This window comes from Oncorhynchus tshawytscha, linkage group LG01 (assembly GCF_018296145.1).
Source record: "Oncorhynchus tshawytscha isolate Ot180627B linkage group LG01, Otsh_v2.0, whole genome shotgun sequence".
In the NCBI taxonomy this organism is placed as follows: Eukaryota; Metazoa; Chordata; class Actinopteri; order Salmoniformes; family Salmonidae; genus Oncorhynchus; species Oncorhynchus tshawytscha.
In genome coordinates, this window is record NC_056429.1 from 50,431,703 (window position 1) to 50,575,881 (window position 144,179).

The following is a 144,179-nucleotide window of genomic DNA, read 5'->3' on the forward strand; positions in this document are numbered from 1 at the left end:
ATAGAAAACTCACCAGTCACTTCAACACAAGTGCGGAGAAACACCAGAAACGACCCAGTGTTATGTGAAGTGATGGACATCATCATCAAAGGTAGAGCAGAGCCGCATGGGATGCTCTGGAACTGAAACCTTACCTTTCAAGTATAACTGAGCTGTCAGTACAGTCCAGTTGTCTGCTGTGGGGGAGGAGAGTAATCATTCCGCCTGTTCCTCGTGTCAGAAGATTCGCAACGTACCTCAACATCCCTTTATCTGTGAGATTGGCCGGAGGAGGCATGGTAACTCATACACGTCAACTTTGCAGGTCCATTTGAAGAAAGAATATTTCTCGTGGTCATGGATGCTCATAACCAGTGGCCTGAGGTTGCCAAGCTTGGGGAAGTGTTTAGTCGATTCGGATCGCCACTTCACCTTGTTAGTGACATCGGACCGCAGCTAGTGTCCCAAGAAATGCACACATTCCTACAGGTGAATGGTGTACAGCACATCAGGTCTGCCCTGTACCGACAGAATCAACCGTGAGTGGTCCAGAACTGTTGATGGGTGACACCCTGACCCAGCAGTCATCACCTAGGGGCTCACAGTCCCCTTCTCAGGTCTGTTGTTCATAACGGGGGCAATTTAAAGGACCCCCCCGAAGAAGTTGCCGCCACTATTTCTACATAATTTCCTGTCCTAGAGATGAAATGCACGTTTAGGTTCCACCTCAGAAAAATGATGAAGGCTACATATACATATTCACAAATTGGGTGTGGGAATTTCCACGACAAGTTGATAAACATAAACAAATAGGGCACTGACAGCTGTCAGTGTAGCTAGCTAGCTAACATGCTAACCTTATCTAACTAGCTATTTTGCTAACCTTATCTAGCTAGCTAATGTTATCTGTTGTTGCCAGGTTTTTTAATTTTTTAACTACACCGTATTCAAAAGATTGGCCAGCTGGCTCTATGGCTGGTTCTGGAGATACATAGAGGACTCATCTTTGTATCTGTACCATGGGCAGCGCCATTAAGGCTATCTCCATTTTAAAGTAGGACATTTTCTTTTTCTTTTTTGGCTGATTGCTCCCAACTCATAGGAATCCCCACCCAGTTGGCTACTTTAAAATGGTGGAAGCCCTCAATGGCAACTTCCATGCTAAAACGGGTTATATCCAAATCAAATCAAATCAAATGTATTTATATAGCCCTTCGTACATCAGCTGATATCTCAAAGTGCTGTACAGAAACCCAGCCTAAAACCCCAAACAGCAAGCAATGCAGGTGTAGAAGCACGGTGGCTAGGAAAAACTCCCTAGAAAGGCCAAAACCTAGGAAGAAACCTAGAGAGGAACCAGGCTATGTGGGGTGGCCAGTCCTCTTCTGGCTGTGCCGGGTGGAGATTATAACAGAACATGGCCAAGATGTTCAAATGTTCATAAGTGACCAGCATGGTCGTATAATAATAAGGCAGAACAGTTGAAACTGGAGCAGCAGCACGGTCAGATAGACTGGGGACAGCAAGGAGTCATCATGTCAGGTAGTCTTGGGGCATGGTCCTAGGGCTCAGGTCAGTTGAAACTGGAGCAGCAGCACGGCCAGGTGGACTGGGGACAGCAAGGAGTCATCATGTCAGGTAGTCCTGGGGCATGGTCCTAGGGCTCAGGTCCTCCGAGAGAGAGAAAGAAAGAGAGAAGGAGAGAATTAGAGAACGCACACTTAGATTCACACAGGACACCGAATAGGACAGGAGAAGTACTCCAGATATAACAAACTGACCCCAGCCCCCCGACACATAAACTACTGCAGCATAAATACTGGAGGCTGAGACAGGAGGGGTCAGGAGACACTGTGGCCCCATCCGAGGACACCCCCGGACAGGGCCAAACAGGAAGGATATAACCCCACCCACTTTGCCAAAGCACAGCCCCCACACCACTAGAGGGATAGCTTCAACCACCAACTTACCATTCTGAGACAAGGCTGAGTATAGCCCACAAAGATCTCCGCCATGGCACAACCCAAGGGGGGGCGCCAACCCAGACAGGATGACCACATCAGTGAATCAACCCACTCAGGTGACGCACCCCTTCCAGGGACGGCATGAGAGAGCCCCAGTAAGCCAGTGACTCAGCCCCTGTAATAGGGTTAGAGGCAGAGAATCCCAGTGGAAAGAGGGGAACCGGCCAGGCAGAGACAGCAAGGGCGGTTCGTTGCTCCAGAGCCTTTCCGTTCACCTTCCCACTCCTGGGCCAGACTACACTCAATCATATGACCCACTGAAGAGATGAGTCTTCAGTAAAGACTTAAAGGTTGAGACCGACTTTGCGTCTCTGACATGGGTAGGCAGACCGTTCCATAAAAATGGAGCTCTATAGGAGAAAGCCCTGCCTCCAGCTGTTTGCTTAGAAATTCTAGGGACAATTAGGAGGCCTGCGTCTTGTGACCATAGCGTACGTGTAGGTATGTACGGCAGGACCAAATCAGAGAGATAGGTAGGAGCAAGCCCATGTAATGCTTTGTAGGTTAGCAGTAAAACCTTGAAATCAGCTCTTGCTTTGACAGGAAGCCAGTGTAGAGAGGCTAGCACTGGAGTAATATGATCAAATTTTTTGGTTCTAGTCAGGATTCTAGCAGCCGTATTTAGCACCAACTGAAGTTTATTTAGTGCTTTATCCGGGTAGCCGGAAAGTAGAGCATTGCAGTAGTCTAACCTAGAAGTGACAAAAGCATGGATTAATTTTTCTGCATAATTTTTAGACAGAAAGTCTCTGATTTTTGCAATGTTACGTAGATGGAAAAAAGCTGTCCTTGAAATGGTCTTGATATGTTCTTCAAAAGAGAGATCAGGGTCCAGAGTAACGCCAAGGTCATTCACAGTTTTATTTGAGACGACTGTACAACCATTAAGATTAATTGTCAGATTCAACAGAAGATCTCTTTTTTTCTGGGGACCTAGAACAAGCATCTCTGTTTTGTCCGAGTTTAAAAGTAGAACGTTTGCAGCCATCCACTTCCTTATGTCTGAAACACATGCTTCTAGCAAGGGCAATTTTGGGGCTTCACCATGTTTCATTGAAATGTACAGCTGTGTGTCATCCGCATAGCAGTGAAAGTTAACATGTTTTCGAGTAACATCCCCAGGTAAAATATATAGTGAAAACAATAGTGGTCCTAAAACAGAACCTTGAGGAACACCGAAATTTACAGTTGATTTGTCAGAGGACAAACCATTCACAGAGACAAACTGATATCTTTCCGACAGATAAGATCTAAACCAGGCCAGAACTTGTCCATGTAGACCAATTTGGGTTTCCAATCTCTCCAAAAGAATGTGGTGATGGTATCAAAAGCAGCACTAACGTCTAGGAGCACGAGGACAGATGCAGAGCCTCGGTCCGATGCCATTAAAATGTAATTTACCACCTTCACAAGTGCCGTCTCAGTGCTATGATGGGGTCTAAAACCAGACTGAAGCATTTCGTATACATTGTTTGTCTTCAGGAAGGCAGTAAGTTGCTGCGCAACAGCCTTTTCTAAAATTTTTGAGAGGAATGGAAGATTTGATATAGGCCGATAGTTTTTTATATTTTCTGGGTTTGGCTTTTTCAAGAGAGGCTTTATTACTGCCATTTTTAGTGAGTTTGGTACACATCCGGTGGATAGAGAGCTGTTTATTATGTTCAACATAGGAGGGCCAAGCACAGGAAGCAGCTCTTTCAGTAGTTTAGTTGGAATAGGGTCCAGTATGCAGCTTGAAGATTTAGAGGCCATGATTATTTTCATCATTGTGTCAAGAGATATAGTACTAAAACACTTGAGCGTCTCTCTTGATCCTAGGTCCTGGGAGAGTTGTGCAGACTCAGGACAACTGAGCTTTGAAGGAATACGCCGATTTAAAGAGGAGTCCGTAATTTGCTTTCTAATAATCATAATCTTTTCCTCAAAGAAGTTCATGAATTTATCACTGCTAAAGTGATAGTCATCCTCTCTTGGGGAATGCTGCTTTTTAGTTAGCTTTGCGACAGTATCAAAAAGGAATTTTGGATCGTTCTTATTTTCCTCAATTAAGTTAGAAAAATAGGATGATCGAGCAGCAGTAAGGGCTCTTCGGTACTGCACGGTACTGTCTTTCCAAGCTAGTCGGAAGACTTCCAGTTTGGTGTGGCGCCATTTCCGTTCCAATTTTCTGGAAGCTTCCTTCAGAGCTCGGGTATTTTCTGTGTACCAGGGAGCTAGTTTCTTATGAGAAATGTTTTTAGTTTTTAGGGGTGCAACTGCATCTAGGGTATTATGCAAGGTTAAATTGAGTTCCTCAGTTAGGTGGTTAACTGATTTTTGTCCTCTGACATCCTTGGGTAGACAGAGGGAGTCTGGAAGGACATCAAGGAATCTTTGTGTTTGTGAATTTATAGCATGACTTTTGATGTTCCTTGGTTGGGGTCTGAGCAGATTATTTGTTGCAATTGCAAATTGTAATTGTAATAAAATGGTGGTCCGATAGTCCAGGATTATGAGGAAAAACATTAAGATCCACAACATTTATTCCATGGGACAAAACTAGGTCCAGCGTATGACTGTGACAGTGAGTGGGTCCAGAGACATGTTGGACAAAACCCACTGAGTCGATGATGGCTCCGAAAGCCTTTTGGAGTGGGTCTGTGGACTTTTCCATGTGAATATTAAAGTCACCAAAGATTAGAATATTATTTGCTATGGCTACAAGGTCCGATAGGAATTCAGGGAACTCAGTGAGGAACGCTGTATATGGCCCAGGAGGCCTGTAAACAGTAGCTATAAAAAGTGATAGAGGACTCATCATGGATATAAAGTACTCAATCTATCTCTATGACAACAGGCACAACTCCTATATAAAGTTGCTTTTTTAAAGTTTCCGAAACACCACGTGAGATCACTTACAGTGAGCTCCAAAAGTATTGGGACAATTACATTTTTTGTTGTTGTTTTGGCTTTGTACTCCAGCACTTTGGATTTTAAATTATACAATGACTATGAGATTAAAGTTCAGATGGTCAGCTTTCATTTGAGGGTGTTTTCCATCCATTTCAGGTGAACTATCGGGTAAACCGTTTAGAAATTATAGAACCTTTTGTACATAGATCCATCTCCCCCATTTTATTGGACCAAATTTGCTTATGTAGGAAAAAGTTAAGTATTTGGTCCCATATTCATAGCACACAATGACTATATCAAGCTCTTGACATTACAAATTTGTTGGTTGCATTTGCTGTTTGTTTTGGTTGTGTTTCAGATTATTTTGTGCCCAAAGAAATGAATGGTAAATAATGTATTGTGTCATTCTGGAGTCACTTTTATTGTAAATAAGAATAAAATGTTTCTAAACACTTCTATATTAATGTGGATACCTCCATGATTACAGATAATCCTGAATGAATCGTGAATAATGAGTGAGAAAGTTAGAAAAATCACACACCCCAAACAATGCTAACCTCTACTGTTATTGTAGTGATGAGAGATTAGCATGTCTTGGGGGTATGATATTTGTGCATTAATTAATAAACAATACCATGCTGAGGGGTGATAACATTCAAATAAATTCCAGCCCTGAAATGAAATCAGGGTTGAAAATGTATACATTCTTTAAAAAAAGTATATGTCATATCATAGGAAAAGACACCACATTCACACGGATTTGCATGAAGTGGGCAGTTCAGATGTCACTTCAAGTCCAAATATATCATACTTTGACTAAAACAATGACTTGACTTAAAATCGTTGTGCAACATCATGGGTAAGCTCTGGCCATCGTCTTTCAGCTCTAAAAAGTGGAGATCTACTGGTGTGGGTGTTGAAGTAGGATGGGATATGTGGTGTATCGAGGTTATGCCACAGAGCATCATGGGGGTTGTAGGTGTTGAGATGAGCTCGTTCAGATAAATTGTTGAACTAATTCCTGTATCCCATCCATCATTATTGTTTGTTATAAAACCCACGAGACAAATGCACAAACCTGTTGTGACTATCACCATGCTTACATGATAGAATGAATGTCCTGTAACCTGATGTTATAAGTGAATTAACCAAGTGGCCAATCTGTTACCGTTATCAATGCAATGTGTGTTTTCATAAAAGTCATCAAGTTTTAGGAAATGTAATAAAAACAAGTAGTTCTAAATGTAGCTTTTTTTTTTGGCTTTATAAATAAATTGTCCCCAAAATATTGTTATTAAGATGAGCAGTGTACATATCAAATAAGCTAATATTTGACCAATAATGAAAAGTCAGCTCTAAAAACCCAACGTTTACGCACACTTGATGAACTAACTAAACAAATGGTCATGTATTGAGAAAAAATATTTATTCAGTCATAATAATTACATTGATAGGTGCAAAGTAATTTGGAAGACCAATGCAGCATTGTCACTATGAAAAGATGGCGCTCAGCAAAACATTAAGAGTTTTGTTCATGATTCAGAAAATCCACCCAGAAGCACAGCTACCAGAAGCCTGGATCAAACCACTATGAATGAGTCAAATCCAAGTACAGTCAGTAGCTATTGTATGTTCCTTGAAATATCCTTGGTCACAGCCTGTTTGAGAAAACAAATCCAAAACATTTATTAACCTACTGATTAAAATGCAAATGTTTTGGATTCATACTAAACAATGTATGCCACACCAATTCATATTTTTGGTTCCTAAATGTATAACATGTGCAAATTATTATTTGACGAATAGCAAACCTTGTTAACATTGCATGCCTGGAAGTAACAGTGTCCAGGCATAATAAAAAATAGCATTTTACAATCTAGGTGGATTGAGCCATGAATGCTGATTGGCTGACAGCCGTGGTATATCAGACCGTATACCACGGATATGACAAAATATTTATTTTTACTGCTCTAATTATATTGGTAACCAGTTTATAATAGCAATAAGGCACGAGGGTATGTGGTATATGTCCAATATGGCCGCGTTGCGTCGTGCCCAAGAACAGCTCTTAGCCATGGTATATTGGCCATATACCACACCCCCTCGTGCCTTAATGCTTAAATGCGCCATCTTTAAATGCTGGAATGTCTTGGGATGGTTTTCATGGCATCTTGGAGACACTAATAGGTCATGTGCAGTTTGAGGCAGTGTTCAATGAGCAGCTCTACTTGGGAAAGACAGTGACCACATCATAGCCTTCGGGTGGAGTCACTCGCTCACGTGCGTGTTTCTCACAGTAGATCTGGTCCTCCACGAAAAAATGTCCCTTCTGTTTCAGGTTGAGGTCGCAATCTGAGCAGGTGTAGCACTCGGGGTGACGGAACTTGTCCCGTAACTTGACTACCATCCCCCTGTGTATGGGAAAGAAGAGATCACATACTAAATGGTTAGGTTAAAAAAAAAAAAAAATCCTGAAAACGTATGAAAATCCTCTTCATAATGCATTATTTACGCAGTTATAATGCTTCATGAGCATGCACTATAAAAGTATGACGTAGACGCGCCTAAATATCCAACTTTCATAAAGCATGTAACAAAGTCTTATAATTAAGCAATAAGGCACAAGAGGGTGTGGTGTGGTATGGCCAATATACCACAGCTAAGGACAGTTCTTAGGCAAGACGCAACGCGGAGTGCCTGGATACAGCCCTTAGTTGTGGTATATTGGCCATATAGCACAAACCCCTGAGGTGCCTTATTGCTATTATAAACTGGTTACCAAGGTAATTAGAGCAGTAAAAAGCAATGTCATACCCGTGGTATACGGTCTGATATACCACGGCTGTCAGCCAATCAGCATTCAGGGCTCGAACCACCTAGTTTTAATGCAGTTAATGCCCATGCAAGTCATTAGCATAGCTAATAAGGAGGTATACATTCTGAAGAGGGTATGAAGTGTTACAAGCTGACTACACCACTCGCGTGCGTGAGCGTTGCAAAATAAATTTAGAAATCTATATTCAATTATTGCACCCACACTGCTAGTGCGCGCCAACAATCGTCTGCGTTGTCAAGGGCTAAAATAGAAGTCAGTTCTGTTCATGACGCAGAACACGCTGCAAGTCCTGCCTCTCCAATCTCCTCATTGGTTTATAGAAGCAGGTGCTCACGTGCCATCTCATCAACTCGCCCAACATGACTACACGTTGTCTAATAAATTATCTGTAATCTTGATCCAAACAACTTTCCTAATACAAATGTAGTTATTTTAAAATGTAAATAATAAATCAAATTTAAGATGGAATAAACCGTGTTCAATAGCGGATAAAGTAATTGGTTCAGAGTTGGTTTTGATATGTTAACCTGCATGTCGTGATCGCTTTTGGTGTGGGAGGACAAAATAAATGTATGCACAACACGCACAGCCGGTTTGGGTTCGGTGTTATATCGAAATGTAAGACACAAATGGTCTAAAAGACATTAACATGTTCATAGAAGCATGTCCTTTTTTTTACCTCAAAATAGTAAGGCAAATTGAAACAGAGATGCACTTTTTCCCTACCACAGTGACTAACACCATTCCACCTTCTTGGATCATGATGGACAAAACACCTAATCTTGTCACCCAATCCACCTTGAAGGTCACACAGAAGGCATGTCCTAGCACCATTTAAGCGTCTCTTAAATTAACACTTCATAACCAAGAGTTAACAACCCCTCAAGTACACAGCTGTTGGCAGCATGCTCACAGCATGGCTCTATATCAGCCAATTGAATTGACATATGACAAAACACTTCGGAAGGGACATTCTAGAAGAAACCATGAGGAGACAATTACCAGTAGGGAAAAAGTAAAATGATAAGACTAAGATATTTCATTTTAGGGGCCTGTCATATGTTTCAACCAGTCAAATCACGTTCATATGTATTCCTCAGAGATCCTAGAACGTAACCAGACTTCACTATATCATTATGGGTGTAGTATATCCTATAGGACACCAAATTTGGTCAGAGAGCATAGCCTTCATGGCACGCCGATGACGCGAGCGGTCTTCACTTGATTGACTAACTTTGTCAAATAAGCACCAATGGGGTCAAACAAAGCTAGCTAGTTAGTCAATGAGAAGGGCTTTATGGGAGTAAACCCTGTACCTGTTGCAAAATGTAGCTGCTAACCTTGTGCAACAGCAAGCCTTTTCCTTTTAGACAAAAAATAGTTATGAAAACTGGTTGTGTTGCAAATGTTGAACTTATAATATGGTTACTAATACCAAAAAGTCCAAGTATACAGATTTGACGATATTCTTGCAGAAAAACGTAATATGGATGCAAATGTCTCCTTCCTTCATGAAATGTCTCCAAATATTCCTGGGTGACTTCACACTAAATGTCAGTTCGCTCATACTTCAAGTTATCCGTCTGAAACTTTGCACATATACTGCAAAGTGGGACAGTTCTGTTGCATTTCAAAGATGGTGGTATTGTATTTTCTTCTGTGTTATATTATCCTACATTCTGCTTCTGGCGCCGACAGAGATGTCCTCCTCGCTTCGCGTTCCTAGGAAACTATGCAGTATTGTCTTTTTACATGTTATTTCTTACATTGGTACCCCGGGTAATCTTAGGTTTCATTATACATACAGTCGGGAAGAACTACTTGAATATAAGAATGTCAACTCACCATCAGTACAACCAGGAATATGACTTTCGCAAAGCGGATCCTGTGTTCTGCCTTCCACCCAGGACAAAGGAAAGGATCCCAGCCTGCGACCCAAAACAACAACGTCGTAAAAGAGGCAAACGAAGCGGTCTTCTGGTCAGGCTCCGGAGACAGGCACATCGTGCACCACTCCCTAGCATACTACTCGCCAGTGTCCAGTCTCTTGACAACAAGGTTGATGAAATCCGAGCAAAGGTATCATTTCAGAGAGACATCAGAGACTAACATTCTTTGCTTCACGGAAACATGGCTCACTCAAGAGACGCTAACGGAATCGGTGCAGCCAGCTGGTCTCTTCACGCATCGCGCAGACAGAAACAAACATCTTTCTGGTAAGAAGAGGGGCGGGGGCGTATGCCTTATGATTAACGAGACGTGGTGTGATCACAACAACATACAGGAACTCAAGTCCTTCTGTTCACCTAACTTAGAATTCCTCACAATCTACCAAGGGAATTCTCTTCGATTATAATCACAGCCATATATATTCCCCCCCAAGCAGATACGTCGATGGCCCTGAACAAACTTTATTTGACTCTTTGCAAACTGGAAACCACATATCCTGAGGCTGCATTTATTGTAGCTGGGGATTTTAACAAGGCTAATCTGAAAACAAGACTGCCTAAATTGTATCAGCATATCGATTGCGCAACCCCGGGCTGGTAAAACCTTGGATCATTGCCATTCTAACTTTCGCGACGCATATAAGGACCTCTCCCGCCCTCCATTTTGTTGCTCCCTGCCTACAGACAGAAACTAAAACAAGAAGCTCCCACGCTCAGTTATGTTCAACGCTGGTCCGACCAATCTGATTCCACACTTCAAGACTGCTTCGATCACGTGGACTGGGATATGTTCCAAATTGCTTCCAACAACAACATTGACGAATACGCTGAGTCGGTGAGCGAGTTCTTTAGAAAGTGCATTGACAATGTTGTTCCCATATCAACGATTAAAACATTCCCAAACCAGAAACCGTGGATTGATGGCAGCATTCGCGTGAAACTGAAAGTGCAAACCACTGCTTTTAACCAGGGCAAGGTGACCGCAAACATGACCGAATACAAACAGTGTAGCTATTCCCTCCGCAAGGCAATCAAACAAGCTAAGCGTCAGTATAGAGACAAAGCAGTCACAATTCAACGGCTCAGACACAAGATGTACGTGGCAGGGTCTCCAATCAATCACGGATTACAAAAAGAAAACCAGCCCCGTCACGGACCAGGATGTCTTGCTCCAAGACCGACTAAATAAGTTTTTTGCCCGCTTTGAGGACAATACAGTGCCACTGACACGGCCCGCAACCAAAACCTGCAGACTCTCCTTCACTGCAGCCGTCGTGAGTAAAACTTTTAAACGTGTAAACCCTCGCAAGGCTGCAGGCCCAGAAGGCATCCCCAGCCGCGTCCTCAGAGCATGCGCAGACCAGCTGGCTGGTGTGTATACGGACATATTCAATCAATCCTTATCCCAGTCTGCTGTTCCCACATGCTTCAAGAGGGCCACGATTGTCCCTGTTCCCAAGAAAGCTAAGGTAACTGAGCTAAACAACTACCGCCCCGTAGCATTCACTTCCGTCATCATGAAGTGCTTTGAGAGACTAGTCAAGGACCATATCACCTACTGCCCAAATAGGTCCACAGACGACGCAATCTCAACCACACTGCCCTAACCCATCTGGACAAGAGGAATACCCATGTGAGAATGCTGTTCATCGACTACAGCTCAGTATTTAACACCATAGTACCCTCCAAACTCATCATCAAGCTCGAGACCCTGGGTCTCGACCCCGCCCTGTACTGGGTACTGGACTTCGTGACGGGCCGCCCCCAGGTGGTGAGGGTAGGTAACAACATCTCCACCCCGCTGATCCTCAACACTGGGGCCCCACAAGGGTGCGTTCTGAGCCCTCTCCTGTACTCCCTGTTCACCCACGACTGTGTGGCCATGCACGCCTCCAACTCAATCATCAAGTTTGCGGACGACACTATATTGGTAGGCTTGATTACCAACAACGATGAGACGGCCTATAGGGAGGGGGTGAGGGCACTCGGAGTGTGGTGTCAGGAAAATAACCTCACACTCAACGTCAACAAAACAAAGGAGATGATTGTGGACTTCAGGAAACAGCAGAGGGAGCACCCCCCTATCCACATCGATGGGACAGTGGTGGAGAGGGTAGTAAGTTTTAAGTTCTTCTGCATACACATCACGGACAAACTGAATTGCTCCACCCACACAGACAGCGTCGTGAAGAAGGCGCAGCAGCGCCTCTTCAACCTCAGGAGGCTGAAGAAATTTGGCTTGTCACCAAAAGCACACAAACTTCTACAGATGCACAATCGAGAGCATCCTGTCGGGCTGTATCACCGCCTGGTACGGAAACTGCTCCGCCCACAACCGTGAGGCTCTCCAGAGGGTGGTACGGTCTGGCCAACGCATTACCGGGGGAAAACTACCCGCCCTCCAGGACACCTACAGCTCCCAATGTCACAGGATGGCCAAAAAGATTATCAAGGACATCAACCACCCGAGCCACTGCCTGTTCACCCCGCTATCATCCAAAAGGCGAGGTCAGTGCAGGTGCCACTTCAGAGCAACAACAAAAAAATCCGATCTGAGCATTCAGATTGAGGTCGCATATGAAACGTTGGAATTGCATCAGGTTTGAGAACCACATATGAATGTGGAATAAATCCCAACGCAAAAGATCAGATTCCATGTGGTTTTTGCTGTTTACACGTTTGGGGAAAAAAAAAAAATCAAATATGCCAATAAATCATAATTGGCTGCCTGTGTAAATGCAGCCTATGCGACAGGGAGCTCTATTTTAACAGACCTAACACAATGGTAAATCTAATCACATTGATATAGGTTTGGGGGTGTGTCAGAAATATTTGAGCTATTTTCACAGCCGGTATTGAAGCGCAATAGCTGGCGCTAGAGTAAAAGTGCTGGGTTTTGATGAATAAACAAGTTATAGGTGTGACAAGGCCTTGGCCACTCACTGGCCTATCAAGGCACTCCATGGCTTAATACTGCATGTGTTCATCAAATCAAATCAAATCAAATCAATTCATCTCAAGTTCGGTAGGTTATTGACAGTCTTTGCACGGTCATCAACTCCAATTCTGCTGGGGGCATGGAATAGTCTTGTCCTAGTCCACTGTGGATGATACTACAGTTTAATAAATAGCATAGGCTACATTAACGAGTGATCACAACAGTAATAAAACAATTTTAAAAATCATCCAGTGTTTGCTTGGTGTTGACAGTCAACATTGAAATTGGCTTGAACTAGCTTGAACTTCATTAAAGTAGGGTAAGTGTAGCCTACCACCCTTACCTACAGGAAAATAACAAATGTATCTAAATTCGAGAGTCACCGAAAATGTCCACTCACTTTTGTTGCTGCCAAACTTGAGCTTTTAATAAAGCTTTGATGATTAAGATTTATTTCAAAGGGTCTCACAAGCCAAACCCATTATCAACAGTCTTGGCGAATGCATTGGGCAACAGCCCTTCTTGAGAAGAGAGGAGGCTTTGCTTGTTTTTTAATCCAATGAAATGGGGACTAAACAAGTCATGTTTCTAAATACGAGGTTTACGGGCACTAAATCTCTCGTTCCATGTGCATTATGCATCACTGCTGGATAGGCCGTGCTTCCGCTGTCAACATCCATGCAATAACTAATTGCGTTACCGCTAAGATCAGCTTTCAGTTGGTCTGAAATATCCCACCAGTGCATACTGAAATTGGCACTTTGGCGCACGTTTTTAAGGACATACCTCAGATATGCCCACCACAGCGCGAGCAAGTATGTAACACAGGTAAATTACCAATCCTAGCGCTAGCGTTTGAAACTAGAAGAGCGCCGGCTTTAACAGGACGAAATTGCAAAGGAGCCTGTGTTTGACAATTGTGCGGGCTTCACGCCAGCCGAAAGTAGAGCCCAGGGCCTGTGTTCAGAAAGCATCTTAGAGTAGGAGTACTGATCTTTGATCTCCTCGTCAAATCATTGTGAGCAAAATGAAAAGTTTACAACATTATCATGAGATCACGATTGTTTGACTAATCATAAGTTATACTTACACAATCCCTGATCCACATTTGTCACAGATTGGTAACTTGTCTGCATGTCTCACTGTTGAACCAATTTTTGTGGCAGGCGCTTTCACACTCTTAAAACCAGAGGTGTTATCAGGATCTGCAATCAAGAGGAGACACACGTTATCATGTTTTGTTAAGCCACAACACTGCCATTAAATATTTGGAAAACCCTGTAAAATATGACAAAGGCTCTTTTAAGAAAGAAGATTCTCTGGTCTGATGAAACCAAGATTGAACTCTTTGGCCTGAATACCAAGCGTCACATCTGGAGGAAACCAGGCACTGGTCATCACCTGGCCAATACTATGCCTACGGTGCAGCATGGTGGTGGCAGCATCATGCTATGGGGATGAACTGAGCAAAATAATAACAGATCCTTGAAAACCTGCTCCAAAGTGCTCAGGACCTCAGATTGGGGCAAGGTTCACATTCCAACACAACAACAACAATAATAAGGCTGTAACGTAACCAAATGTGGAAAAAGTCAAGGAGTCTGAATACTTTCCAAATGCACTGTATACACTGAGTGTATAAAACATTAAGGACACCTTAGTATTCAGTTGCACCTCCCCCTTTTCCCTCAGAACAGCCTCAATTTGTTTGGGCATGGACTCAAGCAAGGCATCGAAAGCATTACACTGGGATGCTGGACCATGTTGACTCCAATGCATCCCACAGTTGTGTCAAGTTGGCTAGATGTCCTGTGGGTGGTGGACCATGCTTGATACACACCGGAAACGGTGTGAAAAATCCACCAGCGTTGCAATTCTTGGCGCAAACCGGTGCGCGTGGCACTTACTACCATACCTTGTTTAAAAGGCACTTAAATATTTTGTTTTGCCCCTTCACCCTCTCTGAATGGCACAAACTATCCAGTGTTTCAAGGCTTAAAAATCATTATTTAACCTGTCTTCTCCCCTTAATCTACACTGATTGGTGGATATAAGTGACATCAATAAGGGATCATAGCTTACAACTGCATTCACCTGGTCAGTCTGTCATGGAAAGAGCAGGTGTCCTTAATGTTTTGGACACTCAGTGTAAAATATCAGCTGCATGTGTGTGTGAATAAGTACCTGACTCCAGAATATCCTGCAGCACTTTGAATGAAGCTGACTGTCGAGGAGGCTCATCAGCCTCTTGGTTTTCCTGCAGCATTTTGTAGACCTCAGAGTCTGCCACTATTGGTGGCAGAATACCGGACGGATCTGAGCTGAAAAACAAATGACCACAATCAATACAATGAGTCCAATAGTACACAAGCATAGTCAAATCAAGGACAAACAAATGATGATGATGGCGATGGGGCCTCACACATCGCTATGTTTCCTTGAGCAACAGCTGAAGTTCAGTTTGACTTACTGTAACACATACCGTAAGCATTTAACACGTGAAAATGCAGTACATTCTGCGACAGTAAGACACGTGTCACTTGAAAAACAATACCCAGCGGGTAAAACCAATAGCTCCCTGAAATATCAGCATTGACCCTTTTCGCACTAATCTCTTTTGACTCATCACATATGTTGCCGTTACGGTTTATTATCCATCCAGTTGCCTAGTCACTTTATCCCTACCTACATATCTGTCTTGTATCCCTGCACATTGACTCTGTACTGGTACCCTGTGTATATAGCCAAGTTATCTTTACTCATTGTGTATTTATTGCTGGTGTTCTTTTTTTTTCTCTCTGCATTGTTGGAAAGAGCCCATACGTAATTTCACTGATGGTCTACACCAATTGTTTACGAAGCATGCGACAAATACAAAAGACGTTATCATATCCAGCTGGGATAGATCCTTACACGGTGCTGGGCTCATTAGCAGCAGTGCCGATGGTTCTCACGCCATCCACAGTCGCGTTGAAGTCCTTGATATTCTCTGAGGAGTACAGACCGGCAGGGTTGTTGTACTGATTGGTTACCACCTTGGGGCCGAACCCAGCGAATGGCAGGGCGCTCCTGTTGTGGGCGGAACCTATGCGTTTCACCTCCTGCAAGTTGTAGGCAGGGATACAGAAAGTAACGCGTACTGGGAAAAAAATAGTATATTCTAAATATAACTCAACTTTCAATGCCATCGCTCACACACATGCCTTGATAAAAATAGTATGACAGTTACTTGACTAATTTGTGGATATTAGAGGTAAAGAATAGCATTGTCAAAAGGTTATTTTGGGTAACCCCTCAATATCATAATAGTGGTAAACAAAGGGGCCGCCCGAGACAAAATATGGTGACATGCAAGCACACCATTACCGTACGCAGTCAGTGAAAACAAAATACCTTAAAATCTAGCTCATGCTCCATGCATATTTTCACAAAGACATAACAAAAGAAAAAAACTGGCAATTTGGCACACTGGCAGTGGCTCCACACAACAAATAAATGCATCACACTGCTTATCCAATGAAATTATTTAGAGGGGCGAGTTACCCGAAAGCTTTGTAGCACACCAGTGCTTTATTTGCCATGTTTTGCTAATTCACTCACACATCGTTACTCTCACATCTCAGGGGTGTGTGGCTGGGTTGTCAATAAAGAGAGAAATAAAGTGGGCCATTACATGGGCCATTACATTCTGGAAACTCACCCCATTTAAAACAGCTTGAATGCATAAAACATTTTTTAAAATGTATTCTGTGATCAAAATGCACTAGGTTTGTGACATCCCTGAAAGCTGTGGAGGACTGACAAAGCACATGCTTCCTACATTAATTCACACTTGTCTCAATTTTCCATTCAGTACAGCAGGAACTGAGTCTTGCATCAGAACTTGGCTGATAAACTATGGTCTCCTAGGAAATAATCTGTTGAGAAGTAAACAATGACAGGGACATACCCATAAATTAACTTAATGCCTAATTTCCTAATGCTATCTTTGAGTGAGGTAGGATGTAAGGCAGACGTACCTGCGGCTCAGATGCAAGATTCATCTTGTAAGAGTTGGTCTTTCCTTCCTCAGAAGAGAGCGGTGACCACATTTTAGATTCGGATCTAAAAAGACAGTCAAACACAGTATTCAGACTTGCAATAAACAATATTCAGACATACAACTAACAATACTCAGACTTGCAATGAATAGAGATATCCAAAATATAATACAAATGAGTACGGAGCAGTCCTCAAACGTGTTGATGGGACAACAACCATTTCTAAATAACCTATTTTGAGAAAGCACCACTTCACAACAGAGTTATGCCATGTTATAAACCTAAGATTGGTTGATAGCCGTTAGTTATTCACGATAATTAACTCCAAAATGCCATGATGTCATAATTACATTTCAAGTATCAACTCCCCCAGAAAAAAGCATCGACATTATTTCCCCATGTTTCTTGCCTAGTATTTTGTTTGGTTAATATAATCCTCTCGCTGTGTGCCTATCCAACATGTTTCAAGTTTTATTTGCATGCATACGAACGTGACGAGACTGACAGCTTCTCTTCTCTAATTTATTTCTCGGGATCATTATAATGGAAATGAAGGTAAGAAAAAAGGAAACGCACATACTTTGCTATCATTTCAGCTGCTTTAATGCGATTGTGTTTGCTTGATAACTAGCCAACTAAAGCTAAGGAGAAGTAATGTTAGTTTAGCTATCCTCCATAAATATTTTATTGACAATCAGCTGGTTGTTTCCCATTTATACATGTATTAAATCTTTAATTAAGTTATTGTCTGCCATCATTGAACCTCTACTAGCTAGCTACATGCCAATGATTTGTTTAGCATTGCAATATGGAATTAATAGAATGAACAACTGGTGGAAGGATCAAATAAAAACAAATGTACTCATTCAAATAATGCTAATAAAAACATGTTTTTTTATTATGTTGCCAACCATTTTATAAAAGCAATAGATGGGTTAGCTGACAAGTCACGATAACGATGTGTGCGTTTCCATGGGGCAGATGTCAGCATGTTTTTGTGATTCTGGATGGCCAGATTGCTAGCAAAAATGCCAAGAAACTGATTTGTGGGGAATCGTCAGTGGCTCATTTCAGAACGTTTCATCTTGTTCTTTATAGCATGTCTTGTTTTGAGGTGTTTTGACTGATTTCATGTCAATGCTAATATGGACCATTGTTTTTATTAGCTAGCTAACCAACGACTAATGATGTATTTGAGAGACAATGCTCATTGTGCAAATGTATGTTTTCAATAAACATTGGGAGACGAAATAACTAACATGTTGTCAACAATCTAAACCAACCCAGTCTGATTTGCCCCATAGTAACGCATGCATCAGATTTGTTGCTAAACAACCAACCCATCTATAAAAAGGCATGAGAACCTGGGAATTATCTGTGATGACTCCCTCCAGGAAGATAGCGCTGATGAAGATGGCAGCATCGCAACTAGCATCTAGGAATCTTTGCAGTATTTTCTTTTTTTTTTATGTACCACCCACCGCTTCTGAGTAGATTATTTGCTAATGTTCAGTCTTTGGATAACAAAGTTGATGAGTTTATTTCATTCCAGAGACACATCGGGGCCTGTAAGATACTTTGTTTCATGAAAACATGGCTCTCTCGGGATACTCTGTCAGAGTCGGTAAAGCCAGCAGGATTCTCTGTACATCTCGCAGACAGGAATAAATATCTCTCCGGGAAACAGAAGGGCGTGTTTCATGATTAATGACTCATGGTGCAATTCTAGGAACTCAAGTTCTTTTGTTCACCCAACCTAGAACACCTCACAATCAAATGCTGACCATATTATTGCCCAAGAGAATTCTCCTCCGTCATTGCCACAGCCGTTTTACACCCCCTCAAGCCGATACCACGACGGCCCTAAAAGAACTTTAGTGGACTTCATGCAAACTGGAAACCACATATCAGAAGGCTGCATTTATTGTAGCTGGTGATTTAACTAAGCAAATTTGAGGACTAGGCTGCCAAAGTTCTATCAACAGATCGACTGTACTACTCGTGCTGCTAAGACTCTTGTAAGCACTTCGAATGCTTACAAGGCCCTCCCCCGCCCTCCTTTCGACAAATTTCATCACGACTTCATCTTGCTCATCCCTTCCCATTAGGCAGAAACTCAAACAGGAAGTACCCGTGTTAAGAATTATTCAACGCTGGTCGGACCTATCGGAATCCACACTTCACGATTGTTTTGATCACGTGGACTGGGATATGTTCCGGGGTTGCTTGCAAAAATAATCTAGACGCATACACGGATACAGTGACTGACTAATAAGGAAGTGTATAGGAGATGTAGTACCCACTGTGACAATTAAAACCTACCTTAACCAGAAACCGTGGATAGGTGGTAGCATTCACGCCAAAACAGAAAGAGCGAAACACCGCATTTAACCATGGCAAGGTGACTGGGAATATGGCAGAATATAAACAGTGTAGTTTAGTAGGCATATTCAATCTCTCCTTATCCCAGTCTGCTGTCCCCACATGCTTCAAGACGACCACTATTGTTCCTGTCCCCAAGAAGGCAGAGGTAACTGAATTTAATGACAATCGCCCCGTAGCACTCACCGCTGTCATCATGAAGTGCTTTGAGACTAGTCAAGGATCATATCACCTCTACCTTACCTGCCACCCTAGTCCCACTTCAATTTGCTTACCGCCCCAATATATACACAGACGATGCAATCGCCATCAATCTGCACACTGCCCTATCCCATCTGGACAAGAGAAATACCTATGTAAGAATGCTGTTTATTGACTATAACTCCGCATTCAACACCTTAGTACCCTCCAAGCTCATGATTAAGCTCGAGGACCTGGGTCTGAATCCCACCCTGTGTAACTGGGTCCTGGACTTCCTGACGGGCCGCCACCAGGTGGTGAAGGTAGGAAACATCACCTCCACTCTACTGACCCTCAACACTGGGGCCCCAACAAGGCTGCGTGCTCAGCCCCCTCCTGTACTCCCATGACTCCGTGGCCAAGCATGCCTCCAACTTAATCATCAAGTTTACAGATGACAACAGTAGTAGAGTTGATTACCAACGATGATGAGACAGCCTACAGGGATGAGGCGAGGGCTCTGGGAGTGTGGTGCCTGGAAAACAACCTCTCACTCATCAACAAAACAAAAGGAGAGGATTGTGGACTTCAGGTAACAGAGGGTGCACCCCCCTTCATAAATGAAACCGCAGTGGACAAGGTGGAAAGCTCCAAGTTCCTCGGCATACACATCACTGACGATCTGAAATGGTACACCCACACAGACAGTGTGGTGAAAAAGGCGCAACAGTGCCTCTTCAACCCCAGGAGGCTGAAGAAATTTGGCTTGGCCCCTAAGACCCTCACAAGCTTTTACAGCTGCACAATTGAAAGCATCCTGTCGGGCTGTATCCCAGCCTGGTACGGCAACTGCACCGCCTACAACCGCAGGACTCTCCAGAGGGTGGTGCGGTCTGCCCAACGCATCACCGGGGGGCACACTGCCTGCCCTCCTGGACACCTACAGCATCCAATGTCACAGGAAGCCCCAAAAAATCATCAAGGACTCAACCACCTGAGTCACGGCCTGTTTAACCCGATTTCATCCAGAAGGTGAGGTCAGTACAGGTGCATCAAAGCTGGGACAAAGAGACTGAAAAACAGCTTCTTTCCCAAGGCCATCAGACTGTTAAATAGCCATCACTAGCCGGCTACCACCCTGTTACTCAAGCCTGCACCTTAGAGGCTGCTGCCCTATATACATAGACATGGAATCACTAGTCACTTTAATAATGGAACACTAGTAACTTTAATAATGTTTACATACTGCTTTACTCATTTCATATGGATACTGTATTCTACTCTACTGTATTTGAGTCAATGCCACTCCGATATTACTCGTCCTAATATTTATATATTAAAATAAAATGTTATTTGTCATATGTGCCAAATACAACAGGTAAATGCTTACTTACAAGCCCTTAATCAACAATGAAGTTTTAAGAAAAATACAAAAAAATAAGAAATAAAGTAACAAGTAATTAAAGAGCAGCAGGAAAATAACAATAGCGAGGCTATATACAGGGGTTACCGGTACAGAGTAGGAAAAGGCACCGCTTAGTCGAGGTGATTGAGGTAATATATACATGTGAGTTATTAAAGGGACTTAAGCATAGATAATAACAGAGAATAGCAGCAGCGTAAAAGAGGGGGGCAATGCAAGTAGTCTGGGTAGCCATTTGATTAGATGAACAATAGTCTTATGGCTTGGGGGTAGAAGCAGTTTAGAAGCCTCTTGGACCTAGATTTGTCGCTCTGGTACCGCTTGCCATGAGGTAGCAGAGAGAACAGTCTATGACTAGGGTGGCTGAGTCTTTGACAATTTTTAGGCACTTCCTCTTACACCGCCTGGTATAGAGGTCCTGGATGGCAGGACGCTTGGCCCCAGTGATGTACTGGGCCGTACACACTACCCTCTGTAGTGCCTTGCGGTCGGAGGCCGAGCAGTTGCCATACCGGGCAGTGATGCAACCAGTTGGAATGCTCTTGATGGTGCAGCTGTAGAACCTTTTGAGGATCTGAGGACCCATGCCAAATCTTTTCAGTCTCCTGAGGCAGAATAGGTTTTGTCGTGACATCTTCACGACTGTCTTGGTGTGCTTGGACCATGTTAGTTTGTTGTTGGTGATGTGGACACCAAGGAACTTGAAGCTCTCAACCTGCTCCACTACAGCCCCGTCGATGAGAATGGGGGCTCGCTCAGTCCTCCTTTTCCTGTCGTTCACAATCACCTCCTTTGTCTTGATCACATTGAGGGAGAGGTTGTTGTCTTGGCACCACACGGCCAGCATCTTCCCTATATGCTGTCTTGTCGTTGTTGGTGATCCGGCCTACAACTGTTGTGTCATCGGCAAACTTAATGATGGCGTGCGAGTTGTGCCTGGCCGTGCATTCATGAGTGAATGGGGAGTACAGGAGGTGACTGAGCACGCAACCCTGAGGGACCCCCGTGTTAAGGATCAGCGTGGCGGATGTGTTATTACCTACCCTTACCACCTGGGGCGGCCTGTCAGGAAGTCCAGGATCCAGTTGCAGCGGGAGGTGTTTAGTCCCAGGGTCCTTAGCTTAGTGATGAGCTTAGAGGGCACTATGGTGTTGAACCCTGAGCTGTAGTCAATGAATAGCATTCCCACATAAGTGTTCCTTTAGTCCAGGTGTGAAAGGGCAGTTTGGAGTGCATTTGGGATTGCATCATCTGTGGATCTGTTGGGGCGGTATGCAAATTGGAGTGGGTCTATGGTTTCTGGAATAATGGTGATGATGTGAGCCATGACCAGCCTTTCAAAGTACTTCATGGCTAAAGACTTGAGTGCTTACAGGTCAGTCGTCATTTATGCAGGTTACCTTACTGTTCTTGGGCACAGGGACTGTGGTGGTCTGTTTGAAATATGTTGGTATTACAGACTCAGACAGGGAGAGGTTGAAAATGTCAGTGAAAACACTTGCCAGTTGGTCAGCGCATGCTCGGAGTACACATCCTTGTAATCTGTCTGGCCCTGCAGCCTTGTAAATGTTGACCTGTTTAAAGGTCTTACTCACATTGGCTGTGGAGAGCATGATCACACAGTCGTCCAGAACAGTTGGTGCTGTCATGCATGTTTCAGTTTTACTTGCTTCGAAGCGAGCAAAGAAGTAATTTAGCTCGTCTGGTAGGCTCGTGTCACTGGGCATCTCTCGGCTTTGCTTCCCTTTGTAGTCTGTAATAGTTTGCAAGCCCTGCCACATCCAACGAGCATGGAAGCCGGTGTAGTATGATTAGATTTTAGTCCTGTATTGACGCTTTGCCTGTTTGATGGTTCGTCGGAGGGCATAGTGGGATTTCTTATAAGCTTCCGGGTTAGAGTCCCGCTCCTTAAAAGCGGCAGCTATACCCTTTAGCTCAGTACGGATGTTGCCTGTAATCCATGGCTTCTGGTTGGGGTATGTACGTACAGTCACTGTGGGGACGACGTCATCAATGCACTTATTGATGAAGCCAGTGACTGATGTGGTGCACTCCTCAATGCCATCGGAAGAATCCCGAAATATATTCTAGATTGTGCTAGATAAAGAGTCCTGTAGCTTAGCATCTGCTTCATCTGACCACTTTCTTATTGATCACTGGTGCTTCCTGCTTTAGTTTTTGCTTGTAAGCAGGTATCAGGAGGATAGAATTATGGTCAGATTTGCCAAATGGAGTTCGAGAGAGAACTTTGTATGCATCTATGTATGTGAAGTAAAGGTGCACATTTAACATGCTGATAGAAATGAGGTAAAACGGATTTAAGTTACCCTGCATTAAAGTCCTCAGCCACTAGGAGCGCCGCCTCTGGATGAGCATTTCCCTGTTTGCTTATGGCGGTATACAGCTCATTGAGTGCGGTCTTAGTGCCAGCTTCGGTCTGTGGTGGTATGTAGACAGCTACGAAAAATACAGCTGAAAACTCTCTTGGTAAATAGTGTGGTCTACTGCTTATCATGAGATACTCTACCTCAAGCAATCAAAACCTCAAGACTTCCTTGCTGTTCTATCCTGCCGATGCAGTGTATAACCCGCCAGCTGTATGTTATTCATGTCGTCGTTCAACCACCGCTCTGTGAAACATAATATATTACAGTTTTTATGCCCCGTTGGTGTGATATACATGCTTTTAGCTCATCCAATTTATTTCCCAGCGATTGCACGTTGGCCAGTAGTACGGATGGCAAGGGCAGATTAACCACTCGTCGGTGGATCCTTACAAGGTACCCCGATCTCTTTCCGTGATATCTTTTCCATCTCTTCGGGGATGAGGGCCTGTTTTGGTGTCCAGAGTAAATCCCTCTCGTCCGACTCATTAAAGACAAATTCTTCGTACAGTCTAAGTTGAGTAATTGCTGTTCTGATTTTCAGAAGTTCTTTTCGGTCATAAGAGACAGTAGCAGCAACATTATGTACAAAATAAGATACAAAAAATGCGAAAAAAGAAAAATAGCACGGTTGGTTAAGAGCTCATGAAACGGCAGCCATCCTCTCCGGCGACATCTTCTTAATTCCATTATTTTCCATTATGTTATTTCTTTCTTTTATTTATTTATTCCATTATTTTACTTTTAGATTTGTTGTGAATTGTACTGTTGGAGCTAGGAACACAAGCATTTCACTACATACACAATAACATCTGCTAAATATGTGTATGTGACCAATGCAATTTGATTTGATTTTATATGCCCTCCAAAGAAGGTCGGTGGACCAAGCTTCAAAGGTCAGTTTAGGAAGGCAGAGGTGGTGTTTGCTCGATTGCATTTAGAACATTGTACATTGAACTAGTCATTACATCTGGTTGGAAAGCATGTGAATGGTTGGTGTCTGGAGTGTATGGTCGATGAAACGGTGGAACGTGTGTTATATTGTTGTAAGTATGTTGAAGAGAAGGAAAGATTGAAGTGTAGGGTCATTGAGGTTGAACGGGGTTGGGGGGGGGTTGGAAGGGATTTATGGGGATGGGGGAGGGTCTATTAGAAGTTAATAGGGGTATTTTATATTTTCTTAGAAGTACTGAGTTAGGTAAGAGGATTTAGAAATGTTGTAAACCGTGATTGACCACACACTCCAGCACAGTAGGTGGCGGCATGCACCTTTAACATTGGTTTGCGGACTGCCATTATATCATAGAAGAAGAAGTGGTTTCCATAGCTAGGGCTGACAGTGAGGACTTGTAAGAGCAGAATCAACAACTTCTGCATATTAAAAACAGTTGCTTTTTCAGAAGGTGTAAAGTTCACAGTTCGCAATTGTTATGTACAGTAAATGCAAGATGAAAAGTACCAGTGGCCTAGCTTTGGCACCAAGTGAGAGCAGGTCCGCCGGAGCCATGGCCTAGTGACACACGATTGCGAGCCTTTTGGATAAAACAGGGGTAAATCCTGTATGGTAATGCGCCACTGTACAGTTTGGGACCCTGAACATTTTCAGATATGGAGCTATCGCAAAAAATACCTCCTTTCGGCCATGGTGGCCATTTTCCATTCCGCCATATCAAATAATGTTTGTTGCATCATATCTCATGAACCAAACATGAAAACTCAGAAAAGATGCCTACCCCTATTTTTTGATGGCCAAAAATTACAGTGATGCCATGCACAACATCAATCTGCCAAAACCGGGCAATGTCTTTTCGGTTATATCTGTAGAACCAACCATGATAACACAGAAAAGGTGATGTCTACACCAATGTTTTGATGGTCAGTGATTACAACAGTGCCATGTAAAACATCATAAACAGTTTAGATTTGTCACGCCTTGGTCTTAGTATTTTGTGTTTTCTTTAATTATTTGGTCAGGCCAGGGTGTGACATGGGTTATTGTGGTGTGTTTTTGTCTTAGGGGTTTTGTGGGGTGTCTACGTAGTCTATGGCTGCCTGAGGCGGTTCTCAGTCAGTCAGGTGATTATCGTTGTCTCTGATTGGGAGCCATATTTAGGCAGCCATATTCTGTGAGTGTTTTCGTGGGTGATTGTTCCAGTCTCTGTGTTAGTTGTCACCAGACAGGCTGTATAGGTTTTCGCATTCCGTTTGTTGTTTTTGTATTGTTCGTTTTCATCGTTATTAAAGATGTCTCGATTTAACCACGCTGCATTTTGGTCCGACTCTCCTTCGACGGAAGAAAGCCGTAACAAGATTATTATATAATGGTGAACCGATGTTTCTGACAACGCACACAACATATTATTTATGTAGCATAGTGAGCTATACAGTTGTCTACTGCTGTCGTCTTGCCTCTGGTTGTGAATGTGGATACTGTGTGACACTGTGTAAATTCATTTAACACAGGAAGGCCTTTGAAATTGTTTGGGCCCAGGGAATTGGAGTTTTCATGGGCACATACAGTGCTTTCAAAAAGTGTTCACACCTCTTGACTTTTTCCACATTTTGATGTGTTACAAAGTGGGATTATAATTGATTTAATTGTAATTTTTTGTCAATGATCTATACAAAATGTAATGTCAAAGTGAAAGAAAAAGTACATATTTTTTAATTAATGGGATATAAAACACTATATCTTGATTAGATAAATATTATACATGTTAGAATTACCTTTGGCAGAAATTACAGCTGAGAGTCTTTCTACACACCTGAATTGTACAATATTTGCCAATTATTCTTTAAAACATTTGTCAAGCTGTGTCAAGTTCGCTGTTGATCATTACGAGATTCAAGTCTTGCTATAGATTGTCAAGCTAATTTAAGTCAAAACTGTAACTAGGCCACTCAGGAACATTCAATGTTGTCTTGGTAAACAACTCCAGTATATATTTGGCCTTGTGTTTTAGGTTATTGTCCTGCTGAAAGGTGAATTTGTCTCCCAGTGTCTGTTGGAAAGCAGACTGAACTAGGTTTTCCTCTAGGATTTTGTCTGTGCTAAGCTCTATTCCATTTATTTGTATCCTAAAAAAAACTCCCTAGTCTTTTCCGATGACAAGCATACCCATAACATGATGCAACCACCACCATTCTTGAAAATATTAAGAGTGGTACTCAGAGATGTCTTATCGCATATTTTGGAATATTTAAATTCTGTAGAGACTTCCTTCTTTTCACTCTATCATTTATGTTGGTATTGTAGAGTAACTACAATGTTGTTGATCTATCCTCAGTTATCTCCTATCACAGCCATTAAACTTGAACTGTTTTAAAATCACCATTGGCCTCATGGTGAAATCCCAGAGTGGTTTTCTTCCTCTCCAGCAACTGATTTAGGAATGGCATCTGTATCTTTGTAGTGACTGGGTGTATTGATAAAAGTGTAAAATTAATAACTGCACCATGCTCAAAGGGATATTCAATGTCTGCCAACTACCCAACTGCCAATAGGTGCTGTTCTTTGCGAACAATAGGAAAACCTCCCTGGTCTTTGGTTGAATCTGTGCTTGAAATTCACTGCTTGATTTAGGGACCTTACATATAATTGTATGTGTGGAGTACAGAGATGGGGTAATCATTTAAAAATCACATTAAACACTATTATTGCATACAGAGTGAGTCCATGCAACTTATTATGTGACTTGTTAAGCACAGTTTAACTCCTAACTTATTATGGCTTGCATAACACAATTATTGAATACTTATTGACTAAAGACATTTTAGCTTTTCATTTTGTATTAATTTGTAAACATTTCTGAAAACATAATTACACTTTAACATTATGGGTTATTGAGAGTAGATCAGTGACAAAAAATAATACATTTTAAATTCAGTCTCTAACAACAAAATGTGGAAAAAGTAAAGGGGTTTGAATTCTTTCTGAAGCCATGAAATGTACCTCAAGTGCTTGTCGGTCCCAAATGGCACCCACCACTCCTCAAATTATATTTCAGAAGAGAACATTTCCATTTTGGAGTACTTCACAATTCTCCTATATGCACGCACAACATCAGAAACGTCTCCAGGTGGCCATTTTGCTATTACACCATAATCGGACAATGTATTTTGTGTTATATCTGCTGAACCAAAAATGATAACACAGAAATGATGTCTACCCCCATGTTTTGATGGTCCATTATTAAAATGGTACCACGTACAACACCAAAAGCAGTTCAGATTTTTATATAATGGTGGACTGCCAAGGTAAACAATTTGAAGAAATCCAATGAAATCACAGTTTCTGACAACATACGCAAAATAATTGGATCACAGAATTTGTGGCCAATGCAACCAGGAATGTCTCGCTAAGCAGACTCAACAGACTCAACAGACCAGCCAGGGTTTGGGGAGTCAATGGGAGAAGTGAAAATGTCTTCCTTAAATAAGGATTAGCTCTTTTTTTCCCCAATTTTCTCTTAAAATGAGATACCCAAATCTAACTGCCTGTGGCTCAGGCCCTGAAGCCTTGGTACCATTTGAAAGAAAACACTTTGATGTTTATGGAAATGTGAAAGGAATGTGGTAGAATATAACACAATAGATATGGTAAAAGGTAATACAAAGAAAAAAACAACTGTTCTTTTGTATTTTTTTTGTGCCATCATATTTGAAATGCAAGAGAAAGGCCATAATGTATTATTCCAGCCCAGGTGCAATTAAGATTTTGGACACTAAATGGCATCAGTGTATGTGTAAAGTTTTAGACTGATCCAATGAACCATTCCATTTCTGTTCAAAATGTTGTATCAAGACTGCCCAAATGTGCCTAATTTGTTTATTAATAACTTTTCATGTTCAAAATTGTGCACTCTCCTCAAACAATAGCATGTTATTCTTTCACTGTAATAGCTACTGTAAATTGGACAGTGCAGTTAGATTAACAAGAATTGAAGCTTTCTGTCAATATCAGATGTGTCTATGTCCTGCGAAATGTTCTTGTTACTTACAACCTCATGCTAATCGCATTAGTCTATGTTAGCTTAACCAAGGGACACTGATCCCGAAAAAGTTTTAAGTGAAAAACTCAGGACAGGACAGGCAGAGCAGTGACTGTATGCAAGCGCGATAGTCCATATCTCCAATCGTCTTTGCGATGTTGTGTTTCAATAAATGGATGAATTGGTCTAATTTAACCCTTAGCTACCTCTTCCAATTCAAATGAGCTAAAGAAAACTTTTTATTGTTTTGTGTGACTACAGCACCAGCAATAAAACGCATAAATAGAAACACGTTTTAATCGAGCGTCAGTGGACAGGCGGATGCCTGCCCGGCTTCGGTTGGGTCTGGGTCATTATATTTCAAAACAATGCATTCTAAAATAAATCACACACACTCCTCGCCTTTGGTGAGTTCGCCTTTGGTGAGTTTAGGCCATTAAAGGCACAACCTAGATTCAAGCCAATGTCGCAAGCAGCTAAACATGTCATTACTACAACCTCGTGAAATTGACAAACTGACACACTTTCATTTACGCCAAAAACCACTTTATATCAAAGGAGTGCCTTTTATTTGACGGCCTGCACATGCGCAGTCCGGCAGGACAGGACTGTTACGCATTTTGGTACACCATAAGTACATTAATTTCCGATTGAACGCTGCATTTGCCTTGCAGCATTGCGTTGCAGAGGTAGTTGCAGGGTGTTTTGTGTGGTGCATATGTTGGATTTATCGAACGTATGCGCCAAACTGTATACATAGAGGGCTTGAAAGAAATGGTAGCAGAAGGTGAATATTGAACTTTGTTGCACACACATCCAGATGATGTTGCGTAATATTTTGCGCAATGATGCTATGGGTGTGATCAAGGCATGAGACCTGATTACGTGTTTATCGCCTACAAGCGAGATCAGGGATTTCTATTGGAGAAGCAGTTTCTGAACCTCTTCATGTATATTCTCTTTGGCAGTACACTTTCTACGTGTGTCCCTGTTCAGTCTGCAGTGAGACACAGGTCACTTTCCTATCTTTTTCCTTATTACCATCGAATGGATCATGACCAAAACCACAAACCCAGTGGTACTGTGGTAAGAAAAAGTATGTGCATCCCTTGGAAATACCTGGATTTCTGCATAAATTGGTCATACAATTTGATCTGATCTTCATCTAGGTCATAACAATAGACAAACACAGTCGGCTTAAACGAATAACACACAAACAATTGTATGTTTTCATGTTTTTATTGAACACACCGTGTAAACATTCACAGTGCAGGGTTGGAAAAGTATGTGAACCCTTGTATTTAATAACTGGTTGACCCTCCCTTGGCAGCAATAACCTCAACCAAACATTTTCTGTAGTTGCGGATCAGACCTGCACAACGGTCAGGAGGAATTTTGGACCATTCCTATTTACAAAACTGTTTCAGTTCAGCAATATTATTGGGATGTCTGGTGTGAACTGCTCTCTGGAGGTCATGCCACAGCATCTCAATTGGGTTGAGGTCAGGACTCTGACTGGGCCACTCCAGAAGGCGTATTTTCTTCTGTTGAAGCCATTCTGTTGTTGATTTACTTCTGTGTTTTGGGTCATTGTCCTGTTGCATCACCCAACTTCGGTTGAGATTCAATTGGCGGACAGATAGCATAGCAGATAGCAGATAACATTCTCCTGCAAAATGTCTTGATAAACTTGGGAATTCACTTTTCTGTCAAGCTGTCCACGACCTGAGGCAGCAAAGCAGCCCCAAACCATGATGCTCCCTCCACCATACTTTACAGTTGGGATGAGGTTTTGATGTTGGTGTGCTGTGCCTTTTTTTCTCCACACATAGTGTTGTGTGTTCCTTCCAAACAACTCAACTGTAGTTTCATCTGTCCATAGAATATTTTGAAACATCCAGGTGCACTTTTTCAAACTTCAGACGTGCAGCACTGTTTTTTTTGGACAGCAGTGGCTTATTCCATCGTGTCCTCCCATGAACACCATTCTTGTTTAGTGCTTGATATATAGTAGACTCGTCAACAGAGATGTTAGCATGTTCCAGAGATTTCTGTAAGTCTTTAGCTGACACTAGGATTCTTCGTTAACCTCATTGAGCATTCTGCCCTGTGCTCTTGCAGTCATCTTTGCAGGACAGCCACTCCTAGGGAGTGTAGCAACAGTGCTGAACTTTCTCCATTTATAGACAATTTGTCTGACCGTGGACTGATGAGCATCAAGGCTTTTAGAGATATTTTTGTAACCCTTTCCAACTTTGTGCAAGTCAACAATTCTTAATCTTAGGTCTTCTGAGATCTCTTTTGTTCGTGGCATGGTTTACATCAGGCAATGCTTCTTGTGAATAGCAAACTCAAATTTTGTGAGTGTTTTTTATAGGGCAAGGCAGCTCTAACCAACATCTCCAATCTCGTCCCATTGATTGGACTCCAGGTTAGCTGACTCCCAACTCCAATTAGCTTTTGGAGAAGTACTTTTTTGGAGAAGGGCCTAGGGGTTCACATACTTTTTCTAACCTACACTGTGAATGTTTAAAATATGTATTCAGTATAGACAGGAAAAATACAATGTGTGTGTTATTAGTTTAAGCACACTATGTTTGTCTGTTGTTGCGACTTAGATGAAGATCAGATCAAATTTGATGACCAATTTATGCAGAAATCCAGGTAATTCCAAAAGGGTTCACATACTTTTTCTTGTCACTGTATTCTCCCCAGCTGTAAGATCTCTAGGCAACGGCATTGTGCATTTTCCCAACACTGAGCAGAACAGCATCAAAACAAATATCCACCTATAACACAACAGCAATGTCAAATCTGTTCTCTTGTATGATTTGGAGTGTTGCTGGCCAATTGAGGTAGTATGTATATGAATGTATAGTTAGTGTGACTATGTGACTATGCATATATGATAAAAAGAGTAGCAGCAGCGTAAAAAGAGGGGTTGGGGGGCACGGCACACAATGCAAATAGTCCGGGTAGTCATTTGATTACCTGTTCAGGAGTCTCATGGCTTGGGGGTAAAAACGTTTTGTCCCAGACTTGGCACTCTGGTACCGCGTGCCATGCGGTAGTAGAGAGAACAGTCTACGACTGGGGTGGCTGGGGTCTCTGACAATTTTTAGGGCCTTCCTCTGACACTGCCTGGTGTAGAGGTCCTGGATGGCAGGCAGCTTAGCCCCAGTGATGTACTGGGCCGTACACACTACCCTCTGTAGTGCCTTGCGGTCAGAGGCAGAGCAATTGCCGTACCAGGCAGTGATGCAACCAGTCTGGATGTAACACTCTCAATGCTGCAGCTGTAGAACCTTTTGAGGATCTCAGGACCCATGCCCATCAAGAGACTATGACTCCAATGGCTTAGCCACAATGTCACACAGAAGGCCCAGATATAGACTCATCACAAATGGATGAAGTCGATCTTTGCCGGCATATGTGGACTCTCTGGCTAGAGGGTCTTGTACACTCTGATCTACTACGACCCTGATAGTCATCCATGCCTTGAATCTTGGTGACATACTGTATACTAGACCATACTATCTTGCCTATATTGACCATTTGTCTGGCCTAGATGGTCATATGCACTCCAACCTTCTACTCGGTACAGCTAAAAGAGGTTCCGTCCATCTTTTCTTTGTTTCTCCTTTGCTGCTGCTGCTGCTTGCTCTTTGGGGGTTTAAGCTGGGTTGTTGTTAAGGACTCCATGACAATCGTTGTGAAAAGGGCTATAAAAATAACATTTGTATTCATTGATTTTGATGTGCTGCACCAATGCATCATTTGTGGAAGGATTTTCTCCTTTTCTGTTCCTATCTTCATGATCTCAAAATGAGCTTGATTGATGTTGTCTAGACTGTTACTACAATCATAAACGAGAATTGTGAATTGCTCCAAAATGGAAATGTTCTCTTCTGAAATATAATTTGAGGATTGGTGAGTGGCATTTGGCACCCACAAGCCCTTGAGGTACACTGTATGTGCCCATGATATCACCAAGTCCCTGGGTCCAGACAATTTCAAAGGCCTTTCTGTGTTCCATGAATTTACAGTGTCATGTCACACAGTCTCTACATTCACGGCCAGGGGAAAGACAACAGCAGTAGACTGTATAGCACGTAAATAATAATCGGAACTGTTTATGATGTTGTACATGGCACCGTTGTAATCATTGACCATCAAAACGTAGACATGACATTTTCTATGTTATAATGTTTGGTTCAGGAGATATGATGCAAAATACATTATTTGGTAAGGGTGGAAAATGTGTAGTTTCTTTTGCGATGACTCCATATTTGAAAATGGGCCCCAAACTGTGCAAGTGTAACAAGTTTCATGATTTAATGAAAAAGTTTACATGTTTACATGTTGGACTATATAGTAGTAAGATAGGAGACAAGCAAATGAATGTAGGCCCTACACAGAAACTGTCCTACTAGGCCTACTGTATCGGGGCCTCTCAGTGCATGATCGAGTAGGCCTAACAAAGCAATAGAAATCGTTTGAACTGTATTGATCACTTTCAAATCAGAGGTTCAATTGGGATGTTGTTGGTTGTATCGGACTCACTGTAGCCAAAATGGTTTACTTTTCCATGATCATTTATGTGAAACATACGGCCCACAGATCAGATCCAGCCCACAGATCGGATCCGGCCCACTAAGGGGTCCAATATATTCAATATACTTTATTAGAATGACTAAAACTAAACTGTGTAGGAATGATAATGGACCTACATTTAAACAGTTTCTTGACTGTGTCCAGCTCGCTAATAATCATCCCAAAAAAATAAATATAGACAGTCGGGGAGTATTGAAAATTCCATAAACGATGGATAGAGCACAACAGTTTCCAAATTGTGACAGCGAGGAAATATAAAAAAACATTTCAGTGCGGCCCTTCGGACCTTGTGGAAGACCGAATGCGGTCCCCGTGGCAAAATTAGTTTGTGCTGTCTCCTATCTAGCACTGATTATATAATCAGCGTTATCCATGACATCTCAGGTTCTCTGGAGTATACCTGCGTCTGTGAGTCTGTTGTGTACAGTATGGGTATTTGAGAAAATTATCAGAATAAGCTTAGTCAAACAACATTAAATACAAATAACTGTAAAACTTTTTTTTTTTAACCCTTCAGTTGTTTCAACGTTAGACCTATTAAATGACATTAGACACATGGTACTTCAGGATGCTTTATATAGTTTATTAAATATTGCATAATACCGAAATCACAGCAGTAAATAGTGTTGTCTTCATTTTAATATTGACACTGAAACAGCACTGCAAAAAAAAAAAAAAGCAAACAAACAAAACCTGTTGCAGGTTGTGCATCTTGGCAAACTAAAGAAAAAAAAATATATATAGTATTGTCACACACCGGATAGGTGCAGTGAAATGTGTTGTTTTACAGGGTCAACCATAGTAGTACGGCACCGCTGGAGCAAATGAGGGTTAAGTGCCTTGATCATTAATAATATCTTTGAAGCAGTGTCACACTTTAGTCAAGGTACTGGTACAGTAGTGGTACCTAGTACATCTATTCTCCCATCAAGGACTACATCTAATGGTATAAACAATAGTAATATCCTTAAATATGACATATGGATACATTTCTGTGATCATCAATAAAAGCAAATGTAAATTAGGCACAATTTGTATCTGAAATAAGGCATTACGATCCTCACAAAAATGGCAGCGTAATGTTACTTCATATGCATCAAACTGTCTGTGCTAAATAACTCTTCACTCTGTGCTTTGCCCCCCAAAAATCATTCAGGTAAATAAGCTGGAACAACTGATAGAGCTTTATGTGACTTTTCCCATCACTTGGATTCCATACTTCTTTATTATACATATTTACAATCCTTATTGTGCCAGGCTGTTTAATGGTTTACATGTTAATTCAAGCTGAAAGCACGGATCCTTTTTACATAATGTGTGTATACAGTACTCCACAATCATACATTCATACATCCTGCGATGTTTCATGGAGCACATTATCACATCAACATTCTACACTGACTTGTAAAGGCTATCATACGATAGCACAAGAAGAGCGATTGCTTGTTGCCAAAGTCTATCATACAGCCAGTTTGACATGGAACAGACCTTTCCTTATTAAATTGTCCCTGGATCTTATAAGCTTTGTTTTGACTTTGGATGTCTGTGTTGGAGAAGGGTAATATCTATAGTGCAAGTGCTAGCATGGGGGAACCACATAATTAAATAGAACACATTGTGTTATACTGTAGCTCTATGTGGTAAACAGCTCACATCGGAGTCATAATACAACCACCACTCAGGTTATCCTTCAGAAACATAAGTTATGGCAGTTATGTACAGCAGACCAAGGGTAAATGTAAGAAACACTACTTACAAACAAATGAATGGCCATACAGTCGGACCACATTAGGCTGCTGAGGGGATGACGGCTCATAATAATGGTTGGAATGGAATAAATGGACTGGTATTAAACACATGAGAACCATATGTTTGATGTGTTCGATACGACTCCATTGATTCCGTTCCAGCCATTACTACAGCCCCTCCTTCCCAATTAAGTTACCGCCTGTGAGTAGAACACCTTCTCTATGCTTCACTGTTGCCGCAAATACTTCTTGATAGTCATATGAATGATTTAGAGACAAACTCAGCACAATGTAACTGGTTTGGTAAAGAACAACAGTCACACAAGACTATTCTCATCAATATTGGATGTTGGCTATAAAAAAGCTAGGGATAAACGATGTTGGATGTTTGAGTGTTGTATCGTCTCATGTCAATGACAAACATTGTAACAGCTTGACAGAATGAAGCGTTCTATTCCTTTCAAGTACAACAGACAAATTAGTAAACAGGCAGAGCTGTACTTCATTGTAGAATAAATATCACACAAGGTAACATGATAGGGGGTAGCCACTTAATAACTCCAGACCATGTCCCAATTTGGTCAATGCTAATCATCACTGCACTACTGTAGCTAACTTCATCAAGTGGATAAATAAAGATATGTAACATATAAATAATCTTAATCAGTATCACTCCAGGAACTAGATTAGTATTACTACTGTAAAAAAGGTAATAATACTAGTTAGATGTTGATAGTCTTACTGATATACTCTAATTTCAATTATACTGCCTAGTGAACCTAGACTGTCACTCATGACATTTAGGATTCCGCTGAAGAACACATAGCAGTTAGTCATAAAGAGGAAGAATTTGATATGACTAAGTTAAGAGAGAAGAAAGTAAGAGCTGCCACAACATAAGGCATCCTTTTTTTCAATCTACAAAGTTTTCAGAATATTCAGTATTCTGACATGGTGCATGCCTTTTACCAGTTTACAAATCTGATGAAGCTTTGAAATTGGGGACCTCTGTCCTCACAGGAAGACTGCTTCGATGCTTTGATATCCGATTTCAAAGCAATCTTCCTCAAGGGAGTAGTCCAGCTCAAAGATAATTAGTCATGTTTCTCTTGTTGTGCCTAGACCTCAAAATAATGATGGCACTAACCTTTTTAATGTGAAGAAAATTACATGTCGGATAAAATAAAAAAATGATTTGTCGCTAAACTTTCCAATGTTTTTTTATTGTTGTTAGTCAAATTAATTATGCAAGAAATGGCGGTGGAAATACCTTTTAATAAGAAAATATTGATATAATATCATATTGAAGTTAACTTGGGAGTCATGTGATATGTTGTGTGGTCGTCCCACTACAACTCGGGAAAACATGCAGTTTATTAAGCTATAGATTGAATAAGTTATCATAAACTTCACAGAGTGGTGAAAGTGCAAGGAGATGAGCTTAATGCTCCATTCCAATAAATATTCTAGTGACATGATAATTGATGCTTGGCTGCTGTTTGACAATTCAAATAATCACATAATGTAGGCTAGCTTACCTGTACTCTATCTGTGGACTGTTGGCTAAAAGCGCACGTGCCAAGACCAGAGTGGGCATATTCTCTATATAACACAACAATCTTGTGACAAAACCATCAGTAGCGTTGAAAATGCGATGGTAACACATGCATGGGAATTTGACCACAAAAAGTTATATTTATGTGCACTACGTCATCACGCAGAGCCTTTTCTCCACAACAAGTCCATTTGATTCAAACACATCCCTGGTGGGAAAATGTGCATACTGTTTTTATGCGGATTGTCGAATATTCACATTCAAATCTATCGCCAATTGGATGGAAACCTAGCTATTGATACAGTTAAGTGCTTAAAAAAAGTGGCATACCACGCTTTGTCCTGTGGTTCCACTGGAGCCAGTCTAGTTTAGGCAGCTGTCTGCCACCAGCTACCTCACAGGAATCACAGAAGATCACGCACACTCACCCATTAGCTCATACACACACACACGAGCTATCTTCATCAGGTACATACATAGCACAGCCAGTCTTCCTGATTGCATTCATTACTTCATCTGACAGAAAGCTTAGCTAATATGTTTGATCATTGGGATTTCTATCATGCAGATGAACGTGCTCGAATTATAGTACAGACCTTGAATAGAAACCAGAGGCAATACTAAAATGGCATTGGAAGCTTTTGGACTACACCGAGGTAAGAGTGTTCTGCTATTTTTTATAAAGACTACAAGCCTAACATTGTCACAAACATAGCTTTCTAACTTTTAGTGCCTTCTGAGCTAGCAAAATCCAGCCATTCCACGATGATACACAATATAGCAGACCTATAAATTTGTTGCTTTAAGTTCGCTGTCAGGTCAATGGGTTTTTGAAATTTAAACCCAAGGAATATGGTCTGTTGGACACGGTCCAAGTATATGCCATCACATACAGGCTGGTACCTTCATGGTATGTCCAACCAAACACTACATGGGTTTTCCTAGAAAAAAAAAATTGTATTCTAGACAGCTTAGCAAGTCATGTCAACCTTCAAATATATCTGCATTCAACGTTAAATAAAACAACTTTTCCCAACATAGGTCCTGGAAGGTAGCTGATGAATAACAGCTCCTATTTCTCTAGTGCAGCAACTACACATTTGAGCCCTCCTGATCCATCATGGAGGTTGTAAGAACCGCTCTCTTAATCCATAAACTGCTCTGCTACTGCCCCCTCATATAGATAGACATTCATGTGCTTCAAAAATACTTTGTATAGTAGTTAACAAATCACAAGGACACACCGCAAGTACTATACCTACTGTATAAGAATATACCGTGTACAAAACATTAGGAAAAACCTGCTCTTTCCATGACAGACTGACCAGGTGAATCCAGGTAAAACCTATGATCCCTTATGTCACTTGTTGAATCCACTTTAAATCAGTGTTGATGAAGGGGATGAGACAGGTTAAAGAAAGATTGTTAAGCCTTGAGACAGTTGAGATATGGATTGTGTATGTGTGCTATTCAGGGGGGGAATGGGCAAGACAAAAGATTTAAGTGCCTTTGAACGGGGTATGGTAGTAGGTGCCAGTCGCACCGGTTTGAGTGTGTCAAGAACTGCAACAATGGTGGGTTTTTCAAGCTCAACAGTTTCCTGTGTGTATCAAGCATAGTCCACCACCCAATAGACATCTAGCCAACTTGACACACTTGTGGGAAGCATTGGAGTCAACATGGGCCAGCATTCCTGTGGAACGCTTTTGACACTTTGAGTCCATGCCCCGATGAATTGAGGCTGTTTTGAGGGTAAAGGGGGGTGCAACTCAATATTAGGAAGGTGTTCCTAATGTTTTGTACACTCAGTGTATGCTGCAGTGTGTGACATTGAATTGTTTTACTAAAAATTCCATTGTTAGAATATCATATGATAAATTCAGCCATGGTGCAGGACTTGGTTACGGTATGTGTACACCACACTGACGATTGGGCAGAGTGTCAACAGCTAGCTTTCTCCTATTGTCACCTTATGCACCTTAACATACCTCAGACCAAACTGATCACTTACATTAGACAAACATATTCACTTGACTAAATAACTGTCCTAATTTAAAAAGTCAAGAGTAATAGTAATTATTTCCCAACACTCAACAGGCAACCAAGGGTTAGAGCTAGGTTCTCCTCACACTATAAATGTTTGTTGACAGGTTATAAGTTGACCTCTTTTACATAATTTCCTGGAAACGTGCCAAACTGTTTTGTCCTCTTCGAGGTACCTGAGAACAAAACAACAACAACATTTGTTAGTCTTTGCAATCAAATGTGCCTACTTATGTGACATAATAGCAACCACTACTATTGAGTACATAAACATAAACACATACGTTTTCAACTCTATGGGCTCTATTTTTTAGGCCAAACGCATGCTCATTGGCAATTCCCGAGTTGTTAAAAACCAGCGCTTTGCTATATACAGTGCCTTGCGAAAGTATTCGGCCCCTTGAACTTTGCGACCTTTTGCCACATTTCAGGCTTCAAACATAAAGATATAAAACTGTATTTTTTTGTGAAGAATCAACAAGTGGGACACAATCATGAAGTGGAATGACATTTATTGGATATTTCAAATTTTTTTAACAAATCAATAACTGAAAAAAAAATTGGGCGTGCAAAATTATTCAGCCCCTTTACTTTCAGTGCAGCAAACTCTCTCCAGAAGTTCAGTGAGGATCTCTGAATGATCCAATGTTGACCTAAATGACTAATGATGATAAATACAATCCACCTGTGTGTAATCAAGTCTCCGTATAAATGCACCTGCACTGTGATAGTCTCAGAGGTCCGTTAAAAGCGCAGAGAGCATCATGAAGAACAAGGAACACACCAGGCAGGTCCGAGATACTGTTGTGAAGAAGTTTAAAGCCGGATTTGGATACAAAAAGATTTCCCAAGCTTTAAACATCCCAAGGAGCACTGTGCAAGCGATAATATTGAAATGGAAGGAGTATCAGACCACTGCAAATCTACCAAGACCTGGCCGTCCCTCTAAACTTTCAGCTCATACAAGGAGAAGACTGATCAGAGATGCAGCCAAGAGGCCCATGATCACTCTGGATGAACTGCAGAGATCTACAGCTGAGGTGGGAGACTCTGTCCATAGGACAACAATCAGTCGTATATTGCACAAATCTGGCCTTTATGGAAGAGTGGCAAGAAGAAAGCCATTTCTTAAAGATATCCATAAAAAGTGTAGTTTAAAGTTTGCCACAAGCCACCTGGGAGAAACACCAAACATGTGGAAGAAGGTGCTCTGGTCAGATGAAACCAAAATTGAACTTTTTGGCAACAATGCAAAACGTTATGTTTGGCGTAAAAGCAACACAGCTCATCACCCTGAACACACCATCCCCACTGTCAAACATGGTGGTGGCAGCATCATGGTTTGGGCCTGCTTTTCTTCAGCAGGGACAGGGAAGATGGTTAAAATTGATGGGAAGATGGATGGAGCCAAATACAGGACCATTCTGGAAGAAAACCTGATGGAGTCTGCAAAAGACCTGAGACTGGGACGGAGATTTGTCTTCCAACAAGACAATGATCCAAAACATAAAGCAAAATCAACAATGGAATGGTTCAAAAATAAACATATCCAGGTGTTAGAATGGCCAAGTCAATGTCCAGACCTGAATCCAATCGAGAATCTGTGGAAAGAACTGAAAACTGCTGTTCACAAATGCTCTCCATCCAACTTCACTGAGCTCGAGCTGTTTTGCAAGGAGGAATGGGAAAAAATTTCAGTCTCTCGATGTGCAAAACTGATAGAGACATACCCCAAACGACTTACATCTGTAATCGCAGCAAAAGGTGGCGCTACAAAGTATTAACTTAAGGGGCTGAATAATAATAATAATAATTTTGCACGCCCAATTTTTCAGTTTTTGATTTGTTAAAAAAGTTTGAAATATCCAATAAATGTCGTTCCACTTCATGATTGTGTCCCACTTGTTGTTGATTCTTCACAAAAAAATACAGTTTTATATCTTTATGTTTGAAGCCTGAAATGTGGCAAAAGGTCGCAAAGTTCAAGGGGGCCGAATACTTTCGCAAGGCACTGTATATCAGCTCGCTTGCGCTGAGGTGGAAGGGGTGGAAATATTTGATGTGTGTCATTAAAAACGTGCCAATTTCAAGTAGCGCTACTGGTGATATTTAAGACTCACTAAAATCTGGTTTAGCAGTAATCCAATTGGTTATGGCATCGATTTTGTCAGAGGAGGCACACAGTAGCCTAATCAGTAGCCTAATCAGTAGCCTAATCAGTAGCCTAATCAGTAGCCTAATCAGTAGCCTATAACCAATGTTTTATTAAAATATCTTCCAGCAGCAAAAGAGTCAACTGCCATTACCGTATTTCTTAATATTGGACATTATTTTTGTCCATGCAGCTTCTTGGAAAAGTTAGGACTCAATAGGCCTATGTGAGATACCCATCGAATGAAAGGTGCCACCTGACTGTAGGAAGTCTGTTTAGAAACATCATGTCATTACAATAGACTGTTTATTGTTTTTCCTTTTGTAATTTTGTTAAAAAATAATATCTTACACTTTCATCTCTTGGACCTAACTGTCCAATCGCAGGAATTACAATCGCTGTGCTTGGTGCAGAATCTGCTTGTAGCCTAGGCTATTTGCCTGTTCATTTGTTTACCTTCCACGTGGCAAAGCCACTAACAGGCTATATCAATGGCAATGGTAGGCTAATCTTATTATAATGGTTGGGCAATATTCATTTGTCCATGGTTCGAACACGCATTGCATTTTTGAAATGCAAATGCAATGTGTGTAGATAGATATTTGAAGCCCCCCCCCCCTAAAAAATACTAGATTGGCTAAATGTTTGTTATAACTAGCCTTATTGAAGGGTTACTGTATACTATTTAATAAACAATATTCAATGTATAGGACAAACATCCACGCCTCAGGGGAGGATGGCTCATGATCATGGCTCATAATAATGGCTGGAACTGAGCGAATTTAATGGCATCAAACACGTGGAAACATGTAATTAATGAATTTGATACCGTTCCACCTTTTCCACTCCGGCCATTACCACGAGCCCGTCCTCCCCAATTCAGGTGCCAACAACCTCCTGTGGTTGGTTGGTTTGCTTTATGTTCATGGAACAAGAGATGCGATTTATGACATCTTGCTTCTAACCCGATCCTGATTTAGAAATATTGTTGTTGTAGAAAAAAACCCAAACAGATGAATTGCTTTTCATTTAATTTGATTAAAAACCAAACTTATTATAAAGATTCAGCGACAATGGGTTTATGTTGAGAATGTACATGGCTATTTCTGGAGAAGTGCAAGTATGATCAGTAAGATGGCTCCATGACGTTTATAAAACATTACATTTGGGAGCAGATTAACAGTGAGAGTGGACATTCCCCCTTTCTCTTTATATTCAATCTTTGTCCAGCTCCTGTGAAAAGTTTGGATGTGCGTAAAAAAAAAACATTGTCTAAGTTGCCTTGTCTGTATTATAAGCCCACGGGGAGTAATTATGGTGCCTATAACTATTTAGACAGACCCATTTTTATTAGAATTATACACTGCCTTTTTAGGCCTCATCAATAGCCTAGTGAATTTAATCTTGCTTATTGACTACGTTTGGCATGTCCATGTCCAATTTACAGTAGGCCTATCCCCTACAGCCCCTACAAAACAATGTATTTCCATATTGAAGCAACGCAATTAGAACAATGTGGACTGCAAACATATTCAACGTATTTAGCAAATATGGGGGAGGCTATTTAACGAACTGATGACAACGCAATACATAAAAGACCGTAAATACACAACTTAAAGTGACCACATATTTAGCCATTGAGCACGTTCTGATTGGCCAGTGAGGTGTCAAGTCGCGACGCACCCACAACTTCTTTATTCATCAAGACCCAGCTACCGCCTGCTACTGCGCCACTAATTCCGGTTGTGAAAATAGCTAAAATATTTTTGACACCTATAGCGCTACTGCCAGCGCTAAGATTGACCATTGTGTTAGGTTTGCGAAAATAGAGCCCGATGTGTTTGAACCTCCTCTATATGCGAATTTCTGAGAAACTACCCACATGGCAGTTTTACCCTCTGCTGTCACTCTGCTGTCACTCTGCTGTAAGCCTATATGGATGAATGTGACTATGACCATATCTTTGGGGAATCCATCCTGAGCCCCCAGGCACATACCAACAAACCAGCCATCATCGCACTTCTCCATGACACTGACAAGATCTCCCTCCTGCAGCTCCAGCTCATCTTCATTCTGTGGCACATAACTGTACAAAGCCTGGAAACTGTAGGATAACATTACATGAAGTTAGAACTACAACCACAAAAGGACTTGAGAGACATAGTATCAAAAACTAAATATGAGACGTATTTACAAGACCAGGGTAGTGTTCAGTAGGCACCAAATGGTTTAAAACCAACTGAAACAGGGGGCGACTACTGGGACTCATTTTAGTTTTCTATTTGCAAAGCATTTTAAAATCTTTTCCGTGGCATGCCCTAATGAACATGACTCGGTTGAACTGGGGCCTTAAGTCAGAGTACAACAGTAAAACAGAAACCAGAGTATCCAGAGCTCAGACTAGACGTAGGGACAGACATCAGACGGCCATACTCACATTCCACAGCTGAGACGGCTTGGCTCCGGGCTGCTGCTGTGGGACTGGGGTTGCTGGGAAATGATGAGAGATTGTTTACTGGGGTGAAGGGGGGCAGGAGTCTGTGGAGGACAGAGTCATTGGGGTGGGGGGAGAGGGTGCTGCAGTACCTCACCGAGGTCTCGGCTATATTCATGATCTCATTACACACCGCCTCCTAGTGACAGTGGTCAGGTAAGAAGTCAGTCAGAGAGAGAATTCCCAGTCAGCCCAGAAGGAGAGATGAAGGAGTTGGGTAGAGGGGCAGGGCAGGGAGTTAGAGGGTGCACAGGAAGAAGGAAGGTAGGAGGTCCAGTGAGTAGCAAGGCAGAAAGGGAGGGATCCGTTAGAAACCAGGAAAAACCAGGAAAGTCGTGAAACACCAGAAGAGATGGTGGTGGAGTCCGGCCGAGGGGTAAGCATGGAAGAGCAAGACACTAGAGTGAGTGGCATATAGAATGAACACAGTCACAATGAACTATTAGTTCACGTCTGATACTATTCAAAAGATGATATGCACAATTAGTGGGGAGGAAAAGATGACAGCAAGGTCATGCAAGAATGCTGTCATATTTATCTTATTGACTTGTTCTTCACAGAAACTCAAAGTAACAGTCTAAAGCTGAGATGTGGTTTAGGATAAACGATTAGTTAAGTGAGGAAGTTCAGTTAAATTAACAGTGACGAGTTAAAGCAAGCGATCATCATAGATCATGATAAATAAATCCCCACCACGTATTTCTTATCCAGAAATACCAGACATTATCGTCAGCCACAAAAGGCAAATCAGCACCTTACCGTGAATGAGTTAGCATTCATGTTGTTGTCCTGGATGTCAAACAACATGACAGGGCTTCTGGAGGTTCTTCCATGGTAGTCACTGTCATTCTTCAGCAGCTGTAAGAGGAACACACACATTAGACTCTATGGCTCACAAATAAGAGTTCCCCACTGGGCACAGATGTCAATTCAACGTCTATTCTACGTTGGTTCCATGTAATTTCATTGAAATTGCATGGAAACAACGTTGATTCAACCAGTGTGTACCCAGTGGGTGATGTCTGGAAGATGCAATTCATTTCCAACAGCGTGCTGTAAACACAATCGTAGTGGAAGTCAATTTACACTGTTAGAAAAATCCATAGACATATCTCTCAAACAAAAGTTATTTTCTATAAAAACATTCATACATTTGTTTCAGATTGTTCACAAACCAGTCTTAATCCTCAAATAGTAATCAAATTGGCTTCTCTATGACAATATTTTCCAATATGATGGTATAATTGTGGGGGGTCAAGAATCTGCAACCCCCCTGAATCATTCAACACATTAAAAAAATACAATGATTTAATCATGCACGGTCACATGGTTTTCATTCCAAACACCTGAGATAAATCTTCATATGAAAACTCAATTTAACACTCAAACATGTGCATGTTAGTAGCGCACACACAAACAAAAACAACATGCAGACCAAAATATGACACGAGTCGTGTAAGCTCTGCTGACTGCATTGGAGGAAGGTCAACATTAGGTCAACATTACAGTTAGTTGTCATTCACTATCTATTGCACAATTATCTATCTAGAGGCAGCAACAACGGAAACATCCTATTATTGTGGCTCACAGAGGGAAGAACTCCAGTTCTAACCACAGTGAGCCCGAGATGCAACACTGCACACCATGCAGTTGATCAGATACCTCTGCAGGGCTATTTCGCCAGCTGCCCAGGGCTTCGCGGCCAGTGCCCCTGTCTCCCTCTGCCCCCTCCCCCTCCATCAAATCCCTCTCCAGGATGCTCAAGGGGCTGGCCCCTGTCAACCAGCTCTCCAGGCCCGCCCCTCCACAGGGGCTCAGGCTGCGGGACAGACGAGGAGAGGGAGGGGAAAGCAGGAAGTCCTCCCCCTGGGGCGGGGTGAAGGTGAGGAAAGGGGTGGCCGAGCCAGGGCGGGGCGGGTAGGGCGGGGGCAGGGGGAGGCGGAGGGGGAGGCCATGGGGGAGATGCAATAGGGGCTGCCGCAGATGGGGGCACAGGGCTGGCAGACTTGGAGGGGGCAGGTACTCGCCCCAGCGGTAAGACACAGAGGGAGCGGGGGTAGAGGAGGGGTGGGGGCAGTGGGGGGCTGGCACCCCCTATGGTCAGGGAGATCCACTCAGAGGAGATGGCATGGACCTCGGGGGACACAGAGCGGCGGGGGGAGCGGGGGAGGGGCAGGGGGGATGTGGTGAGCCGGTTGTTACGGACACGGTTCAGCTTATAGACCAAAATGACCATCCAGAGAGAGGGGAGGACGAGGGACAGAAACGGAAAGATTAAACATTACACATGAGTATGAATAAACAAAACACAAATAATAAAGTTAAAATAAATAGCAATACTAGGCCACAAAAGTAAACAAAAAAAACTGAGGCAAACTTGGAGTGTACAGGATTGTTGTATTCCTGGACAGACAGCTATACCAGAGAGTGTGTGTGTGTGGAGCGTGTCATTACCTGAGGGGAAGCATTGAGGCTGCGGTGAGGTGATTGGCCAATGGGGGGGTCTGGGTAATCCAATCCATTCTTTACTCTGGGTCGTTTGTGCACCTCTATGTAGGTGACTGGGAATATACCCTGGCGATTGGTGCCAGAGACTTTGCCCTCGTACCAGTTCTCATCGACCCTGCGAATCAGGATGATCCTCTCTCCCTGTAGACATACATTGGCATCCCGTTAGCTCATACTGTATAATCGCACATTTAGATGCATGATATAACAAACCATTATATAAGATAACATAGTATAACATTAAAGCAAGCACAAACTAAACACCATCAGCTCACACAAGATTTCTGATAAGCATACTGTATTTCCTGTATCCTGAAACTGTGATGGTACTATGTTGCAATACTTGTGATTTCAATCTGTATTATGTAAAAAGAGGAACAAATGTTACAGCTGCTCTGAACCTCAAAACCCTTAACACCTAGTTCTTTTTACCTTTCTGAATGACATCTCCACCACCGTGTCCCCTGTAAAGTTGAAGCGTGCAATGGCCTCTCCATACTCCAGCACCTGCACTGGGGCACTCTTCTTTGGCTGGGCCTTCTCCGTGGGGGGAAGGAGCTGGAGAAAACATACACGCAAAGCCCAAAATACAAATCGGTCAATGTCAATGCTAGGATCTAGTGTCAAGTTCAGGAGGCAATCAGTCAAAGTCAATGATAGGTACTGTAACAGTGTCACATTCACGAGGGCACAACTGTAGTACAACATTTTGCAACAGGAAACAAATATCTGTGCATTTCCATGGACAAGGTGGCACCTCCCTGTTTCAAAACAGTTTCTTCCTACTGAACACGACTCCAGTGAATACCAATACTGGGCCTCTTCCACTGTTGAACTTTTCAACTGACTGGTGTCATAACCCTGAAGCTTTGACTTGTGTCATAATAACACTGCAATGACAGGTCAATTTGGCACATCAGTCTGTACCGTACTGTAGTGAGTTCCATTTTGTAACGGTCTGTACCTCAACATAACTCCGCGGGAAGATGCCGACTCTGCCGTGATGCTCCCCTTCAAACCAATTATTATCCACCTGTCGAATGATGTACACAATGTCTCCCTTTTGAAATGGTAACTCCCTGAAAAAGAGAGCAACAACAAACATATATGTTAGCTATTGGATTCAACAATATGCCAAATTAAAAATATGAGCAATATGACAAAGGCAGAAATATGACCACATATCAACCACATGAAACATTTCACTATGAGACTCAGAATGAGGTCTACCCACATGGAAATTGCTATGTGAGAGTGGAGATGAATATAAACCGCCATTCAGCCAGTCAGTCAGTCAGTCACACTAATGCCTATATGGTACAGTAACATGATGATTACAACACACCAAGGCTTATATTTTGCTGCAGCTTAACATATTTTGTGCATTGTCTTGAAATCACTTGTGATATGTGCGTCAATGCGTTTTACCCACTTTAGAGTCTCCGCTCTGAAGTCAAACCGAGCCAGGGCTGGAGTTCTCTGTAAAACAAACAAAGCAGGGACTGTTAGAAAATAAGGATGGATAAAGCAGCCTGGACTCCCATGCCCTGTGGCATGTACTGAACATTGGTTATTCAGTTCAGGCTGGCCTTGCATGCCAGGTTCACACAAAACTATATTTGAATTTATGTGCACGTGAATTACTGCTGGTGGTTACAGTATATCTTTATACCCTGTAGTAAGACATTATTAATTCATAAAAGTTGAGGCACATGAAAAAAATCTCTTGTACATGTCAGGCTGCAATAAACATTTGTGTTCTTCTCCAAAGCATATAAAGCACTACAAACTAACAATAACATAATATGATTCCCGAATGTATAAAAACATAAACATATAATCTAGAGTAACAATTTGTACTGGTCGGTAATTAGTTCAAATGCTTAAATGTTTTTGAGTGCTAAATTTAACTTCTGAGCTCATCTGGTTGTTAGTTGTGCCCTTTCAGTGTCCCTGATCCACTGAGAATATTCTAGCAATGACAGGAATGAAACGACTCATGTGACTGTTTCTGTACGGTGGTGGTAAATACTGAGCTACTGTGGACTGCAGTCAAACAGATGCCAAAAGAGCAGGCAAGCCGATCAAAATGCAGTAAATGTGTGTGTCAGGGAAAACAGAGTGAAAGGCTAGGATCATGATGATATACAGTATTTTTGGCAGACTTATTTAGCTGGTCCCTGAAAATAGAGTAGAGTAGAGAGCATACTCTTTGTTGTCCGGGTTTGGCCGGAGTAGGCCATCATTGTAAATAAGAATTTGTTCTCAACTGACGTGCCTAGTTAAATAAAAGGTTTAAAAAAAAATTAATTGGAAGTGTATGGTATTGTAAAAAGGTATGTTGAAACGATAAATCACAAACATAATGGGTGAAAAAAACTGTAGAACCTATATTGTGCTAACCTGTACAAAGCGTTATGTTGAACCTTGGAGTGTGTTTATAGCTACAGCTACTATCCCAATAGCTTCATTCATCCATATTCAGGCAAGCAAGGTCAAATCATGATGTAAGTACATTTAAATCGTTGTAGTCAGCGGAGTCATGCTCATAGGGGGCACAGGGGCACATGCCCCTCAGATCTGTACGGTTTAAAAAATTCAAACTACCCCAAAATATTTTATTTCTCTGTAATACTACTAGCCACCTAGCAATTTTATGAAGTTGGCTTTAGCTCGCCCAGATAGGTTTGCAATCTCCCAACCTCATAATTACAGTGCCTTCAGAAAGTATTCACACCCCTTGACTTTTTCCACATTTTGTTGTTACCTGTGGGATTAAAATGGATTTGTCATTTTTTTGGTCAAAAACTGTAACTCGGCCACTCAGGGAACATTCACTGTATTCTTGGTAAGCAACTCCTGTGTAGATTTGGCCTTGTGTTTTAGGTTATTGTCCTGCTGAAAGGTGAATTCACCTCACAGTGTCTGGTGGAAAGCAGACTCAAATCAAATCCAAATGCTTCGTAAACAACAGGTGTAGACTAACAGTGAAATGCTTACTTACCGGGCCCTTCCCAACAATGCCGAAAAAAATTACAAAAACAGAAAAAGTGGAATGAACCAGGTTTTCCTGTAGGATTTTGCCTGTGCTTAGCTCCATTCCGTTCCCAGTCCTTAACGATTACAAGCATTCCCATAACATGATGCAGCCACCACTATGGTTGAAAATACAGAGAGTGGTACTCAGTAATGTGTTGTATTGGATTTAGCCCAAACATACACTTTGTATTCAGGACAAAAAGTGAATTGCTTTGCCACATTTTTTGCAGTATTACTTTAATGCCTTGTTTGCAAACAAAACGCATGTTTTGGAATAATTTTATTCTGTACCTGCTTCCTTCTTTTCACTCTGTCAATTAGGTTAGTATTGTGGAGTAACTACCATGTTGATCCTAGCACAGCCATTAAACTCTCTTAAAGTCACCCATTGGCCACATGGTGAAATCCCTGAGCGATTTCCGATTTCCCTGAGCGATTTCCTTTCCAGCAACTGAGTTAGTTTGGAAGGACACCTGTATCTTTGTAGTGACTGGGTGTATTGATACAGTGCTCAAATGGATATGCCAATGTCTGCTCTTTCTATTTTTACCCATCTACCTATAGGTGCCCTTCTTTGCGAAGCATTGGAAAACCTCCCTGGTCTTTGTGGTTGAATCTGTGTTTGCATTTCACTCCTCGACTGAGGGACCTTACAGATAATGTGTGTGTGGAGTAGAGAGATTGAGGTAGTCATTCAAAAATGTTGTTAAGTACTATTATTGCAAAGAGTGAGTCCATGCAACTTATTATGTGACTTGTTAAGCACATTTTAACTCCTGAACCTATTTAGGCTTGCCATTACAAATGTTTTGAATACTTATTGACTCAAGACATTTCAGCTTTTCATTTTTTATGAATTAGATTATTAGTTATTGTTCAATTGAATCAATTTTAAATTCAGGCAGTAACACAACAAGATGTTTTGAATACTTTCTGAAGGCACTGTAGTTACCTACCAAGAAGCCATTTCAGGCTATCAATCAAGTTAAAGAAGCTATACTGAACAAAAATATAAATGCAACATGTAAAGTGTTGGTCCCATAGTTCATGAGCTGAAATATAAGATCCCAGAAATCTTCCATACGCACAAAAAGCTTATTTCTCTCAAACGTTGTGCAGAAATAAGTTTACATCCCTGTTCGAGAGCCTTTCTCCTTTGCCAAGATAATCCAGGCACCTAACAGGTGTGGCATATGAATAAACTGATTAAACAGCATGACACAGGTGCACCTTGTGCTGGGGACAATAGAAGGCCACTCTAAAATGATCAATTTTGTCACACAACACAATGCTACAGATGTCTCAAGTTGAGGGAGGGAGCGTGCAATTTCGCCCTTTTGTGGGGAAAAGCTTATTCTGATTGGCTAGGCCTGGCTCCTCAGTGGGTGGGCTTGGGCCCATGCCCTCCCAGTCCCACCTATGGCTGGCAACTGCCTAGTCATGTGAAATCCATAGATTAGGGCCTAATTTATTTATTTCAAATGACTGATTTCCTTATATGAACTAACTCAGTAAAATTGTTATATGTTGAATGTTATATTTTTTGTTCAGTATAGCTTGTCTAATTATTTATTTATTTATTTATTTTACCTTTATTTAACTAGGCAAGTCAGTTAAGAACAAATTCTTATGTTCAATGACAGCCTAGGAACAGTGGGTTAACTGCCTGTTCAGGAGCAGAATGACAGATTTGTACCTTGTCAGCTCGGGGGTTTGAACTTGCAACCTTCTGGTTACTAGTCCAACGCTCTAACCACTAGGCTACCCTGTCGCCCCAGGGTAGCCTAGCATGCCTGCTAGCAAGGCTGGTACACTTAAAAAAATGACCACCAGTCAGGATTATACCGACAGCTCAGATATGCAGCTCAGCTTAGATATGCAGAAAAATACTTATTTTCTTACATAGAATTAAGCATAACGATTATGGCTCTAGATTGCAGGAAAAAGCTGTTTCAGGTGTTTGAAAAATATTTTTGGGGTTTTTGACACCCCTGGTTATAGTCATCATGGGTGTTGACCCATGTTGAATGTAATAAGCAGTAAAAAGGCAGAACAATGATTCAAGCCAGAGTTACTAAATGCCCTAATCACTGTAACATCTGACTCAAATGTACAACGTTTGCTTCAACCCTTTGAAGTCTGGTCACAGCTGACAAAACCATCTGTGAAAGCAGGAACCCGACCGTCTCTCCTCCCCTCACACACAGTACAGTACACTCACACACAGTACAGTACAGTACACACACCGGTGGATTTAGGTATAGGCGACATGGGCAGCCTCCCAGGGCGGTATCTTGCCGGGGGCGGCACGGGGCGCCCGCACAAAATCAAAAATCGTAATGGTGACATTTGCGAGATTGGTTTTCTATAGCTCATTTGCACATCATTTCAATGATATCATATCACCATGTGGGACTGTGGGTCAGTTAACCTTGTCAGAGTGGGTGCCCTGTTTCTAGTTTGTGAGCTAGGCAGGCTGCTGCCTGGGAAGGTCTCCCACTTAGAAGTACAAGATGGGAGGGGGGCTGGGGTAGGTAGACCTCAGGTCTCTCCACTGGAAGCCAGAGGTAGGGGGAGCGGGGGAGTCTATCAAATAGCGCACATCATTAGTACTGTACAGTCACTCTACGAAATGCTACCAAATAAACCACAATTCATTCATAATACTGTGAATATATTGTTTCACAGACATATTGTTGCATTTCTTTCTGGTTTGTGCGAAGTCGTTCAGAATAATATAAAACCAGTCTGCATACCACCAAGGTGAATTGGTTTAGTCTTGACTCTTGGTTGACAGTGTTGGGGGATCGGTAATGTATTGATGCTCGAGTGCCAAATTGACGCAAATTTGTTTCTATTTGTCTTTGTTACTTCTTTTTGATATTTGAGTCTTGTTTTTTGTAAATATTTTTAAATGTCATGATTATTTATTTTAGTTGTTCCAAATGTCTGAATAAAAATGACAGTTAGTGCAGAATGTTTTTTGTGTGTTTTTTGTTGCTGTGGGGCTGAAGGTGGGGTTTGCCATACAAGCTAGATCCTTTTTTTACAATGAGAGGGATGGCACTGTATTGTACCTCTGACCCGGATTTCCTCTTGTCTGCGTCATTGATGTTGATGTTGAGCAGGTCTCCGAAACGTTCGTTAGTGATGAACTGATGGTGGGTGGGAACAATTCCCGTGTGTCGCCTCGATGCTGTGTCAGCCTCCTCCTGCTCCCTCTTCAGCCGCCGTTGCTCTTCCAAAATTTTCTGTCAGGAAACATACCATTATCTGTCATTTATTTAGCATTTTACTTGTTTTTGAATGCCACATTAATAGTTCTAAGGACCACGGACACTCCAAGATGGAGGATGGAAATGATAGGTAAAGCAATTTGAATATTGGGGAAATATTTCATAGTTTTAGTATACGCTGAACAGTTTTTAGTAATATTTATTGTTCAAAAGGAGAGTGAAGCCCTATCAGATTTTGTTGAGAGAGGACGACAAAAGAAATGTTGCAGAAACAATAAACAAACCATAAAACAAACAATAAAGAAACATTACCTCTTTATCTCCATGGCGTCTCCTGACCACCTCATCCAGGCCGTCACCAAGGTCTCCTTGGGTCAAGGACTCTGAATCTAATACAAAATAAATACATCAATTATGTCCTGAAATTCTCCAAAGGCATTCAACATTTTCCCATAACAGAGTTCATCAATAGTGCTGCTTTCAATATCTATAATATTTCAATAAACAAAAAAAGAAATGTCTCTAACCCTATTGCAATACCACTATTACAATAGAGCTGTAAATGCAAGGGAACACTGTAAAATATAGAACTAGACATGCTCCGAAGAAAAGGTGTCCGTTGCAGTATGACAAAGGAAAGATACACACACCGAAGGGGAAAAAAAACATATTCCCACATGCACAAAAACAATAAACACAGTATGACACAGCTTTATTTAGCCTGTTTTTATGAAAAAATACTAGAGGTGGATGGCTATAGAGAAAACAAAATACTGTACAAAACATTCAGATCAAAAAAAAAAGTGACTTATGATATGGTTGATGTACAATGTAAATGCATATCACCCATCACCAATGAGTCATCTGATTTCCACACTGACATGTTTAATTACTTCATCCCAGTTATCCCTGTATCCCTAACTCATCTTGCTTCCCAGGCAGCCATTAGCAATAGACATTTCACCATTCCTCAAACCAAACACCATAAGAAAACCCCTATAATTACCAACCTCTGAGACATAAATCCATGTATTATTACACAGAATATATACAGGAAGTACCAATACCAGCTATAAGGAAATAAGAGGGAAGCACATAGTCTCTCTACTTGAAATTCCAGTCTTGTCAGAATGATAAAATAGAGGATGACAGACGAAAACAGACCCCCTGACATAGCACATTTGCTTATGCCAAAGCTGACAAAAACCGAAAGCACACAGCCTTGTAAAAGATATGGTAACGCGTTACTTGAGGGTGTATACTGTATGCCATATGCATTGCCATAACAATAGCCTACACCAACATTACATGGCATTTTACATGAAGATCCATACATTTTTATCTAAATGAATCCCTTTTAGCCAATCTACTTTAACACAATTCAGAGAAGTGTCATGTAGGCCTCGGTCGTGTTTATGTGGCTATGTATAACTCCTTAAGACCTGTCACTGAATACATACATTACCAAAAGTTGTCAGAATGCTCTAAAGTTACAAGTGTTTTGCGATGGGTTTAATGGAAAAGAATGTTTGTCAGGCAAGACAATTTAACCAAACACCGCATTGTTACTGTGACACACCACACAGACAAAAAAAATATGGAAGGTGGTAGCATCACGTTGTGAAAAATACCGATAGAATGCAAAGAAGAAAAGCTTGGAGAAAAAAAAACACAATGAGTGGCCATAGAGATCGGCACGGGTGTGTGGGAGAAGGGACACTTAGATGAAAATATGGAGAGGAGATAGCCACCTCTGCGGTGAGCTGCTAGCGGCTGCAGAAGATTCCCATTGGCGTCCAAGACTCCCCTATTAGTCAGGTTGTTGTCACTGTCGGACGGTGCACCTTCCCCGTTGCCCAGCTTCTCCAGCAACTCCAAGGAAGAGAGGCGCGGTGGAATGAGGGGCCTGGGATCATAGACATTTGTCTGTGACATTTGACCTGTCATCACCTTAGTGGCTGAGAGAGTCTTTTTGGCCTGGTGAGACCGGAGAGGCCTCTTCACCTTGAACGGTGCAGGGCCCATGAGGAAGAGGTTTGAGGGGAGAGAGGAGGAGTTCTTTATTTTCTCCTGGGTAGACAGTTTGTCCTGCTGGGCCGTAGCCTGCTGCTGCCTCTCGTGCCGCCGGATAGTGGTGAAGCGGGTATAGGAGGCAGGGCAGGAGCCTTTGCACTTGCTGCTGGGTTTATGGTGGTGGTGGTTGTGTGGGGAAGCGGACGGGGTGACTGGTGCTGGGGGACTGTTTGAGGTTCTGGAGATAGTGACCTTTGGGGGTTTCTCTGTTGGTACTGGGGCTTTCTCTGTTGGTACTGGGGCTTTCTCTGTGGGGCCGTGCTGCTCTGTCTCAGACTCAGTCCCAGAGAGGGACTCGGCTCTCAGTGTGTCACTGTACTCAGAGGATCCCACCATCTCGCTGCCTGACAGAAACGCCTTGTCTCGGGCTGCCTTGCCGTCTGTGTCCTCGAGAGGGCAGCCCTCTGTCTGCCCAGTGTGCCCTGGGACAGTGACCATCAGCGACTCAGCCGAGACAGCGGACGCCATGAAGAGGTCGGCGGGGCTGTGGTTGTGGGTGAGGCTCTGGCCTGTGGGTAGTGTTGGCATGGAGGAGGAGCGTGTGGGAGACGGGCTGGAGCGCTGGATGATCAGTTCAAACTCTGACACCCGCGACGACACGGCGTCCCGCCTGGGAATGTTCTCCCCTGCCTCATCTCCCTCCCCATCAGTTCCATTGACCCCCACCTTCTCGAACAGGGAGGTCAGGCTACGGACACTCCCGTGGGGGCTGGAGCCCACTGAGCAGGATGGCCTCTGGATGCTGTGCATGTTCCGGTACAGGGTGGAGAACTCAGATGTGCTCCTTCTAGTCGCAGGGCTGCCATTATTTAAACCAGCCTCAGAGTCAAGGGGGAGACCATTAGAGTTTTTGTGTGTGTTTGAGTTTAGTCCGCTCTCCTGGGCCTCTGCGCCTGTGCTCCCTGTGTATATATCCTCACAGCTGTGTGCCTTTGGGTGCCTGGCAGGCGCAGTCCTCCTGTCCTGGCTGTCAACACTAGGGGGTATCAGCTTAGGTTTGAACTTAGAGGGGAGGATTTGGGGTATGCAGGCTTTGGCAGCAGATAAGGGCTTCTTATTCTTACACTGGTAACCTAGGGCATTACTGGCAAGAACTGATCGACTATTTACAGAAGAGCATGGTGAAATTATATAGCCATTCCCACCTTGATAATCCACTGGCAAGCATGCAGGACAACAGAATAAACAGCATATTAGGTTAATGGTCACAAATTCACACACACTGAAAATAACACAGGGTCAACACATTTCTAAAGTAAAGACAACGTCCATCAAAAGTTGATGAGGGAGAAAAGAACGTGATGCATTTCACATCAAGTAACAAAATGACTTTGTTATACTATTAGTAATGCCACTTGTTAAATGCTTCGTTTTAAGTGGAGAAGTGAACATGTTGATTCTGAATAGTGCTAGAAATGCATGTTAAGTGTCTTGTAATTTTCACTGGAGCTGATATGTTAATTCAATCACAATTATTCATAATTAAATGATTAGTGATCGTAAAGCAGTAACGTAAAAGAAGTGAAACAACAGAAAGGGCAAAGAGCAGGGCAGTATGTCATGCATGAAATGCTATGTGATTTAATGTTGGTAAGCTTGCTGTTCGAACATCAAATTAAATAACAGATTACATTTTCAGATTACATTTTCACAGTAGCTTTGATATCAGTATAAACTAAAATGATGCAATAAAAGAGCTCATAAGAGTTCATAAGAAACACAAACTACTCTATAAGCCACCGTTGCCCATCTACGCACTACTTACGAACTAGGCCTCAGCATTGAGGATTTGGAATGCCCTTAACTTTTTGCAGCTAACCCAGAAAGCCCTTCCAACACCAGGGTCCATCACAGGACAGTCTCAAATAGAACTGTGAGCGACTACAACATAATATTCTGGAAGACACACCTGCTGGGATGAGTAGTCATGGTTGACTCTCACCTCTGAGTAAGAGATGTGCTAGTAATGCCACATACTGTATGTGCTAGTCCTACCACAGTAAAGAATGACACAACCCAGTAGGGAATAATGACACACAACCGCCACCAGCTGTTGTGATAGCAACTCTACAGGGATGTTGCCTACAGCAGTAAATGCTCATTTACATTATGCTAACGAGGCTGTATTTTTTGGCTCAGTCACATCTACCATCAGTATCCTGTTTAAGCAACTCCTCACTGTATAAGTTGAATACTAATGTTATTTCCATGAATAAGTCATTATAGGGTGGCTTGCGAAAGTATTCACCCCCTTGGCATGTGTCCTATTTTGTTGCCTTACAACATGGAAATAAAATAGATTTTTGGACCGGTTGTATCATTTGATTTACCCAACATGCCTACCAATTTGACGATGCAAAATATTTTTTTTATTGTGAAACAAACAAGAAATAAGACAAAAAACAGAAAACTTCAGCCTGCACAACTATCCCCCAACCCAAAGTCAATACTTTGTAGAGTCAACTTTTGCAGCAATTTCAGATGCAAGTCTCTTGGGGTATGTCTCTATAAGCTTGGCACATCTAGCCACTGGGATTTTTGCCATTCTTCAAGGCAAAACTGCTCCAGCTCCTTCAAGTTGGATGTGTTCCACTGGTGTACAGCAATCTTTAAGTCATATCACAGATGCTCAATTGGATTGAGGTCTGGGCTTTGACTAGGCCATTCCAAGACATTTAAATGTTTCCTCTTAAAAAACTTGAGTATTGCTTTAGCAGTATGCTTAGGGTCATTGTCCTGCTGGAAGTCCCAGTCTCAAATTTCTTGAAGACTGAAACATGTTTCCCTCAGGAATTTCCCTGTATTTAGCGCCATCCATCATTCCTTCAATTCCCACCAGTTTTCCAGTCCCTGTTAATGAAAAACATACCCACAGCATGATTCTGACACCACCATGCGTCACTGTGGGGATGGTGTTCTCGGGGTGATGAGAAGTGTTGGGTTTGCACCAGACATAGAGTTTTCCTTGATGGCCAAAAAGCTCAATTTTAGTTTAATCTAACCAGAGCACCTTCTTCCATATGTTTGGAAGAAGTCTCCCACATACCTTGTTTTTTTCTTTCAGCAATGTCTTTTTTCTGACCACTCTTCTGTAAAGCCCAGCTCTGTGGAGTGTACGGCTTAAAGTAGTCGTATGGACAGATACTCTAATCTCCACTGTGGAGCTTTGCAGCTCCTTCAGGGTTATCTTTGGTCTCTTTGTTGCCTATGATTAATGCCCTCCTTGCCTGGTCCGTGAGTTGTGGTGGGCGGCCCTCTCTTGGCAGGTTTGTTGTGGTGCCATATTCTTTCCATTTTTTAAATAATGGATTTAATGGTGCTCCGTGGGATGTTCAAAGTTTCTGGTATTTTTTATAATCCAGCCCTGATCTGTACTTCTCCACAACTTTGTCCCTGACCTGTTTGGAGAGCTCCTTGGTCTTCATGGTGCCGCTTGCTTGGTGGTGCCCCTTGCTTAGTGGTGTTGCAGTCTGGGGCCTTTCAGAACAGGTGTATATATACTGAGATCATGTGACAGATCATGTGACACTTAGATTGCACACAGGTGGACTTTATTATGAACTAATTATGTGACTTATGAAGGTAATTGGTTGCACCAGCTCTTATTTAGGTCCTTCATCGCACCACTTAAAAAATTTTCTTTAATAAGTTATTTTTGAAATTTCACTTCACCAATTTGGACTATTTTGTGTATGTCCATTACATGAAATCCAAATAAAAATACATTTTAAATTATAGGTTGTAATGCAACAAAATAGGAAAAATGCCAAGGGAGGCGAATACTTTTGCAAGGCACTGTAAGGGGACGTTACAATTATAGCCACTAGAAAGGCCTGCAGGAAGCAAAGTTCTGCGACAACAAAGTGTGCCATTATTGTTTTAGAGAGCATGAAGCAGGACCACATGATGGAGCTCTCTCTGCACTTTATCTTGCTCTGTTGTAAATGTACTGTAACGGAGTGTCCACAGAGTTGAGGTGGTGTGTCTCTGGTAGGCCATAATGAGAGAGCGTGCTAGTCAGTTGACTTTGGCTCAAGATGACTCTGGGCAGAATTCCCTTTATAGCAGTTTCCACATTTTATGGAAAAGGGACTTCAGTCAAGACTTTTATAGGATAGGGATTTGAACTTCAGTCAAGTTATCTGGTATCTTTGTTTCACGATACAGTACTGACAATCTAAAATAATTCTGTAGAGAACAAATATTTATTACTAATTGAGGAGCGCAGACAGCTTACATAAACTAATAATACCTCTACAAACAATACATTTGTGCATCTGGCAAAAACAAAAACAAACTCTAAACGGACTGGCGCAAAGGTTAATTCTCTTACTTTTAGACTTCAGGACTAGGCCTTGCTTGGCCAGTTGGAATTCTGGTTATGTATTGGGGCAACATTGCCACACGTGCCCGATCTGTCCCTTCCTTTCTCCTCCCCTTCCCTCCTTTCCTCTCCCCTCCCTCACATTTCTCTCCCCTGGTCATGTGCGCAGGAATTCCATCCTCTGACCTCCCTTTGACAGCTGACTTCCCCATGCCTAACCACCCTGCTGTGTCCCTCTTGTTTATCTCACCCCTCTCTGGCCCAGCCTAGAAAACCAGAGCCCTGTTTATCCCTCCTTTCCTCCCCATTAGTCCCCTCGCCCGGACCTTTGCTCCCAGGCTTTAGAACACTCTGGAGCCCTGCCCCTAAGCCTCTCCAACGAATGCCTGGTCTGCAGAGGCAGATAACTGTAGGGTGAGGGCACAACCCAAGGTTAGCTTGATAGTCTCCATTGATTTAGCAGGAAAACCTTCAGCAGCCTAACTCTCGATGGATATGGACAGTTTGGTGAAACATCCATGATATCAATGATTTAAAGAATAAACGGCTGAGAAAAGATTTATGCTGAAAGATGATTGGCCTCTGGTGTGATAACCTGAAGCAAAAACATGTGGATTTCAACACAAAGTCAAAAGGAAACACATGTATCCCTAACAGACACTTTTATAATCCAACATCCTAATAAGTCATTTAGTTCCATCTGAGTGGTAAAAACCCCTTTCAGAGTCCCCCTGTGAAGCCAGTTCAGTACCCCCTCTTCACTGGCTGCATGTGTGGAGTGGAATCCTACCTTTGGAGGAGGTGCTGGCATGGCGCTTGTTGATGGCCCGCAGACCTTGCAGGGGAATGTCGCCGCCCTCCAGGACGCTCTTGTAAACATGGCGGTCACATTCTGGGGCTGCTGGCTCGCCGCTGGATGATCCTTCGTCCTTCTCCACCTCGCTGTGTCCGGCCTTACAACCGGAGCTTAGAGCAAAACATTGGAGAAGATATTCAACCTAAAAAGCAGCTTGACTCAGAAAGCCTGATTTAGGACAAGACGATATGTTCACACAGCCAGCTAGCTAGAAGAAAGCATGCTGTAATTACATGCCAGTGTTGGTAATTAAGTGCAGTTTAATTGAGTAAAACAATTAAGAGTAACATGCATTTTATGAAAAGATTTTATGAGTTGCCGTATGGTTAGACTTATCTTACACATTCTGCGGTTGATTACTTGTTGATTCAGCCGTTTTGTTCATTTTTATTAGGGGAACATGAGGAGTGTAACGACTTGGACCTAGACGTAAAATAAAACAGTACTCTACTTGTGCTCACTGCCCTTAATTTTGCACTCCACGGAGGCCAATGGGAGAGATTTCAAATATTATTGTCTGAACGTTCCTACATGTTACTCTGCTATGCATCTGTACTTTTTTTTAGGGTTACTCTTACTTCAAATGCCACTGTCTCAGGAGAGGGTTTGGTGCCTCCCTGTCGTTATATTTATGCTGCCGTGCATGAGTGGAGGCCATTTAAACTAACAACAATTTCCAGTAACGTAATAAATCATGTGGAAAAAATGTAACAAAGCCTGAAAACACAGTGAATTACTCCACCCACCCACAGTATCTCTACAGGGTAACACAACAGTAGTCTATTTCCCATTGCAGGATATTCCACTTTCCTGTGCTGTAAATTAACAATAAAAAACATTTGCAGACACAATAGACATCTTTGAGACCAGAAGTGAAGTACAGCGAGGCGTGAGGAGAGTAGCAGGTTTTCCCCAAATGAGTTTGGCCCTCTGACATAATGCCTGGTTTAAGTGTAGTTCCTGCAGTTAAACGACCAGAAGCACCCTCTAGTGGCCTAATGGGTGAAATGTTATGTTCATAATTAATCAACATTATTAAAAAAATGACAGAATCCAGTGTTTCTATATCAAATGGTTGTTATATTGGGATGCAAACTCAAAATTGAATACATTCCAGCTCTATACTGACATGGTACAGGTGTCTTATTTTTTTATTTTTTTATTTTTTTTACCCATAACCATGTTAAAACGACCATGTTTAAGGCCAAGAACACTCTGTGTGACCCTGATTTAGCCCACTGCAGTAAAACATTAAGAGAAAGAGCCATGCCTCCTTTTTTTGTTTATTTAACCCCCTCAACAATAACCTTTTTCATAGTTCTCAGAATAACCAGCCATTTGGGCTACTGCATTCATACTCAATAAAAACCTGTACTTTATAGGGTACATGCAGGTATTCAAATAAGGTACCCCGTATAACGCCTTGGAACCATCTCAGATGGTTTCCTGGGAAGAGTCTATGTGAGGTCATAAGACATCCCATTGCCTGAGAGGGAGCCAGTGGCCCCAGAAGTAGGCTATGGAGCCTAGCTTCAGTTGCATAAGTTGCATAACTTCAGTTGTTATCTGAAGACGGTCTTACCCAATTGCATCTAACCAGCAGGCATCAATGTGATACAAACGTATTGGGGAAGAGAGTTTGATCATTAAAGATGGATAATATTGCAAGGCTAAGAATAGTTTGATAGTAGCTTACCCTGTTTGTAAATGGCAATATTGGAAATATAAGCCTACTCCTGATAGACTATTCACATTTGATTGAGATGCTAACAATTGAATACTGTCTGTACACATGTCTGTTGCTAGCCTATCTTGAACTCAGCCAAAAATATATATTTTGGTCCCTTGTTTATACACGTCTGTATACAGTAAGCAATGTGGTATACAACAATGAGGTAAATGTGTACTAGAAAGTTCTTGAATGTAGACTAGGCGTTTAATTTCAAAGAAACCCCAGTAAACTCTCACCCCTAAACATGTGTCTCGTAACCCTTTGAGGAAAGCCTGTGGGACTTATGGCTTCATCCCAGGAGTTTACAATTTTAAACAAATTTCTTAAACAGATGATAGGATTTGTACACAAACTGCTGTGATGCAATACTTGCATCATAAACATTAATAAACATTATCAAATCAAAACCAGTTTGGGCCAATGAAGCAGTCTGATTATTTTGTAGAAAAAACATTAAAGTAATGTGCAAATGTGAATGGATGTTAACCAGAAACAGTTTTAGCATATTTTAAATGCCCATAACAACTTGGTGGCAGATGATGCGACAAGTTACTAAACATATTTCTTCGACGTTTACAAATAAATGTACAAAAAGAAAAGGGAAAAAAGGCTTTAGACTGATTTAATGCTTTCAGAAATCCATCTAGACTATTGAAATAAGTTAAAACATGCAGCATTCATAAACATTATGACATAATATAATAAGTGCACAGACAGACGTATATGTTAATTAACTCATTCCAATACAGTGCATGGCATTATCAATAACCTGTGTTACTTAATATCCTATGAGCTGGCGACAATTGAACGACGTCAAAGATCCTTGAGAAAATAAACTATTCAAAAGAGTTAGGGAATATCATGCTATGAAATCCAAATAGAAGTTTCGGGAGAGATGGAAAGTACCAAACAGAAATGGTGGGAGAACTTTGTGCCATTGGACTACAAGAAATTCACCATGGCTAGGGCTAGAATTCCTTAAGTTTAATTCCAGAAACGAAATGAGCGCAAATAAATCTCTGCTGACAAAAAAACAAAGAGATCAAAGTCGTAACGCTGCTGGTTTGCTTATTGATCGAACACCCACTTTCATACCAAAGTTATTCTTGCTATAAGATACAGGCTGGCTTCACACACCCACTCTGGGGAGATAACGGATAAAATTACGTAGCTGTAGGGTGGAATAGAGTGGAGTTCCCTGTCTCTCTCCACTCACAAATGTCATCCAGGTTTGACTCTGGGGCTGTTTGCTTTCAGCTTGAAATAAATCGCCATATAGTAGCCATATCCCCACCACCACTACCTCCCAAAACCTCTCCAGACAGAGGACACACTGTACGGGCAGCTTTTACACTCGTTAATAGGAACCTCTCTCTTTCGCTGTCCCCCCCTCTCAGGAAGCAGCAAGAGTCTCCCCCCTTCCCTAAAATGGGGAAATCTCCACAGGGTGTTAAAATGCTTAAAATCCCCTGCTGACAACACTCCTAAAAACGTGCCCTAAACACAGACAAACACACATTTTTGGATTGGATAAGCACAAGACAGAAGCATAGAGGTAAGAGAAGCATGGACTTACTACTGCTGTAGTTCGGCGGGTGTTTCCAGGGGGCTAAAAGAGGGGGCACTCTGCAACAGACCAAACAAAGAAGTCATTGATAAATCCACAGGAAGGTCTCTTCCAACTAGAATAGAAGCAGGAGCATTAGCTGTGGTGACTGGCTCTCTTTTCTCTTTCTCGTGTGTCTGTCTGAAGTGTCTCCAAAGCCTGGGATTGTTAGCTCTGCTGAACGAAGCTTTTACATGGAGGAGCAAGCGTGTGTTTTGGCACGCTTGCAAGTTGGAGAAAACAAGCGGCAGTGAGGGGGGGCGTGCATCGGTCAGGGGCGCCCATGCGGGGAGGGGGCTGTCACTGGGCTCAGCCAATGAGCTGGTGTCCCTCACAGAGGGCCTCTCTTTTGTCTGGTATTGAGTCACTATCATTACCACTGGACCAGACCAGGGGACAATTAACCAGCTGGTGGTGCAAGCAGGCCAAATTACACACACACACAAATATCATCACGGTATGATGCTGATAACAACAATCCCAAAACACAATAAAAGCCTTAAGAAACACAGTCAGAGGCATTACAATATCACACAAATTAAGTAAAACTGACACAATGCCATGTAGTATAAGCACAGGCCGACATACACAAACAAACAAGGAAAGGGTGAGTGAATACGTTTGTTTATAGGACTTTGCCGTGCGAGCTGACAAAACACATAGCTATCTAATTTGATGTTATTCTGGGGCGGTTCCTAAAACACAGAAGAGCCATTCGCTGGTGGGGCAGCACCCGCTAGCGCTTTGAATGGTTTAGAGCGGGCTAATTTTAGACCACTGTTTCTGTTGCTTTTCTCCAAGCGGACATCACAGAGTGTAAAAATAACAGACATGACAGGCAGACTATGAATAAAAGCATAAGTGTTGTTTGCAAATAAGATTACACAATCCCAAGCGCCAGCCTGGCCCTTCTAAAAGCACCTCTCCCCCAACCATACACGTCCACCCCTGCCCCATCCCAAACAGATGACCATACCAGACCAGTAGCATACCGCACAAGCTCATTTCCACAACATGCCTTCCCTCTGGTTGCCAGGGGAGGAGGATCATTAATAACCTTTCAAAATGAATGCCTATCTTTATAAGATCAGAATTCAGCCTGGCAGGTATATAGACTAATCTATTTATAAAGCCAAATGTTCCACAGGCGCCTTACCCCTTCTTCGAGAACATGCCACCGCCACTGACTTATCTGTGCCTTTTCACTCTCTTGTCTTCCTATCCCTCTCTGTCTGACAGAACTGGGTTCAAAAACTTTTGGAAATCATTTCAAATACTTTAGCTGGGCTCGATTGAGCTTGCCTGGCGTAATGGAGCCAATATAATAGTTGCAAATCTGCAAACCCCACACATCTGGCACTACAAGAAGGCTAAAGTAAACACTAAAAGTATTTGAAAGACCATAAATAATATTTGAACCCAGGTCTGCTGACGGATCTCCCGGTCCCTCTCGACAGGGGATGAAATGGATGGTGTCCCCTGGTACTTGTGAGCAATTGAGCTGCCACTACACTGCTCTGATGGAAAACAATCATGAAATAGGAGTGAGAGACTTATCTGAACTAAAGGAAGGGGGATCTCATTCTGATTATTTACAAGAGATCTACAAGCCTGAGGATTCCCAGCGATCTTCATTACATGTATGGATATGTGTTTAGTGTATGTCAGGGGAAATAACAATTACAAGCTGAAAAGATGTCATGCAAAGGTTCACTCATATCTGGGGTGGAAAATATGATTTATCCTTCAATGTTAAACATTCCATATGAAGTGGGGTACAAAATAATATTACTAACGATGGAAAGTTCATATGCATGAACAATTGTCACTAGCATGCCAAGATCCCTGAAGTCAAACAAGGACTTCAGACAGATATTGCCGACATCTGATGTCTCTTTGTGTGCAATTGTGTGGTTTCACTGGAAATGAAGGGACACGTACAATATTTAAAGCTGTTTACGAATCTAGGCGGATGAAGGTGCTGTGAATTCCTTTCTCTTGACCCGTCAGTGGAACACTGCGTTAACAATGTTTGCACATTTTCCAAACAGGTGTCTGTGATGACTTTGCTGCAAGGTGATATATATAGGGCAACATTGCAGGTTGGGGATCTGGGTGCTTTGTTTATTCACATTCAAAAATAGGAATCATGAGTGTAATGGGAGCCTTTCCCTTCCAAAAGTAAATACTTATTTGTTTAGACAAGTTCTTATAAAAAAAAAAATCAGCTCCCCTAGCATGTTGTTACTGTTATAGCTATATCTTTATCCCCTCAGCACGAGTACTTATGGATAAAGGTTAAGTCTATAACTGAGGTTAAATATGAAAACAATGAGCTGAGGGGATTATGGGTTACTTCCTGGTCGAACATTAAAGTCACGGAGAGGTTCATTATGGGTGCGTCCCAAATGGCACCCTAGTCCCTATATAGTGCACTACTTTTGACCAGGGCCGCCGTTTGGGATGCCCTGCCATTCAGTGTGTGAATCCGTACAGAGACTGTGGTCACAGTCCGACACTGTATTAATGACCCCACATGCAGCTGCCCTCTCAGTGACAGCTTACGCCAGACAGACTAGTCACTGACGCAGTCACTCAGTCGGGGACACAGAAGGCCAAATCTTTCTTCCTAACCATAGATATGTATGGTATTTTGCTTCCGTTTCACCTTGTATGTCCATGGAGCTGTGATTGAATGTGACTGTAATCATATGAATTTCGAGGCCTTTGACTGTGAGCTTGTGCATAAGTCGTGACCTTTGTGAAGCATTAATGGTTGAAGTGATTAAACAAGAATGTCAATGCATCGATCTGGTTATGACCATGATTTTGGAGCGACAAGATTGTGGTCATAAGACAATGCACTACAAGTATAACAGGTCAGAAAACCGCTTTATCTATTGTTAGATCGATACACTGTGAAGAAACCATTAAGCTCCTGGACATAGGCAAAATAATAATAACAAACAAATAAACAAATATATATATATATATATATATATATATATATATATATATATATATATATATATATATATATATATATATATATATATATATATATATATATATATATACACACACACACAGAACCAATCAAAAGTTTGGACACACCTACTCATTCAAGGGATTTTCTTTATTTGTACTACTTTCTACATTGTAGAATAAGACATCAAAACTATGAAATAACACATATGGAATCATGTAGTAACCAAAAAAGTGTTAAACAAATCAAAATATATGTTATATTTAAGATTTGTCATCGAGGCAAAGTAGCCACCCTTTGCCTCAATGACAGCTTTGCACACTCTTGGCATTATCTCAAACAGCTTCACCTGGAATGCTTTTCCAACAGTCTTGAAGGAGTTCCCACATATGCTGAGCACTTGTTGGCTGCTTTTCCTTCACGCTTTTCCGTCCAACTCATCCCAAACCATCTCAATTGGGTTGAGGTCGGGTGATTGTGGAGACCAGGTCATCTGATGTAGCACTCCATCACTCTCCTTCTTGGTCAAATAGCCCTTACACAGCCAGGAGGTGTGTTGGGTCACTGTCCTGTTGAAAAACAAAAGATAGCACATTTGGACTCATCAGACCAAAGCAACGACTTCTACCAGTCTAATGTCCATTGCTCATGTTTCTTGGCCCAAGCAAGTCTCTTCTTATTATTGGTGTCCTTTAGTAGTGGTTTCTTTGTGGCAATTTACCATGAAGGCCTGATTCACGCAGTCTCCTCTGAACAGTTGATGTTGAGATGTGTCTGTTACTTGAATTCTGTGATGCATTTATTTGGGCTGCAATTTCTGAGGCTGGTAACTCTAATGAACTTATCCTCTGCAGCAGAGGTAACTCTGGGTCTTCCTTTCCTGTGACGGTCCTCATGAGAGCCAGTTTGATCAGGCTTTTGCGACAGCACTTGAAGAAACTTTCAAAGTTCTTGGCATTTTCTGTATTGACTAACCTTTGTGTCTTAAAGTAATGACGGACTGTCATTTCTCTTTGCTTATTTGAGCTGTTCTTGCCTAAATATGGACTTGGTCTTTTACCAAATAGGGCTGTCTGCTGTATACCAGCCCTACCTTGTAACAACACAACTGATTGGCTCAAACGCATTAAGAAGGAAATAAATTACACAGATTAACTTTTAATAAGTCACACTTGTTGAGAGAATGCCAAGAGTGTGCAAAGCTGTCGTCAAGGCAAAAGGTGGCTACTTTGAAGAATCTCAAATATAAAATCTATTTTGATTTGTTGAACACTTTTTTGGTTACAACATGATTCTATATGTGTTATTTCATAGTTTTGATGTCTTCACTATTATTGTACAATGTAGTAAAAATGTAGTAAAAATGAAGAAAAACCTTTGAATGAGTAGGTGTGTACAAACTTGTTACTGATACTGTATATATTGTGAAAGAATACTCAGGTTTCCTCCTGAGGTTGATCGTCATGTGTTACATGGACATACATGGAGTCTAGAGTCACTAGATCTTCTAAGAAGGAGTCATCATCCCATGAGTACTAAGAACTCATAGAGGTTACAAGCAGCCTGTAGAGTCACCATAACCAAGAAGAGATAAAGATATGCCAATCAAACCCCAATGTGCCGGGATGTCTAGCCCAACCCTTGAGGGTCAAATACTGCACATACCAGGTGTAGCAGGAGCTTTGAGTTAGTCAGACATCAAATTGAGCTCATCTGGAAACCATCCTACTCAGAGGCCAAGTTTTCAGTACTACCCCCTCCTATTCCTAATATAACCAACCAGGAGTTGCAGGACAGGAATTGCTGGAGTCTGAGTCAGACAATACTTTCCATGGATAACACTGACTTAAAGACAAAGTTGGGAAGATGAGAGATTCTTAAGCCTTCCCTGTGTTCAGCTGACGTGAGAATATGATCTCATGTAGTCAGTGGTTCCGCATCATATGATCCAGGGTGTGGTTTCCAGGCAGACTCCGCTGCGGAGGTTGGCCCTGACTGACTTACAAAGCAGAAGGCAAGGAGACAGAACATCTGTTTGTGGGCAGCCAGTGAGTCTGAATACTTGTCTGGTGCCAACTGGAGCCCAAGGCACGTAGCCTAGCGGTATTTGTCAAGCTGCCTACTGTATATCAAACTTAGTATTCAACTTTGACAACATGCCCTCACTTGGAAAATAAACTATAGTAAATACAGTGCATTCAGAAAGTATTGAGACCCCTTGATCTTTTCCACATTTTGTTACGTTACAGCTTTATTCTAAAATGTATTAAATTAAATGTTTTCCTCATCAATCTACACACAATGCCCCATAATAACAAAGCGAAAACAGGTTTTTAGACATTTTTGCTAATGTATTAAAAATAAAACACATAAATACCTTATTTACATAAGTATTCAGACGCTTTGCTATGAGACTCGAAATTGAGCTCAGGTGCATCCTGTTTACATTGATCGTCCTCGAGATGTTTCTACAACTTGATTGGAGTCCACCTGTTGTAAATTCAATTGATTGGACATGATTTGGAAAGGCACACACCTGTCTATATAAGGTCTCACAGTTGACAGTGCATGTCAGAGCAAAAACCAAGCCATGAGGTCAAAGAAATTGTCCGTAGAGCTCCAAGACAGGTGTGGTAGGGTACTCCATCATTCTTAAATGGAAGAAGTTTGTAACCACCAAGACTCTTCCTATAGCTGGCTGCCCAGCCAAACTGAGCAATCGGGGAGAAGGGCCTTGGTCAGGGAGGTGACCAAGAACCCGCTAGTCACTCTGACAGAGCTCCAGAGAAGCATGATGGTGGCAGCATCATGCTGTGGGGATGTTTTTAGCGGCAGGGACTGGGAGACCAGTTAGGATTGAGGGAAAGGTGAACGGTGCAAAATACAGAGAGATCCTTGATGAAAACCTGCTCAGGACCTCAGACTGGGGTGAAGGTTCACCTTCCACAGGACAACGACCCTAAGCACACAGCCAACACAATGCAGGAGTGGCTTCGGGACAAGTCTCTGAATGTCCTTGAATAGCCAAGCCAGAGCCCAGACATGAACCCGATCGAACATCCCTGGAGAGACCTGAAAATAGCTGTGCAGCGACGCTCCCCATCCAACCTGACAGAGCTTGAGTGGATCTGCAGAGAAGAATGGGTGTGCCAAGCTTGTAGCGTCATACCCAAGAATACTTTTTTAGAATAAGGCTGTAACTTAACAAAATGGAGGAAAGGTCAAGAGGTCTGAATACTTTTCGAATGCACAGTAAACCAGACTAGACAGCACTCCTTGATTCAATAAGGCCTGTCATGCAATGATTGTGTGGGCACTGTAATACTCTTTTCACACTACCGGGTTGAGCCAAGCAGAGCCAAGCTGTATTGTGCTGGCCTGGTTTTATCTACTATAGTTGTCAGAGGCCCTACTGGAAATGACCACGTGAAAGGAAAATATCTGAGCCAGCACAATACGGTTTGTGTCAGCATGAATGTGTGAAAAGGGTATAACAGTCTTGAACTAAAGTATTACCCACAGTTGAATCACCTTGCCCAGTCCCGCTGGGGTATGCTATGTGTCCTCCTTTGCAGGGTGTCCATAAATGCTACAACATGGGTGCTGAGTTAATGACATGGCACAGGCGGCATGGTGCCAGTGTTGGCATAGCCTTGAGGATCCTGTTGTAAGGGACAAAACGCAAAGATGGCCAACTGCACCGACAACAGCTGTAGCATTCATCAATTATTCTTTATCATCATAGACAGTAGCAGTAGGACACCTAACCCAAATTGGGTATATAATTAGCTTAACATATGGTCAATGTTCAAAAATGTAAATCATCTAATGACCGGACAGGAGCCACTTCTACTGTAGTTCGCCATACAATGCTCAGCTGCCAGCATAGTTGATATAGCTAAGTTACAATCCAAACACAGCAAGCCTCACAGATGAAGAGCAGTCACCAAGATACACAGCATGGAAGGGGATTTTTTTTAAATATAAGACAGCACACTTCCAGGGGTTATTGAAGTGGGGAGATGGAGTTGGTATTCAATGTATAAAACATGCCAAATTAAAATAACTTGTAATGATAGCATAACAAAACAATTAACTGCATTTCGTTGCCACAGACCCACTCCCGACTGATAGTAGAAAGAAAAACATAACAATGGGTTGTAATATACAATGATAGAGCTATATCTAGAGTTGATTGACTACCTAGAGCTGGGAAAAGTGATAGCAGGCAATAACTCAAGGTAAAGGCCCCATTACGCAAGTTTTAGGAGGGGATAACGTTTTGGTTAATGTTGAGTCAAGGTTTGCAAAAGTTGTTGGAGTAGTCCTTATGGACAGACATAGTTTGTTTAGGCATTTAAACATGGATGTTATTACCACATGCATTGTTTAAATACACCGTCACTTCAAGACTGTGACCACTTACCGCTTCATCAAAATCCATCTCTGAAAAGAATCTATACCAAGGCTCATTCTCTAAATGTACATCTTCTGGACTTATGTCCTGAGTCTACAGGGCCATGGCAACAAGGAAAAGAGGAGAAAGACAAAGAGAAGACAGTTCAGACAGCACATCGTTTACAGACACTGGCATTGAGGCTATGACACATTCTTGAGGTGATCCAGACAACATTCCCGACATAATGAATTTCTAAACAAGAGTTCACAATCAGAAATAATTCCTAAAGATTTGTCTTTATGTGCCCGGTGAATTATCCAAGGTGAAAAAAAGAAGGACATTTTGGAATTAGGATCATAGACTTTAGGATCTTGTTCTCTCTAATTAGGATCTTGTTCTCGAATGTATATAGACATAGAATGCACATAACATGTGACTTCAACAAATAATATGAAGCAGTCACCTGAATCGTACTCAACTGTAGTGTGCAGTGTGTGCATACAGTATGTGTAAGAGAAGATAAGCAGGTGTAATAATACATATTTTGATGGGTCCCATCTGCTTTTGTATTATTATTTGTGAAATATTCTTATTTTACTTATTCTAAATGTCAATATAAATAGTCTACTAGCATGTCAATTTGATTTAGATTTGTTCACATCAATCATTGAGCCACAATGGCAATGAGAAAGACAAGAATTGACACAACTACAGCTACAGTATTATAGGCTAAATGAAAGTAAGAGACCGTGTAGCCTGCCGCTAATGCTGCCAGGAACCTGACACAGAACCACTGACCATGGTCTGTAATTACAGAGACTGTCACATGCAGTGTCTGTCTGACCACGATGGACAGCATGAACAAGGCCTGTTCCCTACTGTTCAGTATATGGTGCCACTGGGATTGGTCCAGAACCGCATCATAACCCTTAATAGCTTCCCATTAAAGACAAAACAATGATTGCATTATGATATAATCAAATAACTATTCTACTGTAGAGGAGATGCAACTCTATTCTATTCTGTATGAGCCACACAAAGAGGCTGCTAGCTAAACCAACTGTCAGCTTAAACAATATATGCAGCATTTATTTAAAGGCCTACTCCTTAATGAATCTCATGAGGCATTTCTAAGTGATAGTCTTTAAGAATCAATGGTTGCATGCCATTGAAAATGACTGTAAATATCACAGTGGGCCTTTAATTCCTCTTTGATGGAGTTGATTCTATAATTTCAATTGAAACCTGGTAGTGCACACTGTATTGGGACAATGATCTACCTACTGGTATTCATATTGTCAAAGGTAATGAAAAAAGAGACCCCACAAGGACATTGCCTGATGTCACAATATCCATTGCATTATTTATTTTTTACAGGCATTTGTCCCAACAAATTCAAGCCAATTCAAGCCGTTGGTTGAAACACTGCAAGACAATGGCCATGGCTTGAAAGTGATACCTCCACACCGCCAGATAGGTCATCTGTCATTGTAATAGGATCCCCCTTTAGGAATGTTGTACACATGGAAATTCAGTCTATACATACGTTGCCTACTAGAGCTGCCCTAGTTAGTGAAGCAGCCACCCTAAGCTCTTAGAGGGAAACAGCTTACACAACATGCGTAGTATAGAGACTGCAGAGGCAAACACAGAAACACACACGTGGCACGGCTGTCGTACCTTTCTCTCCAGTTTCAGCACCGATGATTTTCCCGGCTCGTACTCGAAGATGCTTTTGGGCTCGGCACGGTACTTCCTGGTGTCTACCTTTTTGTCAGGGGGCTCCCACTCGTTCCTGCAGGAGGGAGGGGAGAGCAAATCCCTATCAAGTCAAGCAGTCTCCATGGCAACCGGCTGGGGCTAGTTTTTTGGGTGACAGCTCTATTATCAACAGCGTTTTCCCATACAGTAAAGCTCATGCCCCTCCCACTCTCCATCTCTTTTTCCATGTCGTTCTCTCTCGTTCTCGCTCTCTCCATCAGAGCTGTCTTATTATTTTATATATAAATAATAAAATATACAGTCATGTCAAGGCATGAATCAAGTCATGCTAGCTAAGTAGACTGAACCAAAGACCCTTGCTGCATTTCCTGAGAGAATACACCACAAGGTGTGGTCAATTTGATCTGCTTCAGGATATAGAATTCCACAATGGTTCCTTTGGTTCCACCTTGGTTCCACTATGATTCCACTGGGAATAAGCAGACTAAAACAATTGGGCCTAGTGTTGCATTGAATATTTTTTACGTAAGTTCGAAACACATGCTTTCTATTACACCCGTTAGTTACGGATCAAACAGCCTATTGTAGTGGGAAAATCCAGGTATTTCATCAAAAGTTATACTTGTAAAAACAAGTATAAAGAGCAGAGTGTAATTACTCTCAAAGAGCAGAGAGTAATTAACAAGCGGTCAAAAAACTCAAATGCGGCCCTCAGAAGGTTCAAACGCTAGAGGTACAGTAACTAGAGGAAACATGTACACACACGCGCTAGAGCCAACCAGGCACGCCATCCTCAGCTTCCGTGCGCAACAGTTTATCCTCTATCACCTGTCTTCCTTCATTAATTAATCACTCATTCCTCCACACGCCTAGGAGAGTGGATGTTCTTTGTCAGGGCTAACATTAAGGGGAGAGGTGAGGAGGCTGTTTAGTCACACCTAGTATGACAACAAGCACCTGAGGTAGTAGAGGTCAGTGAGGACCTAACTGGAGGTTACCACGGTTACCACGATTCAATGTCAGAGGTGAGGAACAGATGTACTGCTCTGTACTCGTCTACTTCTAATTCCTAAAAAAAACAAAAAAAAACATCTAATATAAACACAACATTTGAATTCTTGAATCTTTGACAAGCATGTGTTCAAAGTGTGTCGGTTACATGGTACGTGGTGTGTGTACACTGTACCTCATTAAATATTCACTAACACACCAAACATGAATATAATCGTATACCTCTTACTGTATCTCATTACAGTCCCTCACGTAAAAGTGCTACCAAAAATGCATCCCCTTGTGAACTGCTCTGCAGAGGCAATGAATGTATTCTGAAGAGTGAGTTCAATGGGTTAAAAGGTCTTCGCAGATACACTATACTACTATCCATTTTTAAAGGGAAGCAGCAATAGAAAAGGACTTACCTTTTGGAAGGTTTGAGGGAGGAGGACCGGGTTGGCACAGGCATAGACAACCTATGGTCAACTTCAGCAGCACTTTTTGACCGTGGGACCCCTTTCACTGAAAATAAACACACAAGAACAACAGACACTGCTATGAAAGCAGCCTGTAATGTTTATCTTAAACTTAAATAAACTGAAATCTCTTCTCAGTGATGAAAGTGTCTACTGTACAATTTGATAGTACAGTAAATGTAAACAAAATGCAAAAATCATGCTATTGAGATCACAATATAGATATCATATTAATTTCTCAATCTATGAGAATGACAATTGCCGAAACTCACCATCTTCCACAAAACCGTAGGGGGAGGGACCATCATCTGAAAGAGAGAGAAAAAAACGCTATTATTTATCGACTATAAACATGTACTTACTAACATACACAAGGTCAATCCACTGGCAGTTCCACTTGTATAGGGTCTAAGCTATGCAATGTTAATCAAGGGTGACCCAATCTATTGTCTGTTAAATTAGCTTGTTATTGTGGTGCTACATATGTAGACACTCAATATAACCAGTAGAGGTCACTTTGGTAGCAGCCGTGCCACACTATAATAACTGCTTATTATAGGACCGAGATTGGGAAACCCTGCCCTAACGCACGTTCAAAGTTATATAGAACAGAAGTGTGATTAAGAATAAAAATAGTATTAAAAAAAAATTAAATTGGGGGGGATTACAGACCAAAAAGGCACGTTATAGCAATAACATGCATCCACAACAATAGCTTTCTTGGAGGGGCCATATTTTTTATTATAAACATCTAATCACGATTAAAATGAATTCTCAAATTCAAATACATTATGCTGATATATACAGTATGTATTTCAGCTGTAACGCAGGGTATAGCCAGAACCTTATATCACATTTAAGGCTATAAGACCCGGTACGGCTCTTCAAAGGGCACAGTAAGTATCTCTTCCTCTTCTGTAATTGCCCAGTACAGTGTGACCTTTATTCCATTAGTTCAGACATTATATTTCTTCAAATACACTGTAAATAGAGTCCTTTTCATAGGTTGTGTCAGTCAAAACCCCTTTGGAAGAAGCATTACTTCTCTAAAAATGGATCCAATCGATTAACATCCTTATGAATAAGTAATGCTCTTCTTGGAAATCTCGGAATAGTCTACACATTTCGTACAAACCTTCTTCGATCAACTGTTTATTGCTCAATTGATTGATCGATTCAGTGAATAATTAGACATATCAGCTTGCCTGGAAGCAGACATGAGCAGAAACAAAGGGAAAGGAAGTAGATCTATACACAGTACACACTGTACAAAACGGCATGCGCCAGGGCAGTTATGATTTAAAAACAACTGTCAACTGTTAGATAGATAGTACGAACAGACAACTGTTAAATAGTACAAACAGCTAAATAACTATTATTTCAGTGTGTCAATGCAGAATAACTGAATACACATACACACACACAAATAGAGTGTTTTTACACCGACTAGACCGATTGAAACTAGTCTAGTGTAAAAAGGCTAACAATATACTGTAGATGGAACACAGGCCGTGTGGTCTACTACTGCCTGGACAGGACACACAAAGCCTCTCTGTTGAGCTTGTTTGTTGTAAATCCATGCACTTGAGCACCATCTAGTGGCTCAAAACTAGCTACAGTACTGCATCTTTGGTTTAGGAAGAACTTGGGACTTGCCAGGAAATGTCTGTACATAAATATATACATTTTAAAACATGAGCAGAGCGTCCAATCCATTGTGTATGGATTAGTTCATGCGAAATGTTATGTTTTGCATTCGTGCTAAATATCAAACAGTTAAAGTGAATTCGCAGTGTAGTTTTCTATTAGTCTCACTCGTAGTTTCGCTAAGCAATCAAGTGCTCAATTTACTGACCCACTTTCAATTCTATCAAGGCAACGGTAAGTAACAAAAGGAGAGTCAATGCAGTAATAAGGTCATTCTAAAGAAGGAGTTATACATGATTAGTAAAGTCAGGAAGTGGAGCCATGATTGCAATTGGGTACCTGTGGTTTTCATCTGTCTAGGATCATAGAATTCAGGGAATATGTAGGTGGGGCGGTATGGGTTTTCCTCAACAGGTTCTGAGCGAGGCGACGGAGACACAAAACACACACAGCGTGACAGCAATGAACACACTCGCAGAACTCACAAAGACAACGGCTTGACAGAAACAACTGATATTAAGTCAAACACACACGGGAACGGTGAGTTTGATTTTCATGATGATCCCCTTACCTGGAATTCGGTGTATTTGTTTAAACATGTTCTTGTACCAGTCCTTGGACTTCTCTGTGTTCTGAAAATAACACAGTCATGGTTTTTGCCATATCTCAAAAATAAACAGGGGTTATGACAAATATATGGGTAAGAGTGGATTGGTGATTGGCGGTCAGCCATATTGATTTTCAACACTGTACTCCAAGAGCTGTAGGAAGTAGGGGTGCTGATAAATCAGAATTTTAAAAAAATAAAAAAAATATTACAAAATTACTATACTGGCCCTTTATTACTCCTGTATGAGCGGACCAAAATAGCCATCAACAGCACGGGTAGAACCCCCCAGCCCTAAACATCTTCCTGTGGCCATGTGTACTCCTCAGCATCAAATTAAAAATGCCCTGTGAAGATTATTTTAACTTCTTGGATATAGGGGGCGCTCTTTTAATTTATGGATAAAAAAACGTGCCCGTTTTAAGCGCAATATTTTGTCACGAAAAGATGCTCGACTATGCATATAATTGACAGCTTTGGACGTTTCCAAAACAGATATTATCTGTGAGTGCCACAGAACTCATGCTACAGGCGAAACCAAGATGAAACTTCACAGGAAATGAGCAGAATTTTTGAGGCTCTGTTTTCCATTGTCTCCTTATATGGCTGTGAGTGCGCCAGGAATGAGCCTGCCCTTTCTGTCGTTTCCCCAAGTTGTCTGCAGCATTGTGACGTATTTGTAGGCATATCATTGGAAGATTGGCCATAAGAGACTACATTTACCAGGGGTCCGCCCGGTGTCCTTTGTCTAAATTGGTGCGTAATCTTCAACTGGAGGCATTTTCCCATGAGAAGAGAATGCACACTTCCACGAACGATATATCATCGAAGAGATATGTGAAAAACACCTTGAGGATTGATTCTTAACAACGTTTACCATGTTTCAGTCGATATTATGAAGTTAATTTGGAAAAATGTTTGGCGTTTTGATGACTGAATTTTCGTTTTTTTTTGGTAGCCAAACGTGACGCACCAAACGGAGCGATTTCTCCTAAACAAATAATCTTTCAGGAAAAACTGAACATTTGCTATTTAACTGAGAGTCTCCTCATTGAAAACATCCGAAGTTCTTCAAAGGTAAATTATTTTATTTGAATGATTTTCTGTTTTTTGTGAAAATGTTGCCTGCCGATGCTAACGCTAAATGCTACGCTACCTATCAATACTGTTACACAAATGCTTGTTTTGCTATGGTTGAGAAGCATATTTTGAAAATCTGAGATGACAGTGTTGTTAACAAAAGGCTAAGCTTGAGAGCTAGCATATTAATTTCATTTCATTTGCGATTTTCATGAATAGTTAACGTTGTGTTATGCTAATGAGCTGCGGGGATAATTACACTCCTGGATACAGGTTTTTTTCGTAGCTAAACGTGATGAACAAAACAGAGCGATTTGTCCTAAACAAATAATCTTTTTTGAAAAACTGAACATTTGTTATCTAACTGAGAGTCTCCTCATTGAAAACATCTGAAGTTCTTCAAAGGTAAATGATTTTATTTGAATGCTTTTCTGGTTTTTGTGAAAATGTTGCCTGCTGATGCTAACGCTAAATGCTACGCTAGCTATCAATACTGTTACACAAATGCTTGTTTTGCTATGGTTGAAAAGCATATTTTGAAAATCTGAGATGACAGTGTTGTTAACAAAAGGCTAGCATATTTATTTCATTTCATTTGCGATTTTCATGAATAGTTAACGTTGCGTTATGGTAATGAGCTTGAGGCTGTATTCACGATCCCGGATCCGGGATGGCTAGAATCAAGAGGTTAAAAAGGCATAAAGTAGATTACAATGTTTTTGGGCCTGTACATAGGTTTGTGTTCTTACCCGTACTGGCAGGTTGGGCTGGTTCAATGGGCCCAAGACAGGGGATTGTGAGAACCTCATCCTCTTGCCGTCCATATCTGGGTGTTGGCTCTGTTCTCTCTCTGCCCCAACTACAGGTCCTGGATCAGACAATTTGTCCCTCTCTGGGGTGGGGTCTGAAAAAGCCAACATTGCTGTGTCAAAGGGAAGAGAAGCTGGGTTCTACTAGTCAAAATGTGTTTCCCTTGATGAGTAGATGCACTGTACTATAGGTCTACATAAATGGTGGGCAACCAGTTTACCCCATATAATCCACAAGCATACTATGCAAATGATATACAGTCATTTCAATGGTGAAACATGATTATGAACAGATTACCTACAAAAACCACGGCAATGAAAATACTTAGTTTGAGATACCAAATTATATATAAAAGTAATTTATCAATAAGATATCATTGAGTACTCTCCATCCGTGAGGTAAAAAAAATCCAATATCTCAGAGCAGGGGCATGAAACGTTGGCGCATTTGGCCGACATGAGGCTGATGGCAAACATATTCAGCATGCTGTGTCAATATTCAGCATGCTGTGTCAATATTCAGCATGCTGTGTCGACTGCAAAAAGCATCCCAGACACATGATGCACAAAAAAAAACAATGCAGCAATGTCTGACGACTAAACAGATATTGATAACAAAACTGCTATTGGCACACAAAGTGAAGGACACTGAAACATTGTTGTACCTGATTGATCTGATGTTCCATACTTTTGAGTTATTTAAAAAAGCTTTCAGTGTCAGAACTTTCCATTTAAACAGATCAATGGAGTCCATACTTCACCGTGTGGTCAACTGTTGGCATGGCAATTTCACCCATAACCCACATACAGTACGACCCAGAATCAGAGGTGCTTACCTCTGTTGTGTTGTAGCAGAACTATGGTTGGGTTGACCGTTTTGGTGGTGGATGGGTAGGCAGAGGGAGCCTTTGTCGATGTAATATGGTTCTGAATGTCAAAGGCAAGAAACTGGCGTTCTTCTGTGCTCACAGGAGAACTTCCCTGGTAATAAGTGAATAAAACACGTAAGTGATGCTGTTCATCTTTATTAATGAAATTGTAAGTGATGCTGTTCCTCTCTTACAGAAGTTTGGAATAACAACACTAAACTAAGTAAAAGGCCAAGAAGTTGCATATTAATAAATTCTGGTTTTGCAAAGAAATAATAATTTCAATTGACTCGCAACAGCAAAAATACACCAAATATAGCTATTTCTATCACAATTAAATCTGGTTTTAATCACATTAAACAAGCATAGCATTATCCAATTTACAGTATTATCCCATAAATAGGGGAAATTAACAAAAGCTTATTCACTGATTAGATAATACATACCTGGGGTTGAGTTCTGTTGACTGTAGGTAAATCAGCTGTGATGTCATGGAAGCATCCCTCAGCCAATCCTGTTAGAGAGCTGTCTCCATTGATCTGGCCGATCCAACTACCTGAAATTATCCCAAAACAATCTCATTTTGGCCAGTGAATAGCAGTGCAAGACGATCCTCTCAGAAACCTAACAATACTGAAAGATACACAAACTACTGTATTCTTGGCAATATGTGTCTTTTGGCGATGAACCTGTTTCAGAGAACCTGAACCTGTTTCACACCACAAACTACAAACAGGAAACAATTAATCCTCAATTAAATAAATCACTGGATAATCCTGCAGGGACAAAAAGCTTCCCATAGTGCTTTTCCCGTACATAGATGCTAAAATCCCCATGGATAAATAAAATAATGATTCTCCCACAATCTGTGAACTTTGTTATCAGAACAAGGCGCCTATTCAGTGGTCTGTAAAGGCCATTTGTTCCAATGGCCTTTATATTCAGGCTCGCAAATAAAGCATCTCCCCAAAAGCCTTGGACAGTCTCCAGCCCAGTTCTAACATGCTGAACGCAACAAACAAGTCCACAGTCAAGGCCCTGGTTCCAAAGTGCAGTGTGGGTAGGCCCGAACAAAAGAGGTCTTTGACGAAACACATGGAAATATGAGCAATCATGGTCAATGATTCTGTGTTGTGCTGGGCAACCAAATATAAATACACTAAAATGTGTCAAGTCCTCACTTTTAATATCAAAACATACTGAAATATGTGTATAAGTGAGCCCAGCGGAACTTCATGAAGTATATAAAACATTTTAAGACTTCTATGAACAGAAAAGCTTGTGAATACAGTGCATTCTTCTCCATATCCATCAAGATCACTATGGAAAACAAATGACTAAATAGTCATTAAAGTTAGTGATTCATACTATGACATAATCAATATATTACAATATGCTATTTTGTTAACGGGAACATTTCCTTCCACTTTTAAATAGTTTGTCTCATCAGCTATTACTCCAGCTAGACATCAGCTCTCTAACCTGACCACTTTCACAGAGCGATGCTAGCGTATCACTCGACTCTGTATTAGAAAGAAAACTCAACATAATATCGGAGATATTAGATATAATGCACATATGATGTAATATCTTATCTATAAGACTTGAGAGCAGCTGTAGCATTCTGTTGGACTTACTTGGTGCTGTTTCGACGTTGGATTCTTTACTGACGCAGTCCTCGTCGTCTATGTGGACCAGAGTGGCCCTCAGAGTCACGACCCCCTTCCCTTTACACACCCTTGTAGGGTCCAGCTCTATAGACAGATTAGACAGGTACACGCAAGGATGTTACCACTAGACTGACTTACATCGGATGCCCATAGTCACTCATTCTTCAATGCCAAAATGTGTGAGACAACCTCACAATTCTAGTCTGTTTGAATCTATTCTCAGTAAGCTTCAAACCACACAGCTCTATTGCCTCAGGTCCTGAGGGAATCCATGTTACCTCAATCCCCAAATTATAAAAAATAGAATATAAATGTCAAATCTAGACCAACACTAATACTCCCCACATCCATAACATTAATTATATGCTAACACCATCAGTCTGTCATTATATCCAATTAGTACAATGGTGGCTCAGCGGTCTAAGGCACTGCATCTCAGTAATAGTGGTGTCACTACAGACACCCTGGTTCGATTCCAGGCTGTATCACAACCCGGCCGTGATTGGGAGTCCCATAGGGCGATGCACAATTGGCCCAGCGGCGTCTGGGTTTGGCCGGTGTAGGCCGTCATTGTAAATAAGAATTTGTTCTTAACTGACTTGCGTATTTAAATAAAAGTGAAAAAGAGACACTATATAGTAGCTTACAGTTGTTTTAAGAAGAATGCACATCGTTAGCAAGTGAGTATTGAAAGGATCCTCCTCGGCATAGCCAGTGTGTCAGAGGTGTCCTAGAGTACAGTCTGATGAAAGATAAATGAGATGGAGGATTGGAGGGGTGGAGGAGGAGTTAATGAGTGTATTCACCTGCAGCCGGAATTAGGTCAGGAGAGCCTTTCATGCTTGTCAGAGGGGTGATTCTGACTGCAGACAAACAGCGAGGACCTGAGGAGACCAGAGGAACTACCAACACAACAGACAGTGTACAGGTGGGGACAAATTGTGAAAAGTGAACAGGGGGAATAGTATACAGTTGCATTGACATGGAGGGGTGTTAAGTGTATTAATTGTCAAAAATCAAGGTAGCCCTTTCCTGCAGTTAATGACCAAAAGTGCCCTCTTTGGCCTCATGGGTGGAATGTTATTAATATTTTTCATAATAAAAAAATATTATTTCGAAAATCCGGTGTGTCTGTCTCAAACAGTTTTGTTATATTTCACTTCAATCTTTTGTGATGTATATAAAGTGTCATATTGGGAACTCAAAATATAATACACTTCAACTCGATATCTGCCATTGTACTGTACAGGTGTCTTCTTTTTTAAAGCCCATAACCATATACGTGAGGTGTATACTTTGTTTCAAAGTAGATTTGTTTAAGACTACCAAGAATCACTCTGTGTGACCCTGATTTAGCCCACTGCAGTAAAAGGTTAACAAGAGAGATGCACTATGTATTTTTTGTTAACAAGAGAGATACCATCCCCTCTCACACCCCCTCCATTCGATCCCTGGGTGTAAACAAATGTATTTACCTGAACCTCACGGGTTAAGCCAAATAGTAATAGTATGGGTTAAGCCAAATAGTAAACCCCTGTCTTTCTGTATTATACAACAGATTTGAGGGAATTTGGGGCCAATGAGCACTGCAATACTTAACATTGTAGACATTGTAGACAGTTATTACATACACATCATCCTCATGAAATAAAAAAACACCCATAATTTGAGACAAATAACATCGAGGTTTAGTGGAGCTGGAAGACAGATTGCAGAAAGGAGCTGATAGTGGCAGATCGCTGTAACAATGACCTTTGGAAACATAAAGGACAGTGGACCACTGTACTTTTGACTACAGAGAACAGAGCTACAAGTGTACAGTAACAGATGTTACGGACAATTGTTTAACTCATTTAAAATGATGTGTAGGCTACATCACATACAGAATGGTGATGAAATCTTGCATCTTACCATGTAACTTTCCCTCAGATGAGTAGACAGCATTTGTGTGCCCCCTTCCCCTAAACTGTCAATGCCATAAATGCATGCCATCTCTAACTCTGCCCACTCTAACCTATGTATGTTAGCCCTCCCTCATAAAATAGCACTTTTGTTGTTGTTCATTGCTTTTGCTTGTTTCTCAATGCTTAGTTGATTGACTAGAATGTATGGTTAGTGGTGTAACATACGATAAGCATATTTCTGGTGTGATTATGCTGCTTCAATTATCAAAATTAGCTTGATCATTACACTCAACCAAATGAACAGGCATTGTGATCAAAGGTAGGAAAGAAAGACCCTAAACATCACTAAAGCCTTCAGGGATCACAGAACTGAGCTATGCAGTATAATGAGAGATATGAGAAAAATAAGGGGATGAAACTTACTGTAGGATTGTTCAAATCTCACACTGCCCTCTGTTGGTCAGCCCTGGAACAAAATAAAGTCAGAGGGAGAGTTATTGTAGAGGAAAGCAGATTTGAGCAAAATACATTAATTTACAGCATAGTAGTCCGTTTTTTTATGGGCCATCATGGGAGACCAGGAAGTTTGAGCAGCAGTTTGTTTCTAAGCAGGAATAGGCTGGGATATAGTCGAAACTGACAGTAATCAGGGATGGTGGAAAATACTTGTTTTGACAGGGGATGTGGGACCTCTTATTTGCGCACGCACAATTTATTTATGAGCATAATAGTAAAGGCATGTCATTTAGCTGTAAATGTATTACCTTTAAATATGGTATGAACACAGCCAGGCATGATGTTTTCATCTGATTGTCAAACGAATCACTTAAAAAAATAGGCTACCTGTGCACGTTTGATCTACTCTATGGTCATGTTACCCTGCTCAGAAGTTGCATGCATCTGACAGATCGCTATAACATACTGTATGATGTGGTTAGTTGATACATAAAAATACCTATCCAGGTGTTGTAAGTATCTTGGCATTTCAAAGGAAAAGGCAGAGGAAAGCGCATTATAATTGACGTGTCCACTGATGTCCGCACGCGTCACGGTCCTGGCCAGTCATCTTTGCCTACTCAGGCTACTGTTACCTCTATTCCTGATATTTTTCTGCATGGAATTTCCAACATTTGGTAGGCTATTTGTTAGCCAACTTGTCTATAATTAGATAGGCCTACATGCATCTTTTCTGTCATTACCTGCAGACTTAATTTGGAGGCCACAGGCAGAGGCCAGTCTTCAAAAAATATGTTACCTTTGCACATTCATCCAAAAAATTCCAGCATTCAAACAGTCCACTGTGCACCTGCCAACTTTCCTTCAATTCACAAGTGGCTGAAACTATCTCAACAGAGAAAGCATCCAAGCAGCGAAACAGCGCCCCTCTGTTTAAATAAATGTAGCCTATGTATCTGATGCTGTCTGGAAAAAAATGAGTATGACATACCACTCTTTTTGGCCAGACAGCATTAGATACATGGGCTACACATACACCGCATACGTAAAGTATTCATACCACTTCACTTTCTTCCACATTTTGTTACGTTATAGCCTCATTCTAAAATGTATTAAATGAAATGTTTTCCTCATCAATCTACACATAATACCCCATAATGACAAAGGAAAAACAGTTTTTTAGAAATGTGCAATATGTGCCATGTAAGAAAGCTAACGTTTAAGTTCCTTGCTCAGAACATAGGAACATATGAAAGCTGGTGGTTCCTTTTAACATGAGTCTTCAATATTCCCAGGTAAGAAGTTTTAGGTTGTAGTTATTATAGGAATTACAGGACTATTTCCCTCTATACCATTTGTATTTCATTAACCTTTGACTATTGGATGTTCTTATAGGCACTTTAGTATTGCCAGTGTAGCAGTATAGCTTCCGTCCCTCTCCTCGCTCCTACCTGGGCTCGAACCAGGAACACAACGACAACAGCCACCCTCGAAGCAGCGTTACTCATGCAGAGCAAGGGGAACAACCACTCCAAGTCTCAGAGCGAGTGACGTTTGAAACGCTATTAGCGAGCACCCCGCTAACTAGCTAGCCATTTCACATCGGTTACACAAGCCTAATCTCGGGAGTTGATAGGCTTGAAGTCATAAACAGCTGCTGGCAAAACGCACAAAAGTGCTGTTTGAATGAATACTTACGAGCCTGCTGGTGCCTACCATCGCTCAGTCAGACTGCTCTATCAAATCATAGACTTAGTTATAACATAATAACACACAGAAATACGAGCCTTAGGTCATTAATATAGCCGAATCCGGAAATTATCATCTCGAAAACAAGACGTTTATTCTTTCAGTGAAAGACGGAACCGTTCCGTATTTTATCTAAGGGGTTGCATCCATAAGTCTAAATATTCCTGTTACATTGCACAACCTTCAATGTTATGTCATAATTACGTAAAATTCTGGCAAATTATGCGGCACAAACTGTTGCATATACACTGACTCTGCGTGCAATGAACGCAAGAGAAGTGACACAATTTCACCTGGCTAATATTGCCTGCTAACCTGGAATTATTTTAGCTAAATATGCAGGTTTAAAAATATATACTTCTGTGTATTGATTTTAAGAAAGGCATTGATGTTTATGGTTAGGTACACATTGGAGCAACTCTACGCACCACATCGATTATATGCAACGCAGGACACGCTAGATAAACTAGTAATATCATCAACCATGTGTAGTTAACTAGTGATTATGATTGATTGATTGATTGTTTTTTATAAGATAAGTTTAATGCTAGCTAGCAACTTACCTTGGATTACTGCATTCGCGCAACAGGCAGTCTCCTCGTGGAGTACAATATAATCAGGTGGTTAGAGCGTTGGACTAGTTAACTGTAAGGTTGCAAGATTGAATCTGTCACGCCCTGGTCTAAGTATTTTGTGTTTTTCTTCATGTATTGGGTCAGGCCAGGGTGTGGCATGGGGTTTTTGTATTGTGGTGTGTTTTGTCTTGGGGTTCTGGTGTGTTTGTATTGGGATTGTAGCTAGTGGGGTTATCTAGCAAAGTCTATGGCTGTCTGGAGTGGTTCTCAATCAGAGGCAGGTGTTTATCGTTGTCTCTGATTGGGAACCATATTTAGGCAGCCATATTCTTTGAGTTTGTCGTGGGTGATTGTCCTTAGTGTATTTGGTCCTGTCTCTGTGTTAGTTTACGCAAGTATAGGCTGTTTCGGTTTTCGTTACGTTATTGTTTTATAGTGTTTGTATTTAGATTCGTGTTACGTTTGTTGAATAAACATGGATCGCAATCTACACGCTGCATTTTGGTCCGACTCTCCTTCACCACAAGAGAACCGTTACAGAATCCCCCGAGCTGACAAGGTAAAAATATGTCGTTCTGCCCCTGAAAGAGGCAGTTAACCCACCGTTCCTAGGCCGTCATTGAAAATAAGAATGTGTTCTTAACTGACTTGCCTAGTTAAATAAAGATTAAATAAAGGTGTAAAAAAAAACTTGAAATCGGCCCTAATTAATCGGTCATTCCGATTAATCGGTCGACCTCTACACTCTACCATAAAGGCCTGATTGGTGGTGTGTTGCAGAGATGGTTGTCCTTCTGGAAGATTCTCCCATTTCCACAGAGGAACTTATGGTTAAAAGCCAAAGAACCCTTATTCGGCACTATATAGAAGAAAAACAATGTGTGTAGAAAGAGAGGAGAGGGAGAACAGGACATATGTTAATCTGAGCTGCATCAGTGGAGCATGCAGGAACAAGGCCACATGAAACACAGAGGCAGTGAAACACTTCCAGGTTGTCCTCCAATGTACATCGGCAAGAGGACTGATTTAAGAGGCACTCAGAACACTCCCATTTATATTGTCCACTGCAGAAAAGGTTGCAATTGAGTTAAGATGCAAACAGAGAAACATTTGCTCTCTTTCTCCCTCTCGCTTGCTCACACGCTTGCACGCGAACTAGATGTCAACCGATTCATCGGAATGGCCGATTAATTAGGGTCGATTTAAAGTTTTCATAACAATCGGAAATCTGTATTTTTGGTTACCGATTTGGGCATTTTTTTTTTTTTTTTACACCTTTATTTAACTAGGCAAGTCAGTTAAGAACACATTCTTATTTTCAATGACGGCCTAGGCACAGTGGGTTAACTGACTGTTCAGGGGCAGAACGACAGATTTTTACCTTGTCAGCTCCGGGATTCAATCTTGCAACCTTACAGTTAACTAGTCCAACACTCTAACCACCTGCCTCTCATTGCACTCCACGAGGAGCCTGCCTGTTACGCGAATACAGTAAGAAGGAACCACCAGCTTTCATATGTTCTCATGTTCTGAGCAAGGAACTTAAACGTTAGCTTTCTTACATGGCACATATTGCACTTTTACTTTCTTCTCCAACACTTTGTTTTTGCATTATTTAAACCAAATTGAACATGTTTCATTATTTATTTGAGGCTAAATAGATTTTTATTTATGTATTATATTAAGTTAAAATAAGTGTTCATTCAGTATTGTTGTAATTGTCATTATTACAAATAAATAAATAAATATCGTCCGATTAATTGGTATCAGGTTTTTGGTCCTCCAATAATCGGTATCGGTATCGGCGTTGAAAAATCATAATCGGTCGACCTCTAACGCGAACCCACGCGCACTGTACACAAACACACACAGACACACACACAGTTGGGGTTTCATGACATCCTCCTGAAATTAGGGTAAGTCTTTTAAAACACTGAATCATAAATCTCCCTTGCAGACAAAAGAGAAGACGTGAGAGCTAACAGTGTACACTACGCTAGGTAAACACATCAGTGCAGAGATCGTTTTAGTCCTTATTAGGAAGAGGGATGCCTCCGAACAGAGAACGTCGGTAGTCCGAGAGAGAGAGAGAGAGAGAGAGAGAGACAGAGAGAGAGAGAGAGAGAGACAGAGAGAGAGAGAGAGAGACACACAGCAAGAGAGAGAGAGAGAGAGAGAAAGATTTGAGAGAGAGAAACAGCAAGAGAGAGAGAGAGAACGATTTGAGAGAGAGAGAGCAAGAGATTTGAGAGAGAGAGAGAGAGAGAACGATTTGAGAGAGACACAGCAAGAGAGAGAGAGAACAATTTGAGAGAGAGACAGCAAGAGAGAGAGAGAGAGAGAAAGATTTGAGACACAGCAAGAGAGAGAGAGAGAGAGAGAGAGAGAAAGATTTGAGAGAGAGACACAGCAAGAGAGAGAGAGAGAGAGAGAGAGAGAAAGATTTGAGAGAGAGACACAAAGAGAGAGAGAGAGAGAGAGAGAGAGAAAGATTTGAGAGAGACACAGCAAGAGACACAGAGAGAGAAAGATTTGAGAGACAGCAAGAGAGAGAGAGAGAGAGAGAGAAAGATTTGAGAGAGAGACACAGCAAGAGAGAGAGAGAGAGAAAGATTTGAGAGAGAGACACAGCAGCAAGAGAGAGAGAGAGAGAGAGAGAGAGAGAGAGAGAGAGAGAGAGAGAGAAAGATTTGAGAGAGACACAGCAAGAGAGAGAGAGAAAGATTTGAGAGACAGCAAGAGAGAGAGAGAGAGAGAGAAAGATTTGAGAGAGAGACAGCAAGAGGGAGAGAGAAAGATTTGAGAGAGAGACAGAGAGAGAGAGAGAGAGAGAGAGAAAGATTTAAGAGAGACAGAGTGAAAGATTTGAGAGAGAGACACAGCAAGAGAGAGAGAGAAAGATTTGAGAGACAGCAAGAGAAAGAGAGAAAGATTTGAGAGAGAGACAGTAAGAGAGAGAGAGAGAAAGATTTGAGAGAGAGACAGAGAGAGAGACACAGCGAGAGAGAGAGAGAGACAGCAAGAGAGAGAGAGAGAAAGATTTAAGAGAGAGACAGAGAGAGAGAGAGTGAAAGATTTGAGAGAGAGACAGAGTAATGTCTTTATTGTTTTGAAACTTCTGTATGTGTGATGTTTGCTGTTAATTTGTATTGTTTATTTCACTTTATATATTCACTTTATATATTATCTACCTCACTTGCTTTGGCAATGTTAACACATGTTTCCCATGCCAATAAAGCCCTTGAATTGAATTGAATTGAGAGAGAGACACAGCAAGAGAGAGAGAGAGAGAGAAAGATTTTAGAGAGAGACAGAGAGAGAGACACAGCAAGAGAGATAAATGGAGAAAGATTTGAGAGAGAGACACAGAGAGAGAGACACAGCAAGAGAGATAAATGGAGAAAGATTTGAGAGAGAGACACAGCAAGAGAGAGAAATGGAGAAAGATTTGAGAGAGAGACACAGCAAGAGAGAGAAATGGAGAAAGATTTGAGAGAGAGACACAGAGAGAGACACAGCAAGAGAGAGAAATGGAGAAAGATTTGAGAGAGAGACACAGCAAGAGAGAGAAATGGAGAAAGATTTGAGAGAGAGACACAGAGAGAGAGACACAGCAAGAGAGAGAAATGGAGAAAGATTTGAGAGAGAGACAGAGAGAGTGAGAGTGAGAGAGATAAATAAAGCCCCAATAAAGCCCCTTGAATTGAATTGAGAGAGAGAAATACAGAGACAGGTCTAAGCGCATCTGAGCAGTGCTCAGGCCAAGATCAACAGGAGACTGCGATAAGCTGTATTCAAGTAAACCTGCAGTACTGAGAATCTCTACCTAAATGCACATTCTCTAGATCTGGACAATTTGAAATGATTTTAGAGCCTATTTAACTTCAACAAATACAGGTCAATTTGCCTCAGTGACATGCACACTGAAGAACAAATAGATATTGTACTAAATTGAGAAACTCAAAACCCAATTTCCAATCAAATTAATTTTGGCAGTCTGTTTAGATGATAAATGATAGTACTCTGCACTCAGATATCTAATGAGAAGTCTGATATAGGTCGTTAGCTTAAAGAGGCCATGAGGTGGCTTCCTGACAACTGTTTCCCGCCACACTGTGACATCAGTAAGACCTCTGGACATTGATCATTCATTAGCTAAACAGGGGGAGGGGGTTGAGTTGGGAGAAAGAGGCTGAAACCTGACAACAGATGAATTGACAAGAATGAATGACAGTGACAGTGCATGGATATTTCTGCTGAAGATATGATGAATCCATTGCCATTCTATAATGAGGTAACTTTCATTGCAGTATGTAATTCCCTGCACCAAAGGGACTTCATTACCAATTACTAAAAAAAATTTTTAATTTTTTTTTAATCCAACTCCTACCGCCTCTTGCAGGTAGTCTGCAGGTAGTCACTTATAGTGTATTAAAGTTGTCAAAAGTGTAGTATTTGGTTCCATATTTGTAGCACGCAATGACTATGTTAAGTTTGTGACTACAAACTCATTGGATGCATTTGCAGTTTGTTTTGTACTTTACTGAAAAGTTGCTAGATCGAATCCCCAAGCTGACAAGGTTAAAAGATATTGTTCTGCCCCTGAGCAAGGCAGTTAACCCACTGTTTCCCAGACTAGGTATCCCTCTTTCCCTTTCCTCTTGAGAGAGAATGAACATAGAGCTCTGTTTATAAAAATAAAAAACTACTTAATAAGTCACTAAATATGGGCAGATTTTTTAAAAATACAGTACCAGTCAAACGTTTGGACATACCTACTCATTCAAGGGTTTTTCTTAATTTTTAATAGTGAAGTCATTACAATGATGAAATAACACATATGGAGTCATGTAGTAACCAAAAAAAGTGTTCCATTTGAGATTATTCAAAGTTGCCACCCTTTGCCTTGATGACAGCTTTGCACACTCTTGGCATTCTCTCAACCAGCTTCACCTGGAATTCTTTTTCAACAGCCTTGAAGGGGTTCCCACATATGCTGAGCACTTGTTGGCTGCTTTTCCTTCACTCTGCAGTCCAACTCATCCCAAACCATCTCAATTGGGTTGAGGTCGGGTGATTGTGGAGGCAGGTCATCTGATGCAACACAAACATCTGGGGCTGTATTCACAGACTCTCAATGGCAGTGCAGTCTATAGAATCTTAGTCATTATTATTATTATTCATCATTATGCACTCCTCTGAAACGCTTTGCTTTATAACATGCATTATGACATCACATAATTCCATGGCAGCAGATTGACTGATTGCATTATGGGTAATGTAGTCATTATACTGTTTCCAAATTGGCCTACAAGTGCATACATCATATGCATTGAGACAGCACTGTTAACTGTAGCAACAGGCATTCTACGGTATTTTTGCCTAAAATGAAGGAAATCGAAACAAAATTGCAGGAGTAGACCCCGTCACAAGGTTGTGGCTTATTATAATTTAGCAGTGCTGTAAAGTAGTTTTTGGGGTATCTGTACCTTACTTTACTATTTATATTTTGGAAAACCTTTACTTTTACTCCATTACATTCCTGGAGAAAATAATGTACCTTTTACTCTATACATTTTCCCTGACACCAAAAGTTACTCGTTACATATTGAATGCTTAGCAGGACAGGAAAATGTTCCAATTCACGCAATAAACAAGAGAACATCCCTGGTCATCCCTACTGCCTCTAATCTGGCGGACTCACTAAAATGCTTTGTTTGTAAATTATGTCTGAGTGTTTGAGTGTGCCCCTGGCTATCCGTAACTTTAAAAAACAAGAACAATGTGTTGTTTGGTTTGCTTAATATAAGAAATTTGAAATCATTTATACTTTTGATATAAAATATATTAAAGTATATTTTTGCAATTACATTTTACTTTTGATATTTAAAGTGAAATTGACAACATTTGATCTACTTTGCAAATATGAAACAAACAGACAATCATAATATCAGTAAAAAAAATGTCAAATTCCCAGTTTATGCTACAAAACCAACTTTGAGGTTTTAAAAATAGGTTATATTTGAATTAAAATTCCATGATGTACAGTAAGGCATTGTTGGCAGAAGAGATGCATGATTAATATAATTCACAAATAGATTTCTTGGTAGTCCAAATATTGCTACCAGGTTGTAAATCATAGCTGGCCTGGTACATTGTTTGCTGCCTTCACCCAATCGGGATGCACTATTTCAGTTTCAATGACTCATTATTTTGGACAAACAGATTAATGTAACTAAGACTGGGAATGTCAATACAATCAATCTAGCAAGGACAATGATCACAAGTCAGTCAGAACGTGGCTAATAGGCTAGCATGTCTATTTCTGTAGCTCTTATTTAGAAAGCTAAAAACACAGAGCCTACCATTAGCTAGCTAGCTGCTGGGAGGATGTTATGTCATTAGAGGAGTGGGTGAGTGACCAACCTTTTCCCCTCATATCGTTTTTGTTGTTGTATGGCTACAGCTAGATGCAGGTGTCATTTGGTTACTAAGCAAAAAAATGGAATCGGTTTGCAAGCTAGCTGAACGACTATTATCCAATTAGCATATCTCTTGCGTTTGTAAATTGACTCTGGCTCTGATTTCAGAGCACTCTCATCTGAGTGTGCCAGAGCGCAGAATAACTGATGAATTTACTAACGTACAACACCCACTGAATATGACCGGTGTCAAAGAAAAAAAAAGTAACAGTTAGTCACGAAAGAGAACATGTAAACAGTTGCTACTGCCTGTAAACACACATTCTAGTTCAACGTGAATGATGGCAGGCCCACGTTGCAAATGGCTTATTTGCATGAAGGCCTACAGTAGCTCTGATTGGCTGTGGCGAACTGGTCTGTCTAGACTCCGGTCCTGGACGAGAAAGATGTTCTTATTAGGTTTTATTTGCTGCAGTGTCTATTAATTGTCTATACGCACGGCCGCTTTCCCACTCTATAGTGCTATAAAATGTTCACAAATGCCTTACTAAACGTCATTGACAAACATCCTAACAATTTATGAAAACATGAAAATGACCATATATAAGTGCTCGCATGTCAGAAAATGTACAAAAAAGTGTCATATTCTTCCTCAAGTAGTATTTTACTGGGTGACTTTCACTTTTACTTGAGAATTTTCTGTTAAGGTATCTTTACTTTTACTCAAGTAAGACAATTGGGTACTTTTTCCACCACAATCATTTAGATTACATATTTACATTACATTACTTGTGTTAAACAATTTCAGTCCCTACAGGATTTTGCTGAAATTTGTTGTGATATTTGCGGCAATTCTGTCATTTTGCATGGCAATATGCAGATGATTTTGTCCAATTTGTCCGGAAAATGCGCTGATGAGGGAAAAGGTTTGTTAAAGTATGTCTTGATTGTGTCATGCCCTGATCTGTTTCACCTGTCCTTGTGCTTGTCTCCATCCCCTCCAGATGTCGCTCATCATCCCCGGTGTTTTCTGTCTCTCTGTGCCAGTTCATCTTGTTTGCCAAGTCAACCAGCGTTTATCTCCTAGCTTCTATTTTTCTCAATCTCTGTTTTTCCTAGTCCTCCTGGTTTTGACCCTTGCCTGTCCTGACACCGAACCCACCTGGCTTGACCATTCTTCCTGCCCTGACCTTGAGCCTGCCTAACGCCTTGTACTGTTTGGACTCTGACCTGGTTACTGAACCCCTGCCTGTCCTGACCTCGAGACTGTCTAATGCCATGTACTGTTTGGACTTTGAACTGGTTTATGAACTCTCGCCTGTACCTGCCTTTTGCCTACACCTTGTGTTATAATAAATATCGGCGCTCAACCATCTGCCTCCTGTGTGCATATGGGTCTCGCCTTGTGCCCTTATAGATTGAACCATATTATGCAGTAAATGTGTCGTGAAATTGTGAGCCCTCTTTCTGTACGGCGATGATGGATCAGTTTTGTGCGATAATACCGCAATGAGTTGACTGTTTTATGAGGAAAGAGTAGGTTGATTGGTCAAATTTGAAATCTCTCACATAATATGTGGGAGATTGTTGATTTTTGCAAAAAATAATTGCAATCGCAGGATCCTGGAGGGACTGCAAATTGACATTTACATTCCATATGTTTATACAGTGGGGTCTGGAGTTATTTACACCCTTGATAAATATGTGGGAAAATGACTGTATAGAATAAATAATTTAAAAGTATGTGGACACCCCTTCATCTTAGTGGATTCGACTATTTCAGCCACACCCATTGCTGACAGGTGTATGACATCGAGCACACAGCCATGCAATCTCCATAGACAAACATTGCCTGTAGAATGGCCCGTACTGAAGAGCTCGGTGACTTTCAACATGGCACAGTCATAGGATGCCACCTTTCCAACAAGTCAGTTTGTCAAATTTCTGCCCTGCTAGAGCTGCCCCGGGCAACTGTAAGTGCTGTTATTGTGAAGTGGAAACATCTAGAAGCAACAACGGCTCAGCCGTGAAGTGGAAGGTCACACAAGCTGGCATGCCAGCAACAAATGCTGACACTACACATCCAAGTATAGTAAAAGGGGCACAATAAATAAGAAAACCCATCAAAACAAAGGAGAAAACAACATTGCTTTTTGAAAAGATTTGTAAAGATTTTTTTAAAGATAACAAAGCTTTTTAAAAGATAGATTACTCTCCATAAGGTGGGATTCAGGACTAACAGAGAAAGTCTTATTAATTATATAGTAAATATTATCAGCAGAGGTTCCACAGCACAGAGAGCTACCCTTCAGCAGAAACTTTTTCAAAACCAAGAATCATCTCAAAGCCGGAGCAAGTTGTGTAGATAGATAAGATGCTTGGAAGATGTCATGTGACAAACTCATCCCTATTATAATATTTAAGGAGCCCAACACAACTGCTTGTGGTGAATTTCCCATTTTAGAAGAGAACATTGTTTGCCAAAGGAGTACATGCCACTGTGTATATATACTTATGGTTATAGAAAAGACATACAGGAAAAACACATCTTCTGCATCACTTCAATTTCCATCACTAGATATGTTCTAGAGTGTTTTCAACACTCACTTTAAGTACACACACTTCCCTTAAAACCCTCTCTTAAAAATAGGCATTTCCAAAATACACAAAACTCTGCAAATTACATCACATTAAGATCACAGCTTACCAACAAGATTCTTTGCAAACCAGATCAACCAGCCTTGAGTAGGTAGCTCTCTCAGACAGTCACAACAGCCTACAAGACTCCAGACAGTCCCTCTTTAAGATCTCTCTCTCTCCTCAGTCTTCTGAGACTAACTGGGTGAGGTGATACGGACTGGCCCCTGCACCCTCTGCTTTAGGTGCCCAGTTCTGACCTTGAACCAGACCAACAAGGGGGTCTGGTTGCTTTCAGCACAAGGCTTACCCAGATGGACCCGTCATCGCATGCCACCTGGGAATGTGGCACCCACTCAACAGCTGCAACAGATAATTTCAAAACATTTGGCCCCACATCCAAATCCAGTCCATGCAACATAGACTGGACATTACAAGATGTTTGGAATTAGATACTGGACAACCCTTGGGCTTGACTCACAAGCTCCCTTACTGATACACTGGTCAGTCATACTGTGTCATTTCACTAAGTTCATTATCAACAACTATGGTCTCATTAAACTGTAAAACTGTATGGTGATTAACAGTCGAGAGGATGTGATACTAGTACAGTATGTACTGTGGCAAGAAGAAGTATATGAACCCTTTGGAATTAGCTGGGTTTCTGCATAAATTGGTCATAAAATTTGATCTGATCTTCATCTAAGTCACAAAAATGGACAAACACAGTCTGTTTAAACTAATAACACACAAACAATTATACGTTTTAATGTCTTTATTGAACACACCGTGTAAACATTCACAGTGCAGGGTGGGAAAAGTATGTGAACCCTTGTATTTAATAACTGGTTGACCCTCCCTTGGCAGCAATAACCTCAATCAAAAATTTTCTGTAGTTGCAGATCAGACCTGCACAACGGCCAGGAAGAATTTTGGACCATTCCTCTTTACAAAAATTTTTCAGTTCAGCAATATTCTTGGGACCGCTCTCTTGAGGTCATGCCACAGCATGTCAATCGGGTTGAGGTCAGGACTCTAACTGGGCCACTCCAGAAGGCATATTTTCTTCTGTTGAATCCATTCTGTTGTTGATTTACTTCTGTGTTTTGGGTCATTGTCCTGTTGCATCACCCAACTTCTGTTAAGCTTCAATTGGCAGACAGCCTTACATTCTCCGGCAAAATGTCTTGATAAACTTGCCAATTTGTTTTTCCGTCAATGATAGCAAGCTGTCTAGGTCCTGAGGCAGCAAAGCAGCCCCAAACCATGATGCTCCTTCCACCATACTTTACAGTTTGGATAGGTTTTTCATGTTGGTGTGCTGTGCCCTTTTTTCTCCACACATAGTGTTGTGTGTTCCTTGCAAACAACTCAACTGTAGTTTCATCTGTCCACAGAATATTCTGCTGGTAGCACTGTGGAAAATCCAGGTGCACTTTTGCAAAAATTGTGTTTTTTTTTGGACAGCAAGTGGCTTCTTCCGTGGGGCCCTCCCATGAACACCATTCTTGTTTAGTGTTTTACGTATAGTAGACTCGTCAACAGAAACTTAACATGTTCCAGAGATTTCTGTAAGTCTTTAGCTGACACACAGGATTCTTCTTAACCTCATTGAGCATTCTGCGCTGTGCTTTTGCAGTCATCGTTTCCTTACAGCCACTCCTAGGGAGAGTAGCTACAGTGCTGAACTTTCCCCATTTATAGACAATTTGTCTGACCGTGGACTGACGAACATCAAGGCCTTTAGAGATATTTTTAAAACACTTTCCAACTTTATTCAAGTCAACAATTCTTAATCCGAGGTCTTCTGAGATCTCTTTTGTTTGAGGCATGGTTTACATCAGGCAATGCTTCTTGTGAACAGCAAACTCAAATTTTGTGAGTGTTTTTTATAGGGCAAGGCAGCTCTAACCAACATCTCCAATCTCGTCTCATTGATTGGGCTCCAGGATAGCTGACTCCTGACTCCAATTAGCTTTTGGAGAAGTCATTAGCCTTGGGGTTCACATAATTTTTCCAAACTACACAGTGAATGTTTAAATTATCTACTCAATATGGACAAGAAAAATGCAATCATTTGTGTGTTATTAGTTTAAGCACACTGTGTTTGTCTGTTGTTGTGACTTAGATGAAGATCAGATCAAATTGTATGACCAATTTATGCAGAAATTCAGGTCATTCCAAAAGGGTTTACATACTTTTTTTTGCCACTATATATTTTTGCAGTAAAATGATGTAATGAAATAACTCCTGTAAACTCAATGTCACTGCCAGTGACTGAGAACAGCTGTTGTGTGCTGTAGCAATCTTTTAGTCTCCACATGTTTGAGAACTGCTCTCTGTTTGCTTTTTAAAAAATAAACAAAAGGTCAACGCTACCAAGTTGAACTATGATACACCTCACACAGCCCTGGACCCTACTATATTTCGGAGTTTTCCTTAAATGTGATTAGTGTTCATTTCCAAAAGCTCTCACCAAGAGATCTGGTGTACTACATCGAGAAAGACAGAGAGCTGTTACATAATGTAGTTGACTTTTGCTTTGTCAACAAACGGCAGAGAGGAGAGAAGCTGTCCAGCGCTCAGTGTGGATCTCACCAAACAGCTCCAAACATGGATAGAAAGGCCCGCTCCAGAGCAGCTGCTTAGCCCTCTAATTGAGAGGTCCCCCTCTCTTCCATAAACAGCATCCACACAGGCGGTGAGCCGAGGCTTCTACACATTCCACACCACAGCCATTGGATGTTCAAGGGCTAGTTTTAAACAACTGCAACCTAAAAGGAAATGTATGCAACTTGTACATATTCTAGTGTTTCTGGGTTTCTAGTCTTTCAGGAAAGACACCGAGTAATTGTCGAGAGGGAAAATATGTCCAACACATACCTACTGGACTGGAGTAGTCTTTTAATCCTACATAATATATTACACGAGAAAATATGGATAAAGTTAAACACAATAGCAATGAAAATAACTGAAATCCACGTAAGCACTGAAGGAGAGTAAATCTCTATTTGGAAATAATAAGCACCCACTAAAATGTGTGTGATGAATAGGGAAAAATAGGGCAGCTTTACAGTATGTTTTAGCCGTGGGGCTAGGTGTCATCCTTTTCGGAGAGGATAAACACCCACCCAGTGAGTTGGTCTGGCCAGTGAAAAGTTATGGCTTCTGAGGTAGGAGGGTAGTTGTTGCTGGTGCTGCGGCAAGCTAGCATGGCCGTGAAAAGGACTGACAGGGAAGGCACTGGCATACCACATGGACACAACGTCTCACATGGACATTTTTAGAGAGGGCACAACCTGACAGCTCAGTTTTTAGAGCCAGTGTAATAAGAATGTCACTAAACTGACAGTTTACCAAGGACGATACGGTTGTTTCACAAGGACTCTAGACTTTCCCCTAAGATCACTTGGTAGAGAATACACAGAGAAGCACAGAGAGAGAGAGGATAAACAATGAGACAATGTGAGGCACCTGGCAAAAAGTACAAAACAATACAAATATGAAAGTGGGATTTTTTTTATCTCTCAAAAATGCATAGAAAACATAGAAAACACTACAATGGACTACATGATAATACAGATTAGAAACCATTTGACGGACACATAGAGTATTTCATTTGGTAATTCTGTAACTGGAAGACCTCATCTACACTATCACTGCCAGAGGACAAGACTCACCTTAAGTGTAGGAGGTGGGTTCCTATTGGCTTAAACATTGGAGAACCTTAACATATTTGTGGGACTGTTGATGACTGTTCAGGTTATTTCTTGAGAGAGTGTTGAAAATGTCACCTTATTTCAGGGGGATGTTTTGACTTGGACATGGAATACAAGCTTACTCGTCAGTGTGTTGCATATTAACTCCCTGAGTGGCTGTGTGACCAGACTACTTGATAATTTTGTCATAGGATACAGTAGCTACACATACCTAAAAACAGCAATGTCATAATCCAGTAATTTCAAGTGCTTTGACAAGGTAGGCCCATATGAAAACAACATCTCTAAAAATGTATCAATATCTGCCTATTTTAAGGGTGCAACCCCTATGTCTGTCTATCCCTTTACCCTGGCACAAGCACTAAAAGGCACTAATAGCCTATTAACTGGCAGCTCCAAGAATGATAACTTTATTTATTTGGATAAGCAGGCACTCAGCTTTATCACTACAGCACACTACACATGCTTGCCTTAACATTTTTGTTGGGTATTCTATCATGCCTGGATGACGCTGAGTGGGGCACATAGCAAAACTGGATGTTTTTGTCAAAACGACAACCAACAATGCAGGTAGCCTAGCGGATAGAGCGTTGGGCCAGTAATTGAAAGGTTGCCCTGAGCCGACAAGGTCAAAATCTGTCGTTCTGAGCAAAGCAGTTAACCCACTATTCCCCAGGTGCCAAAGATGTGGATGTTGATTAAGGCACCTCTCTGATTCAGAGGGGTTGGGTTAAATGTGGTAGACACATTGTTGACTAGGTATCCCCCTTTCCCAATGGTTTGTTTTCCTTGTTTTTCCATCACCACTTGCAGAGCCAGCGAGAGGGTGACTAAAAATCAATCCCCAAACAATAAATTGTCTATTCACTTTCTTGTTTACTCGCTTGCATTGGTGGGCTTCTCTTTGTGCACACCGACCTTGAAAAGCATAAAGCTTCAAGCAGCACGATCCACTTTGGCCAATGGGAGCAGATGGAGAAAAGGGGGAAGGAGAAGGTTGCTAAGCAACAAGCAGTCACAGGATGGAAACAGAAACCTTTCTGGTGTCTCTGGCAGAAATCGGCTTGCCCAAAGACCCATCAGTTATTTAGAATAAACATAATGTTGTGAACTTTTGCTAAGACCATGGTGTTAAACCATTGGTCTAAATTGGTTAGCTGCTAGCTTTTCTTATAGGCCAACCTGGCCAAATTAGCCATGATGCTGAAGATGGCCAGCTGAGTGGGTAATTATATCCGGTATCAAAATAATGAATCACCTGTCAGAGACCTTAAACTGTAGAGCCACCATCCAATCACATTTGGTCAGCAGGTCAATTTGGCCACCAGAGGTAGATTGTCAAACCATCTGGTTGGTTGATTTTTTTACCCATCGTCTAAGTGGAGTGTGCCAATATATTTTTGCATGATGCTTCCTTGACTAGGCTACTGATGTCATACAAAATTCCAACGGGCTGTCACAACTTGTTCGGGCGGCGTTCGGGCGGGCGACGTCACCGGTTTTCTAGCCATTGCCGATCCACCTTTCATTTTCCATTTGTTTTGTCTTGTTTTCCCACACACCTGGTTTACATTTCCCTCATTACTTGCTGTGTATTTAACCCTCTGTTCCTCCCATGTCTGTGTGTAAAATTGTTTGTTGTAAGTGCTTGTGCACATTTTGACTGGTGCACGATGGGTTTGTACCCATATTTTGTTATTCTGGATGCCGTTGGTTTTGATAATTAAACTGCTCCGGTTATTACCCAGTTCTGCTCTCCTGCGTCTGACTTCCCTGCCACCAGTTACGCACCCCTTACAAAAGTTTTCGCTACATTAAAATCTGTAATATATTATGTTACAAGTCGTGGCTGAACGATGACATGATTAACATACAGCTGGATGGTTTTAAGCTTTTCGGCAGGATAGAACAGCGGCCTCTGATAAGACAAGGGGAGGCAGCCTATGCATATTTGTAAACAACAGCTGGTGCACAAAATCTAAGGAAGTCTTGAGGTTTTGCTTGCCTGAGGTAGAGTATCTCATGATAAGCTGTAGACTACACTATTTACCAAGAGAGTTCACATCTATATCTTTCGTAGCTGTCTATGTACCACTGCAGACCGATGCTGGCATTAAGACTGCACTCAATGAGCTATATATGGCCATAAGCAAACAGGAAAACGCTCATCCAGAGCACACCTAGAGGCCGGGGACTTTAATGCAGGAAACTCAAATCAGTTTTACCTAATCAGCATGTTAAATGTGCAACCAGAGGAAAAAAACTTTAGACCACGTTTACTCCTCACACAGAGGCGCATAAAAAACTCTCCCTCGAACCTTCCATTTGGCAAATATGACCATAATTGCATCCTCCTAATTCCTGCTTACAAGCAAAAACTAAAGCAGGAAGCAGTGACTTGGTCAATAAGAAAGTGGTCAGATGAAGCAGATGCTAAGCTACAGGACTGTTTTGCTATCACAGACTGGAATATGTTCCGGGATTCTTCTGATGGCATTGAGGAGTACACCACAACAGTCACTGGCTTCATCAATAAGTGCATCGATGACGTCGTCCCCACAGTGACTGTACGTACATACCCCAACCAGAAGCCATGGATTACAGGCAACATCCACACTGAGCTAAAGGGTAGAGCTGCCGCTTTCAAGAAGCAGGACTCCAACCCAGAAGCCTATAAGAAATACCGCTATAGCCTCTTACAAACTATCAAACAGGCAAAGCATCAATACAGGACTAAGATTGAATCATACTACACCAGCTCCGATGCTCGTCGGATGTGGCTGGGCTTTGAAACTATTACAGACTACAAAGGGAAACACAGCCACGAGCTACCCAGTGCCACGAACCTATCAGACGAGCTAAATTATTTATATGCTCACTTTGCGACAAGTAACACTGAAACATGCATGAGAGCACCAGCCGTTCCAGACGACTGTGTGATCACGCTCTCGGTAGCCGATGTGAACAAATGTGACCCCCCTCCCTCTCTTGTATACTGCTGCTACTCGCTGTTTGTTTGTTACCAATGCATAGTCACTTCGCCACTACCTACATGTACAGATTACCTCAACGAGCCTGTACCCCTGCAAACTGTCTCGGTACCGGTGCCCCCTGTATATAGCCTCGCAATTGTTATTCTTATTGTATTACTTTGTATTATTACTTTTTATTTTAGCCCACTTGGTAAATATTTTCTTCTTCTTGAACTGCACTGTTGTTTAAGGGCTTGTAAGTAAGCATTTCACAGTAAAGTCTACACGTGTTGTATTCGGCGCATGTGGCAAATAAAGTTTGATTTGATTTAAGTGAGTCAGGCTGTTGCTGAGTGAGTGAGTTGTGGGGAGGGCCGGAGGGGTGTGTGTGTTCAGAGAAAAGCATGCAGCTCAGTCCACTATTGGCTGAGTCATGTGAGTGAGCAGAGACAGAGCAGCATGCGCACACTGTGACAACTTTTTAACCAGTTGTAGGTAGGCTATTTAACTTGTAATTATGCAGGAGTGGAAATTTAAAATGGAAGTCGTGTGCTTCTGTTATGGGGAAAAGTCCTCAATGAAACTGACATTAAATGTGGAGAATGATACATTTGCATCTGTTGGCCATCAAATGTATATGCCATTGTAGGCTACAATAAATATGTTGAAATTACTACATCACTGTAGTCATTGAAAATAAATTTGTGCCACTTGTGTAGCCTACCTGCAAACAGATTTAATAAATAGCCTATAACTTCAGTGTATTGTTGTTTTAGCCTTGTGTTATTCTGCCATTATTAATGGCCATGTTTAGTTATTTAAATTGCCGATCAGTTGCACGCATTAGATTGACGGTAACAGTCAGTCAGATTAGGCTACAGGTATTTATTTATTTTTATAAACACTGGCTGTTGTTGACAAGAATATTCAGTTCATATACATATTATTAATGTTTAATTCAGTGATTGAAATTGCGACCCCATCCTAGGTAGCCTATTCCAGCAGGATATTTGAAAACACAAGCACTTCTGACCTCAAAATTGCTAAGCTATTCATGTTGAAATCATTTGTAAGTATATTTGAACTAAGCAAGCTGCTAAATCGTTCAGTTCACATCTTGCCTACATCTTGCCTACATCTTGCCTACGCTACTGTAGCCTATCTTAAATAAGATTTAGGCCTATCAGGGGCTATAGGCTACCTGCATCTACAGTAAAACTGTTTTCCCTTTGTCTTTATGGGGTATTGTGTGTAGATTGATGAGGATTTTTATTTATTTAATACATTTTAGAATGAGGCTGTAATGTAACAAAATGTGGAAAATGTCAAGGGTTCTGAATACTTTCTGAATGCACTATCTAAGCAAGACATGGCAAAGTTGAATTACAATCATAAACCCAGATTTTATTCTGTAGCCTATGCCTACTGAAATGACCATTAAATCTTGCAAATGGTCTTAACATCTGGCACATAATAACAGCAAAATTGCCAGAAAATAGCCTAGCATTCGTTTTTTTGTCCAAGTGTTTCTTGCGCAGAGATTTCAAGATCCTCTGTCCAACTTTCATCACTCAAACACTCCTGGTGGATTTATCTATAGTTACAGTATGCACATGCTCAAAAGGGATTTATTTACAATTATGAACCGGGTTTGAGCCCTGAACGCTGATTGGCTGAAAGCAGTGGTATATCAGACCGTATACCATGGGTATGACAAAAAAAAAACTTTTTACTGTTCTAATTATGTTGGTAACCAGTTTATAATAGCAATAAGGCACCCCAGGGTTTGTGTTATATTGCCAATATACCACGGCGAATTGCTGTATCCAGGCACTCTGCATTGTGTAATGCTAAAAAAACAGCCCTTAGACTATATACCATACCCCCTCATGCCTTATTGCTTAATCATAGTAGTCAGACGAGTTAAATCAACATCCATTGATAGAAAATGATCTGGCGAGTTTAATAAGGGCAAATTATATTTTCTCTTGCAACATATTCAAATGTATTTATTACATCATTTCATAGATCGCAATAATAATACTCTTGATGAAAATCGAACTTTGCTTCTAATGTCGTTAGTTTATTGTATAAATTTGGCAATTCTTCTCTTGCTGTGGAAAAAAATGTGGGCAAATTTTCAGGCCAGGTTTTCAGTGGTCATTGTTATAGAAAGTTTAGCTAGACCTGGCAACCCTGTTTATGTGGAAGTGTTTTTTTTTTACCTTTATTTAACAAGGCAAGTTAGTTAAGAACAAATTCTTATTTACAGTGACGGCCTACCAAAAGGCAAAAGGCCTCATGCGGGGACGGGGGCTGGGATTGAAAATAAAATAGAAATATTGGACAAAACATACATGACAACAAGAGAGACAACACTACATAAAGAGAGACCTAAGACAACAACACATGACAACACAGCATGGTAGCAACACAACATGACAACAACATGGTAGCAACACAACATGGCAGCAGTACAACATGGTATCAGCACAAAACATGGTACAAACATTATTGGGCACAGAAAACAGCACAAAGGGCAAGAAGGTAGAGACAACAATACACCACGCAAAGCAGCCACAACTGTCAGTAAGAGTGTCCATGATAGTCTCTGAATGGAGAGATACAACTGTCCATTTTGAGTGTTTGTTGCAGCTCGTTCCAGTTGCTAGCTGCAGCGAACTGAAAAGACGAGCGACCCAGGGATGTGTTTGCTTTGGGGACCTTTAACAGAATGTGACCGGCAGAATGGGTGTTGTATGTGGAGGATGAGGGCTGCAATATATATCTCAAATAGAGGGGCCTAAGAGGGTTTTATAAATAAGCATCAACCAGTGGGTCTTGCGACAGGTATACATACAGAGATGAACAGTTTACAGTATGGAGTGCAGTGATGTATCCTATAGGGCAATTTTTTTTTTTTTACCTTTATTTAACCAGGTAGCCCAGTTGAGAACAAGTTCTCATTTACAACTGTGACCTGACCAAGATAAAGCAAAGCAGTGCGACAAAAACAACAACACGGAGTTACACATGGAATAAACAAAAATACAGTCAATAACACAATAGAAACATTTGTATACAGTGTGTGCAAATGAAGTAAGGAGGTAAGGCAATAAATAGGCCAATAGTGGCAAAGTAATTACAATTTAGCAATTTACACTGGAGTGATATATGTGCAGATGAGGATGTACAAGTAGAAATACGGGTGTGCAAAAGAGCAGAAAAACCAAAACAAATTTGGGGATGATTTAGGTAGTTGGTTGAATGGCCTATTTACAGATGGGCTGTGTACAGCTGCAGCGATCGGTAAGCTGCTCTGACAGCTGATACTTAAATTTAGTGAGGGAGATATAAGTTTCCAACTTCAGTGATTTTTGCAATTCGTTCCAGTGATAGGCAGCAGAGAACTGGAAGGAAAGGTGGCCAAATGAGATGTTGGCTTTGGGGATGACCAGTGAAATATACCTGCTGGAGCGCGTGCTACAGGTGGGTGTTGCTATAGTGACCAGTGAGCTGAGATAAGGCAGGGCTTTACCTAGCAAAGACTTATAGGTGACATGGAGCCAGTGGGTTTGGCGACGAATATGTAGCGAAGACCAGCCAACGAGAGCATACAGGTCGCAGTGGTGGGTAGTATATGGGGCTTTGGTGACAAAACATATGGCACTGTGATAGACTGCTTCAATTTGCTGAGTAGAGTGTCGAAGGCTATTTTGTAAATGACATCACCGAAGTCAAGGATCGGTTGGATAGTCAGTTTTACGAGGGTATGTTGGCAGCATGAGTGAAGGATGCTTTGTTGCGAAATAGGAAGCCAATTCTAGATTTAACTTTAGATTGGAGATGCTTAATGTGAGTCAGGAAGGAGAGTTTACAGTCTAGCCAGATACCTAGGTATTAATAGTTGTCAACATATTCTAAGTCAGAACCGTCCAGAGTAGTGATGCTAGTCGCGCGGGTGGGTGCGGGCAGTGATTGGTTGAAGAGCATGCATTTCGTTTCACTAGCATTTAAGAGCAGTTGGAGGCCACGGAAGGAGTGTTGTATGGCGTTGAAGCTTGTTTGGAGGTTTGTTAACACAGTGTCCAAAGAAGGGCCAGATGTATACAGAACGTCTGCATAGAGGAGGATCAAAGAATCACCCGCAGCAAGAGCGACACCATTGATGTATACAGAGAAAAGAGTCGGCCCGAGAATTTAACCCTGTGGCACCCCCATAGAGACTGCCAGAGGTCCGGACAACAGGCTCTCCTATTTGACACACTGAACTCTGTCTGATAAGTAGTTAGTCAACCAGGCAAGGCAGTCATTAGAGACACCAAGGTTGTCGAGTCTGCCGATAAGAATATGTTGATTGACAGAGTCGAAAGCCTTGGCCAGGTCGATGAAGACGGTTGCAGAGTACTGTCTTTTATTGATGGCGGTTATGATATTGTTTAGGACCGTGAGCGTGGCTGAAGTGCACCCGTGACCATCTCGGAAACCAGATTGCATAGCAGAGAAGGTACAGTAGGATTCGAAATGGTCGGTGATCTGTTTGTTCACTTGGCTTTCGAAGACTTGGTGGCGGATAATTTTAGGAAGAGAGGGTCCAGATTGTTTAGCCCAGCTGATTTGTAGGGATCCACATTTTGCAGCTCTTTCAGAACATCAAGCTGTCTAGATTTGGGTGAAGGAGAAGTGGGGGCGGGGGGCTTGGGCCAGTTGCTGCGTGGGGTGCAGAGCTGTTGGCCAGGGTTGGGGTAGCCAGGTGGAAAGCATGGCCAGCCATAGAGAAATGCTTATTGAAATTCTCAATAATCGTGGATTGTTGGCAAATCTGATGGCCGAATGGTAAAGAACATCTAGCCGCTCGAGAGCACCCTTACCTGCCAATCTATAAATTACATTCAGGTCACATGCCCTTAATCAGGAAGCCAGCCCTGAGGCCGATTTGTCAAACAACTGTCTGAACATGGAGGTAACCATTCAGTGTGTCATAACTATTGTACATTCAGTCCCCATGGGTCATTCAGTTGCTTTCATGTCTATACGTGACATGAGGGTTTGTGCAGACAATCAATAATAGCATAATCCATAGCATTTGTCCAGAGGTTGTCGTTCTCTGACCATGAGGGTTCTATTGTTTGTTTCTTATTTAGCTCATACAGTGAGTTGGTTATGCAGTAATCATATTTGTGTCCAACTGCAGAGCACAGTACGGAAGGTTGAGACAGCAGTATCTTATTCATTGTGTCATTTTTACACATACAGACTAATTACAGAGAGAACAGGGTTGAAGTATAGTGTACAGGGGAATGCAATGTACTAGAATGGACATTGGGCATGCAAGAGATTATAATAAGAATGGGAATTTCAGAATTTCGCTCACACAGCCTATTCACACTCACATTTTGAGATGAATGCTAGTTTGTAAATAGACAACCATTCATCCACCCACATGTCATTATACTGTATGGCACCTTTTGTACAGTAGCCACAAATCAAGTTAAATGGGGTTACCTATCAGAGCCGCATAATATGCATTACATTATGCCCATACATACCACTGATGTTATTCATGTATTTACCTACATACTATGTTGCCATATGTTGTTTCTACTATAATGAAAACCGCTACAATATTCTGAACCATTTAAGAGGAAACTAAGAAAGAGTTCAAGTGATGTTGTTCAATGTGCAGTAGGCCAATAGTAGACTATTGTCTTTTTGTAACCAGATAAAACATGCAAAGAGCGTTCCATGACAATAATAAACGTTACGTAATTTCGTTCCATGATTTGGAATACTTAATTTTACAAAACTATAGACTAGTGTCTAGTCTAGTGCGACACAAGGATGAGCAGCGGTCGTGTGTATGGTTGCAGATATCAAATGGATGTGTCTTTACTGCAGTATAGCTTCAACACAACGACTGTACTGCCGTCTGAAGACAAAGTCCCAGGCCATTTTGGTCCCACTTGGAATCCAATAAAAGCCCACCAATGTAGGTAATAGCTAATATTAGAATTACAATCAAACACTCGAGACATTACCGCAAGTCCCTCGTGCCACAGAATCAAACACAAATTTGTCAGGGCATTTGTTGCCAAGGGGGTGAAATTATCCAACATGGGCATGATGCAAATTGGCTTTTGTAGGCTATTTACAGATTCTGACGTGCAAATAAAGTAAGAGACAATAAAATGGCAAACGTTTACCTTTGTTGCAATCCAGTGTTGTTTATCAAATATCGCTCCCACACACGGCAAAGAGGTATGTGCTACAATGTACAGTCAGGACAGTGAGCTACACAGCACCCACCAATCACCCCGACAACGCACTGTACCTCACTCCTTGCTCATAGGCTACATGCGTATTTCCCTCCTTGAGGACAGGCAAAGGGAGGGAGGTGGCTTCAGGACTCATTGTCATATAATGGGATATCTTCAAAACTCTTACATTACAGGATTCTTACACATTTATGATCCTTAGAATATTGATGGATCATTTAATTAAATACATTATTGTCAAATAGGAAATTCATGTAAGATTAATTTAATGCATTTGATCAATTGCAGCGTATGAGGTGGTTGTACGTTTGGTGAAGTTCAATTGTATTTCTGACCACTGTGTATAGTGACTCAGCAACAGGTGCAAATGTCAGAAATTAATACACCATAAGAGTAGCCTTTTGGATCTGTCTTGGGCTTGTCAGTAAAGCTATATATGGTACTTGCTGTATGAAATACACATAAATGTAAGCGAACAATAATGTGTTGTGCTGTGCAGGTTGACAATGACACTAAACATCAAAGCAACAGACAATAAACACATGATATTTCATATTGTATATATTATAACATATAGAAGTAATGAAATATTTTGAAATATAGCCTAGCATGCCAAACATCAGCAAACAAAACAGTGTATCTCATGCACAGAGTGCCACCAAGTGGCTGATATTGTACCATACAGTATGTACAGTGTGCAGTGTAAAATGCTTGTCTAGGAAATGAATGTTCATATTGCAGTACACTCCAAACATTAACGCAACCAGTAGCGACCCGTCATGCTGGGCAGGTGGGGTTCTGTTTTGAGCCCCACCTTTCTAGATAAAAATAATAATAATAATAAAGCCGAAAACAAACATGGTCTCTTTTTTGCTTTTTTGAGTAAGGCAGCTCCAAAATGTAGGTGTTACAGCCTAGCTCAGTACTTTCTGTGGTGGTGGGGCAGCCATCGGAAAATACTGAGCGTAGGGGTTGGTAATGTTCTCTAGTTCTGTCGTGATTGGCTTAGTGTTCTGTCACTCATGGGGACACTACGTCACCGCCAAATCTAAGGGTAGAGCTCGAACATTCAAGCTTGGATGCTGCCATAGAGTTACATTAGAAGTGCCTATCCAAGAAGGCTCAAGGTCATTGGCCACAGATAAAAGGAAGTCAAATTAAGTTATATCTACAGCAACATTGATTGGACTCATCATTCCAACGTCATACTTTCAAAATCATCATGAATCACGTTGACAATCTACTGGCAAATCATTTTTAATCCTTGTCACATGAAGATAAATAATAAAGAGAAATTATAGATAAAACGTACCGGTGCTCTTCGGCCATTGGACAGAAACATTACGCAACAAGTTGGAAATCGCAAATTCAACAATGAGTGGTTTGGAAGGAATCATTGGCTAACTGCAAGCATTGCAAAGCAATCACTAGCCTGCTATTCATTGGAGTGGGTGTGTGGTCCCAAGTCTGGGTTTAATGGTCTCTTTTCCAAGCTTAAAAGGGTAAACATTCAACATTGGCCATGGTGTCTATCCAGCATGACTTTTGCCGAGCTCAAAACAACTGGAAACTCAGAATTGGAAATCTGATTACAGTGAGTTCAAGACAACTGGGAACTCTGGAAAAAAAACTAGCTCTGACTGGGAAAATATGTTTTGAACGGTCATCCAAATAGGAATTGTGAGTTTGGAACTCGGGCCTCTTCCTAGCTCCGACCTGAAGATCCCTGAGGTCATCATGATTCAACCTTGTTTTTTTCCGAGTTCCCAGTTAGCTTGAAAGCACCATAAATGCAGAGAATGCCAGACCACCTTCCTGTTCAAGTGAGCACAGGACAACAAGGTGAGTCCAAACATGTATTGCATGCTGCTGCATAAATTATGTAATATGCCAGGGAGATATGTATACTGTAGCTAAGAAAGTAATATTAAACGTATGTTGTGTAGTAAGCTGTTAGTAACCCATGTTACTAATTTCGCCTGCTTGATGGTGCACATGTAGCCTATAGCCTGTTTAAGAGAAACGTAATCATTGAATATTGTTAGAACTTTCATATACCTATTTTATTGAACAAATAGTTATATTGACTACGTCCTTCCTACCTCGCTCATTAATGTCTTAATCAAAATACGGATTGCCTCTTATCCAGTCGTCGTTCCCTTATGCCATAGTTTGTACATCTCAATTGTCAGTAGAAACCACATTTGTTTTAGCAAGTCAGCCATACCAGCTATGTTTTTTTTAAAGCCAGTAAATGAGGCTGAAGGAACTGTTTCACTGCCAGACAAGGCTCCGCTGATAGCCAGATGTAGCAGTGGTAAGGTGTTGGGACAGCTTTATGTAGACCCTAACAGTTTGTGGGCACCGTTTGTCAGCGTTATAGTGCAATTAATGAATTGTTTAGTGTTGGGTTGTGGGTTTGTTGGCATGCATCTAAAAAAAACATGTTTTTTTTTGACACACCAAGATTTACACGCTAAAATCACCACTGAACTCAACACATTAATTTTAAAACAGATTACATGAATGTTTAAAATTTGCATTTGTAAAATCAAACTTCATCGTGTGATCGGTTGTATAATACAGTAGTACGCGTGCACAAGCTTGATAAACAAACACAATCTTTATTTGATCACTTTGTTGAAAACCCTTTACAATTCTAACGCATGCAGTTATTACAAGATCCATGTACAGTAGGGTTGGGGTCAGAATTCAAGTCAGTCAATTCTGAAAATGATTGAAATCGAAAATTCTAAACAATGAAAAACTTATGAAATGAATAACTTATTTTTATTTTATTAAGAAGTCATTAAAAATGTTTTCCCTTTTTTTAATTACATTTCTACAGGCCCATCTCTCAGCGGTTCACCTAAAAAGTGTGCTTTGTTGTTTGAATGCAAGATTGGCCATTTAAATTGGAATTTCAGTTTACTTCCTGAATTGACTGACTTGATGATCATGTTCTATGTGCTTCTGTTCTACACACTCAAACCTTTATGTATGCTAATGTTCATGTAAATCAGCAATCATCAACTAGATTTACTGAGCAGGGGGCCGGAACATAGTTACACATCATTTATAGACTGCAAATTGACCACAAGAAGCCCAAACAGATATAATAATTGACTAAAACATAATCTTTTCTAACCCTGTTGACATGTGTACACGATCACATTGGGTATATCTCTCTATTATGCATGGGAATACTTTGGAACAGATTTCAGCAGAGATGTGCGTCACCGTGTTCTCCGGGGTATGGGAGGGGGAAAGGTGGTCCTCTGAGTTGGTGTTTTAGGAAGTGCTCGAGAGGGGCATGATGTGTAATGCTCCAGCAACAAACTCTCTGAGGCCCTAAAATGTAAAACAGATAACATGGTTGTTACACTTGGCATGACAAATTTAACAGAGACTAAGCAATGCAGAGTGTATTCGTGTGAGTCACACAGTATTTTCAGTCATAAAGGAGTGTGTCTCTCAGGGGAATTATTAAAATAGCCAAGGTGTTGTAGAGGTGTCAGTCTGTAGAGCCCCTTATAGCTGATTGTCTGTTTCACAGTTAGTCCAGTAAGTCTCAGCTCTATAATCATCTTTTTAAAAACAGTCATAATGTCAGCTGCAGTAACTGGACATGTTTTTTTTTTTTTTTTTTACATTTCAACATATAGCCTATGACACAGTTAAACTTACATCTAGGTCATTAAAGACCCACGAGGGCAGTTCTTTGGCAATTAATTAGGGTCGGGTTGGTTTTGTGGTTGGCAGTTTAAAATGCACATCAACTCGGATTACCCAAATAATTTAGTTTGAGATGCAAAATTCACAGAACTATCAACAGAAATATACCCAGACCAGTTTCATTACAAGTAAGGAGAATAAATGGTAACACTGCATATGAATACCCTGTTCATAATACATATTTAACTCCTTATGAGAAATGCATTACAATGGAGAAATTGGGCGCTAATAACTGCTCATAGACATTCAAACTGCATTATGACCAAGGCCATTGTCTTACGTCAGATAGCGCGTCAATTCCGCCTGCACTGATCTGTCTCCTATATTGCAAAGGGTAAAGGGATAGCTCGAAAGTAGTTCTGCTACTCCGAGTCAATATTCAGGTGATAATAAGGCATTCCACTAGAACACCACAGTCAGAGGCTGGCACTAAGACAGCATTGAAGGAGCTGTATTTCCGCCATAAGCAAACAAGAAAACGCTCACCCAGGGGCGGCACTCCTAGTAGGTGGGGACTTTAATACAGGGAAACTTAAATCAGTTTTAACACATTTCTATCAGCATGTTAAATGTGCAACTTGAGGTAAAAGAACTCTGGACCACCTATACGCCACACACAGAGATGCATACAAAGCTCTCCCTCTCCCTCCATTTGGAAAATTTGACCATAATTCCATCCTCCTAATTCCTGTTTACAAGCAAAAACTAAAGCAGGAAGCACCAGTGACTAGATCAATAAAAAGTAGTCAGATGAAGCAGATGCTAAGCTACCGGACTGTTTTGCAAGCACAGACTAGAATATGTTCCGGGATTCCTCCAATGGCATTGAGGAGTACATCACATCTGTCATTGGCTTCATCAATAAGTACATCGATGACTTCGTCCCCACCGTGACCATATGTACATACCCCAACCAGAAGCCATGGATTACAGGCAACATCCGCACTGAGCTAAAGGTTAGAGCTGCCACTTTCAAGGAGTGGGACTCTAACCCGGAAGATTAAAAGAAATCCCCCTACGCACTCCGAAAAACCATCAAACAGGCAAAGCGTCAATACAGGACTAAGATCGAGTCATACTACACACTGGCTCTGATGCTCGTCAGATGTGGCAGGGCCTGTAAACCATTACAGACTACAAAGGGAAGCACAGCCGCGAGCTGCCTAGTGACACGAGCCTACAGAATGAGCTAAACTACTTCTACACTAATTTTTAAAAATTTATTTTATCTTTATTTAACTAGGCAAGTCAGTTAAGAACAAATTCTTATTTCAATGACAGCCTAGGAACAGTGGGTTGACTGCCTGTTCAGGGGCAGAATGACAGATTTGTACCTTGTCAGCTCGGGGATTTGAACATGAAACCTTTCGGTTACTAGTCCAACGCTCTAACCACTAGGCTACCCTGCCGCCCCGGGAACACCTATGTGAGAATGCTATTCATTGACTACAGCTCAGCGTTCAACACCATAGTGCCCTCAAATCTCATCAATAAGCTAAGGACCCTGGGACTAAACACCTCCCTCTACAACTGGATCCTGGACTTCCTGACAGGCCTCCCTCAGGTGGTAAGGGTAGGTAACACCACATCCGCCACGCTGATCCTCAACACAGTGGCCACTCAGGTGTGCATGCTCAGCCCCCTCCTGTACTTCCTGTTCACTCATGACTGCACGGCAAGGCACGACTCCAACACCATCATTAAATTTGCAGATGACACAGCCGACAACAACTGATCACCGACAACAACGAGACAGCCTATAGGGAGGAAGTCAGAGACCGGGCTGTGTGGTGCCAGGACAACAACCTCTCCCTCAATGTGATCAAGACAAAGGAGATGACTGGACTAAGAGAAAAAGAGGACCAAGCATGCCCCCATTCTCATCGATGGGACTGTAGTGGAGCAGTTTGAGAGCTTCAAGTTCCTTGGTGTCCACATCACCAACAAACTAACATGGTCCAAGCACACCAAGACAGTCGTGAAGCGGGCATGACAAAATCTATTCCCCCTCAGGAGACTGAAAAGATTTGACATGAGTTTTCAGGTCCTCAGAAAGGTTCTACAGCTGCAGCAGCTGCTTGGCACAGTACATCACTGGGGCCAAGCTTCCACCCATACAGGACCTCTATACCAGGCAGTGTCAGAGGAAGGCCCTGGTCTCCAGCCACCCTAGTCATAGACTGTTCTCTCTGCTACAGCACAGCAAGCAGTACCGGAGTGGCAGGTCTAGGTCCAAGAGGCTTCAAAAACAGCTTCTATCCCCCAAGCCATAAGACTCCTGAACATCTAGTCAAATGGCTACCCGGACTATTTGCATTGCACCCCCTCCCCTCTCCACACCACTGCCACTCTCTGTTGTCATCTATGCATTGTCACATTAATCAACTCTACCTACATACTACCTCAACTAACCGGTGCTCCCGCACATTGACTCTATACTGGCACCCCCCTGTATATATTGTTATTTTTTACTGCTGCACTTTAATTACTTGTTACTTTTATCTCTTATTTCTATTCATATTTTTTGAAACTGCACTGTTGGTCAGGGGCTCGTAAGTAAGCATTTCACTGTAAGGTCTACCTGTTGTATTCAGCACAATTTGATTTGATTTGATTTAGACCAGGCCAACAAAATTCAGGAAAACAAACATTCTTTCCTTTAAACCCACAGCGTGAAAAGTCAACTTCATCGTCATTTTTTTGTTATAAAGAAATAAAACAAAATGTGTCAGAAAGCTGCTGTGTCGTTCAATGTACATGTAACCAGGTCAAAAATCTTGACCTATGGATCGCAATGCTCCCACGTAGGGACATAGAGCCTGTGAGAACAGCCTTGTGACTTCAAGCTATTCAACATTGGAAATGTGGGACCCAGTTGTGTCAAAGTAGGAAGGCTACACGTAGCTAGTTATGTGTGTGGAAAACATAGAATCACAGGTAAGACATTTCACTTGTTTTGTATAGTTTGTTTGTAACTCCACTAACTACAGTACCAGTCAGAAGTTTGGACACACCTACTCATTCAAGGGGTTTTCTTAATTTGTACTATTTTCTACATTGTAGAATAATAGTGAAGACATCAAAACTATGAAATAACACATATGGAATCATGTAGTAACAAAAAAAGTGTTTAAACAAATGAAAATACATTTTATATTTGAAATTCTTCAAAGGAGCCACCCTTTGCCTTGTTGACATTTTTGCACACTCTTGGCATTATCTCAACAGGTCTCAACCTCCACAAGTCTGGTTCATCCTTGGGAGCAATTTCAAAACGCCTGAAGGTACTACGTTCATCTGTACAAACAATAGTACGCAAGTATAAACACCATGGGACCATGCAGCGTCATACTGCTCAGGAAGGAGACACGTTCTGTCTCTTAGAGATGAAAGTACTTTGATGTGAAAAGTGCAAATCGATCCCAGAACAACAGCAAAAGACCTTGTGAAGATGCTGCAGGAAACAGGTACAAAAGTATCTATATCCACAGTAAAACGCGTCCTATATCGACATAACCTGAAAGGCCGCTCAGCAAGGAAGAAGCCACTGCTCCAAAACCGCCATAAAAAAGCCAGACTATGGTTTGCATCTGCACATGGGGACAAAGATCGTACTTTTTGGAGCAATGTCCTCTGGTCTGATGAAACAAAAACAGAACTGCTTGGCTATAATGACCATTGTTATGTTTGGAGGAAAAAGGGGGAGACTTGCAGCACGGGGGTGGCAGCATCAAGTTGTGGGAGTGCTTTGCTGCAGGAGGTACTGGTGCACTTCACAAAATAGATGGCGTCATAAGGCAGGAAAATTATGTGTATATATTGAAGCAACATCTCAAGACATCAGTCAGGAAGTTAAAGCCTGGTCGCAAATGGGTCTTCCAAATGGACAATGACCCCAAGCATACGTCCAAAGTTGTGGCAAAATGTCTTAAGGACAACAAGGTCAAGGTATTGGAGTGGCCGTCACAAAGCCATGATCTCAATCCCATAGAAAATTTGTGGGCAGAACCCGAAAAGGCGTGTGCGAGGAAGGAGGCCTACAAACCTGACTGTCAGGAGGAATGGGCCAAAATTCACCCAACTTCTTGTGGGAAGCTTGTGGAATGCTACCCGAAATGTTTGACCCAAGTTAAACAATTTAAAGGCAATGCTACCAAATACCAATTGAGTGTCTGTAAACTTCTGACCCACTGGGAATGTGATGAATGAAATAAGAGCTGAATTAAATCATTCTCTCTACTATTATTCTGACATTTCACATTCTTAAAATAAAGTGGTGATCCTAACTGACCTAAGACAGGGAATTTTTACTCGGTTTAAATGTCGGGAATTGTGAAAAACTGAGTTTAAATGCATTTGGTTAAGGTGTATGTAAACTTCCGACTTCAACTGAATATCTTTTCCAGAGCTTGAGGAGCTATTGAGCTATTACAATGTTGGGTGCACAATGGTGGAAGTATGTGTTTGTGGATGCTCAATATTGCCATCATAAATGCATTGTGTGGTGGACCCTGCAAAGGCCCCTTCCCAGAAACTGCAGGTGCTGGTCCATGAAGGTATTAAAAATGCAGCTTGGGCATTCACTTTGGGATATGGCTACAGTGGTAGGAAGAGGGGAGCCAAGAGTGTGGCACCAAGGCATGTGGACCGAGTTGTAACTAATTTGAAAGCAGGTGAAGTTTGAAGGTCGCAAGAGAGGTTGTGTGGTGTGCATCCCAAATGGATGCAGGGCAAAGAGTGGGTATAGAAACCTCCTTTGGGTGCTCTACGTGTTCTGTGCTACTTTTCATGCTTTCAGAAGTTCCATGACATGTTGTGGGCTAAAGGGAAACACTACAGTGACAGTGTGAAATTTGAATTTAATCTTTTATTACCTTTGAACAGTTGTGTTTTGTATCTTCTCTCTTTATCGGTCTCTATCTAATACTTGCTGTATCCACTGAATTGTTGTCAAAGTAGGCTACTCTTTCTACATTTTGTGTCAGACCTGCTCTGTACTAAATCTTATTGAGAGTTTACCTACATTTTGAAATAGTCTCTGAATAGTTGTTTACATTTTTACATTGTTACAGAAGTAAGAATTGTTGTCAATCAAATAGCCTACTTTGTGTGGGTTTTGAAATACTTTCTGAATATACTTTCTGGTCACATTTTGGATAATTATTTTATTTTATTTATTATAAGTATAGCATATTATACTTGGTATGATACTTCAGTGAGTAATTTAGTCAAATTTACTTCAATTGAAATACTCTAGTTTTTTTTTGTTGTGTTGAGTGTTAATTGTTTTTTGATTGCGTCTTTACACAATGGAAGACAAAATTAGTGTTATTTCTATTGACATGAATGGTGTCCTGTTAAAGAAGAGGCTGTGCTGTTTAATACCAAGTTAAATTGTCATTTATCTTTGTTTTTGAGCTATGTCTGTTTGAAATGTTTGAGAAAATTAGCTTTAGCTTGAATATTCTCAGTAATGTACAGCAGCATTCTGGAATTATATTTGGTTCTAAAGAGGTAAACAGGCTAAGCGAGCTTTTTGTGTTAGTAAAGAAAGAGATAACAAATTAGCTAACTATGTCAGTAAGCTAGCTAGTTACAACAGTTAGCTACACAGCCAACGTCCAAGCACAGAATTTGTGCAGGAGATGGCCACCGGTTTGTTTTTATTTTCTCACAGTTGTAAACTACTAAATCACTGTCACAACGTTTGTAACAATTTAGCTAGCTAGTTATTCTGCCTATTTCTTGGAAAGTCATTTGAGGGCACGGTGATATTGTTACATTTTGTACTGTTCTTTCATCTTTTGAATGTCAGTTTGAGTTTGAGCTCCATGTCCTACAAGACAGATCGGCTTAGGGACGAGCTTTACGGAGGAGTGACGGAATCTGACGTGAGACCATGGACCAAGGCCTTATGAACCAAATGTTCATATGAATACAGTGAACATAAAACTAGACAATAAAAGCTTTCTATGAGTAGCCTAATATACAGTAAGTTGTGGTGAAATTTTTGTTGAGCTGCTATCTAGACTACAACATTAATACATCCCATTGTAATATTGTAACATTGGTTGTTATACTGCAATATTAGACCATTTGTGATTCTATACCGCCGTAATACTCATATTGATGTAGTACTATGATGGTGAATTTCTGTCTACCCCAGTGTTTTATTCAGGCTCAGGCTTCTTGTTGTCTCACTGGGCCATGGCTCTGGCGGAACTGCTCTAACTTGGAGCCAAGGCTAGGCCTTGGGTACTTTTCAGCTCTCATTCACATAACAATGGCTAGCTGTGAACTTTAACACCTTCTCACAAAGAATAGAATGTCCCACTCCAGGAAGTCACTCTGCTGTTTGTGATGATGGGGTGGTAGGTAGCCTAGTGGTTAGAGGGTTGGGCCAGTAACCAAAAGGTTGCTAGATCAAATCCCTGAGCTGACAAGGTGAAAATCTGTTGTTCTGCTCCCGAACAAAGCAGTTAACCCACTGTTCCTAGACTGTCATTGTAAATAAAAAAATTGTTCTTAATTGACTTGTCTAGTTAAATAAAGGTATAATATTACTGATTCTACTTTTAACTCCTGCAATATTGCCTTTCTGTAATTCCATGTTGCATAACATGCAATTACATTCTGTAATCAAGTTGCATGAAGTGTCTGTGATCCTGACACAGGAATGTATGAAAGGGCCTCTCTTCTCCAGAGAGTGGGCTTACCGGTCAGGGAGTCGTGGTGGGATTCTGGGGGGAGGAAGTAGAGGTGCGGACTCAGCGATCCTTGGGGGTCGTGGAGGAAGAGGGATGAAGTCAACTGTGTCCTTTCCATGGATCAAATCAATATACAGCATAATTAATAATCAGGTTATCGACAAAAGCGACATTGACAGAGAACATTGTAAATATATTGACAAGAGTACAGTCATGGCCAAAAGTTTTGAGAATGACACAAATATAAATTTTCACAAAGTTTTCTGCTTCAGTGTCTTTATATATTTTTTGTCAGATGTTACTATGGAATACTGAAGTATAATTACAAGCATTTCATAAGTGTCAAAGGCTTTTATTGACAATCACATAAAGTTGATGCAAAGAGTCAATATTTGCAGTGTTGACCCTTCTTTTTCAATACCTCTGCAAACCGCCCTGGCTGCTGTTAATTAACTTCTGGGCCACATCCTGACTGATGGCAGCCCATTCTTGCATAATCAATGCTTGGAGTTTGTCAGAATTTGCGGATTTTTGTTTGTCCACCCACATCTTGAGGATTGAACACAAGTTCTCAATGGGATAAAGGTCTGGGAGGTTTCCTGGCCATGGACCCAAAATATCGATGATTTCTTCCCCAAGCCACTTAGTTATCACTTTTGCCTTATGGCAAGGTGCTCCATCATGCTGGAAAAGGTATTGTTCGTCACCAAACTGTTCCTGGAGTGTTGGGAGAAGTTGCTCTCAGAGAATGTGTTGGTACCATTCTTTATTCATGGCTGTGTTCTTAGTCAAAATTGTGAGTGAGCCCACTCCCTTGGCTGAGAAGCATCCCCACACATGAATGGTCTCAGGATGCTTTACTGTTGGCATGACACAGGACTGATGGTAGAGCTCATCTTGTCTTCTCCGGACAAGCTTTTATCTGGATGCCCCAAACAATCGGAAAGGGGATTCATCAGAGAAAATTACTTTACCCCAGGCCTCAGCAGTCCAATCCCTGTACCTTTTGCAGAATATCAGTCTGTCCCTGAGGTTTTTCCTGGAGAGAAGTGGCTTCTTTGCTGCCCTTCTTGACACCAGGCCATCCTGCAAAGGTCTTCGCCTGTCTGTGTGTGCAGATGCACTCACACCTGCCTGCTGCCATTCCTGAGCAAGCTCTGTACTGATGGTGCCCCGATCCCGCAGCTGAATCAACTTTAGGAGACGGTCCTGGTGCTAGCTGGACTTTCTTGGGGCCCTAAAGCCTTCTTCACAACAATTGAACCACTCTCCTTGAAGTTCTTGATGATCTGATAAATGGTTGATTTAGGTGCAATCTTACTGGCAGCAATATCCTTGCCTGTGAAGCCCTTTTTGTGCAAATCAATGATGACGGCACGTGTTTCCTTGCAGGTAACCATGGTTGACAGAGGAAGAACAATGATTCCAAGCACCACCCGCCTTTTGAAGCTTCCAGTCTGTTATTCAAACTCAATCAGCATGACAGAGTGCTCTCCAGCCTTGTCCTCGTCAACATTCACACCTGTGTTAACGAGAGAATCACTGACATGATGTCAGCTGGTCCTTTTGTAGCAGGGCTGGAATGCAGTGGAAATGTTTTTGGGGGGATTCAGTTCATTTGCATGGCAAAGAGGGACTTTGCAATTAATTGCAATTCATCTGATCACTCTTCATAACATTCTGGAGTATATGCAAATTGCCATCATACAAATTGAGGCAGCAGAGTTTGCGAAAATACATTTTTGTGTCATTCTCAAAACTTTTGACCACGACTGTACATGGTGCCTTCCTAAGTATGATTTTTAAATATCAAGATGCTTTAGATCAATTACAAAGGTGTTTATAACATAACGCTTTTTGCAGTGATTTGATCAATTGGATTTAATGTCTCTCAGCAACTACATGTAGGAATAAGGATAAGCTATTTAGCTTTGTTGACTAAGCCATGTATTCACAAAGACAAAGACTGGTCTTTGAAGGACAATTTGGCCTTACCTCAAACTCAGGCTCAGTTCCACTGCTGTAGCTCATGTTACTATGTGTGCTGAGTCTGTTACTGCCACTACCTGAGAAAGTAAAAGTCAAAACTATACGCTCAGGAAAGAAATACGACAAGTAAATGTGAAACAATTTCTTGAAGAGTTAAGAGCCTGCAGTAGGATGAAATGAACCCCCCCCCCCCAGTAGGCTTAAGCGCACATTAATAGCTACAGATGAAGGCGACTCAGAGAGAGTAGCTGAGTAAAGCAACAATAATGGGGAGAGAACTGCAGCTACGGGTCTAATCTTTTAGACATAATGACCATAGATGATATGGAAATAATCAGAGTTGATCAGCACAACAAATGACCGCGTGTTGCAGATTTCATCACCTCTGCGAAGAAAAGTAAGTTCTTATAAAATAATCTTTCTACTAAAACAGATTATTGATCAAGACAATCCACGCTAACATCATCATTTTGAAATATATCCAACATCAAAACTACATCAGCTGTCATTTTTGACTGCCATCCTGACGTAAGGATCATAGTGACATGAAAATGACAGATAAGACTCACTGGATGTGCTGGAGGTACTGCCAGTCTTCCAAGTGCTTCTCTGGATTGGCTGGGCCACAGGAGGGGTTTCGGTCATGACCTGTGGGGCAGGTTCATACACAGAACACTCCACAGCCATGTTCGAGCCCCAGTTAATGTTCCTCTGCAAAGGGGCGCTTATCTCCAGACCTCACAGGGAAGAGGAAAGATCAACAATAAGCATCAATCATCAACAATAAGCTAAATGTCATATATACAGTGCATACAGTATATGTTCCAAAGTATTTCCATTTAAGTGTTTTACTGTAACATTATCATGATTTTATATTGGACAAAAATATAAACGCAACATGTTGGTCTCATGTTTCACGAGCTGAAATCAATCAATCAATCAAATGTTATTTGTCACATACACATGGTTAGCAGATGTTAATGCGAGTGTAGTGAAATGCTTGTGCTTCCAGTTCCGACATTGCAGTAATAACCAACAAGTAATCTAACCTAACAATTTCACAACAACTACCTTATACACACAAGTGTAAAGGAATGAAGAATATGTAAATAAAAATATATGAATGAGAATGGTACAGAACGGCATAGGCAAGATGCAGTAGATGGTATCGAGTACAGTATATACATATGAGATGAGTAGTGTAGGGTACGTAAATATTATATGAAGAGGCATTGTTTAAAGTGGCTAGTGATACATTTTTTCATACATTTTTACATTATTAAAGTGACTGGAGTTGAGTCAGTATGTTGGCAGCAGCCACTCAATGTTAATGGTGGCTGTTTATCAGTCTGATAGCCTTGAGATAGAAGCTGTTTTTCAGTCTCTCGGTCCCTGCTTTGATGTACCTGAACTGGCCTCGCCTTCTGGATGATAGCGGGGTGAACAGACAGTGGCTCGGGTGGTTGTTGTCCTTGATCTTTATGGCCTTCCTGTGACATCGGGTGGTGTAGGTGTCCTAGAGGGCAGGTAGTTTGCCCCCGGTGATGCGTTGTGCAGACCTCACTACTCTCTGGAGAGACTTAACGGTTGTGGGCGGAGCAGTTGCTGTAACAGGCGGTGATACAGCCCAACAGGATGCTCTCAATTGTGCATCTGTAGAAGTTTGTGAGTGCTTTTGGTGACAAGCCGAATTTCTGCGCCTGCGCCTTCTTCACAATGCTGTCTGTGTGGGTGGACCAATTCAGTTTGTCCGTGATGTGTACGCCGAGGAACTTGAAACTTTACTACCCTCTCCACTACTGTCCCGTCGATGTGGATAGGGGGGTGCTCCCTCTGCTGTTTTCTGATGTCCAAAATCATCTCAATTGTTTTGTTGACGTTGAGTGTGAGGTTATTTTCCTGACACCACATTCCGAGGGCCCTCACCTCCTCCCTGTGGGCCCTCTCGTCATCGTTGGTAATCAAGCCTACCACTGTAGTGTCGTCCGCAAACTTGATGATTGAGTTGGAGGCGTGCATGGCCACGCAGTCGTGGGTGAACAGGGAGTACAGGAAAGGGCTCAGAACGCACCCTTGTGGGGCCCCAGTGTTGAGGATCAGCGGGGTGGAGATGTTGTTACCTACCCTCACCACCTGGGGGCGGCCCGTCAGGAAGTCCAGTACCCAGTTGTACAGGGCTGGGTCGAGACCCGGGGTCTCGAGCTTGATGACGAGTTTGGAGGGTACTATGGTGTTAAATGCTGAGCTGTAGTCGATGAACAGCATTCTCACATAGGTATTCCTCTTGTCCAGGTGGATTAGGACAGTGTGCAGTGTGGTTGCAATTGCGTCGTCTGTGGAACTATTGGGGCAGTAAGCAACTTGGAGTGAGTCTAGGGTGTCAGGTAGGGTGGAGGTGATATGGTCCTTGACTAGTCTCTCAAAGCACTTCATGATGACGGAAGTGAGTGCTATGGGGCGGTAGTCGTTTAGCTCAGTTACCTTAGCTTTCTTGGGAACAGGAACAATGGTGGCCCTCTTGAAGCATGTGGGAACAGCAGACTGGGATAAGAATTGATTGAATATGTCCGTAAACACACCAGCCAGCTGGTCTGTGCATGCTCTGAGGACGCGGCTGGGGATGCCGTCTGGGCCTGCAGCCTTGCGAGGGTTAACACGTTTAAATGTTTTACTCACCTTGGCTGCAGTGAAGGAGAGCCTGCAGGTTTTGGTAGCGGGCCGTGTCAGTGGCACTGTATTGTCCTCAAAGCGAGCAAAAAAGTTATTTCGTCTGTCTGGGAGCAAGACATCCGCGACGGGGCTGGTTTTCTTTTTGTAATCCGTGATTGACTGTAGACCCTGCCACATACCTCTTGTGTCTGAGCCGTTGAATTGCGACTCTACTTTGTCTCTATACTGATACTTGTTTGATTGCCTTGCGGAGGGAATAGCTACACTGTTTGTATTGGGTCATGTTTCCGGTCACCTTGCCCTGGTTAAAAGCAGTGGTTTGCGCTTTCAGTTTGCGCAAATGCTGCCATCAATCAACGGCTTCTGGTTTGGGAAATAAAAGAACCCATATGCATAAAATATTTCCATATGCACGGAAAGCTTATTTCTCAAAAAAATGTTGCACAAATTAGTTTACATCCCTGTTAGTGAGCAATTTTAATTTGCCAAGATAATCCATCCACCTGACGGGTGTGGAATATCAAGAAGCTGATTAAACATCATGATCATTACACAGGAGCACATTGTGCTGGGGACAACAAAAGGCTACATTAACTTCTTTGTATTTTTTTTGTACCATCATCTTTGAAATGCAAGAGAAAGGCCATAATGTATAACTCCAGCCCAGATGCAATTTAGATTTTGGCCACTAGATGGATTCAGTGTATATGCACAGTTTTAGACTGATCCAATGAACCATTGCATTTCTGTTCAATCAAGACTGCCCAAATGTGCCTAATTTGTTTATTAATAACTTTTCATGTTCAAAATTGTGCACTATCCTCAAACAATAGCATGGTATTCTTTCACTGTAATAGCTACTGTAAATTGGACAGTGCAGTTAGAGTAACAAGAATTTAAGCTTTCTGCCAATATCAGACATATCTATGTCCTGGGAAATGTTCTTGTTACTTACAACCTCATGCTAATTGCATTAGCCTACGTTACCTCAACTGTCCCGTGGAATGGACACCGATCCCAAAGAAGTTTTTAAGTACTTTACACAACTGAACAAATGTGACCACTAATACTGTCTTATGGACTGACATAATTGTAGGCATAGTCAAAGAGGAAAGGCTATTAAAATAAAAAATGTACACTTTTCAGTAGCTTGATAAATGAAATGTGCAAAGTTGTCATCAAGGCAAAGGGTGGCTACTTTGAAGAATTTCAAATAGAAAATATATTTGGATTTGTTCAACACTTTTTTTGGTTACCACATTATTCCATGTGTTATTTCATAGTTGTGATGTCTTCACTATTATTCTACAATGTAGAAAATAGCAAAAATTAAGAAAAAACCTGGAACGAGTAGGTGTGTCCAAACTTTTGACTGCTACTGTAATTGCAGTTGAAGTAGCCTATAAAATACAGTATGCTCTTGTCACATGTAGAGGCAAAGTATAGAAAAGTTTCCAAATATGCCTACCAATCTCCTTCCCAATCTTCTCCCTCTCTTTATGGCGTCTGGAAATGCTGTCTCGTAATCTTTTCAGATTTTCCTGTGACAAAAAAATATTTTCTGAATTCGTGGAGGTAGTATTTCAGATAATCATTGTACACCCAAAAGCTAGGCCCGGGCCACAGAAAATATTGGTTTCTTGTGTTCTGCCAAGAGATATGAGTATTAACTATAATCTACTACTGTACCTGTTGATAGCGCAGAGACTGAGATCTCCTATCCTGGTCCAACTGCCAGGTCTTGAATTCCTGCACAGCATCATCCACACTCAGGACCCCCACCTTCACTTTCTCCTGCAAGGCTATGAGCTGCCTCTGGCCTGGGGTCTTCATTCCAGCATAGGGGTCATGGGAAGAGGAGGTGGCCCCTCTGTCACTCACAGGCCTCACTGGAGGTTTGGAGTCACATACATTGTTAACTAATTAGTGGAGAAGTTGTGATTCAGGGCAATGTGCAATGCATAGAAAATAAAATCTCAAGTGATGTTCAATTTGATATGTACCTGTGTTTGATGGGACTTCTCTGAGGTTCCTCTGCGGATTTGATTCTTCATTTCCCGAAAACACTGTGAAAAGCATAGTCATTCACCTGGACCTTAAATACACCGCTGGTTTGGCGACTTATGCACTAGCTAATAGCTTTGGAGAACACTTGTGCTGTTCAGTCATGTACCTCTTGAGATGTAGGTCTTGGACTCCTCAGGCTCTGAAAACGTTACAGGTCTCGGAATTGGAGCTGGTGGACGGTTTAAAATGTCTGGGATATAGGTCACATTCTCGTCCACCGTGTCATAGATTTGATCTTGAGCACACATGTTGTAAGGGTCTTCCTCCTCAAACCCCTCTGGTTCTTCCACCTCTTCATTAGCTGTATGCTCCCCAACTTGGGCCACACCTGCATCAGGTTTCCCTTAAAAAAGCCACACAATTTGGTGAAAAAAAAAGAGTACGTCCACAAGTCCAATTACAGTACAATGCAGTACAGTATTTTGTAGTGAAGTTTAGACAACTGTTAATTGCACCTTGAGCCAGATGTGAATGCTCTGGGGACATCAACTTACCCAACCAGTTTAAAGACAATGAGAACCCCATCAAACATTGAGGGCCCATAAGCAGACAATTATAGTGCATTCAGATAATATTCAGACACTATCATCAATCTACACTCAATACCCTTAATGACAAACACAAACAGGTTTTAGAGATTTTTGCAAAGTTAATACAAATCTAAAACGGATATATCACATTTACATTTAAATATTCAGACCCTTAACACAGTACTTTGCTGAAGCACCTTTGGCAGCGATTACAGAGTGGAGTCTTCTTGGGTATGATGCTACAAGTTTGGCACACCTGTATTTGCTGAGTTTCTTTCATTCTTCTCTGCAGATCCTCTGAAGGAAGGTGAACCTTCGGGGTCCTGAGCGCTCTGGAGCAGGTTTTCATCAAGGATTTGTCTGAACTTTGCTCCGTTCATCTTTCCCTCGATCCTGACTAGTCTCCCAGTCTCTGCTGCTAAAAACATCCCCACAGCATGATGCTGCCATCATCATGCTTCACCGTAGTGATGGTGCCAGGTTTCCTCCGGATGTGATGCTTCCCATTCAGGGCAAAGAATTCAATCTTGGTTTCAACAGACCAGAGAATCTTGTTGCTCCATGGTATGAGTTTTTATGTGCCTTTTGGCAAACTCCAAGCAGGCTGTCATGTGCCTTTTACTGAGGAGTGGCTTCCATCTTGCCACTTTACCATAAAGGCCTGATTGGTGGAGTGCTGCAGAGATGGTTGTCCTTCTGAAAGGTTAGGATAACTCTGGAGCTCTGACAGAGTGACCATTGGGTTCTTTGTCACATCCCTGACCAAGGCCATTCCCTCTGATTGCTCAGTTTGGCCAGGCGGCCAGCTATAGGAAGAATCTTGGTGGTTCCAAATTTCTTAGATGAGATAACCTTTCAGAAGGACAACCATCTCTGCAGCACTCCACCCATCAGGCCTTTATGGTAGAGTGGCCAGATGGAAGCCACTCCTCAGTAAGAGGCACATGACAGCCTGCTTGAAGTTTGCCAAAAGGCACCTAAAGGACTCTCAGACCATGAAAAACAAGATTCTCTGGTCTGATGAAACCAAGATTGTACTCTTTGGCCTGAATGCCAAGCGTCACGTCTGGAGGAAACCTGGCACCATCCCTACGTTGAAGCATGGTGGTGGCAGCATAATTCTGTGTGGATGTTTTTCAGCGGTAGGTATTGGGAGACTAGTGAGGATCAAGGGAAACATGAACGGAGCGAAGTACAGAGAGATCCTTGATGAAAACCTGCTCAGGACCTCAGACTGGGGCGAAGGTTCACCTTCCAACAGGACAGCGACCCTAAGCACACAGCCAAGACAACGCAGAATTGGCTTCGGGACAAGTCTTTGAATGTCCTTGAGTGGCCTAGCCAGAGCCCGGACTTGAACCCGATTTGATACAGGTGTGCAAAGCTTGGAGCGTCATACCCAAGAAGACTCAATGTTGTAATCTCTGTCAAAAGTGCTTCAACAAGTACAACAAGTAAATCTGAATAACTACGTAAATGTGATATTTCAGTTTTTTTATTTGCAAAAATGTCTAAAAACCTATTTTTACTTTGTCATTATAGGGCATTGTGTATAGATTGATGAGGGAGAAAAAACTTTAATCCATTTTAGAATAAGGCAAAATGTGGAAAAAGTCAAGGATTCTGAATACTTTTCAAATGCACTGTTTATCGATATCAAATGATATCAATATCATATTGAATAATCGATATTGGTTTCCACCATTAGTATTTTGTCAATTTACCTTGAAAGAATTTTCTAAGTATGATTTCTTCTGGGTTATGCGACTCTCCTAATGCCTTCTCCATGTCCTCATCTGAGGGAAATAAATATTCAATCTGAGGGAAATAAATATTCAAAGATAATAGTAATCCATCATCATCGTCATCATCATCAAAGGGAAATGGTACTTCATGTAATTAATCATACATAGGTCTTCCATGTAGTCTGGGCTTAACCCCATCATTGACTCATAGATGTCTTCTTGGCACCCAGGGTTTAGGGAATATTTCATGATGATATCTCGAGAGGAGTTGGAAGTGGACTCGTACACATCCTCATCTTCTTCAGCCGAGATGGACTCTTTGATATGAGACTTCAGCATGTCAGCCGTCTCCTACATACAAGATATCGTGCACATAGTCTTAGTCTTCACTAAAGATATGATTTCACAAAGTTACCACAATAAGATTTACCGGTGGCTGTTATTCGAAATCATTGTTGTTCAATCCAGAGCATTTCCCAAAAATGAGATCACACTAGAGAGATACAAGATAAACACATCACTGAATGAATATACTAACAATGGACTTACCACAAAGTCGTCCATGAACTGTCTCAGGTCAGAGAAGCCGCTCCTCTCTGCCAGTGTATTTGGGTAGTCTCCATTCTTATTCATCACGCTGTAGGCCTGCAAGGCACCTGGACACTGTAGCAGGACTGTCGTAAGCTTCTTCAGCCCATACTTTGCAGCAAAATGAAGCAGAGTGGGAAGCTCCTGCTTTCGCTGATCTGAGTGACAAAAACAGTCAAATGTGATCTATTCCACTTGTTATGAACGTTCTTGAAGACTCAAAACCTTCAGGATATAAATTGAACTTGATAAAAAAAAAATGTTCCCAATTCACCTAGAACACAGAATGTATTGACCTTTTGGACCTTGGATCATATCCCTGGATGTCAACGTAACTCAATGGGGATAAGATTCTTGGACTCTTAGATTTAAAAAAAATCCTTTGATGGCATTTTTGAATATCCAGATAACAGTTTTGGATGTGCCAGATAAAACATGTGGATGATTACAGCAGGTGAATGGTAATTCATCAGTCATATGAAAAAAATCACATTTTTGCAACTTATTTTTCTTGAAGTGTCCCATTTATCCAATTTCATAACCATAACTGTCTGCTTTAGGATGGATTTATATCCAGTGGGGAGAACAAGTATTTGATACACTGCTGATTTTGCAGGTTTTCCTACTTACAAAGCATGTAGAGGTTTGTAATTTTTATCATAGGTACACTTCAACTGTGAGAGACGAAATCTAAAACAAAAATCCAGAAAATCACATTGTATGATTTTTAAGTAATTAATTAGCATTTTATTGCATGACATAAGTATTTGATCACCTACCAACCAGTAAGAATTCCGTCTCTCACAGACCTGTTAGTTTTTCTTTAAGAAGCCCTCCTGTTCTCCACTCATTACCTGTATTAACTGCACCTGTTTGAACTGGTTACCTGTATAAAAGACACCTGTCCACACACTCAATCAAACAGACTCCAACCTCTCCACAATGGCCAAGACCAGAGAGCTGTGTAAGGACATCAGGGATAAAATACATTTAAACGTGTTAACCCTCGCAAGGCTGCAGGCCCAGACGGCATCCCCAGCCGCGCCCTCAGAGCATGCGCAGACCAGCTGGCCGGTGTGGTTACGGACATATTCAATCAATCCCTATACCAGTGTGCTGTTCCCACATGCTTCAAGAGGGCCACCATTGTTCCTGTTCCCAAGAAAGCTAAGGTAACTGAGCTAAACGACTACCGCCCCATAGCACTCACTTCCGTCATCATGAAGTGCTTTGAGAGACTAGTCAAGGGACCATATCACCTCCACCCTACCTGACACCCTAGACTCACTCCAAGTTGCTTACTGCCCCAATAGTTCCACAGACGACGCAATTGCAACCACACTGCACACTGTCCTAACCCACCTGGACAAGAGGAATACCTATGTGAGAATGCTTTTCATCGACTACAGCTCGGCATTCAACACCATAGTACCCTCCAAGCTCGTCATCAAGCTCGAGATCCTGGGTCTCGACCCCGCCCTGTGCAACTGGGTACTGGACTTCCTGACGGGCCGCCCCCAGGTGGTGAGGGTAGGCAACAACATCTCCTCCCCGCTGATCCTCAACACTGGGGCCCCACAAGGGTGCGTTCTGAGCCCTCTCCTGTACTCCCTGTTCACCCACGACTGCGTGGCCACGCACGCCTCCAACTCAATTATCAAGTTCGCGGACGACACAACAGTGGTAGGCTTGATTACCAACAACGATGAGACAGCCTACAGGGAGGAGGTGAGGGCCCTCGGAGTGTGGTGTCAGGAAAATAACCTCACACTCAACGTCCACAAAACTAAGGAGATGATTGTGGACATCAGAAAACAGCAGAGGGAGCACCCCCCTATCCACATCGACGGGACAGTAGTGGAGAGGGTAGTAAGTTTCAAGTTCCTCGGCGTACACATCACAGACAAACTGAATTGGTCCACCCACACAGACAGCATTGTGAAGAAGGCGCAGGCGCAGAAATTCGGCTTGTCACCAAAAGCACTCACAAACTTCTACAGATGCACAATTGAGAGCATCCTGTCGGGCTGTATCACCGCCTGTTACAGCAACTGCTCCGCCCACAACCGTAAGGCTCTCCAGAGAGTAGTGAGGTCTGCACAACGCATCACCGGGGGCAAACTACCTGCCCTCCAGGACACCTACACCACCCGATGTCACAGGAAGGCCATAAAGATCAAGGACAACAACCACCCGAGCCACTGTCTGTTCACCCCGCTATCATCCAGAAGGCGAGGCCAGTACAGGTACATCAAAGCAGGGACCGAGAGACTGAAAAACAGCTTCTATCTCAAGGCTATCAGACTGATAAACAGCCACCACTAACATTGAGTGGCTGCTGCCAACACACTGACAATGACACTGACTCAACTCCAGCCACTTTAATAATGGGAATTGATGGGAAATGATGTAAATATATCACTAGCCACTTTAAACAATGCTACCTTATATAATGTTACTTACCCTACATTATTCATCTCATATGCATACGTATATACTGTACTCTATATCATCGACTGCATCCTTATGTAATACATGTATCACTAGCCACTTTAACTATGCCACTTTGTTTACATACTCATCTCATATGTATATACTGTACTCGATATCATCTACTGTATCTTGCCTATGCTGCTCTGTACCATCACTCATTCATATATCCTTATGTACATATTCTTTATCCCCTTACACTGTGTATAAGACAGTAGTTTTGGAATTGTTAGTTAGATTACTTGTTGGTTATTACTGCATTGTCGGAACTAGAAGCACAAGCATTTCGCTACACTCGCATTAACATCTGCTAACCATGTGTATGTGACAAATAAAATTTGATTTGATTTGAAAATTGTAGACCTGCACAAGGCTGGCATGGGCTACAGGACAATAGGCAAGCAGCTTGGTGAGAAGGCAACAACTGTTGGCGCAATTATTAGAAAATGGAAGAAGTTCAAGATGACGGTCAATCACCCTCGGTCTGGGGCTCCATGCAAGATCTCACCTCGTGGGGCATCAATGATCAGTAACCCTTAGTAACACACTACGCCGTCATGGATTAAAATCCTGCAGCGCACACAAGGTCCCCCTGCTCAAGCCAGCGCATGTCCAGGCCCGTCTGAAGTTTACCAATGACCATCTGGATGATCCAGAGGAGGAATGGGAGAAGGTCATGTGGTCTGATGAGACAAAAATAGAGCTTCTTGGTCTAAACTCCACTCGCCGTGTTTGGAGGAAGAAGAAGGATGAGTACAACCCCAAGAATACCATCCCAACCATGAAGCATGGAGGTGGAAACATCACTCTTTGGGGATGCTTTTCTGCAAAGGGGACAGGACGACTGCACCGTATTGAGGGGAGGATGGATGGGGCCATGTATCGCGAGATCTTGACCAACAACCTCCTTCCCTCAGTAAGAGCATTGAAGATGGGTCGTGGCTGGGTCTTCCAGCATGACAACAACCCGAAACACACAGTCAGGGCAACTAAGGAGTGGCTCCGTAAGAAGCATCTCAAGGTCCTGGAGTGGCCTAGCCAGTCTCCAGAGCTGAACCCAATAGAACATCTTTGGAGGGAGCTGAAAGTCCATATTGCCCAGCGACAGCCCCGAAACCTGAAGGATCTAAAGAAAGTCTGTATGGAGGAGTGGGACAAAATCCCTGCTGCAGTGTGTGCAAACCTGGTCAAGAACTACAGGAAATGTATGATCTCTGTAATTGCAAACAAAGGTTTCTGTACCAAATATTAAGTTCTGCTTTTCTGATGTATCAAATACTTATGTCATGCAATAAAATGCAAATTAATTACTTAAAAATCATACAATGTGATTTTCTGGATTTTTGTTGAAGTGTACCTATGATAAAAATTACAGACCTCTACATGCTTTGTAAGTAGGAAAACCTGCAAAATCGGCAGTGTATCAAATACTTGTTCTCCCCACTGTACATCCGACTATGAACTAAGATGACTGTCAGAGTAAATTTAATGTCACAATCTGTAATTAATTTAAGGCATAATCTGTAAAAGTTCCTGTAATTAAATGGTAATGCCAAAGAAATAAGAAAATAACTTAAACGTGGCTTTTGGGCTTGCTTACTACAAATGTATTAAACTGTTATAACACAAATTGAACGTTTGTTTTTCTTCATTCTTTATGTTTTAGTGTCTTTTGATTCCCAATATATAGGGAATTTCAATCAACCCCCTATTTTTAAATGGAATTGACACCAACTCTGCTTAGAGCCACTGTCTGTATTTATTGCCATTTTTTTTAAAAGCAAGAACAGTTGCGCTTTTCTGAAATAATTCCCTATTTATTCTAAAATAAATTGAAATTAAAATAATAAAATGTCTCCACTCATTGTTATTGGATTTCAACATTTCAGAGCAAATTACATTTTTGTTAACTTAAGTTATTAAAACAAATAGCATGAACAAAATGACCAGCCAAGATAACTGCCAACAAATGCTTCTTGTGAGCTTGATGCATCTTTCTACTTGAAATTTGGGCCACTCTCCAGCAGCAAACATATCTAATCATTCAATGTTTGAGGGGTGCCCTCCACCAACTGTTTTTTCAGCTCTCGCCATAGGTCATGTATGTGATTCAGATCTAGACTCTTGCTGACCACTCCAGAACAGTCCAGCGTTTCTTTTTTTTAACAATTCCAGCATGCTTTTGATGTGTTTTTGGGGTTGTTATCCTGCTGGAAGACCCACAACCTTCAACAGAGACAGTTTGCAGACATGGGTTGAACATTGCACTCCGAAACAACTTTTTACACTGCTGTTACTCTCTGTTTATCATATATGCATAATCACTTTAACTATACATTCATGTACATAATACCTAAATTGGCCCGACCAACCAGTGCTCCCACACATTGGCTAACCGGGCTATCTGCATTGTGTCCCGCCACCCGCCAACCCCTCTTTTACACTACTGCTACTCTCTGTTCATCATATATGCATAGTCACTTTAACCATATCTACATGTACATACTACCTCAATCAGCCTGACTAACCAGTGTCTGTATGTAGCCTCTCTACTTTTATAGCCTCGCCACTGTATATAGCCTATCTTTTTACTGTTGATTTATTTCTTTACCTACCTATTGTTCACCTAATACTTTTTTGCACTATTGGTTAGAGCCTGTAAGTAAGCATTTCACTGCAAGATCTACTACACCTGTTGTATTCAGCGCACGTGACAAATACACTTTGATTTGATAATCTGATGATTTCATGATGTCTTGCACACATTCAAGGCTTCCAGTACCAGAGGCAGCAAAGCAACGCCACAGCATTATCGAACCTCCCCCATGTTTGATTGTAGGGTAGGTGTTATTTTCTTTGAATGCTTCATTTTGTTGTTGGTAAACAAATCAAAGACTCCACTGCTGAAGGAGACAGAAGAAAGCCTGATTGAACTCAAAACCCCACCTAAAACAAGCCTAAATCCTGGGGAACATGTTCTGTGGACCAATGAAATTAAATTAGAGCTCTTTGGCAATACAGATCAGTGCTGTGTTTACTGACAGACAAATGAAGCATTCAAAGAAAATAACAACCTCCCTACAGTGAAATATGGCGAGGTTTGATAATGCTGTGGGGTTGCTTTGCTGCCTCTGGTACTGGGAGCCTTGAATGCGTGCAAGACATCATGAGATCAGCAGATTATCAGGTGTTTTGGAGTCCATTGTTCAACCCGGTGTCCAAAAACTGGGTCCCCATTGAAGGTTATGGGTTTTCCAGTAGGAAAACGACCCCAAACGCACATCAGAAAGCACCCAGGAATGATTCAGTAAGAGATGCTGGACTGTTTTGAAGTGTCCATCGAATCACATCCAAACCTTATGTCGAGATCTGAAAACAGCAGTTGGAGGGCACCCATTAAACATTGAAGAATTAGAGCAGTTTGTTGCTAAAAAGTGGGCCAAATTGCCAGTAGAAAGCTGCAGTTAACAAGACGCATTTGTCTGTATTTATCTTGGCCAAAGGCTGTGCAACCAATTACTAGCTCCTGGGTGGCAATAATATTGCAATGCCATTTATCTTTATTTTCTCAATTAAAATAGTAAACTTAAGTTTAAAAAAATGTAATGTGGAAAATCCAATTACAAGGTCTGATGGCCAAATGTTTAAATGTCAACTTATTTTATAAGAAATAGGGGAAAGTGCAATGGCGCCAATATATTTGGCCGCAACTATCACTTGATTTGAAATAATATGATTAAAAAAATGCCTGACTGAGATTAGTTTAATTGTTTGAGGAACTCCCTTTACTCTCTTGTGAAAAATCTACAACAATGCAGTGTAAGTATTCACTAGAAGCTAGCTAGCACATGGTTTTTCCTTACAACAAAAACGCGCAATAGCAGTTTCAATAGAACTGTTAAGTGTGTAGACAAGCAAATGTATCATTACATTATATTTTCTGGTCAAAATGTAAAGCACTTACATGCAGCCATATTGTCTTTCTCAATCTGTCTGATTCCAAACACATGAATTCCACTTGCAGGAATCCTGCCTTTTAACGAGTCTGTCAGCATATTGTCAAGTGACTCTGTGGCATTGGATGTGATATTGAATGCCTAGAAACATAGACATGAACAACACACTATTGAAGGAAATAGAATATGTTCTAAAGAATTGAAATATACATGTTTTTTTAGGTTTCCTTGAAGCTTTAGCCTGTGTGAAATGCAATGCAGCCTCCAATGAAATATTTAGACATTTGACATAACTGCAGGCAACAGGAGATGGCCTCTTAATCCCTTTTAATTACAGCGTATTCGCCATATGTTAGCTTTCAGTCAAACTGTACAAAAACGAAAGCGAAACTTAAGTTTAGGCAGTAATTCCAACTGGTTAAGGTTAAGGTTTGGGATAGGGTTAAAACACAAAATGTGTGCTTATCACTGGGATGGAACCCCCAATGCTTGGGGCCGTAGCTTTCATTTTAAGCCCATCCCCAGCACCTTAGCTTGTTGCAAGCCTAGTAAATGGTAACAGGGACTCGCATTTGTGGCACAAATCCCATTCAAGTCATGGTACCGATATTAGCGTTTTTCATACATCATGTTCAAATCATCTAAAAGTGATTTTGTTGAGCTTCACAATGATTTTGAGATACTTTGATTTGGACAAAATTCTAATATCGGCACCAGGACTTGGATTTGGCACAAATGATAAAATGTTTGAATTTGGAAACAGTGCCATAGAAACTTAAACAAAGCATGGATTGCTGTCTAACCTTGTCCATACACTGCTTACAGGGTTAAGAAACCAATATGTCATTTTGTATTTTGGGTGAACTATCCCTTTCAAATTCAATTATTTAGAGGTGTTGAAAACAGAGTTTGTCAGTCTTCAGTATTCTGTTTTCACTCTATACTGAGCACTCTCACCTGACACATAAAGTCCATGGGAGCAGCTGCAAGTTCAAGGTAACGACTGACTTCTCCCATGGCTGTGTAGTATGTTACAGGACTCAAACAGACTGGTGAGTCGTTGCCATGCAGAGTGAGTGACACCTCTCCTGCTGGCATATCTGGTAAAGATAACATTTATCTGGGTTAGCATTCTTTATCTACTGTACAGAATTGTGGCTGGCAAATCACTTCAAGTTATTCACATTGGTCAAAGAAATGTCCACAATAAGAATGTAATAGTGAAATAGAATAATAAGTGAAAGTGAAGCAGAAGACTGGGTAAGCGGTCAAAATTTTTCTCTATAGCTTTGCGATCGAAAGTCTCTAAAGGTTAGCCTACTTACCAGGCGCATTAACACTGATGGTGTATTCATTCTCCAAAATCCCTAAAACCCGTTTTGCAGCTGAATCTTTAGAGGAAAACTCCACCTCCATTTTCAATTGGTTGTCCAGTTTATTTGAAAAGATTATGAAAATAGTTGCATGGTCCTGTAAAACATGTACAGTCATCATGGAGACATCAGATACTGGAAGCAATTGTATTCTAGGCTTAATAGGAGTTGGCTCAAAAAAAACTGCACTTGCAAATAAAGTTGTCTTGGGCTGATTATAATTTGAGTGTAATTTAAGGGTGCGCCTTGATATGAATCAAGAAATAATCAGACAAATTCACACACCAAAAATGATAGTAACAAATAGGCATGGTTGTCCAACACCATACACTCCAACAACTGTTACAGTTATGACAGTATCATGTACATTGCCTTCAGAAAGTATTCTTCCCCCCTGACTTACCTTGTTGCGTTGCAGCCGGAATTAAAAATGTATAAAAAAAAAAAATTCTCACCCATCTACACACAATACCCAATAATGACAAAGTGAAAACATGTTTTAGAAATGTTTTCAAATGTATTTATTACAGAAATATCTCATTTACATAAGTATTCACAACCTTGAGACCTTTTAGAATCACATTTGGCAGCGATTACAGCTGTGAGTCTTTCTAGGTAAGCCTCTAAGAGCTTTGCACACCTGGATTGTACAATATTCCTCCAAAAATTCTTCAAGCTCTGTCAAGTTGCTTGTTGATAGTTGCTAGACAGACATTTTCAAGTCTTGCCATAGATTATTATATTTAGCCTTGTGTTTTAGGTTATTGTCCTGCGGAAAGGTGAATTTAAACTCCCAGTGTCTGTTGGAAAACAGACTGAACCAGGTTTTCCTCTAGGATTTTGCCTGTGCTTAGTTCTATTCAGTTTCTTTTATCCTAAAAACTCCCTAGTCCTTGCCGATGACAAACATATCCATAACATGATGCAGCCACCTCAATGCTTGAAAATATGAAGAGTGGTACTCAATGACGTGTTGGTTTTGCCCCAAACATAACGCTTTGTATTTAGGACATAGCCAATTTCTTTGACACATTTTTTGCAGTTTTACTTTAGTGTGTAATTGCAAACAGGATGCATGTTTTAGGGATAAAAATGTTTCTGTACAGGCTTCCTTCTTTTCACTCTGTCATTTAGGTTAGTATTGTGGACAGTGGCAAACCGTCCTTCAGGGCAGGTGGGGCTGTAAAGGCTCTGCCCCACCTGTTTATGAAATAAATAAATAAATAAACAAATGTTTTATTAAATACAGTCCCAGTCAAAGGTTTGGACACACCTAGTCATACCAGGGTTTTTCTTTATTTTTACTATTTTCTACATTGTAGAATAATAGTGAAGACATCAAAACTATGAAACAACACACATGGAATCATGTAGTAACCAAAAAAGTGTTAAACAAATCAAAATATTTGTTATATTTGAGATTCTTCAGTTGCCACCCATTGCCTTGATAACATCTTTGCACACACTTGAATGAGTAGGTGTGTCCAAACTTTTGGTACTGTATATATATTGTTGTTGCCTGTTTTGCATGTTATTTTGGCATCAATTTGTTTCACATATCAGTTTGCAAACAATGTAGTTAATAGTTAATAAAGCCGCAAACAAACATGGTCTCTTTCTTGAGTAAGGACGCTCCAAAATGCAGGTGTTACAGCCTAGATCAGTACTTTCTGTGGTGGAGGGGCTGCCAGCGAAAGTACATAGGCGTTGGAAATCTTCTCTAGTTGCGCAATGATTGGCTCAGTGTTCTGTCACTCATGGGGACATTACGTCACCCCCGAATCCACAGGAAGAGCTAAGCAGTTCAAGCCCCATTGGGTGGTGTCATATACACTGCTCAAAAAAATAAAGGGAACACTTAAACAACACAATGTAACTCCAAGTCAATCACACTTCTGTGAAATCGAACTGTCCACTTAGGAAGCTACACTGATTGACAATAAATTTCACATGCTGTTGTGCAAATGGAATAGACAACAGGTGGAAATTATAGGCAATTAGCAAGACACCCCCAATAAAAGAGTGGTTCTGCAGGTGGTGACCAGACCACTTCTCAGTTCCTATGCTTCCTGGCTGATGTTTTGGTCACTTTTGGATGCTGGTGGTGCTTTCACTCTAGTGGTAGCATGAGACGGAGTCTACAACCCACACAAGTGGCTCAGGTAGGATGGCACATCAATGCGAGCTGTGGCAAGAAGGTTTGCTGTGTCTGTCAGCGTAGTGTCCAGAGCATGGAGGCGCTACCAGGAGACAGGCCAGTACATCAGGAGATGTGGAGGAGGCCGTAGGAGGGCAACAACCCAGCAGCAGGACCGCTACCTCCGCCTTTGTGCAAGGAGGAGCAGGAGGAGCACTGCCAGAGCCCTGCAAAATGACCTCCAGCAGGCCACAAATGTGCATGTGTCTGCTCAAACAGTCAGAAACAGACTCCATGAGGGTGGTATGAGGGCCCGACGTCCACAGGTGGGGGTTGTGCTTACAGCCCAACACCGTGCAGGACGTTTGGCATTTGCCAGAGAACACCAAGATTGGCAAATTCGCCACTGGCGCCCTGTGCTCTTCACAGATGAAAGCAGGTTCACACTGAGCACGTGACAGATGTGACAGTCTGGAGACGCCGTGGAGAACGTTCTGCTGCCTGCAACATCCTCCAGCATGACCGGTTTGGCGGTGGGTCAGTCATGGTGTGGGGTGGCATTTCTTTGGGGGGCCGCACAGCCCTCCATGTGCTCGCCAGAGGTAGCCTGACTGCCATTAGGTACCGAGATGAGATCCTCAGACCCCTTGTGAGACCATATGCTGGTGCGGTTGGCCCTGGGTTCCTCCTAATGCAAGACAATGCTAGACCTCATGTGGCTGGAGTGTGTCAGCAGTTCCTGCAAGAGGAAGGCATTGATGCTATGGACTGGCCCGCCCGTTCCCCATACCTGAATCCAATTGAGCACATCTGGGACATCATGTCTCGCTCCATCCACCAACGTCACGTTGCACCACAGACTGTCCAGGAGTTGGCGGATGCTTTATTCCAGGTCTGGGAGGAGATCCCTCAGGAGACCATCCGCCACCTCATCAGGAGCATGCCCAGGCATTGTAGGGAGGTCATACAGGCACTTGGAGGCCACACACACTACTGAGCCTCATTTTGACTTGTTTTAAGGACATTACATCAAAGTTGGATCAGCCTGTAGTGTGGTTTTCCACTTTAATTTTGAGTGTGACTCCAAATCCAGATCTCCATGGGTTGATAAATTTGATTTCCATTGATCATTTTTGTGTGATTTTGTTGTCAGCACATTCAACTATGTAAAGAAAAAAGTATTTAATAAGAATATTTCATTCATTCAGATCTAGGATGTGTTATTTTAGTGTTCCCTTTATTTTTTTGAGCAGTGTATTTACATTAGAAGTGTCCGTCCAAGAAGTCTCAAGGTCATTAGCCACAGATAAAATGACGTCAAATCAAGTTATATTTATTGTAGCTTTGATTAGACTGATGTCAACATCATACTTTCACAATATTAGCTAGCAAGCTAGACAAGCGGTCTGGGTTTAAGGATTTATAAGATCACTGATGTTATGATTCAACCTAGTTTTTTCATAGTTCCCTGTTGTCTTGAAAGCACCATAAATCCAGAGAATGTATAAGCTGTTTGTAGACCATCAGCCTAAGAATTTGGTCTCTCTCCCCCACAGAAGTTAGCCTAATGTTCTGACTTGGTGGTGCACATGTAGTCTATAGCCTGTTTTAGAGAAATGTCATAATCAAATATTGTAAGCCCTTTCATTGTCTGCTTATATGCCCCTGTTATTTATCCTACAGTTCTGACTTACATCTGAACATCACACCTGTGGGACAGGTACAGGATGGCAACAACAACTGCCCGAGTTACACCAGGAATGCACAATCCCTCCATCAGTGCTCAGACTGTCCGCAATAGGCTGAGAGAGGCTGGACTGAGGGCTTGTAGGCCTATGGTAAGGTAGGTCCTCACCAGACATCAGACAACAACGTCACCTATGGGCACAAACCCACCGTCGCTGGACCAGACAGGACTGGCAAAAAGTGCTCTTCACTGACGAGTAGCGGTTTTGTATCACCAGAGGTGATGGTCGGATTCGCGTTTATCGTCGAAGGAATGAGCGTTACACTGAGGCCTGTACCCTGGAGCGGGATTGATTTGGAGGTGGAGGGTCCGTCATGGTCTGGGGCGGTGTGTCACAGCATCGGACTGAGCTTGTTTTCATTGCAGACAATCTCAACGCTGTGCGTTACAGGGAAGACAGCCTCCTCCCTCATGTGGTACCCTTCCTGCAGGCTCATCCTGACATGACCCTCCAGCATGACAATGCCACCAGCCATGCTACTCGTTCTGTGCGTGATTTCTTGCAAGACAGGAATGTCAGTGTTCTGCCATGGCCAGCGAATAGTCCGGATCTCAATCCTATTGAGCACGTCTGGGACCTGTTGGATCGGAGGGTGAGAGCTAGGGCCATTCCCCCCAGAAATGTCTGGGAACTTGCAGGTGCCTTGGTGGAAGAGTGGGGTAACATCTCACAGCAAAAACTGCCAAATCTGGCGCAGTCCATGAGGATGAGATGCACTGCAGTACTTAACTTAATGCAGCTGGTGGCCACACCAGATACTGGCTGTTACTTTTGATTTTGACCTCCCCCTTTGTTCAGGGACACTTTATTCCATTTCTGTTAGTCACATGTCTATGGAATTTCAGTTCAGTTTATGTCTCAGTTGTTGGATCTTGTTATGTTCACACAAATATTTACACATGTTAAGTTTGCTGAAAATAAATGCAGTTGACAGTGAGAGGACATTTCTTTTTTTGCTGAGTTTATGGTTTATGTTCAGACTGTTGTTGTACATGTTTGCTGTGTACTATGTAATAGATTACTTTCCTTTTCTTGGCACTTTGCCCAGTCATATTTAAGGTTAGAACTACCTTTCTAGGCGTTCTGATGCTTCTAGCTTGGAGTAAACAATGTTGATAAGATATCTACAGTATTTCACTTTTTAATGTGTATAGTATTGCTTACTAGGTGTTGTCCAATCAATGTTGTAACCACACCCTCTTCTAATTAGGGCTGATTGGAAAAAGCTGTTTAAAAGAGGACATTGTATTATCATTTCTTTGTACTCCCTGATGAAGACCATGCAGCTGAAACGCGGATTTTTAAAACTTTGTTTCTATTGTACATGCCATACAAAATAAAGTCATTTTAATTAATTATATGAAGAGTGCCTTGGTCCTCCTTTCTTTTTGATAACCAATTTACCCCTTTTACCAAAGAGCACCTTCTGTCTACCAAAATCTACTATTGTGTACCTTAGCAGCGCTTCCCTTCCTCCTCTTTTTCTTTTACATCCATTTAAAATTCAGTCTGCAAAACAACAAATGTGGGAAAAAATCAAGGGGTCTGAACACCTTCTATAGGCACTGTGCCGGTTATGTCCCATTAATCTTTCCTTATGCTGTGCTGTCCAGAAGAAATCTTTGAACTTTGTTCAGTGCCATTACAGCCTTGTCTATGTAGTATGTTAAGCAATTCTTACCCCACATAGAACTCTGTTTGGTTGTACAGTGAGGCAGGCGGGATTTGTGGGGCTCGTTGCCTGGCTTGGGTGGACCTCTGTTCTCACATTGTCACTTTCATCCTGGACACACTCTGGTTCTGTCACTGACTCATCCTCTGTCCCCTCAGCTTTGGGGTTCTGGACCACAGGGATTTTTGCTTCTGTTGTTGCCATAGCTTCCACATCATGTCCAGCCTCTTCTGTATTACCTTTTGAATACAAAGTCAAAATAAAAACCGGTAGGTCTCAATTGAAAATTGTGAAATGGGTGAGTTTAATGAACTGAAAGTTTAACCTGTAAGTTCTAGATGGTATGTAATTCTCTGAGTATAATTCAATAATGGTTACATGCACTTTAAACAGAGAAACAAAAATCCAAACGTAAACCTATGTCTGAATGTTATGAGAATCTGGCTGTATCTGGCTCCTGAGTGGTGCAGCGGTCTAAGGCTCTGCAGCTCAGTGCTAGAGGTGTCACTGCGGACACCCTAGTTCGAATACAGGCTGTTTCACAACCGGCTGTGATTGGAGTCCCTTCGGGCAGTGCACAATTGGCCCAGCCTTGTCTGGGTTTGGCCGTGTAAGCCGTCATTGTAAATAAGAATTTGTCCTCAACTGACTTGCCTTGTTAAATAAAGATAAAAAATGTAATATACTTTCCCCAAACTTTACAAGGGTATTATAGTGAACATACTGTCAGCAATGGATTGTAGAATGGTGGAGATGTAGAGAGCAGGTTCATCTTCAGGATAAAGTTTTCTCCAGCTCTGCCAGTCCTCAAACCATTCAGTCGATATGTCATCCTCTGATATTCCACACAACAGCGCCACCACTCTGTGTGGAGGGTGTAGGAGTCTCTGAAAAGTGGCCAGGACTTCAGGGTCATCTAGAATGTCTAGGAATGCGGCTGTCAGTAGCAGCACAATGCATTTACTATTATGGAAAATGTTGAGGTCACATCCATGTAGCTGATCAGCACAGTCAACTGCATACAATACGATAGACCTCTTGGGAAACTTCCGTGAAGACTTCAAGATTTTTTGCAGATACATTGCCCATTCCTGAGCCTCGCTAGAATGGACAATCAACAGCTCACACGTGGAGTGGAATCCAGACATTGCTGGAAGACAAATTATGGGATCTATTTTATCAATGAATTATTAAAAGATCTACAACTTTTATAAACATAACTGTACTTAATATGCCTACATTTATATCAAATTATCTTTATAGTTATTTTGTTCTCTTGAGAAAGAGAAAAGTCAGGGTACTAAAGCTGGGGTTATGCTAAACGTTGCACTAAAACTGTACACAACGCCAAGTGTCCAAAGCAGCCTGAGCTATGAGATTTCAAGGTTGATGTGGTTAGAAGAATCAATGGGCAGGACGTTTGAGATGTCAACACTGAGTACAGTCAATAGGGAGCTGAACAAACATTGACCAGAGTAATTTGTTGCAACTCATGACCGTACTTCATCAAGCCAAGTTCATCCCTGTAAACCTAAGAGTTAAAGAAACAGCATAAGTATGGCTTCTTTATTGTCAGAAACCACTACATTCATACAATTAAGAAACGTGTCATTTGTTTGAACCAACATTATTATCCGCAATCATAAATGTGCTTCAATCATAATGTACAGAAATGGTTTTGCAAAACTTTTGCTGAGATGACATGCAGAAACATGTCACCAATGCTAACTAACTACAGGAAGAGTAAAACACTAACTTCCTTATTTTGAAAGCAGATCTGTAAATGGTTTTACATTCAGTCAAACTACAAAAAAGCCATTTTAACAGATTCTTGAAACGTTTTTAGGTATATGTCATATTTTCTCAAAGAAAACATTCATTAAAACCAAACCCTTCTTTCTTCCCCGCTGAATTGTTGATTGACCAACAATAGGTTCTACAGTGTGCAGTGAGTGCTTATAGTATTGGTTTGTACAATTAGAAACATTTGTATGTTGTTGTCAGGCTAACATCGGACAAAAAAATGAAAGACATTTAAGACGTCAACAAGTTCACTTCTTACCCGTTTCTGAAGACGAGACAACTCTATCCATTGTGAAGTTTGAGAACAGTTGCATCAACTCACCCCACAGCACAAAACATCTGTCCTTGTCAATGGCTGTCCTCACTTTTTGGAGTTAAGCCCTTCTTTCTTTCCTGCTGAATTTAGGCTCTTCGCATGAACAGCTTTCACGAACTAACCCCCTATTAATAGAAACAGTTTCCTGATGTTGAGTGGCACGGTGTCACTTCCTAAAACAGTTACAGCAGTGAGACATTTCCCTGAGAGGAGTGTGAAAGAAATGCAAACTGTATCCTGTAGTAATTTGTGTAGATATGAACTAGTGCTTGCGACATGAGTCATCTCTTCTAACAAAGTTTGGTTTGTACCAACAAAACCTAAAACAAACCTCAAGTCAAAACAACAAAGATAGAGCAAACATACGAAGACCACAAAACAGTCATTGTATTTGACACCACCACCAACACACACACACACACACACACACACACACACACACACACACACACACACACACACACACACACACACACACACACACACACACACACACACACACACACACACACACACATGCACACCTGATAGTTGTCACATGTTCCTTTTTTCACTTCCTCACAGATTAAAATTAATGCTTTTCTATGTTAACCTAAAAATACAACAAAAAGCATGTCAGAGACTGAGGGCTCATGCAAGTTGACAGTATAGATGTCTTGTGGTTCCCCATCACTTACATATTAGACCAAAAGATGGCCTCATCAAACAGCCTATTCAGTAAGCATTTATAAAAAATGAAAAAAGTTTGTATTTCTATAGTTATGTGACTATATCGTCATGCATAAAGTATTCACGGCAAAACCACATTATAACACTCATAAGCACGTCTAAGAAGAACCTCTCCCTCAATGTAATCAAGACCAAGGAGATTGTGGACTAAAGGAAAAGGAAGACCGAGCACGCCCCCATTCTTATCGATGGGACTGTAGTGGAGCAGGTTGAGAGCTTCAAGTTCCTTGGCGTCCACATCACCAACAAACTATCATGGTCCAAACACACCAAGACAGTCGTGAAGAGGGCACTACAAAACCTATCCCCCCTCAGGAGACTGAAAAGATTTGGCATGGGTCTTCAGATCCTCTAGGGTTCTACAGTTGCACCATCGAAGAGCATATTGACTGGTTGCATCACTGCCTGGTACGGCAACTGCTCGGCCTCTGACCGCAAGGCACTACAGATTGTAGTGCGTACTGCCCAGTACATCACTGAGTCCAAGCTTCCTGCCATCCAGGACCTCTATACCAGGCGGTGTCAGAGAAAGGCCCTACAAATTGTCAGACTCCAGCCACCCTAGTCATAGACTGTTCTCTCTGCTACCCCACAGCAAGCGGTATCGGAGTGCCACGTCTAGGTCCAAGAGTCTTCTAAACAGCTTTAACCCCCAAGCCATAAGACTCCTGATCATCTAACCAAATAAAATTTTATTTGATTTTGATTTGATTTCCAGAACTTTATAGTGTATACATTGACACATGCCCAGAATAGGGCTAGTGATGCCACCAGAGGGCAGCAGATTGTTACTGAATACAAACACTAACTCCAGCTCCAACTCCACACACTTATTGATCAAAATCCAATTCGAGAGTTATATGAGACTGATACTTCCACTAGTTTTTAAACTTATCTAAAAATGAAATCAGTTGGTGCTCCAGCCATGAAATCATACTGCACTTCTCTTTTCCGTTTAATAACAGATTGTGTATGTGTGTGTTTGTGTGTGTGTGTGTGTGTGTGTGTGTGTGTATACAGTACCAGTCAAAAGTTTGGACGCACCTACTCATTCAATGTTTTTTCTTTATTTTTACTATTTTCAACATTGCAGAATTATAGTGGAGACATCAAAACTATGAAATAACACATATGGAATCATGTAGTAATAAAAAAAATGGTTAAACAAATCAAAATATATTTTACATTTGAGATTCTTCAAAGTAGCCACCTTTTGCACATTCTTGGCATTCTCTCAACCACCTTCATGAGGAATGCTTTGGCTGAATGCTGAAGGAGTTCCCACATATACTGAGCACTTGTTGGCTGCTTTTCCTTCATTCTGCGGTCCAACTTATCCCAAGCCATCTCAATTGGGTTGAGGTCTGGTGATTGTGGAGGACAGGTGATCTGATGCAGCACTCCATCACTTCATCATAGTTCTGATGTCTTCTCTAATATTCTACAATGTAGAAAATGGTACAAATAAAGAAAAACACTTGAAGGAGTAGGTGTGTCCAAACTTTTGACTGGGACTGTATATATAATATTTTTTTTATCTCCTTCCCCGAAAAGTATGTTCACTTTTGAATAGTTCTAATAAACACTCACTTCTGAACCTGCCTCTGAAGAGTCTGGTGATCCATGACCTGTCTCTAAGTACAATTTCCTGTGGAAAAAGTCTCCTAATTTCTTTTAACTCGGCCATTAGCTACCATAAGCATGACCGTACCTTTACCTTTTGTTTGGATTCCCTCAAAACCACTGTCTATTAAGTGGCTCATATCAAATCCCAGCAGCCTAAGTTTAATAAGAGCATATTTTGCTCCTATATTTTAACCTTGTTATCCAATATCCTGTCTTTTATTCCTCAGTGAGTGTTCAGCACATGGGTTTGACCTTACCAGAGAGCCAGACTCTGTTCAGAGCAGGAGGCTGGGCCTACACTGTAGTATGTCAAAACAAAAGTCCATTGTTTTT

At 41.5% G+C, this 144,179-nt stretch overlaps 3 protein-coding genes across 5 annotated transcripts; all 3 read right to left on the reverse strand.

Annotated features, from left to right (window-relative positions):
• Positions 1–6,304: 6,304 nt before the first annotated feature.
• LOC112249749 (PDZ and LIM domain protein 1) lies at positions 6,305–35,977 on the reverse strand. Its single transcript, XM_042328138.1, has 6 exons — positions 35,919–35,977; positions 16,638–16,722; positions 15,532–15,719; positions 14,803–14,939; positions 13,709–13,823; positions 6,305–7,306 (listed from the first exon to the last, which is right to left on the reverse strand). The coding sequence occupies exons 1-6, from the start codon at positions 35,975–35,977 to the stop codon at positions 7,120–7,122; spliced, it is 771 nt and encodes a 256-aa protein (XP_042184072.1). The 3' UTR covers positions 6,305–7,119.
• Positions 35,978–37,648: 1,671 nt separating this feature from the next.
• On the reverse strand, positions 37,649–93,284 carry LOC112252676 (sorbin and SH3 domain-containing protein 1-like). Its single transcript, XM_042328150.1, has 28 exons — positions 93,070–93,284; positions 81,584–81,626; positions 80,063–80,158; positions 79,224–79,340; positions 78,033–78,142; positions 77,554–77,698; positions 76,658–76,812; positions 74,793–74,853; positions 74,561–74,638; positions 72,847–72,882; positions 72,524–72,620; positions 71,064–71,178; positions 69,411–69,494; positions 61,969–62,351; positions 58,595–58,770; positions 53,159–54,637; positions 51,720–51,796; positions 51,249–51,422; positions 46,565–46,611; positions 46,097–46,211; positions 45,565–45,690; positions 45,079–45,273; positions 44,298–44,839; positions 43,623–43,677; positions 43,384–43,482; positions 42,568–42,620; positions 42,128–42,234; positions 37,649–38,154 (listed from the first exon to the last, which is right to left on the reverse strand). The coding sequence occupies exons 3-28, from the start codon at positions 80,094–80,096 to the stop codon at positions 38,087–38,089; spliced, it is 4,728 nt and encodes a 1,575-aa protein (XP_042184084.1). The 5' UTR covers positions 80,097–80,158; positions 81,584–81,626; positions 93,070–93,284; the 3' UTR covers positions 37,649–38,086.
• A 15,285-nt stretch (positions 93,285–108,569) lies between these two features.
• Positions 108,570–141,714, reverse strand: pik3ap1 (phosphoinositide-3-kinase adaptor protein 1). Of its 3 annotated transcripts, XM_024424150.2 has the most exons (18): positions 141,435–141,714; positions 140,875–140,903; positions 140,097–140,522; positions 139,382–139,611; positions 133,768–133,912; positions 133,400–133,542; positions 132,451–132,583; positions 125,958–126,154; positions 125,573–125,759; positions 125,388–125,459; positions 123,240–123,476; positions 123,070–123,132; positions 122,756–122,955; positions 122,535–122,607; positions 118,966–119,133; positions 118,403–118,473; positions 116,417–116,517; positions 108,570–109,316 (listed from the first exon to the last, which is right to left on the reverse strand). In XM_024424150.2, the coding sequence occupies exons 3-18, from the start codon at positions 140,518–140,520 to the stop codon at positions 109,202–109,204; spliced, it is 2,559 nt and encodes an 852-aa protein (XP_024279918.1). In that variant the 5' UTR covers positions 140,521–140,522; positions 140,875–140,903; positions 141,435–141,714; the 3' UTR covers positions 108,570–109,201. The 3 variants fall into 3 exon arrangements, with proteins under 3 accessions (XP_024279918.1, XP_024279911.1, XP_024279928.1); XM_024424143.2 differs by lacking the exon at positions 140,875–140,903; XM_024424160.2 differs by lacking the exon at positions 140,875–140,903 and having other exon boundaries at positions 141,498–141,713.
• Between the last annotated feature and the right edge of the window lie 2,465 nt (positions 141,715–144,179).

What these genes read in the sequence shown, in the direction of transcription:
- LOC112249749 (XM_042328138.1), bottom strand. Translation starts at nt 35,977, where the DNA reads ATGCCCACTCTGGTCTTGGCACGTGCGCTTTTAGCCAACAGTCCACAG. An exon ending in ATCTTGCATCTGAGCCGCAG is followed by an intron (nt 15,720 to 16,637) that starts GTACGTCTGCCT and finishes TACAACTTGCAG; the next exon opens with GAGGTGAAACGCATAGGTTC. An exon ending in GCAGGATATTCTGGAGTCAG is followed by an intron (nt 13,824 to 14,802) that starts GTACTTATTCAC and finishes TCTTGATTGCAG; the next exon opens with ATCCTGATAACACCTCTGGT.
- LOC112252676 (XM_042328150.1), bottom strand. Translation starts at nt 80,096, where the DNA reads ATGAAAGGCTCTCCTGACCTAATTCCGGCTGCAG. An exon ending in TAGACAGATGAAAACCACAG is followed by an intron (nt 72,883 to 74,560) that starts GTACCCAATTGC and finishes TCTCTCTTTCAG; the next exon opens with ATGATGGTCCCTCCCCCTAC. An exon ending in GACGCCATGGAGATAAAGAG is followed by an intron (nt 51,423 to 51,719) that starts GTAATGTTTCTT and finishes GTTTCCTGACAG; the next exon opens with AAAATTTTGGAAGAGCAACG.
- pik3ap1 (XM_024424143.2), bottom strand. Translation starts at nt 141,489, where the DNA reads ATGCAACTGTTCTCAAACTTCACAATGGATAGAGTTGTCTCGTCTTCA. An exon ending in CATCAGTGTTAATGCGCCTG is followed by an intron (nt 133,543 to 133,767) that starts GTAAGTAGGCTA and finishes TATCTTTACCAG; the next exon opens with ATATGCCAGCAGGAGAGGTG. An exon ending in ACTTAGAAAATTCTTTCAAG is followed by an intron (nt 123,477 to 125,387) that starts GTAAATTGACAA and finishes GGCTTTTTTAAG; the next exon opens with GGAAACCTGATGCAGGTGTG.